Here is a 116,100-nt window from a genome sequence, read left to right on the forward strand (position 1 = left end):
AATCGTATGACTCACCTTCGGTTGCCCTCCCCTCTCCAACCTTTCTTACTACCGCCGCTCTCCGTTACCACTCCGTAAATATGCTCGTCATTCGTCGGTAGTACTGGAGGTAACCGGATGGGGCATTTCAATCGTATCTCCGATTCAATCAACGGAGAACCGCCTTCGCTTGCCAGCACTACTTCCGGCTCACATGTTCCCTCGTTCATTCAGATCGCTGTGATCTGTTGTAGACTACCTGACCAGACTGTGACTGACTTGGTCTCATGTTCCCTTATCTGAACTGCTTGCGACACGATCTAACTCAGAAGCTAGAGGTTTGGCAACTCCAAGCAAGACGAGCTGGCCAGAAGATTTATCTCCATGGCAACCGCAGTCGCCCCACCCTCGTTTCCATGGCAACCATACACCCCACTTCCTTTATGCCGCCCCGGCAGGTAGTAAACGCATCTCCCTCTAAGAACTGTCGGAAATTAACTTTAGATATTAGAGGTATAATACACACCTCAATAAGGGTGTTGTGTTGTAGGGTGTGTAGCTCAATGGTAGAGAGTCCTGTACGCACACGGGAAGTCCTTAGTTGAAAGCCCAGCTCCTTTAGAATTTTTACTGAAACTCATACGATAAATAAATAACTTTATTCAAACCGGTGGTTTTTATGACGTCGTTAATAAATGATCGCTGTAACCATGTTGCTGCTGAAATACTTTACAGGGCACAGTATTGTATTTATTGTTGAACAAACAGGCTTCCTCCCAGCACATTTTCTTATTCACTTCGGGTTATAAATTGAAATTAAATAAATAAATAAAGAAATAAGCACAATAAATTAAATTCTGTATCCCTAAGGGTTTGGACAACTCCTTCTCGGAGGTCCATTAGCCATGGCATTTCGGCAAACAGCATGTGAGCTGACAATGTCAATTAACAAATTAAAATGGCATGCTAGATAAAATAGTTAACGTAAAGTTATGGCAATGATAATAAGAAGCAAGATGTCGCAATCCTGTAAACCTACTTCTACTTCCTACCTACAGGGCACAGTAGTAACTTGCCTACGGTTAAAAAATACGTGGATGATGGTACTTCGATTTCAGCAGCGGAATATACTGTAATGTAGATATCTACAATAGCGTGGTGAATTCTCCAAATACTAAAGTTTTTCTTTATTTCTTTGTTACTTTCTTTCTTAATCCGTTTACCCTCCAGGGTTGGTTTACCGCTCGGACTCAGCGAGGGATCCCACCTCTACCGCCTCAAGGGCAGTGTCCTGGAGCATGAGACCTTGAATCGAGAATACAAATGGGGAGAAGTACAACTACCCAGCCCAGTTTGTTACGCTGAACAGAGGCCTGGTGGGGGGATGGGAATATCGGAAGGGATAGCCAAAGAAGAGGGAAGGAGGCGGCCATGTCGGCTCTACAGAGTTGACCTCCCGAGGCTGTGTAGACCCCTTTCCAGTCCTCCCACCACATTTCAAATTTCGTGGCAGAGCCGGGAATCTAACCCGAACCTCCGAGGGGTGGCAGTTAATTTTTTTCCTTTTTTAAATATGATTTTTAGACTTTTTACTGATATATTTTTCTTATTTTTCTAATTCTCTCTTTGTTTTTTCTTGAATTTTCTGTTTAAGGACGACACACACACCCAGTCCCCGGGCCAGTGGAAAGAACCCGGAGCCCCTTGAACAAAAGGCCAGCACGCTAACCATTTAGTCAAGCCGGACAATTAATCACACCAACCACTACACCACAGAGGCGGACACAACATAGACATGTGGATAAAGTGAAGATCTACTGTAGACACTCTTCGCTCTCACTGTTGTAGTCGAAATTGAAAACTGTGTCTAAGCTAAATCAATGTGTCTCAGTTTTTGCCATCCATCAATACTACACATCACAGCCTGCACGATTGCTAGATAACATCGCGCCTCAAATGTTTCCTGACGCCGGCTCGAGACAATGCGAGCGAATGGATGATATCCACTTATTCTTTGAATCGCCCCGACCCATCTGACGTGCACGATGCGACCAACTGAGCGCTTACCTTAAAATACGACAATCATCATATTCATCACAGATCGTGCCGGATGATTCACACAACGCAAGTGGCGCCGTGGCTTAGTTGGTTAAAGCGCCTGTCTAGTAAACAGGAGATCGAGGGTTCGAATCCCTCCGGTGCCTGTGGCATTCTATTTTGATCTTAATCTCCGATCTCTCTCTAGCTCGAACAGCAATACATGAAAAACAATAATGCATTCCTACCTTTGGATGTCTCAGTAGAAAATAAAAGACCGCGAAGCATGTCACTGTTGTATAAATCCTGCCCACATACCTGAAGTAGTTTAGAATCGAACGGAAACAAGTACATTGCACTTCGTACAATTCGAACAGTCCGCCTCTGTGGTGTAGTGGTTAGCGTGATTAGCTGCCACCCCCGGAGGCCCGGGTTCGATTCCCGGCTCTGCCACGAAATTTGAAAAGTGGTATGAGGGCTGGAACGGGGTCCACTCAGCCTCGGGAGGTCAACTGAGTAGAGGTGGGTTCGATTCCCACCTCAGCCATCCTGGAAGTGGTTTTCCGTGGTTTCCCACTTCTCCTCCAGGCGAATGCCGGGATGGTACCTAACATACGGCCACGGCCGCTTCCTTCCCTCTTCCTTGCCTATCCCTTCCAATCTTCCCATCCCTCCACAAGGCCCCTGTTCAGCATAGCAGGTGAGGCCGCCTGGGCGAGGTACTGGTCATTCTCCCCAGTTGTATCCCCGACCAAGAGTCTGAAGCTCCAGGACACTGCCCTTGAGGTGGTAGATGTGGGATCCCTCGCTATGTCCGAGGGAAAAGCCGACCCTGGAGGGTAAACAGATGATGATGATGATGACAATTCGAACAAAGAACAAATGCCTCCACGACCATCTCGTGCAAGATACGATGGAAAAAGTGAAAAACTACTGTAAACGCTTCATCCAGTCGGACGTCCACTCTCACATAATAAGTGAAAACATCGTCTTGGTATTTCAGCATTGAAATCCGCTGTTCGTGGACAGTCCTTGTTCTAACTTGTTCTGTAGTATAGATCAAATGTTGAGTATATACTTGTGCAAGTCTCAACATATGTCTGGCACTGGACGGGGTGTAGCTCAGTGGTAGCGCGTCCGCTTCGCATGCGGTAGGTCGTGAGTTCAAATTCCCCGTCCTGCAAACGTTTTTAGAGTATGTCATACGATAAAAGAATAGGTAGATCAAAAAGGCGGTTTCTATGACGTTGTTAATAAATGGTTGTTGTTACCATGTTGCTGTAGAAATGCTGTACAGGGCCCATCTACACTTAAATAAACGTGGGTGGTAGTACTTTGATTTCAATTGCGCAATACTTCTTTCTTTTTAAATCTGCTTACCCTGCAAGGTTGGTTTTTTCCTCGGACTCAGCGAGGAATCCCACATCTACCACCTCAAGGGCAGTGTCCTGGAAAGTGAGACTCTGGGTCGGGGATACAACTGGGGAGAGGAACCAGTACATCGCCTAGGCGGCTTCACCTCCTATGCTGAACAGGGGCCTTGTGGGGGAATGGGAAGATTGGAAAGGATAGCTCAGGAAGAGGGAAGGAAGCGACCGTGGCCTTAAGTTAGGTACCATCGGGGCATTTGCCTTGAGGAGAAGTGGTAAACCACGGAAAACGAATTCGAGGATGGCTGAGGTGGGAAACGAACCCCCTCCACCCAGTTGACCTCCCGATGCTAAGTGGACCCCGTTTAGGCCCTCGTGCCACTTTTCAAATTTCGTGGTAGAGCCGGGAATCGAACGCGGTCATCTGTGGGTGGCAGCTAATCACACTAACCACTACACCACAGAGGTGGACAAGTTATGATTTCGGACCTTTATGGTCACTCTCACTGGAGGACGGATGATACATATATTTAATATATCTTACCACTACTACATAATTTAACAGTCCGGTAATAATTCCAGTTATAGCTTCACTGCATTTTCTGAGCGTAAACCACACATCTTCATTTGCCTACTACTACTACTACTACTACTACTAATTTTTGTTTTTAAGTTTTTGAAAATCCTCATCGATCTCCACTGATGATGTCTTCTTTCTTTTCCCATCGATATTCAAACTCTCCTTCCAAAGTGGTGACCGTAGTACTCTGTGTCATCTCGAAGCGTCTTGATCATTTAATATATTCGGGTACGCTCTCGAAATTAAACAATTTATTTCTTGGGTCCATCCTTCATAAACGTTATTGGTCCGGTGGCGCCTTCTACCTATTCCTTGGCAAATGCTCGTTATCCAGCCATTGATTAACAACATAATCATAAAACACTTGGAAACATAGTCAACCGTCATCAGTCATTTCTAGGGGATATGAACTAATGCTGAACACATTCGAATTTGTTCGTTTTCTCCGTACGCAGTTACAACGCCGCAGTATTTTATTTTTCTCCATAGACACTGATTAAAATGGAAGTTACAACCAAAAATATCAGAGGGAGGAAACATCATTTTAGGCGAATGGACGATGGAGAATTCGAAGTCCAAAATAAATGCCGAAGGGTTACATTCAGGTACGATTTTTGACAGCTTTGGTGAAAAGTTCATATGTTTCCAGTTTGTTTTTTGGTGACAGTGCGTACTGTAGACAGCTGGAATCGTGTTGGTTACTTGCCAAGAACTTCAAGATCTTTTTTTTTTTTTTTTTTTGCTAGGGGCTTTACGTCGCACCGACACAGATAGGTCTTATGGCGACGATGGGATAGGAAAGGCCTAGGAGTTGGAAGGAAGCGGCCGTGGCCTTAATTAAGGTACAGCCCCAGCATTTGCCTGGTGTGAAAATGGGAAACCACGGAAAACCATTTTCAGGGCTGCCGATAGTGGGATTCGAACCTACTATCTCCCGGATGCAAGCTCACAGCCGCGCGCCTCTACACGCACGGCCAACTCGCCCGGTAACTTCAAGATCGCCGTGGATGGTAAATGACTGTCCAAACACCCTACTGAACTTTTGAAGGTTCCTTTAAGGAAGAGTGAAGAACAGCTTGATAACGCAGATTTTCCTTTATCGCTGTCAAACATTAATATTCCATCTGTAGGCATCCTGCTGTCGTCTTCAAGAAGGAATTTTCAACGTCGTTCATGGCTATGTGGTTTTTCCTATAGTATTTCTCCTTCAGGTCCGCCTCTGTGGTGTAGTGGTTAGTGTGATTAGCTGCCACCCCAGGAGGCCCGAGTTCGATTCCCGGCTCTGCCACGAAATTTGAAAAGTAGTACAAGGGCTGGAACGGGGTCCCTCAGTCTCGGGAGGTCAACTGAGTAGAGGTGGGTTCGATTCCCACCTCAGCCATCCTCGAGGTGGTTTTCCGTGGTTCCCCACTTCTCCTCCAGGCAAATGCCGGGATGGTACCTCACTCAAGGCCACGGCTGCTTCCTTCCCACTTCCTTGCCTATCCTTTCCCATCTTCCCATCCCCCCGCAAGGTGTCTCTGTTCAGCATAGCAGGTGAGGCCGCCTGGGCGAGGTACTGGTCATTCTCATCAGTGGTATCCCACCACCCAATGTCTCACGCTCCAGGACACTGCCCTTGAGGCGGTAGAGGTGGGATCCCTCATTTAGTTCGAGGGAAAAACCTACCCTGGAGGGTAAACGGAGTAAGTAAGTAAGTAAGTACGTTGTTGAAAACGTGCTTTTTTTTTTCATTTACTACACTTTGTCTCACTTCATTCGCCTCTGCACTCAGATTGCAAACATGACCTGCCCCGCTTAAACATGTAACCTCATTTTATTCTTTCTTTCTTTCTTAATCTGTTTACCCTTCCAGGGTCGGCTTTTCCCTCGGACTCAGCGATGAATCCCACCTCTACCGCCTCAAGGGCAGTGTCCAAGAGTGCAAGACATTGGGTCGGGGCGGGGGGACACAACAGGGGAAAGAGGACCAGTACCTCGCCCAGGCGGCCTCACCTGCTATGCTGAACAGGGGCCTTGTGGAGGAATGGGAAGATCGGAAGGGTTAAACAAGGAAGAGGGAAGGAAGCGGCCGTGGCCTTAAATTAGGGACCATACCGGCATTTGCCTGGAGGAGTGGTGATCAATCAATCAATACTAATCTGCATTTAGGGCAGTCGCCAAGATGGCAGATTCCCTATCTGTTGTTTTCCTAGCCTTTTCTTTAATGATTTCAAAGAAATTGATGAACCATGGAAACCACTTAGAAGATAGCTGAGGTGGGAATCAAACCCCCCTCTACTCAGTTGACCTCCCGAGGCTGAGTGGACCCCGTTCAAGCCCTCGTGCCACTCTTCAAATTCGTGGTAGAGCCGGTAATCGAACCCGAGTCTTCGGGAGTGGCAGCTAATCACACTAACCACTACACTACAGAGGTGGGAGTAATAATAATATGCATTGGGGCATGATTTACGAAGTTGAATACGGCAGTATGGGAAAAGGTAACATTTATTCTGCCGCAGAGAAAGATTGGCCGTGTCGTAACAACTGGCGACAGGTGCCGGTGCAAGGTGAGGGTCCTCCTCTTTCTGGCCAAGTCTTCTTCTCAACGGTCAACTTGAGCACAATCATCTTTGGGTGTGGCTTGGATTCTGAACCCCAACCGCGCACTCCGTCATTGGGTGGAACTATGCTACTTGGTCCTTAGTGACCATCACCATGGCTACCCCTCTCAAGGTACCAGGAGAAAAGTGTCTGAGGGTACTTGAGGAGTCCGGGAGACCCCATCCTGACATCTGCAGTGACGATCGCTCTTGCCGTCAACCTTGGGTATAATTGACGGGACTTCTTCGACTTCATCAACTACATCAAGGTTTCTCTACTGCAAAAACAATTGGAATAGACTTTCATCACGATACTTCTAAATGTTCAAAATTTTCAAAAATTCTTATCCGCCAGATTTCAATCTGTTCATACTGTGGTAAAACCTTAGGGGGTGGAGGTCTGTACCGGAGGTACACCTTCTCTATACAGTTGAGCTGCGCACCTTCTAGAAGGCCATCTGTGGTGTGAATCATAAATTATGCATCTCATTAAATTTCGACCTTTGATCTTTAAATGTCTCTACTATCGACCTGTGTGCACCCTCTGGTGGGAGGACGGACAATTAATTTTAAGATAATTTTGTATTTTCTATAGTGGTAAAGCTTAAGTGTTTGTAATTTGTTTTTTATGTGCTGAGGTTGTCAGCACTACTACAGCTTCCTTATGTTATGGACCAATCAGAAACCTTTGTGTATATTTTTATAGCCAATAAAAGTTGGGGGTGTGTACAGGCAGGGCAAGGGAGTTCTGGAACCTTCGCCTCTGCTATAAAAGCTGGGCGCTTTAGGGTCGTATGACCATCTTCGTCGCTCCGGTCTACGAAAGTGTGTGTACGGTGTAAGTGGAGGCAGGGGTAGCCTTGCCCTCGTCATAAGGTCCAACAGTTCAAGGTAATGGCAGACATCTTTTAACATGTGATAGTTCCAGGAAGTTAACTTGAGGGGAAGGTTTCAAACTTCTTTCTTAATGTAATTTTCTAAAGTTTAAGATCACCTTTTAAATGCAATACAAATCTAGGGAATAACGAGTGTTCACCCTCTATTAATCCCCATTCAACTTGGTATGGATGTGACTATGACTTTCTAAAACACTACATTTTACAACCATTTTGGAACTTAATATTTCGCATGTAGTCACCCCTCTGTAGTATAGGCTTAGCCTCTCTAACTTCAGGCCGTGAGCCCGAATAGGATTTTAAGTGTATTACTAAAGGAGTGCAAGTGTTTTGACTCCTAGCATTTTTATTATGGCCGATCGTCCTGAACGCTTTCTTTTGTATTTCTAGGTGATTTAGAATGGAGACGCATTGCCCCTGTTAAATTCTCATTATTTATAGACGGGTGTGTAATGACTGTTGAGCTGAAATGACAGTAAACAAAGTTTTTGAAGTTTACCTGGTGTAAATGTGGATAAGAAATTGGTGCCTCAAAGAAGCTGGAAGCTCATAGTTCTATACGATGTAAGTGAATGCTGCTAATATGCTCATTCATTTTTAAACTGTTTTGTTGGTTGTTTCGGCTTGAGAGAATTCTGTTTCTCACATGTATAATGTGTCGTATCTTCCCGAGTGTCCGCCTCTGTAGTGTAGTGGTTAGGGTGATTAGCTGCCACTCCCGGAGGCCCGGGTTCGATTCCCGGCTCTGCTACGAAATTTTAAAAGTGGTACGAGGGCTGGAACAGGGTCCACTCAACCTCGGGAGGTCAACTGAGTAGAGGTGGGTTCGATTCCCACCTCAGCCATCTTGGAAGTGGTTTTCCGTGGTTTTCCACTTCTCCTCCAGGCAAATGCTGGGTTGGTACCTAACTTAAGGCCACGGCCGCTTCCTTCCCTCTCCCTTGCCCTGTTCAGCATAGCAGGTGAGGCCGCCTGGTCATCCTCCCCAGTTCTATCCCCCAACCCTGAGTCTGAAGCTCCAGGACACTGCCCTTGAGGCGGTAGAGATGGGATCCCTCGCTAAGTCCGAGGTAAAATCCAACCCTGGAGGGTAAACAGATTAAGAAGAAGAAGAAGATGTTCTAGAGTTAGCTCTGCTAGTAGCCTGGTCATCTTAGCGCCAAAAGACAGTACCACAAACATGGTTATAAAGAGGTTCTGGGGTAAATGAAACTAACTTTTCTGTGAGTTTTTATGGTTTAGGGATTTTCAGATAATGTCTTAGTGCAGTACCGAGGAACGATTACATTATCAAATTACGAAATCCACGCGAGCGATACCGCGCGTACCAACTAGTCTTCGTATAAATAAAAGTCCGCTAAGTCTGTCACTAATGCACAAATGCTCAGGCCCCGATTTACAAATGGGCGGACTGGGCATTTGCCCACGACGCCAGTTTTTGAGAGTCGGCGGCCGGCGGATCGAGTAATTATCGCTTGCGTGAATTACGTCCTAAATTCATTACAGTCAAATTTCTTTTACATTCCACAAATTATTCCAATTATTTTATAGCCTATATAAAACACTTATACTATTCTAACTTTAAAACTTGAATTTAACCTATATATTTAAAATTTTATCAAGAAAATGTGTCTTATTTCTAAAATTATTTACTTACATACAAACTATCAAACTGAAACAACGGCTTTTTAAATAAAAATAAAAACAGCCTCATTATTATTTGGTTGTTATTTTTATTTGGCTTGATAAGTTTAATTATGAGAATGAACTGCGTTTGCATAATGTGCTGTTTTAAAACTTGTAATTTCGAAAACTGTAATATTTAATTTGTAAACATTTATTTTCTAGAGGAACAGGAAAACAAGCAGAGGGGCGGGAGGCTAAATAATGATTGCACAGGGCGCTAACTACTTGAAATCGGGGCCTGCAAATCCTGCCCGGATACCTGTAGTATCGCTGAACCGAACACGAACAATGAACGGATAACTCCTATGACCATCTTGTGCAGATAGGATGGATAAAGGATGAAGTGAAAACTACTGTACAAACTTCATCCAGTCGGACGTCCACTCTCACTGAATAAATGAAAACATCGTCTTGGTATTTCCCTCTTGACATATGTTCGTCTTAAACCCTATCCACAAAGTGATCTATCATCTGAGTACTCCAGTTTGTATTTCGGTCGCGGATCAGCCCTCGTTCTAACATGTTTTGACGTCGAGATCAAAGATTGAGTGTGCACTAATACACGCCCCAACGAGTGTGTAGTCGTGTTGGGGGTGTAGCTCAGTGGTAGAGCGTCCGCTTCGCATGCGGAAAGTCCTGGGTTCAAATCCCAGCTCCTCCACTAATTTTAATGAAAAAAGGTACAATAAATGATCGGCTCATTTAAAACAGAGCCTTTATGACGTTAAGTGTTCGTTGTAGTCCCGGTTCGATTCCCGGCTCTGCCACGAAATTTTAAAAGTGGTACGAGGTCTGGAAAGGGGTCCACTCAGCCTCGGGAGGTCAACTGAGAAGTGGTGGGTTCGATTCCCATCTCAGCCATCCTGGAAGTGGTTTTCCGTGGTTTCCCACTTCTACTCCAGGCAAATGCCGGGGTGGTGCCGGACATGGGGCCACGGCCGCTTCCTTCCCTCTTCCTTGTTTATTCCTTCCAATCTTCCCATCCCCCCGCAAGGCCGCTGTTCAGCATAGCAAGTGAGGCCGCCTGGGCGAGGTACTGGTCATCCTCCCCAGTTGTATCCTACGATCCAATGTCTGAAGCTCCAGGACACTGTCCTTGAGGCGGTAGAGGTGTGATCCTTCGCTGAGTCCGAGGGAAAAACCGACCCTGAAGGATAAGCTGATTAAGAAAGAAAGAAAGAAAGAAAGAAAGAAAGAAAGAAAGAAAGAAAGAAAGAAAGAAAGTGTTCGTTTTAAACATGTTGCTGTTCATAAACTTTACAAGTCTCAGTAGCCAGTTATTCACGCTTAAGCATAGTGATTCTTTCTTTCTTTTTTTCTTTCTTTCTTTCTTTCTTTCTTTCTTTATTTCTTTCTTTCTTTCTTTCTTTCTTTCTTTCTTTAATCATTTTACCGCCACGCTTGGATTTTCACTCGGGAACCCACCTCTACTACTTCAAGCGTAATGTCCTGGAGCGGAGGGATTCAACCGGGAAGGACCTGTACCTCGCCCTGCGGTCTCACCCATTATATTAAATAGGGACCTTGTGGGGGGGGGGAGCAGAAGGGGTGGAATGGAAGAAGGAAGAAAGCAGCCGTGGCTTTAAGTTAGGTACCATCCCGGCATTGCCTGGAGTAGAAGTGGGAAACCACCGAAAACCACTTCGAGGATAGCTGAGGTGGGAATTGAACCCACCTCTACTCAGTTGACCTTCCGAGGCTGAGTGGACCCCGTTCCAGCCCTCATACCACGTTTCAAATTTCGTGGCAGAGCCGGGAATCGAACACGGGCCTCCGGGGTTGGCAGGTAATCACGCTAACCACTACACCACAGAGACCGACGTCAGTATGCTAATCTTAAAAAAAGAAAGGAATGGCTGGGCCCAGACAAAAAAAAGAACTCCCCGTTCAAGGGGCAATATGCATCCGCAAAAGATAATACCATGCATCTGGAAGCTGCAGTAATTCACTACTTTCACTTTTTCAGCAGTAGAAATTTTTGTGCGTCTTTTTTTAAGGAGCGTACTATGACTCTTAAGTGCTGTGAACTGCTCGACTCACCTTCGGAAGAAGATTTCGTCGTTTATTATATTTCTATCTATCTATTAATGCTTTCATTCCCCACCCTGAAGGGGTGCGGTGGGCCACCTAGAGGGTTACGCCCTCTCTCTGGCCAGGAGAGGTGACGGGGAAGTGGAGAAGTGCGGGATGAAGGAGATGGGTAAATGGACATAAAGAAAAAGGAGATGTGAAGGAATGGCTTCTGGGCTAAGAAGTACAGTAAAGATGAATCTTTATTGAAAGATACAATGTCGTGTACATTCAAAAATAGAGATGAGTGAAGAGTTAGACGAAGGTGCTAGGGAGAAGATGGGAAGCTAGGATGTGGTAGAAAGAGGAGAAATTAACTAGGGAAGTGAGGAGAAGGTGGAGGAGGGCAAGGTAAGGCGGTGGTTGGGGGAAGTAATTTGGCGGGAGTGGGATTGTAGAAGATCGTAGCCGTGGTGAGTGAGTAGGAGGGACAGGCCCGGGACGACTGCGGGGTAGGGGAGGACTGTGTAAGGGTTGTGGAGGTGAATAAGTGGGTTCGACCCGATGATGGCGACCGTAGAAGTAGAGTCCTTGAACGATGAGGAGCTGGATGTCGTCGGGAGTCTGAAGTTGGAGGCGCACCAGGAACGTTGGACCGTCGGCATTGTAGATGCGAGAAGCTCGTCGTACAGGGAGGCCTGCCTGGAGAAAATCTTGAACAATGGCTGCAGGCGCTATGCTTGGATCCACACCGCGAGTAACAGAGCTGTAGGTGGAAGAATGTTCAGGTGGCTGTGAACGTACCACGTTCGTAGGAGGAACGGTGGAAGGTCCCTCGGCAGACGGCTGAATAGATGTAGGCTGGTGATTTAGGGGATCAGGGGTGGGGAGAGAGGTTATCAATAGGGGAAAAGGATGGAACGTAGTGGTATTAGTAATAGGAAGGATGGGAGAGGAGTGAGCAGAAGTAGTGATGGTGGTGGTAGTAGTGGTAGTGGGGACAGGCATGGTAAGAGGAATATTGAGGGATGGGTAAGCAGATACAGTGGAGGTGATAATAGTAGTTGTGAGGCAGGATGATGGAGGGGGTGGAGGTGAGAAATACGGAGGAGGCGTACTTGCAGCAGGCGTAGCAGGGTCTTCAACATTCAAGATCTGGGCGATGACGTGTGAAGGTGTAGATGTCACTCGGCGGAGACGACGATGAAGAAACACTCCATTAGTCTGGACGTGGTTGCAGGCATCCAAAGTGTAGAAAGAGAGAAGCACCTCTGGTGCGAAATCGGGATCGTCGTAAAGTCTGGTGACACCAGAGACACCGTGTGTGGGAAGGGCACTGTAAATGTCCTCGTCCGAGATCGCTGGTCAACGTCATGGATTATACAAGTAAACATTGCTGGAGAAGGCCGTCTTCCAACTTAGTGCCAGCCGATATGTTTATTAGCTCGGCGAGGTGCGAAATTACAGGTGAGGCGTCACCCCGGCCGATCAAAAATTTATGTGACAAAAATTGATGTGCGTGTTGTGTGTCTTGTGTGTTAATCTATTTTTAAGCGTTGTCATTCCCCGCCCAAAGGATGGGGTGGACCCCTAGATCGTAACGCGATCTCTCGGGCCAAGAGAGGTGAAGATAACTGAGAGATGCGATAAATTAAAAAGGTGGGTAAGCGATTTGACAGACTGAATGAGAAATGGCTACGGTGCTGTAAATGAAAGAGGATGTGCATTAGGCGTGAAGTTTGTAAGGGAGATGGGAAAAGTGAAGATTTACACAAGAGTGGCGGTTTGGAAGTTGCTGGGAAGGGTGAGGTGGTGAAGTGTTGAGACGATGTGGTAGAGGACGGTTGTGAAGTATCGTAGATGTTCAAGTGTCGGCGGTGGGGGGAAAGAGATATTGAGATGGGGAGAAGATGGGCGGACGTAGTGTGTAGGTTGACAGGGAGGATGATCTGGCCGGGTGTGACGACGTGGTGTAGGGAGGGGATGTCTAGAGCGGGGAATAGAACGAGAAGGTTCGACTTTATGAAGACGGCCGTAGAGGCACCGTTGGCGGTGAGATGGTCGACGGCTGCTGCAGTAGATAGTTGAAGACGCATTAAGTACGTGGGGCCATAGGTGTTGAAAATGCGGAAAGCCTTCCGGACTGGAATGGCGTGAAGGAGGTGACGTTGAACTTCTGTTGCTGGAAGGCGAGGGTCGACTCCGAGAACGACACAGCTGTAGACAGTAGTAGTAGATGAGGTTGATGGCGGTGATGACAGTTGGCTGGTGGCTGCTGCTGGTGCGGTTGTAGATGGTGGTAACGGAGTCGACGGTGGCGCTGGTGTAGCATCAGTTGGTGGTCGGCGTAGATTGCTGGGGGGAGAAGATGGAACACTGATTGAACGAAGAGGTATTTATTTCGTGTGGCTATATCTAGCCGAGAGCAGCCCTTGTAAGGCAGACCCTCCGATGGGGGTGGGCGGCTTCTGCCATGTGTAGGTAACTGCGTGTTATTGTGGTGGAGGATAGTGTTATGTGTGGTGTGTGAGTTGCAGGAATGTTGGGGACAGCACAAACACCCAGCCCCCGGGCCGTTGGAAATAACCAATTAAGGTTAAAATCCCCGACCCGGCCGGGAATCGAACCTGGGACCCTCTGAACCGAAGGCCAGTACGGTGACCATTCAGCCAACGAGTCGGGCAACGAAGAGGTAATGGCATAGAAAAAGAGGCGGGCATAAGCTATGACGGATGGGAAGGTGTAAGAGTCGTCATAGAATAGTAGGAAAAGGTGAGGGCAGAGGTCGTGGTGGTAGTAGTTCGTTCGTTCGTAATCTGTTTACCCTCCAGGGTCGGTTTTTCCCTCGGACTCAGCGAGAGATCCCACCTCTACCACCTCAATGGCAGTGTCCTGGAGCTTCAGACTCTGGGTCGGGGGATACAACTGGAGAGGATGACCAGTACGTCGCCCAGGCGGCCTCACCTGCTATGCTGAACAGGGGCCTTGTGGTGGGATGGGAAGTTTGGAAGAGGGAAGGAAGCGGCCGTGGCCTTAAGTTAGGTACCATCCCGGCATTTGGCTGGAGGAGAAGTGGGAAACCACGGAAAACCACTACCAGGATGGTTGAGGTGGGAATCGAACCCACCTCTACTCAGTTGACCTCCCGAGGCTGAATGGACCCCCTTCCAGCCCACTTTTCAAATTTCGTGGCAGAGCCGGGAATCGAACCCGGACCTCCTGGAGTGGCAGCTAATCACACTAACCACTACACCACAGAGGCGGACTTTCGGAGGCTTCTGAAACGTACCGGTAATGTTTTAACAAATCGTACATTTCATCAGCAATTTCCCTTTCTGTCCCTCAAACACTAGCCTACAAGTTTCGTAGTCTTCCTCCTTCAGCCTGGTGAGAACCGTTTCTGCAATATTTACTATATTCACAGTGTTCAACACTGTGGTAGACGGCGCACATTTTAACAACGCGCTAGCACCACACAGAACACTAAACAACGTTCAGTCGCCGCTTGCCGAGTGTCTGCATAAAGAATGCAGTACGCGCTTCCCGCTATACTAGCTCGCAACGCAAGAGACATATTTCTTCTTTCACGACGTATTTTAAATTTTTTCAGGAATGCTCCTATTTTAAAAATATGCCTAGAGGCATAAATCATTAAGATGAATAGGCTTTTATGGGAGTAATTAACATACGTTTCTGCCTCAAGGGAAGGTTTATCTGTTAGCTTAAAATGACGATCATCACATTACTTACTCATCATCACGGACGGTTGCTAAAAACAGGTGGCGCCGTGGCTTAGTTGGTTAAAGCGCCTGTCTAGTAAACAGGAGATCGAGGGTTCGAATCCCTCCGGTGCCTTAACATCTACATTTTTATCTTAATCTACAATTTCATTCCAGTTCGAACAGCAATAGATTATTTATTTAATCCGCGTACCCTCCAGCGTTTGATGTGATTAGATTGACTCAGCGAGGGGTCATGCTTCCACCGCCTCAAGGGCAGTGTTCTGGAGCTTGAGATATTCGGTCCGCGGTACAACTGGCAAGAAGGATCAGTACCTCTCCCAAACGATCTCACCTGCTATGCTGAACAAGGTCCATAAGAGGTATCTGTGTGTGTGCGACGTAAAGCAAATAGCAAAAATAAAAATTTCGTACCTTAGTCTTTCTACAAATGTTCTTATTTCTTTATACAGGATTCAATTGATCAAACGCACCATTTGCTTTCCTGATACGACTTTTAATGTCTTCTTCTGCTCCTCCAGTTGTAGTAACCATACTCCCAAGATATATGAAGGAGTCTACTTGTTCTATCTCTTTATTATCTGTACCGGGCGGTACACCTCCACGCCGCTAATTTAAAATGTGCGCCAATTGAAACTCCTCTGCTGGAGGAAGTCTGAACTTTATTGACGGTATTAATTTTCAAGTTTCTCAGAAGATGTCACTACGTGGAAAATTTGGAGTTTTTGAACTGTGTCATTTTCGACGTATTTTTGTTTTGCTTGTAGAAAGAAGTGTGAACTTTCTCTTCTAGAGGACACTACTGAAGATCAACAATAGTGCACCCTAGTGCGGAGTGAAAGAACTGTTTTCTTTTGGAGAAATTTTTATTTCAAAAGTTTGTTTCTTGTTAATTTTCTTTCTGTTATTGTTTAAGTTGGCTGTATACCCCTCTCTTTCCCCTTGTTTTGTATTTAGCCAATCCCGAATTTCTTTTATTAATTTCTGACCAATCGGATGTATCTTCCCCCAACTTGAATATGTTGCTGTATCCTACCCAATAAAGTTTTTGTGGGAGGGTGTTCTCATTCCCCTAACGCCTAGAACTTTCCGCGAGAGGATATAAACTGCTGATTTTAGGGTCTCCGGGCCACTTCTGTTCCATCTTTCAGTGTGTAAAGTACATAGCAGGGGGCGGGAAGCGCTTCTTTCTTCGGCCACAGTCAACAACCAGGTAATGGCCGACTAATTACTTCTTTTCTTGCTTGCTCAGCAGTTTAACTCTCGGGGCGGGTCCGAAGTTTTTCCATTATGTAACCTTCCTTAAAATGTAAAGAAACTTGTATCTATTCTATCTTTTAAACTACATATTGGGATAGAGAGTGCTTAACCCTCTCGAGCTCCCACTCATATTGTTTTGAGGTGAACTTATATTTTTCTCAACCTATTCTTCTTCGACTTAATGTAAATTGTTTCCTTCTTAAGTCACCTCTTTAGTATGGGATTAGCCCTTGTATTAACGGCCTAGTGCCAAGTAGGTTTTAAACAAAGCGTATTAGGAGCGCAAGTTCGCCTCCTCTCAAATTGTTATTTTAGAGGTCAAGTAATTAATCTTTTCTCACTTAATAGACCTCAGTAGGTTGGGTATTTTACCCCTGTGTTTATGTCCAGAGAGGACAACTTGAAGGTGGAGTTTGGTGTGGCCTTTGAGAGACTTAAAGTTGAGAGCGAGGGGCTCTTTCTGGAAAATTAAGTGTTGTATGCCTCGAGGAGGCTTTTCTGTGTAATTTGGAGCAAGTGCTCTGGAACATGAACGGGGTTTTCGGCCCCTCTGGTAAAATTTATTTTGGAGTAAAGTCGGGCTAACTGCTCAAGAATTGTGAATTTGGGGCTCGAAGCCCAAATTCTGTAAATCCTGTAATTGGAACTGTTGTTGCCTTGCTACTCTGTACCTGCCGTAATTGTTATTTCTTAATTTTGAAAAGAAAATATAACCTTGTTAAATTTTAAATTAATTTTACTTTCGTAGCTTGAGACCTGTTCACCACCCCGCACCTTCTTTCACCTCTACCTACCACCAAAACACGGTAACAAGTGGTAGCAGAGCGTGGTTGAATGGGTCTCATTTTAGCCCCTTTTTGACGGCTAAACATTGTTTTGATCCGAACTCTAACCATTTTCTCAGTTGCTGGAATTTTTTGAGTTTTTCAAAATTGTTCTGTCATTATGCCCGGCCCTCGCGATGTTCTCCATCTTAACTATTTGCGCAAGGAGGAGTTGATCTATGAATTGACTATTAGAAATGTGCAATCTGGAGGCACGGTTGCGGTAGACACAAACAAGCTTAGAGAGTCCCTTGATTTGCCCATTTCCATCCCCACCTTGGGAGAGAAAGAAATTGACGACTCTCTTTCCACGATCGTCGAGAATATTACTGGGCTAGCATCGGTAGTTAGTTTTTTTGATGAAAATGATCCTTCTCCTAATCAAATTAAGCGTGTGCAAGCCAGGCTTTTTCATTTCTCAAATAGAGTTAACGATCTGTTGTCTCTAGTTGAATGACGTTCAGAAGAAGGAAGCTAGTACGCTACTTGAAAATATTTCTGAGTTATCTAGCAAGGTCACTCAAATGTTAACTGGGGAAATTCCTCCCAAAATTGATCAACCCACCACGATGAATGCAGGTTCCGAGGAAGAGCCTCCTAAGGGAGAAGTTAATAGGATAACCGTTGCTGCTCAAACTATCTCTGCCCCATTGGACAACGAGTCTGGACGCCGTGCATCGTTGAATAATATACGTTCGGAATTAACTTCCTTGCCACTGAAACCTTTACCTACTATGTCACCCGGGTTCAGCAGTTTGCCTCATCCATTAGCAATGTTGCTCAGAGGTATCTCTAAGTTTTCCGTTAATACCACTAGTGAAGTAATTTCCTTTTTAAGATTTTTAGTTGAATTTCAGGATCATGCCCTTGTGTTTTCTCTTTCTCCATGTCAAATTTTGCAAATTATCTATCCCTATGCAATTGGTATTCTCTCTGATAGAATAGTAAGAGCCATTGCCGAGCAATCATCTATTGAGGATTTCCACGCCCATTTGCTAGCTAACTTCATCCCGGCTAGGGCCAGGTCCTCCCTTATTCAGAAGTACTATTATCGTGTACAGCGTTTGGATGAAAACTTGGCAGACTTTATCCAAGATATTAAATTCTATACTAGGGTGTTTGCTCTTCATTTTCCTGAAGACCAAATTGTACAGGCTATTGTAGAAGGAATTTCACCACCCTATAGGTCATATTTGTGTTTCGCGGCGTGCCCGCAAACTTTCTCCGAACTTGAAGCGTTGGCCGTCTCAGCGGAAGGAGTGAGATACGCCGATTCCTTGCGTGTCGCGAAAGAACCCCCGCCTTCTTTTAGTAATACTCGGCCTCCACCTCGCCGATCAGTCACACCTCGTAAATGTTATGCTTGCGGGTCGCCTGACCATCTTCGCAATAAGTGTCCACTGATCAAGTCTAGCAGGGCAAATAATGGAGCTGGTTCATCACAAGGCTGTTTTAAATGTGGGGCTGTCTCACATATCGCCAAGAATTGCCCAAACTCAAATAGCACCCCCTCCTGCTCAACTTCTGGTGCAAATTCCACCAATGCCAATAATAAAATGTGACTAGCGGCTTCGGCTGAGTCGACTAATTCTGCTTCTCAAGGCTCAGCCCCTGGCAAAAAGGTCGTGAATTCAGGGAACGTTCAATTTGCAAATCCATCTTTCGAATGCCCCAAAGAATGTCTTAGGATTGCGGCGGATACCCCCGCACCGGTTCCTTTTCTTAAGATTGAGTTAAATAACGAGCCTATAACAGCTCTATTAGATTCAGGCAGTGTTTGTTCAATTATTTCGGACCAATGGTATTCAAAATTGAAGTCTGTTTGTAAATTACCTGACTATGGCTCATCTACTGTTCAATATGTTTCGGCTAATTCATCTCCATTAGAAATTTTAGGTTCTGTACAGGTCAAAATTCGTATTTTTAAATCACATGGAAAACCAAACTGTTTGTGGCTAAGCACTTGTCTTGCCCCATCATACTGGGAGCGGACTTCATTTCTCGCACTGGTCTTGTGCTCGATCTTCAGAGTAAGTCGTGCACGTTCAAATTTGCGTCCAATTGTAAAATTCCCTTGCTAAAGTGTAATTCTGTATCATGTTCATCTATTTCGCCTACCAAGGATGAGATGTTATTAGACCTTAGACATCTACCTGAGGAGCAGGCTGATAGTATTCGTAAATTATGTCAGTCATTTCCAGAGGTGTTCTCCGATACTCTTGGTGTTACTGACCTTATTGAATACAAAATTGAGGTCACGGATTCGATTCCCGTCCGTTTTCCACCTTATAGGCTATCGCCACCTAAAATGAAGGCTCTGAAAGAAATCATTGATCAGATGTTGAAGGATGGTATTATTAGGCCCTCTAAGTCGGCGTATTCGTCACCTATTTTTCTAGTCCCGAAACCCCAAGGAGGCTTCAGGCCTGTCATTGATTATAGGGCTCTCAATCGGAAGGTGGTGTTACAATCTGTGCCCCTTCCCGACCTTCATTCTTGTTTTTCATGGTTCCGTAAGGCCAAGTTCTTTACTATCTTGGACTTGAATCAGGCCTATAATCAAATTCCCCTTGCCGAAGAGTCTAAACATCTTACAGCGTTTGCCACGGACTGGAATTTATACGAATACAACCGCGTGCCTTTCGGGCTCCCCACGGGAGCAGCTGTACTCACTAGGCTACTAGATAGGGTCTTCTCCGACATCAAATTTGAGTACTTATATCACTACTTGGATGATGTCGTCGTATTTTCAGAGACTTTTGAAGAACATCTAGATCATCTGCGAGAAGTTCTCGATCGCCTTCGTAAGGCTGGGTTAACTGTCAAGTTGTCCAAGGTTGCCTTTGCTAAGCCCTCTATGTCATTCCTAGGGCATATTGTGTCACCTGATGGTGTAGCAGTCGATCATTCTAGAACACAGGCCATCCGTGATTTTAAACCTCCCAAGGACATTAAAGGTATCGCCAGGTTCATTGGTATGGTGAATTTCTTCAGGAAGTTTATTCCTAACTTCGCTAATAGAGCGGCGCCCTTAAACCTTCTTCGTAGGAAAGGCATCAAATTCGAGTGGGGACCTTCTCAACAAGCCGCTTTTGAAGATCTTAAATTAGCTCTCTGTAATGCCCCTGTACTTGCTATGCCTGATTTCTCAAAGAAATTCATCGTCCAAACCGACGCGTCGTCGTCAGCAGTACCTGCAGTCCTTCTTCAAGAGACTGAACTAGGGAGGCGACCCATCGCCTATGCATCTAGGACTCTATCGGCTCAAGAAGCCAAGTATTCTATCTATGAGCTCGAAGGGTTGGCAGTCTTATTTGCCTTAGAGAAGTTCCGTCTCTATCTGGAACATGTCAAATTCGACCTGGAGACAGATAATCAAGCCTTAAGCTGGGTCTTAGGTAGGCCGCGTCGTACTGGTCGTATAGCCCGTTGGGCCATCCGTATTTCTGCCTTCCAATTCGATGTCCGGCATATCAGAGGTACCGAAAATGTTGTCGCTGATGGACTCAGCCGTATGTTTTCCAACGACGTCGAGACCCACGAACCGGTCGACAGTTCATCACCTCCCGAGTCCATATTATCTGGTGTTAATGCCATCTTAACTGATGCTCCCATGCTCTTTAGGGATATCGAGAAATACCAACGTGAAGATCCGACGCTGGCTCCGATAATGGAAACCCTTTCTTCTGGGGAACATGTTGTCCCTTATGTTCTGAGGAATGGTGTTTTATGTTGCCCATCGAGGCATGATAAGATGATGAAAGTTGTCGTTCCAGCTGTTCTTGTACCTATGATCTTCAAGTATTATCATGAGACCCCATTAGGAGGGCATCTCGGTATCTTTAAAACTCGTGAGAAGATTCGTGCAATGTTCATCTGGAAGGGTATGGACGGTGAAATCCGTGAACTAGTAAAAGCTTGTAAATCTTGTTTGCTCAGTAAACCCACCATGTCCACCAAGGTAGGCCTTTTGTCTTCGCATCAAGCGTCGCGTCCCATGGAACGCCTGTATATCGATTATGTAGGACCCTTCCCCCAGTCAAAGGGAAATGCCAACAAGTTCATCTTTGTATGCGTAGATGGCTTTACTAGATTTTCCTGGTTATTTCCGACTAAGCTGGCTACCGCTCAGTCCACCATTACTTGCCTAAATTCTATTTTTGCTTCTTTTGGTCCGTGCCAATATATTGTATCTGATAATGCTAAGGCTTTTACATCTAATTTATTTCGTAAATTCTGCTTTGACTTGCCCATCTCTCATGTAACTACTTCTGCTTATTACCCTCAACCATCTCTGGCTGAACGGGTTAACCGTAATCTCAGGTCCGCGCTTATTGCCTATCACCATGAAGATCATTCCAGGTGGGACACGTCCCTGCATTGGTTAGCTTTTGCTTTGAATTCGGCGGTTCATGAATCACATAAATTTACTCCAGCTTCTTTGATGTTCAAGTTTGTTCCCAACACCCCGCTCTCTAACCTCTGGTCTCTGAGTGACATTCTACCTGAGACAATAGATCCGGACAACATTAAAGATCTTTGGAAGAAGGCTAAAGCCAATCTTAAAGTGTCTCATGAAAAGGTTAGGGAAAGGTATGATCGTGGACGGAGACCCACCCAGTTGAAGGTAGGTGACCAAGTGATGGTCAAGAATTTTGTTCCCGCGGGCAAGCTTGCCCCCAGATTTCATGGGCCGTGTGTCATTCTCGATTTCCTGACGCCGGTTACGTTATTATTACGTAATCCAGCTACCGAGAGGATATTTAGGGTTCACCTGTCACAGGTGAAACCGGTGTAATTTCTGGGTTAACTTGCTTCATATAATCGTGAAAGGAATATGAAGGTTATATTTTTTTTTTTTGAGTTTTCACCTTTAAGGCATTCTGCCCCTTCTATAATATTTTGTTTCATATGTAAGTTTTTTGTAAACCCCTCCCGCACGGTTAAACTGCCATCCTGTCCTTGCCACGGCCATTACCACGCTCCCGCCTCCTGCTCCACTCTACACAGTGGCTTAAGTAAGGCCATGGATTTCTGCACGCCGCTGGCCCCTCAACCTCTCCACAAAGCCTGTGCCCTCAAAAAATGATGATGGTCCAACAATTCTGCCGCCTAGCTTTAATGTTTCAGTGCCCCCGCAGCCGCGCGGCGCCGTGCTGCGATTGGGTTAGAGGAAGGGCCCCCTCTTCCCCAGCGAGGACCACATGTGCACGGCGAGCCGGAGCTCTCCTCCCGGCCAAGGCTGATGTGCGGCGCACGACCTGCTACTTGCCCGCAGCCTGTATATGTTCACCGCGGGCGCGGCGTGCTGCAACACCACTGCTCCCCTCATAGTGCGGGCGAGCGGTATCTCAGGGTACTTAAGGGGTCCGAGCGGCCTCCTCTGGACGCAAGCTGCAACGGCCGGTCTGGCCATCCAACTTAATCAACATCAACTATATGGACATTCCAGATCAACTTTACTACCTTTTCTTGGGTATTCTACTGCAATATTTGGTGGACTTAGAAAATTTTCCTCAACTTTAAAAACTAAAGTTTTCCTTCTGAATTCAACTATTACAAACATAAAAATTTTACTTCTCCAGTTACAACAAAAATTTTGAAACTGAATCAAACCACATTAAGAAAATCTTATAAATTCTTCGGCAATTAATCTCCATATCTACATCAAAACTTGGACCTTGTTTTCAAACAAATTTCATGTGTCACCCCTGGAGGAACTTTTGGGGGGGGAGGTCTGTACCGGGCGGTACACCTCCACGCCGCTAATTTAAAATGTGCGCCAATTGAAACTCCTCTGCTGGAGGAAGTCTGAACTTTATTGACGGTATTAATTTTCAAGTTTCTCAGAAGATGTCACTACGTGGAAAATTTGGAGTTTTTGAACTGTGTCATTTTCGACGTATTTTTGTTTTGCTTGTAGAAAGAAGTGTGAACTTTCTCCTCTAGAGGACACTACTGAAGAACAACAATAGTGCACCCTAGTGCGGAGTGAAAGAACTGTTTTCTTTTGGAGAAATTTTTATTTCAAAAGTTTGTTTCTTGTTAAATTTCTTTCTGTTATTGTTTAAGTTGGCTGTATACCCCTCTCTTTCCCCTTGTTTTGTATTTAGCCAATCCCGAATTTCTTTTATTAATTTCTGACCAATCGGATGTATCTTCCCCCAACTTGAATATGTTGCTGTATCCTACCCAATAAAGTTTTTGTGGGAGGGTGTTCTCATTCCCCTAACGCCTAGAACTTTCCGCGAGAGGATATAAACTGCTGATTTTAGGGTCTCCGGGCCACTTCTGTTCCACCTTTCAGTGTGTAAAGTACATAGCAGGGGGCGGGAAGCGCCTCTTTCTTCGGCCACAGTCAACAACCAGGTAATGGCCGACTAATTACTTCTTTTCTTGCTTGCTCAGCAGTTTAACTCTCGGGGCGGGTCCGAAGTTTTTCCATTATGTAACCTTCCTTAAAATGTAAAGAAACTTGTATCTATTCTATCTTTTAAACTACATATTGGGATAGAGAGTGCTTAACCCTCTCGAGCTCCCACTCATATTGTTTTGAGGTGAACTTATATTTTTCTCAACCTATTCTTCTTCGACTTAATGTAAATTGTTTCCTTCTTAAGTCACCTCTTTAGTATGGGATTAGCCCTTGTATTAACGGCCTAGTGCCAAGTAGGTTTTAAACAAAGCGTATTAGGAGCGCAAGTTCGCCTCCTCTCAAATTGTTATTTTAGAGGTCAAGTAATTAATCTTTTCTCACTTAATAGACCTCAGTAGGTTGGGTATTTTACCCCTGTGTTTATGTCCAGAGAGGACAACTTGAAGGTGGAGTTTGGTGTGGCCTTTGAGAGGCTTAAAGTTGAGAGCGAGGGGCTCTTTCTGGAAAATTAAGTGTTGTATGCCTCGAGGAGGCTTTTCTGTGTAATTTGGAGCAAGTGCTCTGGAACATGAACGGGGTTTTCGGCCCCTCTGGTAAAATTTATTTTGGAGTAAAGTCGGGCTAATTGCTCAAGAATTGTGAATTTGGAGCTCGAAGCCCAAATCCTGTAAATCCTGTAATTGGAACTGTTGTTGCCTTGCTACTCTGTACCTGCCGTAATTGTTATTTCTTAATTTTGAAAAGAAAATATAACCTTGTTAAATTTTAAATTAATTTTACTTTCGTAGCTTGAGACCTGTTCACCACCCCGCACCTTCTTTCACCTCTACCTACCACCAAAACACGGTAACATTATCTATAGACAATTTATCATCAATCTTGGAATTGACCCTCATCTCCTTGGTCTTATTAATATTATTCTAAGTCCAGCACCCTCTGTCTCCTCCTTCAACCGCTTAATCTTCTCTTCCATATCTCTGAACCGTTGAGCCAGTAGGCAGATGTCATCTGCATAAACAAGGTCTTCTAACCTTTCTTGTAAGCCCCCCTGGATCCCCCATTTCCGACCTCGACACACTCTTCTCAGCACGCTATCTAACACAAGTAGGCAAAGGGTCGGACAAAGAATACAGGCCTGCCGAACTCTCGAGGTCACATCCATTGGCTCAGTAAGATCTCCATATGCAGAACCTGACATTTATAACCCTGAATGCATGGTTAGCACGTAATAGTGTTTACAGTTCCTTGCGTGCTTTCATATTCGTGTCGGTTAGTGGATTTGTTGCAGTATTGTATGTGAAGGAGTGATAATATATTGCCAAATGTTTTCAGTGAATAAAAACTTTTCCAGCGGTTAAATTAATAATAATAATGTTATTTGCTTTACGTCCCACTGACTACTTTTTAAGGTCTTCAGAGACGCCGAGGTGCCGGAATTTAGTCCCGCAGGAGTTCTTTTACGTGCCAGTAAATCTACCGACAGGGGGCTGTCGTATTTGAGCACCTTCAAATACCACCGGACTGAGCCAGGATCGAACCTGCCAAGTTGGGGTTAGAAGGCCAGCGCCTTAACCGTCTGAGCCACTCAGCCCGGCAGCGGTTAAATTGATGGGAAATATTGCAGGAGAGTTAAGTTAGGCCTTACTTGCGGTGTGGAAAATTATTCAAGTATGGTGAACCCTTGTGCAGATCGCTGTCAGAAGGGATCTGGTATGTCTTCACATAAGTGAGTGGAAATTGAATTGTTATGAAATTACCATAATCTTGAATTAAGCAGGTTATAAGACGGTGGATTCAGAGAATATGTAGACTTGGAATTTTGAATGTGTAAGCTTCTTATTCTTGGCCTTTTTTCAATTTATTGAGGGATAATTCTTAAGACATAAACAGCTATTCTGAAAGAAAAAAAAACATGCAAATGTTTCTTACAGACCGTGTACCGGTGTTAATAATTAGAAAAACATGGGCCTAGAATCCGGAAAATATGGTTGATTAAGCTTGATAAAACCTATATTCAGCGGATGAGGAATTTGGATCCCAACGGTGAAGAAGGTGGAACAACTATCTGTGAAATATAAATCCACACATGTCTGATCCCGCATTGGGCGGTGTTGTGGTCAGCGTCTGTATCCAGGTCAAGGTCGGCTGTTTAAGCATGCTCCAGGTCTTACCAATCTGGTTCTAAATTTTGTGGGACCTACGGGTTCCACTATCATGTGAAATGATTCACACAATCTACCATGATGGTAAAACGCACATCAGAAACTACCCCAGCCGGTAAAATCCGGGGCCAGTTAGAGTCTGGTCTAAACAGCGCATTGGATTCTAGGGTCCCTGCATCATCATGTTGGGATCAGTCGGAGGATCCCTCACCCCGCAAGATCAGGACCAAGAAAAAACACGTCTTTGGTACAATGAATGTCAATACCCTCGTAAGAGTCGGTAAACAGACGGAACTTATCAAAGAACTGGGGAGATATCAGATCAAACTACTCGCTATACAGGAAACAAGATTCCCATCAAATGAAGTATCTATGATGGGCAAGTACAAGATAATAAAGGGATAACCAGCGATCAGGGAATATAAAGTGAGTAATTAAAAGAAAATCACCTTCAAATCTAGGAACAGCATATGTTGTCCACAGTTCAATTATACGAAGATTGGAACTTAAATAGTGGCAACTATTTATTTACAAGAGATACAAAAGACTTACATGTTATCAATATTTACCGTCCTTCAACGAAGTCACCAGCGTTGTGTATAACACATTGCCAGCGATGTGGAAGTCGTAGTACACCTTTGGCAGAGCCTGTTCTGTTGATGGTGCGAATGGAGCGGTCTACTGCTTGTCGAATCTCTGCAACAGTTCTGAAGCGAATGCTCACGAATCGTCTGGTTTCCATCACTATCCAGTAACGTGGCAAGAGCATGCACTTCTTCTTCACTCGTAGGACGACCTGCCCGATGAATGTCCGCCACACTTTGCCGACCATCGTTGAAGGCTTTTACCAAACGCGCCACTGTTCTGTAAGGCAATGCAGATTCCCCGCCAGCCTCTTGAAGACCTTGATGACACTGTCGTGTTGTTCGACCTCTGGCACATTCATTCTTGATCCAACTCCGTTGTTCCTGTCTGGAAAACATAGTGACAACGTTACGTTAGACCGCTAGCTCACATGTGACTGTGTTTCTCTCGCTTGTGCGCGCGCAGGTGATGTGGGTAGGGCGAGTCCATTTGCTCTGAGGTAAGGTCGGTATGTAACCAACGTGTGCTATCAGCGACATTATTAGATTCCGTTGCATAGCGTCTCCACAGCAGTGTTACCACTGTTTAAGTTCCAACCCTCATAGATGCAATCATTGATTTTCGATCACCTTAACCCTGAAGAGCGGAAACAAATCATATGCAATCTTCCATGGGCATCCACCTATTAATGACAACAAGAAAAATCGAGATGAAGTCGAAGAATTCTGGTCTCTCCTGCAAAAAGAGTTTTTGGAAACTCCGAAACATATGATTAAAATATTAATCGGTGATCTTAATGCTCAAGTTGGCAAGGAAAGAAAATACAGGAAAATAGTTGGCAGTTATCCTGGGCATATAAGAACTAATAGAAATGGGGAGTCCGCCTCTGTGGTGTAGTGGTTAGTGCGATTAGCTGCCACCCCCGGAGGCCTGGGTTCGATTCCCGCTCTGCCACGAAATTTGAAAAGTGGTACGAGGGCTAGAACGGGGTCCACTCAGCCTCTGGAGGTCAACTGAGTAGAGGTGGGTTCGATTCCCACCTCAACCATCCTGGAAGTGGTTTTACGTGGTTTCCCACTTCTCCTCCAGGCAAATACCGGGATGGTACCTAACTTAAGGCCACGGCCGCTTCCTTCCCTCTTCCTTGTCTATCCCTTCCAATCTTCCCATCCCCCCGCCAGCCCCCTGTTCAGCATAGCAGGTGAGGCTGCCTGGGCGAGGTACTGGTCATCTTCCCCAGTTGTATCTCCCGATCCGGAGTCTGAAACTCCAGGACACTGCCCTTGAGATGGTGGAGGTGGGATCCCTCGCTGAGTCCGAGGGAAAAACCGACCCTGGAGGGTAAACAGATTAAGAATAAGAAGAAATGGGGAAAGGCTTATTGAAGTGCGTGAAGCATTCAACCTCAAGTTAATATCCACCCAATTCAAGAAAGAAAGGAAGAAATTAATGACATGGCGTTCACTGTTAGGGGACTTCCAAATAGACCAAGTGCCCACATCGAACCCGGCAGAGATTTTGAACGTTAAAGTACAAAAAGTTGCAAACATAGATTCTGACCAATATCTCGTTAGAGTCAAGATAAGGTTTATTCCAAAATCCTTCAAGAGACCTTCACCCAAAATCAAGAAATATCGAACCGATGAACTCAAGATCACAAATATGAAGAAAGAAGAAATATGAAGAAGAAATATGAAAAAAGAATATGAAGATAAAGTTGGAATTCAAGAGCACAATTTGGGGCCTATATTCATTTATAGGAAGGGGAGTTAGGGATTGGAATAACTTACCAAGGGAGATGTTCAATAAAATTCCAATTTCTTTGAAATCGTTTAAGAAAAGGCTAGGAAAACAACAGATAGGGAATCTGAATCTGCCACCTGGGCGACTGCCCTAAATGCAAATCAGTATTGATTGATTGATTGATTGATTGATTGATTGATTGATTGATTGATTGATTGATTGATTGATTGATTGATTGATTGATTGATTGATTGATTGATTGATTGATTGATTGATTGATTGATTGATTGATTGATTGATTGATTGATTATAAACCAAGCGATTCAATAATAATATAGGAGAATTTATTGGACTCCAACCTATTCAATACATTACAGGATGTTAACATTTTTAGTTAAACATCGTTAAAATGGAGACATGTTTCGCCCCACATCCTGTAATGTATTGAATAGGTTGGAGTCCAATAAATTCTCTTATATTATTATTGAGATTCTTTCAATACGAAAAATAAAATGATCTTCATTACTTGTAACCAAGAGATTGTCGAGAACTATCAACGATTGCTTGAGGTCTTGGAATCTTCGAACTGGGATGAAATGGCAAGGAGGATTCAAGAAGCAGCTGAAAAGACAATAATGATCGCCAAAAAGAAGAATCATCCATGGTGGAATGACGATTGTCAAGTAGCCTTACGGGAAAGGTCTAAAGCGTGGAATAACTTGTGTACTAATCACAGGAATTTCGAAGACTTCAAGGAACAACGGAAACACACAGCAAAAATTCTTTGGAGTACGAAAAGAAAGTACGAGAAAGAACAGCTGCACAACATAGAAGAAGATTTCAAGAGAAACAACACAAGAAATTTCTATAGAATGTTTAAAAAACAAAATTAAAAAATTATCTTCTTGTAATCTGTGTTTCAAAAGTTAACAAGGGAAACTCATTATTGATGACAAGAAGAATTGCGAGTATCTGGCCAGCTATTTCCAGAATCATCTGAACTGTGAACCTCCTGAAGATGGATTGCTGTTTGGAGAGCCTCAATTCAAGATGAAGGATTCATTACCACCAAATAAGGAAGAAATTACGGACATCATTAAACAACTAAAAAACAACAAAGCTCCTGATAAAGATTCAGTTACTATTTATTTTTATTTTCGTGTGGCTATTTCTAGCCGAGTGCAGCCCTTGTAAGGCAGACCCTCCGATGAGCGTGGGCGGCATCTGCCAGTTGTAGATAACTGCATGTTATTGTGGTGGAGGATAGTGTTATGTGTGGTCTGTGAGTTGCAGGGATGTTGGGGACAGCACAAACACCCAGCCCCCGGGCCATTGGAATTAACCAATGAAGGTTAAAATCCCCGACCCGGCCGGGAATCGAACCCGGGACCCTCTGAACCGAAGGCCAGTACGGTGACCATCCAGCCAACGAGTCGGACATTCAGTTACTGGAGAGTTATTCAAAGTTGCAGGTGAAAATATAGTGAAAAAACTAGAGAAATTATTCGCTTTTATTTGGGAAAAATAATAAATACCGAGTGATTGGAAGAATGCACTAACGTCAACAACTACAGAGGTATCTCCCGTCTTTCTACAGCATACAAAACCCTATCCAAAGCATTGCAGCGGAGGCTTGAAACACATCTAGATAAACAAATTGGTGAATACCAGGCCGGGTTCAGGAAAGGGCGTTCATGTGCTGAGCAGATTTATATTCTAAAATCACATAAAAATACGATCAATGAGAAATAAGAATAGGACAATCATAACCTTCGTTGATTTCAAAAAGACAAATGATTCCATAGATCGTGGAGTGCTCAAGGACGTTCTAAAAGAGTTTGGAGTGGATGAGAAATCCCTGGCCATAATTCGACAATCCCTTACAAACACCCTTTCTCAAGTCAAATTTATGGGCGAACTCTCAAATCCGTTTGATATAAAAATGGTTTTGAGGCAAGGAGACAGCCTTTCTGCACTACCCTTTAATTGCATTTTAGGAAAACTTATTAGGGAATGGAGGTTGAGAATGACTGAAAATGGAATGAAAAATGGGGTAAAGATAGGTTGTGGAAAAATTGCGATGATGTTGGACTGCCTTGCCTTCGCAGGCGACGTCGTTCTTATTACAGACAACCGTCAAACAGCCAGGAAACAAGTTGAAAAACTACAAAATGTTGCAGTCAAAACAGGGTTAAGAATCTCCTTCGAAAGTACAGTATTCATGGATTCTGTAAAAAAAAAAAAAAAACAAAAAAAAAACAAAAAAAAAAAAAAAAACAGGCGACACGGACAGACTTGTTACACTGTATGGGGATGTCGTCCAGCGTGTGAAAAAACTTAAATACTTGGAAGAAATACTCACCCCCAATGGAGATGAAAAGGAGGGATTAAAGGAGAGGATGAGAAGGATGGAGTTGCATTCAGACTATATCATGACACCTATAAGTCCAAGTACCTCTCAATTCAGGCCAAGTTAAAACATTACTGCACAGTGGTTAGAGCGGAGTGCCTTTATGGAGCAGAAACCTTGACGAGGATGGCTGACCCAGTCCTTGTAAAAAGAGAAAGAAGATTCTTACGAAAAATCTTAGGCCCAAGAAAGTCGACGAGTGACCCAAACACATTCCGGTTAAGATCGAATTTCGAGCTCTAAAAGAAAGTAGAAAGAATCACTACTGTGATGAGGAAAAGGAGACTGACGTTTTATGGGCATATCAAAAGAATGAACCCTGAGAGATTGGCCAGCAGGATACTTCTTCTGCAGGAAAAGTGGAAAAAACAACCGGGATGGCTAACACAGGTGCACACTGACTTGGCAGAAATAGGTAACAAGGAGGAGGATATAAAAGAAAGGATATCATTTAGGAAGAAGGTTGCGGGAATGAAAGATGCGTCTGAAGAGCGAAGCCACGGAACATCTCGCTGGAAGAGCGAGCAAGAAGAAGTCAAAGACTCAAGAATTCTTGGCGAGAGTGTAAAGAGAAGGTTATCAGTCTGCGTGACAGAATGAAGATCGTGTAAACGTGGCCCACAGACGAACTTATCGATAAATAATGATAATAAAACCTGTCTAGTTTAGGGCAATGTATTGCTTGAAAAATTATTACAAATCTAAAAATTCTTTATAAGTACGGTAGGTTTTTATTTCTCATTAATCACATCTGTCTCATAGTAAAAGGGTGTATTCTGCCCGAAGGCAGGTTTGAACCTCCGCAGAGGTGTTCCTGAGCCGGAGTTTACGTGCGGTAGGGTGGCCAGTTCCTTTCCGCTCCTCCGTCCCCTTACCCCCCACCAACAGCGCGTGGCAACCCACCCAACTCCTGACCACGCCCAATGTTGCTTAACTTCGGAATCCTCACGGGATCCGGTGTTTCAACACGGCTACGGCCCTTGGCTCATAGCAAAAGAATGGTTAAAAAAACTATTCCGAAAATGTTTACTAGACCCAAGTCTATTAAATGATCATTAGAGGCATCTGAACTACGCTGTCTTTTTAAGGTTAACAATTTCATATACCGATTTATGATATTTTTTTATTTTCGGGGACCATTATCTTAATTTAAAACATGTTACGGGAGATTAATCAATAAAATCTCAGTTTTTATGTGACAACCGTAGTTGGTGTAGGCTGTGTCTTTCACTATCAATTAGGCCTACTTGGGAACAGCTAAGTTTCCCTGAGGCCTTAATGAGATATTGTCGTGCATTTACCGAGAAACAGTGTGAAAGAACAGGGATTTCACACTTCACATTCCACCTTCACCAGACCTCGGATTTCTTCCATGTATATAAATTCCTCCTCCTCTGCGAACCATGTGACCTTCCCGCGGTGGGGAGGCTTGCGTGTCCCAATGATGCAGATAGCCGAGCCGCAGGTGCAACCATATCGGATGGGTATCTGTTGAGAGAACAGACTAACGAATGGTTCATCGAAAGGGGGGTAGCAACCTTTCGGTAGTTGCAAGGGCGGCAGTCTAGATGATTGACTGATACGGCCTTGTAATAATACTCAACGTGGCTTAGCTGTGTTGATACTGCTACACGGCTGAAAGCAACGGGAAACTACAGCCGTAACTACCTCCCGAGGACATGCAGCTCTCTCTGTATGAATGATGTACTGATGATGGATTCCTCCCGGGTAAAATATTCCGGAGGTAAACTAGTCCCCCATTCGGATCTCCGGGTGGGGACTACACGAGAGGGGGCGATCATCAGGAAGATGGATATTGACATTCTGCGAGTCGGAGCATGGAATGTTAGAAGTTTGAATCGTTGTGGTAGGTTAGAGAATCTGAAAAGGGAGATGGATAGGCTAAAGTTAAATGTAGCTGATATAAGTGAAGTACGTTGGTAGGAAGAACAAGATTTTTGGTCAGGCGACTACCGAATTATCAACACAAAATCAAACAGGGGAAATGCAGGAGTTGGTTTAATAATGAATAATAAAATAGGGCAGCGGGTAAGCTACTACGACCAGCATAGTGAAAGAATTATTGTCGTCAAGATAGACACCAAACCAATGCCCACCACAATAGTGCAGGTCTATATGCCTACTAGTTTAGCGGATGATGAAGAAATCGAAAGAATATATGAGGGAAGGAAGCGGCCGTGGCCTTACGTTGGGTACCATCCCGGGATTTCCCTGGAGGAGAAGACGGAAACCACGGAAAACCACTTCCAGGATGGCTGAGGTAAGAATCGAACCCACCTCTAATCATTTGACCTCCCGACGCTGAGTGGACCCCGTTCCAGCCCTCGTACCACTGGGAATTGAACCCGGGCCTCTGGGTATGGTAGCTAATCACACTAACCACTACACCACTGAGGCGGACCAGAGTGAGTACTCCAGTGTGTATTTCAGTCCCGTGTCAGCCCTTGCTCTACCTTCGATTGTCGTAGAGATCAAAGATTGAGTGTATGTTAGAGTACCACCCAACACGTGCGATCAACTCTCGGGGATGTAGCTCAGTGGCAGAGCGCCCGCTTAGCATGCGGAAAGATCTGGGTTCAAATCACAGCTTCTCCACCATTTTTTTGAAGAACACTGAACTGGGAAACCGCAGAGGATGGTTGAAGTGTGAATCGGACCCGCTCTACTCAGTTGACCTCCCAAGCCTGAGTGGACACCGTTCCAGTCCTTGTACACATTTCTAATTTTCTGACAGTGCCGGGGAACCGAACCAGGGCTTCCGGATGGCAGCTGATCACACTAACCACTACACCACAGTGGCGGATACGTCCGTTATTATTAAGTTTTAATTGACCATTCTATCGTATTTCATTGAAATCCGTCTGATGAGATTAGCACGGGCCGATGCTTGGCTTGAATGCCGCGAGCTGATGACGACCTCCATTTATTAAGATCGTTCGCACCGGGCGAGTTGGCCGTGCGTGTAGAGGCGCGCGGCTGTGAGCTTGCATCCGGGAGATAGTAGGTTCGAATCCCACTATCGGCAGCCCTGAAAATGGTTTTCCGTGGTTTCCCATTTTCACACCAGGCAAATGCTGGGGCTGTACCTTAATTAAGGCCACGGCCGCTTCCTTCCAACTCCTAGGCCTTTCCTATCCCATCGTCGCCATAAGACCTATCTGTGTCGGTGCGACGTAAAGCCCATAGCAAAAAAAAAGATCGTTCGCTCCGTTCCGTCCGTTGTGTGCGATGTGATTTAATAAACACTTAACTTACAGCGACGATCACCACATTCGGTCGGACATCCCGTGACACACCAGACAGTTACAACTAACCGGCGCCGTGGCTTAGATGGCTAAAGCGCCTGTCTAGTAAACAGGAGATCGAGGGTTCGAATCCCTCCGGTACCTCTGCGGATACGTTTTAATGTTAATATCCAGCTTCACTTTAGTTAAACTACACTGTATGAATGGTAGTAGTCCACTCCGACCTACTGTAAATAGATAGCGGGAAATGGGGCTTCCTGGCCGAGGCGGTAAATGCGTGCTCGGTTAGCCCGTAAGTACGAGGGTTCGATTCCCCGTCAGGAAGTCGAAAAATTTAAGAAACGAGATTTCTACTTCCAGAGGTGCATAAGGTCCTGAGGTTCACTCAGCCTATACATAAATGAGTACCAGAATAATTCCTGGGGGCAAAGGCGTCCGGGTGTTGAGATAACCACTATACACCATCAAGTGCCGAGGTTACGGTCCACCCCTTCATGGGCCTTCATGGCCTGTACTGAGATAACTTTCTTTTGTTTTCCTCTGCCAGGAAAATTGATAAGTGGTACGAGGGCTGGAACACTGATTCTTTCTTCTTAATCGGTTTACCCTCCAGGGTTGGTTTTTCCCTCGGACTTACCGAGGGATCCCACCTCTACCGCCTCAGAGGCAGTGCCCCGGTGCGTTACATATAGGGTCGGGGAATCAACTGGAGGGAAGGACCAATAGTTGCCCAGGCGGCCTCATATACTATGCTGAAAAGGGGCCTTACGGGAGAGGGGTGAGGAGGATGATGGGAAGTGATAGACAAGAAAAAGGAAAGTAAGTATCCGTGGCCTTAAATTAGGTACCACACCGGCCTTTGTTTGGAGGAGAAGCAGGAAAACCACTTCGAGGTTGGCTGAGTTGGGAATCGAACACCCCGCTACGATCACCATATTGAGTCGGAAATCGCGTGACACACCAGACAGTTACAATTAACCGGCGCCGTGGCTTAGATGGTTAAAGCGCCTGTTCTAGTAAACAGGAGATCGGGGGTGCGAATCTTTCCGGTGCTTCTGCGGATACGTTTTAATGTTAATTTCCAGTTTCACTATAGTTAAACTACACTGTACGAATGGTAGTAGTCCACTCCGACCAACTGTAAATAGACAGCGACAATGGGGCTGCCTGCCGAGGCGGTAAATGCGTGCTCGGTTCGCGCGGAAGTACGTGGGTTCGATTCCCCGTCAGGAAGTCGAAAAATTTAAGAAACGAGAATTCAACTACCAGACGCGCATATGGTCCTGAGGTTCACTCAGCCTACAACATAAATGAGTACCAGCATAATTCCTGGGGGCAAAGGCGTCCGGGCGTTGGGATTGTACCGGGAGGTACACCTCAACGCCGCGCATTCAAAATTAGCGCCTAAATGAACTCCTCTATTGGTAAAACAGTGAAACTGGAACTAAACCAATTTGGAACTTTAATCAGAAGGTGTCACCACTAAAATATTGAGTAATTTTGTTATTGTGAAGTTTGCTAAATTGACTGAATTTCTCCTAGTTTTGTTTGCCATTCATCAAGAGGTTTGTTCATTTTCCCACAGATGACACTACCAAAAAACTATGATAATGCACCCTGGTGCAAAATGAAAGAAGTTATAATTTAAAGTTTTTTTTTTATTTCTAGGGTTTTGTTACTGATTGATGTTCATTTATTTTTGGGTTGGCAATATTTCCTTGTCCTTTCCGTAAGTTTTGAATCTAGCCAACCTCTAATTTCTGTAATTAATTTTCTACCTATCACAGGTTTTCTTGTTCGATTTTGAGTATTACTTTTGAATTTAACCAATAAAATTAAGAGGGTTTGGCTAGTATAGTCTTGAATGAAATCGAACCTTCCCTGAGGGTTTATAAACTGCGGGTTTTCACGTTTCTTAGTCAATTGATCACCATCTTTCTGAGTGTGTGTGTTAAGCAGGAGGCGGGCGGCCTGTTTTTCGTCGGCAGCTAGAACATCTACAAGGTAATGGTCATATAAATGTATTCTTTCTTGCTACCTCCGCAGTTTAATCCGAGGGAGAGGTTCGAATCATTAACTATGTAACCAACTTTTCTAAAATGTAAATCACATTTCGGCTAATGTAAAAAAATCGTAAACTCTTTATGTGTAAATCAGGGATAGAGAGGGAATTAGACTCTCGAGCTCCCCTTCATCTTGGATTGAGGTGACTACGTTTTGTAACTTTTTCTTCCGTAAGGTGTTAAAAAGTAATTTGTATACGAGTCACCTCAGTAGTTTTGAAATAGCCCCTGTTTCATCGGCCTAGAGCCGTATAGGTTTCTAAGTTTTCATTATCTTGGAGCGCAGTTCGCCTCCATTCATTTTGTGTCTGGGTCAGTTATTTAACCTCTTCCTTTCATGAATGCCCCGTAGGTTGGGTATTAAATACCCCTGTATAAATCATTTTCAAATTGTAAATTGTGCCTTGAGAGGATAGTAATTGTAAGTTTATGTTGCCTTGAGTAGGCTTGGAGACCTGAGAGCCTGTTTGCTCATTTTCAAGGTTTGTAATTGTAAAGTGTGCCTCTGGGAGGCTTGATATTATGATTTAGGGAGCAACTGCTCTGGAATTAGGGGATTTCTGCCCTTAACTAAAGAATTGTTTCTCCATTTGTAAACTTGTAAAACTAGGAGCTTATAAAGCCTAAAGTGTTAAGGTCCTAATATTGGATTTCTCCTAATCGGGTTTCAAGACTGGCATTGTACCTGATTGTTATTTTTCCCTTGTGGAAATTTGTTTAGTTTGTTTTTTTATAATGAAAGATATATAACCTTTGTTAAAGTATTAATTCAATTCTTGACATTGTAGTTAGACCCATTCAAGCTCGCCCCTTTGTTCACCTCTGCGTTCCACAGATACCCCGCAACAAGTGGTAGCAGAGCGTGGTTGAATGGATCTCAATTAAGCCCTTTTTGACGGCTGAACATAGGATTCGATCCGAACTCTAAGAATTTTCTCAGTCGCTGGAATTTTTTTCCTTCTCCTAAATTTGTAAATTTCCTGTCACCATGTCTTGTCCTCGTTAAGTGCTCCATCCCGGGTACTTGCGTAAGGAGGAACTAATTTATGAATTACTTATTAGGAGTGTTCAATCTGGAGGCACGGTTGCGGCAGATACCACCAAACTGAAAGAGTCATTAGTATTATCAATTTGTATCCCAGCTTTAGGGGAGAAGGAAATTGCTGAGGTTTTCTCCACTATCACTGACAATACCACAAAACTAGCATCGGTAGTAAGTTTTTTGAAGTAAGTGATCCATCTCCTAATCAACTTAAAAGAGTGCAGGCAAGATTGTACCATTTTTATAACAGGGTTAGCGATCAATTGTCTCTAAAGTTAAAGGAAGATAATGCTAAGGAGGGTAGTAATTTAGTTGACAATCTACCCAAAATGTCAAATAGATTCAATCAATTGTTGACTGGGGCAGCTGCTCCCAAAACCGACCAAGTACCTGTGATAAACATTGTGAGTGAGGAGAATTCTTCCAAGGGTGTAGAAAGTAGAAAATCGGTGGCAACTCAACAAACTTCTGCCCATTAGAAAACGAGTCTGAACGTCATACACCAATTTCACATTTCTTCTTAAATAATGCTGTGTCGGAAGCTTCTCAACCTTCTAGGCCGTCACCAATTACGTCACCCTGTTTTAGTAGTCTGTCCCATCCACTGAATATGTTACTTAGAGGAATTCCAAAGTTTTCTGTAAATTCTACCAACGAGGTCATTTCCTTTCTAAGGTTTTTAGATGAATTTCAAGATCACGCTTTAGTGTTTTCCCTCTCTCACTCTCAAATTCTTCAAAATCATGTATCCATATTCAGTAGGCGTCCTCTCGGACAAAATAGTTAAGGCCACAGCTGATAGATCATCCATAGAAGACTTTCATACTCACATTCTGGCAAATTTCATTCCGTCTAGGGCAATGTCCTCTCTAATACAGAAGTACTATTTTAGAGTACAACGTCTGGACGAAAATCTGGCAGATTACATCCAAGATATCAAGTTTTATACCCGAGTGTTCACCCTGCATTTTTCCGAAGACCAGAATGTGTAAACAATTGTTGAATGTATCTCTCCACCTTATAGATCCTATTTATGTTTTGAGTCTCGTCCCCAAACCTTGGCAGAATTAGAGGTTATGGCTCTATCAGCCGAAGGAGTGCGGTATGCCGACACTTTAAGAGTTGCGAAGGAACCCCCTCCGTCTTCTATTAAATTTCGGCCTCAACCTTGCCGAACTTTTATCACCCGCAAATGTTATGCTTGTGGGTCTGCGGATTATTTGCGTAATAAGTGCTCAGCGATAAAATCGAATGGGGCAAAGAATGGAGCAGGGTCATCACAAGGATGTATTAAATGCGGATCTTTCACTCATCTAGCCAAGAACCCTAATGCCAATAGCATCCCCTCCTGCTTAATTTCTGGTGCAACCTCCGCGAACTCTAATAATCGAAATGACTAGTGTCATCGGCTGAGTAGGCAGGGCCATTTTCCCAAGGCTCAGCCCCTGTTAAACCCAGCGAAAGCTCGGGTAAGGATAAGAATTCTTCTAATTTATCATTTGAAGGTCCTAAAGAATGCCTTAGGATTGCGGCGGAGATCCCTGTACTTGTATCTTTTCTCAAAACCGAATTGAGTAGTGAACCGATCACTGCTCTGTTAGACTCTGGGAGAGTTTGTTCTATTAGTTTGGCCGATTGGTATTCTAAATTAAAGACTGTAAATTTTCTGATTATTGTTTGTATTCGGTTCAATGCGTTTCGGCTAATTCATCTCCATTAGAAATTTTAGGTATCATCTGGGCCAAAATTCGTATTTCTCAATTCACTTGCAATGTAAAATTGTTTGTGGCTAAACACTTGTTTTGCCCCGTTAAATTAGGAGCGGATTTTATGTCTTCCACTGTTCTGGTGCTCGACATTCAGAGCAAGTGGTGCACCTTCAAATTTGCTAATAATTGGAAAATTCCTTTGCTCAAATGTAACTCTGTGTCATGTTCATCTGTTTCGCCTACCCAGGATGAGGTGTTGTTAGATGTTAGACATCTTCCTGAGGAGCAGGCTGAAAGTATCCCTAAGTTGTGTCAGTCGTTTCCGAATGTATTTTCCGACATTCTTGGTGTTACTGACCTTATTGAATACAAGATTGATTCGATCCCTGTTAGATTTCCGCCTTATAGGCCTTCTCCACCTAAAAAGATGTCTCTTAAAGAGATAATCGACCAAATGTTAAAGGACAGTATTATTCGACCCTCCAAGTCGGCCTATTCCTCGCCCATTTTTCTGGTGCCGAAACCCCAAGATGGCTTCAGACCTGTCATCGATTATAGGGCTTTAAATCGGAAGGTGGTGTTACAATCTGTGCCTCTTCCCGACCTTCACTCTTGTTTTTTTTGGTTTCGGAAAGCTAAGTTCTTCACCATCCTGGATCTCAATCAGGCGTACAATCAGATCCCCCTAGCTGAAGAAGCGAAACATCTAACAGCTTTTGAGACGGATTGGAACTTGTATGAGTACAACCGCATGCATTTCGGGCTCCCCACGGGGGCAGTTGTTCTCACTAGAATGCTAGATAGGGTCTTTTCCGACATCAAGTTTGAATACTTGTATCACTATCTTGATGATGTCGTATTTTCTGGGACCTTTGAAGAACACCCAGATCATCTGAAGGAAGTACTCAATCGCCTTCGTAAAGCTGGGTTGACTGTCAAGTTATCCAAGGTAGCGTTTGCTAAACCATGTCCTAGGGTATATTGTGTCGCCCGATGGTGTTTCTATCGATCATTCAAGAACACAGGCCATCCGTGATTTCAAACCTCCTAAGGACATCAAAGGTATTGCCACGTTCATAGGCATGGTGAATTTCATCAGGAAATTTATTGCTAACTTCGCTAAGAGAGCGGCGCACTTGAACTTACTTCGTAGGAAAGGCGTCAAATTTGAGTGGGGACCGTCTCAACAATCCGCCTTTGAAGATCTGAAATTAGCTCTTTGTAACGCCCCGGTTCTTGCAATGCCTGATTTTTTCAAGAAATTCATCGTCCAAACCGACGCCTCATCATCGGCGGTGGCTGCTGTTCTTCTTCAGGAAACTGAACTCGGAAGACGATCCATCGCCCATGCGTCTAGGACACTATCGGCTCAAAAAGCCGAATATTCCATCTATGAACTTAAGGATTTGGCAGTCTTATTTGCTCTAGAGAATTTCCGACTCTATCTGGAACATGTAAAGTTCGACCTAGAAACCGATAACTAAACCTTAAGTTGGGTATTAGCGAGGCCGCGTCGTACAGGTCGTATAGCCCGTTGGGCCATCGGGATTTCTTCCTTCCAGTTTGATGTTAGGCATATCAGAGGATCTGAAAATGTCGTTGCGGATGGACTAAGCCGCATGTTTTCTCATGATGTGGAGACCACCGAACAGGAAAATAGTTCTTCTCTTCCCGCACCCATACCTTCGGGTGTAAATTCCATTCTAACTGATGCCCCCATGTTGTTTAGGGATATTGAAAAATATCAACGTGAAGATCCTGTGCTGGCCCCTATTATTGAAACCCTTTCTTCTGAAGAACATGTCGTCCATTGAGGTTCGGGGTTTTGTGTTGCCCGTCGAGGCATGACCAAAAGATGAAAATAGTGGTTCCAGCAGTCCTTGTACCTATGATCTTCAAGTACTATCATGACATCCTATTAGGGGGGCATTTGGGCATCTTCAAAACTCGGGAAAAGATCTGAGAGATGTTCATTTAGAAAGGTATGAACGGCGAAATTTGAGAATTGGTAAAATCCTGTAAATCTTCCTTGCTTAGTAAGCCCACCTTGCCCACTAAGCTAGGTCTATTATCTTCTTATCAAGCGTCGCGCCCCATGGAACGTCTCTATATAGACTACGTCGGACCCTTCCTCCAATCAAAAGGGAACGCTAATAAATTCATTCTGGTATGTGTAGATGGTTTCAGTATATTTTCCTGGTTATTTCCGACTAACCTGGCTACCGCTCAGTCCACCATTTCTTGTTTAAATATCATATTTGCTCCTTTTGGTCCCTGTCAATATATCGTTTCTGATAATGCTAAACCATTTGCATCCATCCTCTTAAGTAAATTTTGTTTTGATCTGTCTATATTGCATGTAACTACTTCAGCGTATTATCATCAGCCATCTCTGGCTGAGCGGGTCAATCGTAATCTTAGATCGGCTCTCATCGCATTTCATCATGAAGATCATTCCAGGTGGGATACGTCCCTGGATTGGTTGGCCTTTACTTTAATTACGGCGGTTCATGAGTTCCATAAGCTCACACCAGCTTCTCTTATGTTTAAATTTGTTCCTAACACGCCGCTCTCTAACCTTTGGTCACTTAATGGTATTTTACCAGAGACAATAGATCCCGATAATATTAGAGATCTATGGAAGAAGGCTAAGGCCAATCGTATAGTGTTCCATGAAAAGGTTAGGGAAAGATATGATCGTGGACGGAGGCCCAACAATTTAAATGTTGGAGATCAAGTCATGGTTAGAAACTTTGTTCCCGCGGGCAAGCTTGCCCGCAGATTTCATGGGCCGTGCACTATACTAGATTTTGTGACGCCAGTTACATTATTGGTAAGCAATCCAGCCACAGAGAGGATTTTTAGAGTGCACCTCTCCCAGGTGAAACCTGTATAATTGCAGTTCCTTCTTTGCCACTAAAATTTAGCAGGAGTTTTTAAGGTTATATTTTTTTTTAAATTAAGGCCTTTTGCCCTAGGGTTTTATTTATTTATGTGTATCAACTGTGTGTACGATCTTCCTCACTGGTTTTCCTGCTTTCAGTTCCTTAGTGGCCATTATCAAGCCCCCGTCTCCTGCACCTCCGCACTATTGGCACTCAAGACCCTTCCACGCCGCCCGCCCCTCCGCATCACCAATAAAAATCGTACTCTCAAGTTTCCAACAACTCTTCTCTGTCGCCCAGATGTTATTGTTTCAGTGCCCCCTCAGCTGACTGCCGCCGTACTATAACATATTGTGAGGGACACAAGAGAAAAGAAAGGGCACTCTTCGCTCTAGTAAGGCCTCCTTCTGAACGGCGCGCCGGAATGCATCTTCCCGGCAAAGGCTGAAGTGCGGTGACGCTACCACCAACTCATCTGGGGACTGTACATACACTTCTAATCTGCGGCGACTGTCACCACGACTAGCCCTCTCATAGTAGCAGGAGAGGCAAGAGAGGTGTATCTCAGATTAGTCGGGGGGTTCGGGCGACCTTCACCTGGGTATCACCGAGCTCGATAGCTGCAGTCGCGTAAGTGCGGGCAGTATCCAGTATTCGGGAAATAGTAGGTTCGAACCCCACTGTCGGCAGCCCTGAAAATGGTTTTCTGTGGTTTCCCATTTTCACACCAGGTAAATGCTGGGGCTGTACCTTAATTAAGGCCACAGCCGCTTCCTTCCCTGTCCCATCGTCGCCATAAGACCTATCTGTGTCGGTGCGACGTAAAGCAAGTAGCAAAAAAAAAAAAAAAAAAAAAAAAGCACATGGGTATCGGCAAGCAGCGGCAGGTCTTGCCGTCAAATCTATCAACATGTATTTAATATTCTACAACAACAAGGACACTCTAAAGCTGAAGTTAAACAAGTTTCTATCTATCAACTTCAAAAAAAAAAAAAAAAAAAGACAGACAGTTTTCTTCAACTGAAAATATTTTCTTAAAATTCTTCTGTGTCACCCCAAGGAAGGACATTTGCCGGGGGAGGCCTGTACCGGGATGTATACCTCAACACCGCGTATTCAAAATTCTCGCCTAAATGAACTCCTCTATTCGTAAAACAATGAAACAGAAACTACACCAACCTCGAACTTTAAACAGAAGATGTCACCACTAAAATATTGAGTCGTCGCCATACGACATATCTGTGTTGGTGCGACATAAAGCCAATAGAGAAAAAAATGAGTAATTTTCTTATTGTGCAGTTTCCTAAACTGGCTGAATTTCCCTAGTTTTGTTTGCCGTTCATCAAGACGTTTGGACATTTTCCCACAGATGACACTACCAAAAAACTATGATAATGCACCCTGGTGCAAAATGAAAGAAGTTATAATTTGAAGTGGTTTTTTTTTTCTAGGGTTTTGTAACTGATTGATGTTCATTTATTTTTGGGTTGGCAATATTTCCTTGTCCTTTCCGCAAGTTTTGAATCTAGCCAATCACTAATTTCTGTAATTAATTTTCTACCTATCACAGGTTTTCTTGTTCGATTTTGAGTTTTACTTTTGAATTTAACCAATAAAATTAAGAGGGTTTGGCTAGTATAGTCTTGAATGAAATCGAACCTTCCCTGAGGGTTTATAAACTGCGGGTTTTCACGTTTCTTAGTCAATTGATCACCATCTTTCTGAGCGTGTGTGTTAAGCAGGAGGCGGGCGGCCTCTTTCGTCGGCAGCTAGAACATCTACAAGGTAATGGCCACATAACTTTATTCTTTCTTGCTACCTCCGCAGTTTAACCCGAGGGAAAGGTCCGAATCATTAAATATGTAACCAACTTTTCTAAAATGTAAATCATATTTCGACTAATGTAAAAACTTCGTAAACTCTTTAACTGTAAATCGGGGATAGAGATTGAATTATCCTCTCGAGCTCACCTACATCTTGGATTGAGGTGACTACGTTTTGAAACTTTTTCTTCTGTAAGGTGTTAAAGTAATTTCTATACGAGTCACCTCAGTAGTTTCGGAATGGCCCCTGTTTCATCAGCCTAGAACCCTGTAGGTTTCTAAGTTTTCATTATCTTGGAGCGCAGTTCGCCTGCATTCATTTTGTGTTTGGGCCAGTTATTTAACCTCTTCCTTTTTCATGAAGGCCCCGTAGGTTGGGTAATAAATACACCTGTATAAATCATTTTCAAATTGTAAACTGTGCCTTGAAAGGCCAGTAATTGTAGGTAGATGTTGCCTTGAACAGGCTTGGAGACCTGAGAGCCGGTTAGCTCATTTTCAAGTTTTCTAATTGTAAAGTGGGCCTCTGGGAGGCTTGATATTATGATTTAGGAAGCAACTGCTCTGGAATTAGGGGATTTCTGCCCTTAACTAAATAATTCTTCTTCCATTTGTAAACTTGTAAAACTAGGGGCTTAAGGCCCAAGTGTTAAGGTACTGAATCTTGGATTTTTCCTAATCGGGTTTCAAGATTGGCATTGTACCTGATTGTTATTTTTCCCTTGTGGAAATTTGTTAAGTTTTTTACATAAATAAAGAAATATAACCTTTTTGACGTTTTAATTCAATTCTTGACATTGTAGTTAGACCCATTCAAACCCGCACCTTCTTTCACCTCTGCGTTCCACAGATACGCCGAAAAAGAGATAACTACTCTACACCATGAAGTGCCGAGGTTACGGATAGTGGAAGCCTTTACCTTCCACCCCATCAAGGGCCTTCATGGCCTGTATGGAGATAACTTTCTTTTGCTTTGCTCTGCCGGGAAAGTTGAAAAGATGTACGAGGACTGGAACGGGGTCAACTCATCCTGGGCATGTTACTGAGTAGAAATGGGTTCGAATCACACCTCAGCCATTCACGAACTGGTATTGCGTGGTTTTCCGTGGCTTCCCACTTCTCCGCCCGGCAAACGTCGGGATGGTACCTGACTTAAGGCCACGACCGCTTCCTTCCCTCTTCCTTGTCTATCCCTTCCAATCTTCACATCCCCCCGCAAGGCCCCTGTTCAGCGTAGCAGGTGAGGCCACCTGGGCGACGTACTGGTCGTCCTCCCCAGTTGTATCCCGACCCAAAGTCTGAAGCTCCAGGACACTGCCCTTGAAATGCTAGAGGTGGAATCCCTCGCTGAGTCCGAGGGAAAAACCTACCCTGGAGGGTAAACAGGTAAAGAATAATAAGAAGAAGAGATTTGCCGATGATATGGTAATTTACCTGAGTCTGCAGAAGATATGGAGCAATTGTTGAATGGTATCGACACAGTCTTGGAGAAGGAGTGCAAGATGCAAAATTCAAATCCAAAACAAAACTAATGGAGTGCAGTCGAACGAAGACGGGTGATGCAGGAAATATTAGATTACGAAATATATATCCTCCTCTGTGGTGTAGTGGTAAGTGTGATTAGCTGCACACCGCAGAGGCCTGGGTTCGATTCCGGCACTGCAACGAAATTTGAAAAGTGGTACGAGGTCTGGAATGGGGTCTACTCGTTCTTGGGAGGTCAACTGAGCAGAGGGGTTCGGTTCCTACCTCAGACATCCTCTTAGTGGTTTTCCATGGTTTCCCACTTCACCTCCAGGCAAATGCCGGCATAGTGCATAATTTAAGGCCTTGTCTATCCCTTCGAATCTTCCCATCCCATCACAAGGCCCTTGTTCAACACAGCAAGTGAGACCGCCTGGGCGAGGTACTGGTCCCCTTTCGCCGTTGTATCCCCCGACCTAAAATCTCACAACCCACGACACCGCCCTTGAGGCGCTGGAGGTAGGATCTCTCGCTGAGTCCGAGGGAAAACCCAACGCTGGTGGGTAAACAGATTAAGAAAGGAAGAAGTACTTACTTTGTGGATACGTTTTAAGACGAATGGATATTAATGCTGAAATACCAAGAATATGTTTTCATTTACTCGGTGAGAATGGTTGTAGCGAAGTTTTCATTGTATCCATCGTATGTTGAAAGATGGTAGTGTAGGTATCCGTTCATTGTTCGTATTCGGTTCTACGATACTACGGGTATCCGGAGAGGATTTGTGCACTAATGACAGACTTGGTGTACATTTATTTGTACAAAGATAGCTCTATCCGAAGTTTGTTCTAAAAACACCGTCTATTTAGGTTGGAGGAAATTATTGTTTTTCAAATATTTTTGTCCGAACTGGAGTGAAATTGGAGATTAAGACCAAAACGGAATAGGCTAATCTCGGAGGGATTCGAACCCTCTATCTTCGGTTTACTAGGCGGGTACTTTCAGCTACTAGGCTAAGGTCCTTTTGCTAGTGGGAACCGTCCGGGAATATCTGAGTTAAAGGTGATGATCACCATCTTTTAAGCTAAGCGCTGACTAGACTAGAGACACACTTGCTATGCTGAACAGGGGCCTTAGTGGGGGATGGGAAGATTGGAAGGGATAGACAAGGAGGGGGAAGGAAGCGGCCGTGGCCTTTCGTTGTGTATCATCCCGGCATTTCCCGGGAGGAGAAGTGGAAAACCCCGGAAAACCACTTCCAGCATAGCTGAGGTGGGAATCGAACTCACATCTACGCATTTGATCTTCGGAGGTTGAGTGGACCCCGTTCCAACCACAGTACCACTTTTCAAATTTCGTGACAGAGCTGGGAATTGAACGCGGGCCTCCGGGGATGGCAGCTAATAATACTAACCATTACACCACTGAGGCGGTCCAAAGTGAGTACTCCAGTGTGTATTTCAGCCCTTCTTCTACCTTCCATTTTCGTAGAGATCAAAGATTGTGAGTGTATGCTTGAGTACCACCCAACAAGTGCGTTCAACTGTCGGGGGTGTAGCTCAGTGGCAGAGCGTCCGCTTAGCATGCGGAAAGTCCCGGTTCAAATCCCAGCTCCTCCACCAATTTTTTTTATAAAACACTGAACTGGCAAACCGTGGAGGATGGTTGAAGTGTGAATCGGACCCGCTCTACTCAGTTGACCTCTCGAGGCTGAGTGGACACCGTTCCAGTCCTTGTACACATTTCTAATTTCCTGACAGAGCCGGGGAACCGAACCAGGGCTTCCGGATGGCAGCTAATCACACTAAACACTACACCACAGCGGCGGATACGTCCGTTATTATTTAGTTTTAATTGACCATTCTATCGTATTTCATTGAAATCCGTCGGATGAGACTACCACGGGACGATGGTTGGCTTGAATGCTGCGAGCTGATGACGACCTCCATTTATTAACATCGTACGCTCCGTTCCGTCCGTTGTGTGCGATGTGATTTAATAAAGACCCAACTTACAGCGACGATCACCACATTCAGTCGGACATCCCGTGACACACCAGACTGACAAAACTAACTGGCGCCGTGGCTTAGATGGTTAAAGCGCCTGTCTAGTAAACAGGAGATCGAGGGTTCGAATCCCTCCGGTGCCTCTGCGGGTTCGTTTTAACGTTAATATCCAGTTTCACTTTAGTTAAAGTACACTGCACGAATGGTAGTAGTTCACTCCGACCAACTGTAAATAGACAGCCGAACGTTAATTCGCCAATTCTGCCACTAGTCTGTAGGTCCTGAAAAGACACTTGTTGTCAGATTGTGTCGAACACAAACAAATAAAATAGAAACAGTGTCTCTAGAAGCATCGTGTTCACGATAAAGTCGTAGATAACGTTGAGAAATTGAATGCTTGAAAGCGTCGTTTTGATACTTCATCATCGCTATCCGACAGACTGATTAATCACCCGAGTTCTATAGTTTGCATTTCAACAGGATTTCAGCTCTTGCGCTAACCTGATATTCAAGTACGTGTAAATTTAAGATACATTTCCTATTAATATATAATTGAAGTGTCCGCCTCTGTGGTGTAGTGGTTAGTGTGATTAGCTGCCACCCCCGGAGGCCCGGGTTCGATTCCCGGCTCTGCCACGAAATTTGAAAAGTGGTACGAGGGCTGGAACGGGGTCCACTCAGCCTCGGGAGGTCAACTGAGTAGAGGTGGGTTGGATTCCCACCTCAGCCATCCTGGAAGTGGTTTTCCGTGGTTTCCCACTTCTCCTCCAGGCGAATGCCGGGATGGTACCTAACTTAAGGCCACGGCCGCTTCCTTCCCTCTTCCTTGCCTATCCCTTCCAATCTTCCCATCCCTCCACAAGGCCCCTGTTCAGCACAGCAGGTGAGGCCGCCTGGGCGAGGTACTGGCCATACATACTCCCCAGTTGTATCCCCGACCAAGAGTCTGAAGCTCCAGGACACTGCCCTTGAGGCGGTAGAGGTGGGATCCCTCGCTAAGTCCGAGGGAAAAACCGAACCTGGAGGGTAAACAGATGATGATGATGATGATATAATTGAAGTACGTTAATGGAAGAGGGAATGTAGCCCAGTGGAAGACCGCCCAGTCGCATACCGAGAGTCCTGGCCTCAAATCGTAACTCCTAGAGTTGTCTTTCTTTCTTTCTTTCTTAATCTGTTTATTGTCCAGGGTTGACTTTCCCCACGGATTTAGCGAGGGATCCCACCTCTACCGCCTCAAGGGCAGTGTCCTGGAGCTTCAGACATCGGGTCGGGGGACAAATGGGGAGAAGGACCAGTACCTCGCCCAGGTGGCCTCACCTGCTATGCTAAACAGGGGCCTTGGTGGGGGATGGGAAGATTTGCAGGGATAGACAAGGAAGAGGGAAGGAAGCGGCCGTGGTCTTAAGTTAGGTACCATCCCGGCATTTGCTTGGAGGAGAAGTGAGAAACCACGGGAAACCACTTCCAGGATGGCTGAGGATGACATCGCGTGACACACCAGACCAACGCATCTAACTGGCGCCGTGGCTTAGATGGTTAAAGCGCCTGTCTAGTAAACAGGAGATCGAGGGTTCGAATCCCTCCGGTGCCTATGTGGATACGTTTTAATGTTAATATCCAGTTTCATTTTAGTTGAACTACATTGTACAAATGGTAGTAGTCCACTCCGACCTACTGTAAATAGACAGCGAGGAATTGGGCTGCCTGGCCGAGGCGGTAAATGCGTGCTCGGTGCGCCCGTAAGTACGAGGGTTCGATTTCGAAAAATTTAAGAAACGAGATTTCAACTTTCAGAGGTGCATATGATCCTGAGGTTCACTCAGCCTAAAACAGAAATGAGTACCAGAATAATTCCTGGGGGCAAAGGCGTCCGGGCGATGTGATAACCACTCTACACCATCAAGTGCCGAGGTTACGGATAATGGAAGCCTTTACCTTCCACCCCTTCAAGGGCCTTCATGGCCTGTACCGAGATAACTTTATTTTGCTTTGCTCTGCCCGGAAAATTGTAAAGTGGTACGAGGGCTGGAATGGGGTCGGCTTATCGTGGGGATGTTACTGAGAAAAAAATGGGTTCGATTCCCACCTCAGCCATCCACAAAGTGGTATTGCGTGGTTTTCCGTGGTTTCTCACTTCTCCCGAATTATGTTGTGTATAAGCAAAGAAAGAGTAAGAAACGTGATTTTCATCATCATCATCATCATCATCATCTGTTTACCCTCCAGGTTTGGTTTTTCCCTCGGACTTAGCGAGGGATCCCACCTCTACCGCCTCAAGGGCAGTGTCCTGGAGCTTCAGACTCTTGGTCGGGGGATACAACTGGGGAGTATGACCAGTACCTCGCCCGGGCGGCCTCACCTGCTATGCTGAACAGGGGCCTTGTGAAGGGATGGGAAGATTGGAAGGGATAGACAAGGAGGAGGGAAGGAAGCGGCCGTGGCCTTAAGTTAGGTACCATCCCGGCATTCGCCTGGAGGAGAAGTGGGAAACCACGGAAAACCACTTCCAGGATGGCTGAGTTGGGAATCGAACCCACCTCTACTCAGTTGACCTCCCGAGGCTGAGTGGACCCCGTTCCAGCCCTCGTACCACTTTTCAAATTTTCGTGGCAGAGACGGAAATCGAAACCGGGCCACCGGGGGTGGCAGCTAATCACACTAACCACTTTACCACAGAAGCGGACAACGTAATAATAATAATAATAATAATAATAATAATAATAATAATAATAATAATAATAATAATAATAATAATAATAATAATAATAATAATAATAATAATAGAAAGTCGACGAGTGACCCAAACACATTCCGGTTAAGATCGAATTTGGAGCTCTACAAGACAGTAGAAAGAATCACGACTGTGATGAGAAAAAGGAGACTGACGTTTTATGGACATATCAAAAGAATGAACCCTGAGAGATTGACCAACAGGATACTTCTTCTGCAGGAAAGGTGGAAAAAACAACCGGGATGGCTTACACACGTGAACAATGACTTGGCAGAAATAGGTATCAAGGAGGAGGATATAAAAGAAAGGACATCATTTAGGAAGAAGGTTGCGGGATTGAGGGATGCGTCTGAAGAGCAACATGCGAAGCCACGGAACATCTCGGTGGAAGAACGAGCAAGTAGAAGTCAAAGACTCAAGAATCTTTGGCGAGAGTGTAAAGAGAAGGGTATCAGTCTGCGTGACAGAAGGAAGATTGTGTAAACGTGGCCCACAGGTGGCCGTATCGATTAATAATAATAATAATAATAATAATAATAATAATAATAATAATAATAATAATAATAATAATAATAATGTGGTGAATAGCCTATGGAGAGGCTTGGTGGTGAACCAATGAAGATGAATTGAATCGCGAAGACGTCATAAACACCCAGTTCCGAAGCGAGAGGAATGAAGTGTATGAGGATGTTGATTCCGAGACCTGAAACGGGATATTTGACCAAAGGCAGACATTCTATCCATTTAGCCATAAAGCCGGAGTTAATTTGTTAAACCCGAAGCTACCATTTCCGCTGATGAGGTGTTGAGTATTGGCAGTAACTTTTGAAACAGCATCGACAACACAGCGAGCTACTCCGGTGGCTCAAAACACTTAAACCAACTATCGAAAAGGAGTAACCTAAGTTTAGTGGTAGCCCACGTCTTGATCGCAGCATACGCCACTGACGAGCATCTTGTGCACAATGAATTTGTAGATAACGTTCAGAACCTCTATAGACACTTCGCCCAATCGGACGTCCGCTTTCATTGAACGAATGAAAGTATAGTTTTGGTACTTCATCATCAGTCAACACTATCTGCTCATTAAATCTCCCCAGTGATGAATCACTTGTGGAATTCACCATTCAGTCCGTCTCCTAACCCACTCATTTAAGTAGAAATTTAAAATTCATTTCATTGGTATACATTTCAACTAAGAGGTGAGCGGCCAAGGGGGTGTAGCTCAGTGGTAGAGCGTCCGCTTCGCATGCGGAAAGTCCTGGGTTCAAATCCCAGCTCCTCCATTTCTTTTATGAAAACTATACGTGAAACCAGTAGTGTATGACTGTGTTAACAAATAGTATTTATAACTAACTGTCCGCCCTTGTGGTGTAGTGTCCGCAGCCGAATCCTCGCGGCAGTTATTCTTACCTTTCTAGTCAGGTACCTCCTCAAGTGTAATCACTAGAGCCCGGATTTCCATGCACTATCAAATCTCAAAAAATGCATGCATTCATGCACTATCATATGGCAAAACATGCACAATAAACTGGAAAATATGCACCATCAAAATTCAGTTCCTTTTGAAACATTGTACAGAAACTACCCTAATTTCTCCAAATTGTCTTGATTTAAGCCCATCCGTTTATCTGTCAGCACAATCTTAAGAACAGAAAGTGTTTTTACATCACAGGAAGTGATAGATGCATACTTCAATGAAGACATTTGGACAAAATGAGGTCAAATTGTACATCTTTTGCATTTTCACCACAATATGTCTTCTATAAGCTTGACGAATTCAGAATCAGGATTTGAACTAATTAATTTGTTCAACTTATCTCTAGCTGCGGCAGCTACTCCTCCATGCGATGATTGCAGACACATTTGAGTGTCCTCAATAACTGGTAACGATTGTCTGCTGCGATAGCAAAGACGTGTGACGGACGAGTGAGAGTTCCGGGTAGGACATTCCAGGATAACAACGGTAGAGGGTTCAATGAAAAACCAGAGTTTGTAAGCTACTATCCCAGTAACCACACAAGTGCGATACAAGTTTTCTTTTGTTCGTCTAACAGACGAAAAATGAGCCGTCAATGATTAATGCACAATTTACGGTTCAATTTATAGCAATGTACAACTGTAAAACTGGGACACCTTATTCCTAAGAATTAGATCATCGACGTGGGGACTTCCGAAATACGTCATTATTTACTCAAGCAACAGATAATAAAGTGTTTGGTTAATTGGATTATAGGACTTCTGCCGTATGTAGGCTACTACTGTAACTTTGATTGTCACATAGGATGCCAGGAATACATTCTCTCCGTCTATCAGTAATAGACATACTATAGCCTATAACGTGAAAAAATTGTCCCAAAGTCTGCACACTAACATTCAGAAATGGCACTATCATGCATGTTAACAATTTATATGCGTCAAAGTCAGAATAAAATTCATATTATGTAATATTAAACGTCCAAATATTCGTTATTAAATCCAAAATCTTCCAAATATGCATTATGCATGAATTTTCGCCTAAAATGGCCAAAACATGCCAACATGCACGGAAAAAGGACGGTTATTTGGAATTGTTAAGTCGTAAAACGAATATTTGCAAAGTTTGAGAAGTGTAGCTAGCTTACTGAAAAACATGCATTTGCATGGAAATCCGGGCTCTAGTAATCACGAAGGCTCGAATTAGCTCACAGATTGAGGTTAAAAAATCCTTGTTCTGATCAGGATCCGAAATAGGGGCACCCTAGTGAAAGATGATATGCTACATCTACACCACGAGGCCAGCGTGAACGAGTTGGACTCCAGATTAAAACTAGGATCGGTACCATCTGGTCAATTCCGTGACGAGTCAGGCTATACTCATCTTAGACCAAAACGTGTCTTCAATTAAACCAAACATTATTATTATTATTATTATTATTATTATTATTATTATTATTATTATTATTATTATTATTATTATTATTATTATTATATTCAACCCGTTCACCCCTCCCCTCCTACTCCAGGAGTGTTTCTCCCATAGGATCCAACCTCTACCGCCGACATTTGGTTAGGGATACAACTGGCCAGGAGTACAAGTACATCGGCATTGGCCCTGTTCTGAACAGGGGCCTTGTTGGGGAGGGGGAGATTGAATAGGATAGTCAATGCAGAGGGAAGGAAGCGGCCGCGGCTTTAAGTTATGGTAATAAATTAGGTACCAACCCGCCATTTGACTGATGAACTGGGAAACCTCGTAGGAGGACTGAAGTGCCAATCGGACCCAATCTACTCACTGAATCCCCCCGAGGCTGAGGGTATCCAGTTCCACTCCTCGTACCACTTCTCAAAATTTCCTGGCCGAGCCGGGGAATCGAAACACGGCCTTCAGGAGTTGCAGCTGATCACTCTATCCACTATGACACAGCGGCAATTAAGTCCATTATTAAGTTTTAGTCCGCCTCTGTGGTGTAGTGGTTAGTGTGATTAGCTGCCACCACCGGCGGCACGGGTTCAATTCTCGGCTCTGCCACAAAAATTGAAAAGTGGTACGAGAGATGGAACGGGGTCCACTCAGCCTCGGGAGGTCAACTGAGTAGAGGTGGGTTCGATTCCCATCTCAGCCATCCTGGAAGTGGTTTTCCGTGGTTTCCCACTTCTCCTCTAGGCAAATGCCGGGATGGTACCTAACTTAAGGCCACGGCCGCTTCCTTCCCTCTTCCTTGCCTGCCCCTTCCAATACTCCTATCACATCGCGAGGCCCCTGTTCAGCATAGCAGGTGAGGCCGCCTGGGCGAGGTACTGGTTATCCTCTCCAGTTGTATCCTCCGACACTTAGTCTGAAGATCCAGGACACTGCCACTGCCCTTGAGGCGGTACAGGTGGAATCCCTCGCTGAATCCGAGGGAAAAACCGACCCTGGAGGGTAAACAGATAAAGAAGAAGAAGATTAAGTTTTAGCCTAATTGATCATTATATGAAATTTCATTGAAATCCGTCTGATGAGACTAGCACGGGCCGATGCTTGGCTTGAATGATGCGAGCTGATGACGATCTCCACCTATTTACTTCGATCACTCACTTCCGTCCGTTGTGTAAGAAGTGATTTAGAGAACACTTAACTTAAAGCCACTGTCACCACATTCAGTCGGACATCACGTGACACAAGAAAAATGACAATCGGCCGGCGCCATGGTTTAGTAGGTTAAAGCGCCTGTCTAGTAAACAGGAGATCGAGGGTTCGAATCCCTCCGGTGCATCTTCGGGTATATTTTTAACTTTAATCTCAAATTTCACTTCGATGGTGATGATGATGCTTCTTGTTTAAAGGGGCCTAACATCTAGGTCATCGGCCCCAGTTTCACTTTAGTTTGAACTACAGTATGCGAATGGTAGGAGTCCACTCCGGCAAGAACAGACTGAATGTTGTAGAGGAAACTATGAATGTTTCCGCTGAAATTACGAGTAGGCTAACCGTAGTCCGCCTCTGTGGTATAGTGGTCAGTGTAATTAGCTGCCACCCCCCCCCCCCCGGGGGCCGGGTTCGATTCGCTGCTCTGCCACGAAATTTGAAAAGTGGTACGAGCGCTGTAATGGGTCCACTCAGTCTCGGGTGGTCAATTGTCTAGAGGTGGGTTCGATTCCCACCTCAGCCATCCTGGAAGTGGTTTTCCGTGGTTTCCCACTTCTCATCCATGCAAATTCCGGGATGGTACCTAACTCAAGGCCACGGCCGCTTGTTCCCATCCCCCTACAAGGCCCCTGTTCAGCATAGCAGTTGGGGCAGCCTGGGTGATGTACTGGTCCTCCTCCCCAGTTTTATCCCCGACCAAATATCTTACGCTCCAGGACACTGCCCTATGAGGCGGTAGAAGTGGGATCCCTCGCTGAGTTTGAGGGAAATACCGACCCTGGAGGGTAAATAGATTAAGAAGAAGAAAGCTAAGCGTACCGGTATTACGGCAAGTCTGCCACTAGTCTGTAGATCCTCCCCAAATACTTGTAGTCGCTTTGTGCCGGAATAAAAAAACCTATGTCTCTACAAGCATCTTGTGCACGATAAATTTCTAGATAACGCTGAGAACTTTTGTAGACATTTCGCCCAATGGGACGTTCGTTTTCATGTAATGAATAAAAGCACCGTTTTGACACTTCATCATCGTTATCTCCTCGTCTTTAAAGCTATCCACAGAGTGATCAATCAAGTGATCACTATAAAGCACGTGCGCCAATTCATTGGCATATGTCAATTCTTCGCAGATCATTGTCCGGGATACGCAAAAGTCATGACACCATTATACGACTTGCTTAAAAAGAATAACAAAATGGAAATGGGACGACGAATGCGAAGCAGTTTTCATGGACGTCAAGGAGCTGCTGAATAACTCGATCAAACTGGGATACCCGAACTTCAAACTTGACTTCATAATCCAGGCAGATGCTTCGTTGACGGGCATAGGAGCAATCCTATATCAAGAGAAGGACGCTGAGAATAATAAAAGAGACTACTTGTCATTCTACAGCAGAAAACTGCGACCACACGAAGTGAACTACACCATCACTGAATTACAAATGCTGTCGATAGTACAAGCACTACAGCAGTGGCGTAAAACCATCTACGGATACCCAATCGTAATCCGAACCGATCCTAAAGACAAGGATATTATGGATAAACTCAAAGAATTGAGCATAGCACAAAGAAGAGATCCTTACCTTGGGGAGATTGTCAATCGACTGGAGCGAAGCTCTGGAGATGAATGTCAACGGAATCCAATGCCGAGCAAAGAACTAGATCGGTACACGATGGAAAAGGGATACCTATGTCGATACATCGATCAAGAACACACCAAAGCAAGAATAGTATTGCCAAAGGAATATCATAAAGATATGGTGTGGTTAACACATCGGCATACCGGACATGCAGGAGTTGAAAAGGTGCATGCGACCATGCGCGAAACCTTTACATGGGATAAAATGAAGAATGACATATGGAAGATTTTAAGAACCTGCGATACATGCCAAAAAGCAAAGCATAATTCATTTATGATGGAACAGACATCTATCCCAATACTACCAAAAGGACCGTTAGAATTAATGGCGGTTGATCTGTACGGACCTTTGCCAAAATCCACCAAAGGAAACAAATATATCATCGTAGCCATGGACGTATTCTCCAAATTCATTGACATGTGTCCCGTTAGGAAAGCAAATACCAAATCCATCATCCGAGGCCTGGAGAGGCACATCATCGTTAACATAGGAAAACCAACATTCCTGCTAACTGATCACGGACCGCAGTTCACGGCAGCAAAATTCCAGAAAGCATTGGATGACATGGGGATACGACACGTATTCAATTCAATCAGACATCCACAAGCGAATCCAGCTGAACGACTAATGCGAGAGATTGCAAAGTTTTGTCGCATCTATTGTCCAAGACATCATTGGCAGTGGGCGAAAGTGATCCCCATAATTCTCAGCAGCGTAAATAATACAGTGCACGAATCCACAGGCGGTATTCCCAGTGTGATACATTGCAACAGACACCCAAGTCGACCATGGGACGAGATACTGTGTTACCCGCACGATGACCGGTTAACGACCACGGAGCGCATTCGTCAAGTCGGCGAAAACTTAAAAAAGCAAGCAGAGAGACGAGCAAAGAGAGTACGGCATCGTCAATTCCACTTACCACTGCAAGAAGGAGAACTGGTGTTAGTGAGAAAACCCAAAAGCTCAAACACAGCCATCGGATTCTACGCAAAATTTGCACTACTCTTTGATGGTCCGTACGTTATTACCAGAACATACAACAACAACGCTTACAGAATAAGAAGTTTGGATGGTGCCAACGAAGCTACGTATAATGCAAGTAACCTCAAACGATATTACTCTTGGAAAGAAGAGGAGAGCCGAACTGGGGAACCATGCGAGGAAACACCGAAAATAGAATTTGATGCAGATTTGTCGGACAGCAGTGAGACCAAGGAGGAAGATGAAGTCTAACTAGGAGATCGCACTACGATTGATATGATAAGCCAAAAGAAGATGGACTGAAGAACACGAAAACGACACATCAGGAAGATACCCAACAAAAATAAAAATTACTTACATAATTTTTATTCGGTGGCCGCGGGGGTCAATGTGCCGTTTTCATGTGTGACATATGCTACAGCGCGAACAAAACCAACTAGCACGAGGTCCAGAAACATGGCGCCGAAGCAGTTTAGGCGAGGACTGGTTTATAAATGTCGAATACGCAATGAAGTGATTGTGAAGAAAGGACTTTACTTTCATCTCTAAGCGGAGAAAACGTGTATATATGTGTAAATACTGTTAGAATTAAGTCAAATGTAAAATGTAGAATGTATGAAAACAAGACGAAACCAAAGATTGAACACATAGGGTAATAAGATGTACAATATTATAGGTTAGGATCCACCTTTCAATACTCCGTAATAAGATGGTAAAAAGTAGTTACAACCTGTTTAATGGGACCGGTTTCAACACATTTTAAGTGTCATCATCAGCCAATTTGCGAAGATCTTAAAACAATTAGCACATTGAATACAGGCAAAAAATTAACATTGTATCATAACGTAGCAATTCAGTAAATGTTCAAAACACAATAATCATAGTCAAGAGAGTAAACAGAACATCACTATCTTGCGCCGAAAACAAATATAGCTGAAGTTCATAAGCAGGTCAAATATTCGCTTATGTAAAGTCGTTGCTAGGCAGGTCTTGTAGGCATTTGTTTCTCCGGCCGAAGAGCAAAAGGTACATCTTATTTCTCTATTCAATACGGAACAATAATGAAGTTTTTAACTTTAAAAAAAAACATAGGGTAATGTTACGGAGTATAAAATATCGATATTTGTTAATAAGAACGGTAGCGACATCTAGATGTCAGTAGATGTAAGTAAACACCTAAGATAGAGTTCCATATCTAGTAGCTAATTTTGTTATTCTATGACTTGTGTAAAGCGTTAAAAGTATTCTTGTTAATTGTTATTGTCAATGTGATGGTAGTATGGAAATGATACGTAAAAATTAGAAATTGTATGCAAAGGAAATTAATAGGGAATATATATATGCAGTTAAGCAAATGCACCCGGCCTAAAATAACGGTGATACGCTTATGATTGTATAAAGGCCAAGCCATTACAGAAGGAGCAATACGATATATAATAGAGATTGTGTAATCTGCATGAGTCTAAAAGGAAGTACTAAATCAAAGGAGAATATGGAGTGCTAAATTATGTACAAGTAGGTCCAGCTGAAACGGTGGAGTGGTTACCGGGATGGATAACTTAAGCCAGTGATTCATATAACCCTGGCTATTCAAGTCAGTAACTGCTTTCCATTATAATGATGTCTTTCTATTGTGTGCATTTTATTTGATGCAACATTCATCTGTATTTTATTTTAGTTACTAATTCATTTAATGTAGGTAGTAGTGTATATGTAGTACATGTCCTGAAGTAGTTCGCCAAAACGTAATAGTAATTACATCTCGAGCGGCATGATATTATGTTATTTGGAATATAGGAATTCTTATACGCGTTAGGCGACTCGGCATTCGAAATGATACGATACCATGCGAGAGAATGAACGGTTATGTTAGTGGATGACTTCGATATCGCTTATATTATATTATAGTGCCGTAATTACTGGAAAACGTGAGCCTATGTATACATATGTAACAACATCAACATAGAATCAGCATATTTATCGCGAAGCTAACCTTGGTATTGCAGGTAAGTGATACAAATGTAGTAATGTTGTGAGTAATGACACTGGTATGAATCAACGTGAGATAATAATAATAATAATAATAATAATAATAATAATAATAATAATAATAATAATAATAATAATAATAATAATAATGGTGTGAGTGTCAGATATATTAAGTACCGGCGGTGATGGTGGTCATTGTGTTGATGAATAATTCAAGTGTATTAAGTGCATGTGGTGGTAATAGTTACTATGATGATGAATAATAAAACGTGGGGATGATATCGTGATGTGCCATCGATGTGTGGGTTAGCTCATATATAATTTAGTGGTTGAAATAATGAAAAGTGTTGTGTTGTGTGGATTATTTAATAAGATGGGAGGTGACAATGAAGGTTTATCTTGATATCGCCACATGGAACGTATTATTTAATTGCTTTATGCCAGTGTGAAGTTAGATAAAGCAAAAGGAGGTGTATCACTTGTATATAAGCGAATGCTGAAATTGTAATGCCCTAGTATAAGATGATGTTAAGGTTATAATGCTCTTACATGAGTGAATGCTGGGATCGTAATGTTGTTATGTAAGTGTAGGCTATGATGGTAAGACGGATAATTATTAATTGCAATCAGATGTCGGCCACACTTGTCCTATCGATTATCGTTACGTTTCGGATGTCATATTCAAAATCTACGTCAATCATTAGGGTTTTTAGTCGGTATGACGGCGACGTGATCGAGGCGTGCATGAAGCTTACCACGCGTACTGCTTCGAGGATATATGATGTGATATTAATAAGTTAGATGTTTACTTCATGGACATGGTAGTTTAGTAGATGTAGTAGAGATGTCGTATGTGGTTTTATTAACATTTAAGTGTATATATTCTTGTCTTTATGTATATTATCTTTGATTATTTATTTTATGCATTAGCATTAAGGCAACATGATCCTCGAAGGTATGCGCGAGGGTGGACGTGTAATTATTGTCGCGTTGAGGCGAACCTCATCAGGACGTACGAGTTAGTTAAGGTGGTGATGATTATTTATTTTAATTAGGTTAGGCATCACATATAAAAAGACTTATTATCAGCTGAATTTGACATGAACGAAATTCTCCTATTGAAAGTCTGACATCAAATCAAAAATGAAGGAATAAGAATACCTAAACTTGTGGAGTAAAAGAAAGAACACAGTCATTATCGTAATTTTTCAGGTTTAGGCACGTTATTGAATAAATATAGATTTAGGTTCGGAATTTCAAATAGCCATTATAAATGAGGAATGATCAATTTGAAATCACTGCATTGTGTCGAATCGGGTATAAATTAATTCAATTACGACAGCTATTTTATGTCATTACCAATTTGTTCTTCGGTAATATTTTTAATTTGGGTTATACTTTGGTTTCGTCTTAACTAGTAGGATTATTTAAATTAATAAATATAATCCGATCCAGAATATCTCCATCTTTTCATTATAAAATGGATATTTATGGTCTTACTTATGAAATTAATTCAAAATCCAAGATCATATTTGGTATAACCAATTTTAATTCAAGACAGGGTCTCGATTATTATAAGCATGTCATAAATTATGAAAATAGGTGATGAAAACACAATAGCGATTGGCTTAAAAACATTAATATAGTAATTTGAAAATAAGCCGCCCGATAGGATCCCGAATCCAATATTCCACCCTTGATGCGATTTTTATTTACCAGAACATATTAGCTAGCTGAGGCACATACAAAGTCCTGTGATCCTGAAATAGCCCCACAACAATAAAAGAACCCGTCAAGACGCTGGGTGTAGAGTGCTCCCAGTGCTAATCTATGGGGCAGCGCCGCGTCGAGGGTGCATATTTGTCACCCAACAGTGGGGCTCTATGCGGAATAAGGCCAGGAGGGCGCAGTACGAGGTCTGGAATGGGGTCTACTCGGTCTTGGGAGGTCAACTGAGCAGAGGGGTTCGGTTCCTACTTCAGGCATCTTCGTGGTGGTTTTCCATGGTTTCCCACTTCACCTCCAGGCAAATGCCGGCATAGTGCATAATTTAAGGCCTTGTCTATCCCTTCGAATCTTCCCATCCCATCACAAGGCCCTTGTTCAACACAGCAAGTGAGACCGCCTGGGCGAGGTACTGGTCCCCTTTCGCCGTTGTATCCCCCGACCTAAAATCTCACAATCCACGACACCGCCCTTGAGGCGCTGGAGGTAGGATCTCTCGCTGAGTCCGAGGGAAAACCCAACGCTGGTGGGTAAACAGATTAAGAAAGGAAGAAGTACTTACTTTGTGGATACGTTTTAAGACGAATGGATATTAATGCTGAAATACCAAGAATATGTTTTCATTTACTCGGTGAGAATGGTTGTAGCGAAGTTTTCATTGTATCCATCGTATGTTGAAAGATGGTAGTGTAGGTATCCTTTCGTTGTTCGTATTCGGTTCTACGATACTATAGGTATCCAGAGAGGATTTGTGCACTAATGACAGACTTGGTGTACATTTATTTGTACAAAGATAGCTCTATCCGAAGTTTGTTCTAAAAACACCGTCTATTTAGGTTGGACGATATTATTGTTTTTCAAATATTTTTGTCCGAACTGGAGTGAAATTGGAGATTAAGACCAAAACGGAATAGGCTTATCTCGGAGGGATTCGAACCCTCTATCTTCGGTTTACTAGGCGGGTACTTTCAGCTACAAGCCTAAGGTCCTTTTGCTAGTGGGAACCGTCCGGGAATATCTGAGTTAAAGGTGATGATCACCATCTTTTAAGCTAAGCGCTGACTAGACTAGAGACACACTTGCTATGCTGAACAGGGGCCTTAGTGGGGGATGGGAAGATTGGAAGGGATAGACAAGGAAGGGGGAAGGAAGCGGCCGTGGCCTTTCGTTGTGTATCATCCCGGCATTTCCCGGGAGGAGAAGTGGAAAACCCCCGGAAAACCACTTCCAGCATAGCTGAGGTGGGAATCGAACTCACATCTACGCATTTGATCTCCGGAGGTTGAGTGGACCCCGTTCCAGCCACAGTACCACTTTTCAAATTTCGTGACAGAGCTGGGAATTGAACGCGGGCCTCCGGGGATGGCAGCTAATAATACTAACCATTACACCACTGAGGCGGTCCAAAGTGAGTACTCCAGTGTGTATTTCAGCCCTTCTTCTACCTTCCATTTTCGTAGAGATCAAAGATTGTGAGTGTATGCTTGAGTACCACCCAACAAGTGCTTTCGACTGTCGGGGGTGTAGCTCAGTGGCAGAGCGTCCGCTTAGCATGCGGAAAGTCCCGGTTCAAATCCCAGCTCCTCCACCAATTTTTTTATAAAACACTGAACTGGCAAACCGTGGAGGATGGTTGAAGTGTGAATCGGACCCGCTCTACTCAGTTGACCTCCCGAGGCTGAGTGGACACCGTTCCAGTCCTTGTACACATTTCTAATTTCCTGACAGAGCCGGGGAACCGAACCAGGGCTTCCGGATGGCAGCTAATCACACTAAACACTACACCACAGCGGCGGATACGTCCGTTATTATTTAGTTTTAATTGACCATTCTATCGTATTTCATTGAAATCCGTCGGATGAGACTACCACGGGACGATGGTTGGCTTGAATGCTGCGAGCTGATGACGACCTCCATTTATTAACATCGTACGCTCCGTTCCGTCCGTTGTGTGCGATGTGATTTAATAAAGACCCAACTTACAGCGACGATCACCACATTCAGTCGGACATCCCGTGACACACCAGACTGACAAAACTAACTGGCGCCGTGGCTTAGATGGTTAAAGCGCCTGTCTAGTAAACAGGAGATCGAGGGTTCGAATCCCTCCGGTGCCTCTGCGGGTTCGTTTTAACGTTAATATCCAGTTTCACTTTAGTTAAAGTACACTGCACGAATGGTAGTAGTTCACTCCGACCAACTGTAAATAGACAGCCGAACGTTAATTCGCCAATTCTGCCACTAGTCTGTAGGTCCTGAAAAGACACTTGTTGTCAGATTGTGTCGAACACAAACAAATAAAATAGAAACAGTGTCTCTAGAAGCATCGTGTTCACGATAAAGTCGTAGATAACGTTGAGAAATTGAATGCTTGAAAGCGTCGTTTTGATACTTCATCATCGCTATCCGACAGAGTGATTAATCACCCGAGTACTATAGTTTGCATTTCAACAGGATTTCAGCCCTTGCGCTAACCTGATATTCAAGTACGTGTAAATTTAAGATACATTTCCTATTAATATATAATTGAAGTACGTTAATGTAAGAGGGAATGTAGCCCAGTGGAAGACCGCCCAGTCGCATACCGAGAGTCCTGGCCTCAAATCGTAACTCCTAGAGTTGTCTTTCTTTCTTTCTTTCTTTCTTAATCTGTTTATCGTCCAGGATTGGCTTTCCCCACGGATTTAGCGAGGGATCCCACTTCTACCGCCTCAAGGGCAGTATCCTGGAGCTTCAGACATCGGGTCGGGTGATACAACTGGGGAGAAGGACCAGTACCTCGCCCAGGTGGCCTCACCTGCTATGCTAAACAGGGGCCTTGGTGGGGGATGGGAAGATTTGCAGGGATAGACAAGGAAGAGGGAATGAAGCGGCCGTGGTCTTAAGTTAGGTACCATCCCGGCATTTGCTTGGAGGAGAAGTGAGAAACCACGGGAAACCACTTCCAGGATGGCTGAGGATGACATTGCGTGACACACCAGACTAACGCATCTAACTGGCGCCGTGGCTTAGATGGTTAAAGCGCCTGTCTAGTAAACAGGAGGGCCTTCATGGCCTGTACCGAGATAACTTTATTTTGCTTTGCTCTGCCAGGAAAATTGTAAAGTGGTACGAGGGCTGGAATGGGGTCGGCTCATCGTGGGGATGTTACTGAGAAAAAAATGGGTTCGATTCCCACCTCAGCCATCCACAAAGTGGTATTGCGTGGTTTTCCGTGGTTTCTCACTTCTCCTCCCGAATTATGTTGTGTATAAGCAAAGAAAGAGTAAGAAACGTGATTTTAATTTAATAATTTATCTTAAATGATGAGCATCTCTGAATCATTTTCTATAGTCAAGAGAAATAATGTATATAGCAAGGACTTATATTTTTCTTTGATATCAAAGGCCTTTAAATATTCAGCCGTGGTCTTCAGTTAGGTACCATCAAGGCATTTGCCTGGAGAAGAAATGGGAAACCACGGAATACCACTTTCAGAATGGATGGCTGAGGAGTGAATCGAACCCACCTCTACTCAGTTGTTCTCCCGAGGCTGAGTGGTCTCGGTTCCAGCCCTCGAACCACTTTTCAAATTTTCGTGGCAGAGACGGAAATCGAAACCGGGCCATCGGGGGTGGCAGCTAATCACACTAACCACTTTACCACAGAAGCGGACAACATAATAATAATAATAATAATAATAATAATAATAATAATAATAATAATAATAATAATAATAATAATAATGTGGCGCATAGCCTATGGAGAGGCTTGGTGGTGAACCAATGAAGATGAATTGAATCGTGAAGACGTCATAAACACCCAGTTCCGAAGCGAGAGGACTGAAGTGTATGAGGATGTTGATTCCGAGACCTGTAACGGGATATTGGACCAAAGGCAGACATTCTATCCATTTAGCCATAAAGCCGGAGTTAATTTGTTAAACCCGAAGCTACCATTTCCGCTGATGAGGTGTTGAGTATTAGCAGTAACTTTTGAAACAGCATCGACAACACAGCGAGCTACTCCGGTGGCTCAAAACACTTAAACCAACTATCGAAAAGGAGTAACCTAAGTCTAGTGGTAGCCCAGGTCTTGATCGCAGCATACGCCACTGACAAGCATCTTGTGCACAATGAATTTGTAGATAACGTTCAGAACCTCTATAGACACTTCGCCCAATCGGAGGTCCGCTTTCATTGAACGAATGAAAGTATAGTTTTGGTACTTCATCATCAGTCAACACTATCTGCTCATTAAATCTCCCCAGAGTGATGAATCTTCTTCTTCTTCTTAATCTGTTTACCCTCCAGGGTTGGCTTTTCCCTCGGACTCGGCGAGGGATCCCACTTCTACCGCCTCAAGGACAGTGTCCTGGAGTTTCAGACTTTGGGTCGGGGATACAACTGGGGAGAATGACCAGTACCTCGCCCAGGCGGCCTCACCTGCTATGCTGAACAGGGGCCTTGTGGAGGGATGGGACGAGTGATGAATCACTTGTGGAATTCACCATTTTTTTAACAACTTTTTATTGATACAAATACATGCTTACAAGTTTTACAGTTGGTAGGTTTACATGTCTCCTGGTCTACAGTAAGTCCGTTCCACTTCCACTACCACTTGGCAGTTCTGGAACATTCTTACATTGCTATGACATTAAGTGATGACCATGAACGACCTGGTCTTGGGTAAAAAAAAGAATAGTTCTTGTGCCTAATCCTTCGGCGCAGTTGGTACACATACAGAATACAACACCAATAATGACATAGATGACAGTACAAATTTAACAAACAATGTCTTAGTAGAAATATAGAGAGTAAAAAAAAGTAAAAGGTCTCTTTTTACTTTGGTAACTTGGCACTATTGAAGTTTGGTAGAAAGCATTATTATGTAAGCGTTAGGATGAAAAGAAAGACAAATAATAAAATATAATAGCAACACACTCTTTTTGGCTTTACCGAGCTGAAACAGTAGCACAAGTTGCGTAGAATTACAAAAGACATTAAAAATAAATAAGTTACTTAATTATTCATGTTGTTTTCAGTAGAGAAGTCTTCCATGATTGAGTACAATAACGGACTATATTCCCCCACATATTTAGCTTTTGGTGACGATAACACTTGACCAATACCATCTTGAATATCTGGACACAAACTATTGTGTCGAGAGTTCCGAGTTCCAGGAGTTTTTAATACTGTATGCACGTACACTGCAAGCACTAACACGAGCACAGATGTAAAATGAGCTGAAGTTGTCCCAAAGGTGGGGCGGACAAGCCATTCCGGTGGTACTTCAAAATGTTGGGATCGAGCAGTCCGTTTGATGATGTACGTCACATATCGCCAAGCTTGCGTAACACGGGCACAATCATGCAGACGGTGGAGAAGAGTGTCTTCTCCTCTGCGACACACGGTACATAGTGAACTTTCCGCCATACGAATATTATATAGTTTACTATTTGTCGGCACAATATCATGAACAACTATATACCACTTTGCTTGAAGTTCAAGAGGAAGAACCCGATGCGTAATATTTCTCCAGATGCGATTCCAGTTGCAGACCAAAATAGACTGCTGAATCCTGGGAGCTACATATTGGCTACGCTGCAGAAACATATAGATGCTTCTCGAGGTCACGTTATTGTTCATAAAAGTGTGTGGTAGATAGCTCATTTCATATTTCAAATATCGCGCATGAGGGGCGAATTTATCTACATCATGGAAAGGGGGAGGGTTAGGCAACTGCTGTAAACTGCACCACTGTTGGAGAAAATTTTGAGAATACGGATGACCTTCACCAATAAGGAATTTTATGTGTCGATTGAGGAATAAGGCTGTCACATGGTTCTGAATATTCTTGAGTCCTAATCCACCAGTAGATCTTGACAGAGTTAAAGTATCACGATTCACCCTTAGGATTGAACCTTGCCATATGTACCATCCTACAGCAGACATTATCTTAATACCGGATACCCGAGGCAGAGGTAGGATTTGACCCATGTAACCCAGTTTACTGATTATGTATGTATTGATGTACTGAATTCTTTGCAGTAATGATAAATTCCTGTGTTTTTCTCGCTGTAACAGTCCGCGTATCACATTCACTGTTTTTCCCCAGTTACGCTGGATCATTTGGTGAAGACTGTTAAAACAACTAAGGCCTAAGATTTTTACCTCGTTCTGAACTGTTGCCCAGTTTAACAAAGGTTTATCACGTATATGGCTTGCTCCTAGTTTTAACAAACACGATTTATGAACGTTCAGCTGTGCACCAGATATATTGCAGTAGTCACTGATAGTTTTTTGGAGATCTTGTGCGTTTGTTCTGCGGTCCGCAATGATAGTGACATCATCAGCAAAGGCAAGGATTTCCATCTTATCTCGGTCGCGTAAACATGCTAAATTACTCAATAGTGGTTCAAGAGATAGCACAAATAATAACATAGAAAACGGACATCCTTGTTGTACTCCTGTTTTTATGTTAATTGCCTTAGTAAAAAACCCATTAAATTGGACCTTCGTAGAACCTCCCTGAAGAACATGTTGTAGGATACCAATAAAGCGGTTGTCTAGTCCCATTGCACGTAGAACAGCAATTAAATAGGTATGATTCACTCTGTCAAACGCGTGATCGAAATCTAAAGATATTAGTTGTTTACACTGCCTTCTTACCCTACAATCACTGATAATGTCTCTTATTGCACATACTGAGTGTATAATGCTCCTATCGGGAGCTCCGCACGATTGGTGTGCCCCTAAAGCATCGGACATAAGGGAGGTCAGTCGCTGTTTAAGACATCGGGTGAGTAACTTGTAATCGAAATTCAGCAGAGTAATTGGTCTGTAATCATCTATACTCTTAGGATTAGGCTTTTTTGGTACCAGTACAATCAATCCCTCTTTTAGGCGACTTATATTTGGTCTTGAATATAACACATCATTTAAAGCTAGCGTAAGGTCTTCCTTGATAACCGGCCAAAATGTCAGGTAGAATTCTCGTCCAAGGCCATCTAATCCAGGGGATTTGTTAGGCAGACTGCGCTGTATGGCTTCATAAATGTCTTCCTCCCGCAATTCTTCAATAAGATAGTCTTGTTGCACATGTGTCAGTCTTCCTCGAACAGAATCAAAAAAGGCGCTGTTGCTGTCAAGAAGAACATCATTCGTCTGTTCATACAATTGTGTAAAGAAATGTTCAATTGTGTTCTTAATGATATTGACATCCCCAGAAGACTCACCACTTGACGATGCCAGTTTCGAAATATATTTTTGTTTGCCTCGTTTACTCTCACGAATGAGATGGTACAATGATGACATTTCATCGGTAGTATTCCGATGATCTCGTGCTCGTATTTTAAGTCCTTCAATCATTTCTCTGTGTAGTTTGAGGAGAAGTGCTCTTGTTTTCTTGATACGAAGATATGTTAATGGGTTCCTGGGATCTTCCCTATAAAGCTGACGTAAACACTTGTAAAAGAATTCGGATTTTTGATTGAGCTGTCGAGTATACTGAGCACTAAACCGTTTCAGGAATTTGATTACATTGGGCTTTGCATAGGATAACCACCACTCAAGTCTCGTTGTATAACGTGAATGATGTTTTCTCCATAGTTGCCACTGCACAGAAAACTGTTCCTGCAGTTCTTCACTGTTGAGAATATTTGCATTTAGTTTCCATACACCCCTTCCCCGAGCTACTCCCAGCTCTGATTGCTTTAATTTACATATATATGCTGCATGGTCCGAAAATTCGACGGGGCACACATCCGCATTCCCAACATGCTCTTGCAGACTTTGACTGACATATATTCGGTCTAATCTCGATGCTCCTTTCGCGCAAAAATATGTATAGCCGGGGTCGGATGATGCTTGTAATTCTCAGGTGTCTATCAGTTTGAGCCCTTTCACTAGAGTTGACAAGGCTATACAATTCTGAAAACTCCCGCTCTGATCTTTAGCATTGAGAACTGCATTAAAATCCCCGCCAATAACCATGCGATCTCTATGATTTTTAATTAGATGTATGATATCACTTGTATAGAATTAATTTCGTTCGGCTCTCGCCTGAGAACCAGAAGGTGCATAAATATTTACAATTAGAAGTCCTTTTATGTTGAAACTGATACCACGAGAACTGGGAAGAAAAACGGGAGCTGTATGGGGAATTGTATCTTTTATATATATAGCTGTACCTCTTTTGGTCTCGTTGATATTTACTATTCTTTCATACCCAAATATATGAAGTAAATCATCTGTAGCAACCTCCTGTAACAATGCTATATCAACATCTTGGTCACGAATTAATTTCTTAAGAAGCTGCTGCTTGCTGTCTATCTGGATACAGTTAATGTTTAAGGTCATTATAGTGTACGTCAATAGCATGAGGAATGTAACATTCATCTGGATAAAAAACTGAACTGTCGAGCCCTTGGATCTGACAGACATTGCCAAACTACCGTCTCTCACCTACCCTCCCTCCTTGTCTTCGAGGATCCTTTGGGCTGATATAAGGTTGTACTGACTTATGGACGCCATCTTTGGTGGTCGGGGTAGTTTTTAGCTTTTTAACGTTTTTCTCTGGCGGAACAATCTGACTTGAGGGAACTTCGCTAATGTCGTTAAGCAGTGAATGAGGCGAGGGTTCAAGGTCATCTGACCACAGCTGTTTAGGAGTCTCACTATGACCTGTCAAATTTTCGGTGGTGTTACTATCATCAGTATCTAGTTCCATATCTTCCTTCGGAGGACTGCTAGTGTTGGGGTAACTAGAACTATTTAACTTGTCTGCCAACAAACTGGTTACGTCAAAGTCTGTATTTACGAGGTCAGAATTAATAAGTTCGTTTCCTGTCGTAAGTTCAGGGACATTTGTGTTATGGTGGGGTGAGTGTTCTTCAACTTGAATGTGATCCGTAGATTGTTCCAGTCCTACAGTGCCGACATGAGCTGGTTGTGTGCCTGTTTCTGGTCCGTGCACATCGACTGAGTTGCCTTGTCCATGTGTTAGAAGGTTATTTGGAAGGGAATGTATCTCTGCTTCCGTTGTGGTAACTTGAACTTCGTGTAGTGTATCTTGTTTATGTCCCCGGCTGGTCTGGTCTTGTTGTGACTCAAGACCGATAACCTGTCGTGAGTCCAGCTTGTCGCTCCTGCCTGTGTTTACAACTGTGTCGCTCGCGGGAGATGGGGCAGTGGAGTGCCCTGCAACTACTTGACTCATAAGCCTACTACCTGTTTCACTTGTCGAAGTTGCTCCTCGCCTTACCGGGCAATCTTGTCGGAGATGGTCACTACCACGACAATAATAGCATGTTTTTGGTTGTCCTTCATAAAGTACCTGAGCTCGATATCCGTCGATTGTCACTATTGTCGGGATAGCACTTTGTAATTCGATACGCATAGCTCTAATGCCGCTAAATACATTAAATGTGTATGTAGGAGACCATTTTTCATTACGTATGTCCCTAACTTTCCCATATTTACTGAAATAAGTTGCCACGCGTTCATTGGCCATTTCAATAGGAAGATTCATTATACGTACTAGTTTCGTGTCCACATCAGCACATGTGATAATTACCTCCGAAAGTGAACCATTGAATTTCTTTACCTGAGATTTTCCTGCTGTTGAAGTGAGAATGCGCTCCATCAGAAGTTTGCTGGTTAATTTTATGTACACTGCTGTTTCCAAATTGTCCAATTGTATTGCTTCCACTTGGTCAACATTTAATTTTAAAACTGTTTCAATCCACTCATGAATTTCTGCCGGTCAGGGTTTGTTTAGTTTATCAGGAAATGCACATTTTAATGTATTCTTCCTAATATTTAAGCTTGCCATTGTCTTGCACTTTGTACTAATACCACTCGAAACACTCTACCTCACAGTACACAACAGAACAGCGCGTTCGATGTTTACGCTTGCACGTCTCACAGCGAACTGATTAAGTTAGGTACCATCCCGGCATTTGCTTGGAGGAGAAGTGAGAAACCACGGGAAACCACTTCCAGGATGGCTGAGGATGACATTGCGTGACACACCAGACTAACGCATCTAACTGGCGCCGTGGCTTAGATGGTTAAAGCGCCTGTCTAGTAAACAGGAGGGCCTTCATGGCCTGTACCGAGATAACTTTATTTTGCTTTGCTCTGCCAGGAAAATTGTAAAGTGGTACGAGGGCTGGAATGGGGTCGGCTCATCGTGAGGATGTTACTGAGAAAAAAATGGGTTCGATTCCCACCTCAGCCATCCACAAAGTGGTATTGCGTGGTTTTCCGTGGTTTCTCACTTCTCCTCCCGAATTATGTTGTGTATAAGCAAAGAAAGAGTAAGAAACGTGATTTTAATTTAATAATTTATCTTAAATGATGAGCATCTCTGAATCATTTTCTATAGTCAAGAGAAATAATGTATATAGCAAGGACTTATATTTTTCTTTGATATCAAAGGCCTTTATTATTCAGCCGTGGCCTTCAGTTAGGTACCATCAAGGCATTTGCCTGGAGAAGAAATGGGAAACCACGGAATACCACTTTCAGGATGGATGGCTGAGGAGTGAATCGAACCCACCTCTACTCAGTTGTTCTCCCGAGGCTGAGTGGTCTCGGTTCCAGCCCTCGTACCACTTTTCAAATTTTCGTGGCAGAGACGGAAATCGAAACCGGGCCATCGGGGGTGGCAGCTAATCACACTAACCACTTTACCACAGAAGCGGACAACATAATAATAATAATAATAATAATAATAATAATAATAATAATAATAATGTGGCGCATAGCCTATGGAGAGGCTTGGTGGTGAACCAATGAAGATGAATTGAATCGTGAAGACGTCATAAACACCCAGTTCCGAAGCGAGAGGACTGAAGTGTATGAGGATGTTGATTCCGAGACCTGTAACGGGATATTGGACCAAAGGCAGACATTCTATCCATTTAGCCATAAAGCCGGAGTTAATTTGTTAAACCCGAAGCTACCATTTCCGCTGATGAGGTGTTGAGTATTAGCAGTAACTTTTGAAACAGCATCGACAACACAGCGAGCTACTCCGGTGGCTCAAAACACTTAAACCAACTATCGAAAAGGAGTAACCTAAGTCTAGTGGTAGCCCAGGTCTTGATCGCAGCATACGCCACTGACAAGCATCTTGTGCACAATGAATTTGTAGATAACGTTCAGAACCTCTATAGACACTTCGCCCAATCGGAGGTCCGCTTTCATTGAACGAATGAAAGTATAGTTTTGGTACTTCATCATCAGTCAACACTATCTGCTCATTAAATCTCCCCAGAGTGATGAATCTTCTTCTTCTTCTTAATCTGTTTACCCTCCAGGGTTGGCTTTTCCCTCGGACTCGGCGAGGGATCCCACTTCTACCGCCTCAAGGACAGTGTCCTGGAGTTTCAGACTTTGGGTCGGGGATACAACTGGGGAGAATGACCAGTACCTCGCCCAGGCGGCCTCACCTGCTATGCTGAACAGGGGCCTTGTGGAGGGATGGGACGAGTGATGAATCACTTGTGGAATTCACCATTCAGTCCGTCTCCTAACCCACTCATTTAAGTAGAAATTTAAAATTCATTTCATTGGTATACGTTTCAACTAAGAGATGACGGGCCAAGGGGGTGTAGCTCAGTGGTAGAGCGTCCGCTTCGCATGCGGAAAGTCCTGGGTTCAAATCCCAGCTCCTCCATTTCTTTTTATGAAAACTATACGTGAAACCAGTAGTGTATGACTGTGTTAACAAATAGTATTTATAACTAACTGTCCGCCCTTGTGGTGTAGTGTCCGCAGCCGAATCCTCACGGCAGTTATTCTTACCTTTCTAGTCAGGTAGCTCCTCAAGTGTAATCACTAGAGTCCGGATTTCCATGCACTATCAAATCTCAAAAAATGCATGAATTCATGCACTATCATATGGCAAAACATGCACAATAAACTGGAAAATATGCACCATCAAAATTCAGTTCCTTTTGAAACATTGTACAGAAACTACCCTAATTTCTCCAAATTGTCTTGATTTAAGCCGCCCATCCGTTTATCTGTCAGCACAATCTTAAGAACAGAAAATGTTTTTTCATCACAGGAAGTGACAGATGCATACTTCAATGAAGACATTTGGACAAAATGAGGTCAAATTGTACATCTTTTGCATTTTCACCACAATACGTCTTCTATAAGGTTGACGAATTCAAAATCAGGATTTGAACTGATTAACTTATTCAACTTATCTCTAGCTGCGGCAGCTACTCCTCCATGCGATGATTGCAGACACATTTGAATGTCCTTAATAACTGGTAAAGATTGTCTGCTGCGATAGCAAAGACGTGTGACGGACGAGTGAGAGTTCCGGGTAGGACATTCCAGGATAACAACGGTAGAGGGTTCAATGAAAAACCAGAGTTTGTTAGCTGCTATCCCAGTAACCACACAAGTGCGATACAAGTTTTCTTTTGTTCGTCTAACAGACGAAAAATGAGCCGTCAATGATTAATGCACAATTTACGGTTCAATTTACAGCAATGTACAACTGCAAAACTGGGACACCTTATTCCTAAGAATTAGATCATCGACGTGGGGACTTCCGAAATACGTCATTATTTACTCAAGCAACAGATAATAAAGTGTTTGGTTAATTGGATTATAGGACTTCTGCCGTATGTAGGCTACTACTGTAACTTTGATTGTCACATAGGATGCCAGGAATACATTCTCTCCGTCTATCAGTAATAGACATACTATAGCCTATAACGTGGAAAAATTGTCCCAAATTCTGCACACTAACATTCAGAAATGGCACTATCATGCATGGTAACAATTTATATGCGTCAAAGTCAGAATAAAAGTCATATTATATAATATTAAACGTCCAAATATTCGTTATTAAATCCAAAATCTTCCAAATATGCATTATGCATGAATTTTCGCCTAAAATGGCCAAAACATGCCAACATGCACGGAAAAAGGACGGTTATTTGGAATTGTTAAGTCGTAAAACGAATATTTGCAAAGTTTGAGAAGTGTAGCTAGCTTATTGAAAAACATGCATTTGCATGGAAATCCGGGCTCTAGTAATCACGAAGGCTCGAATTAGCTCATAGATTGAGGTTAAAAAATCCTTGTTCTAATCAGGATCCGAAGTAGGGGCAACCTAGTGAAAGATGATATGCTACATCTACACCACGAGGCCAGCGTGGACGAGTTGGACTCCAGATTAAAACTAGGATCGGTACCATCTGGTCAATTCCGTGACGAGTCAGGCTATACTCATCTTAACAGACCAAAACGTGTCTTCAATTAAACCAAACATTATTATTATTATTATTATTATTATTATTATTATTATTATTATTATTATATTCAACCCGTTCACCCCTCCCCTCCTACTCCAGGAGTGTTTCTCCCATAGGATCCAACCTCTGCCGCCGACATTTGGTTAGGGATACAACTGGCCAGGAGTACAAGTACATCGGCATTGGCCCTGTTCTGAACAGGGGCCTTGTTGGGGAGGGGGAGATTGAATAGGATAGTCAATGCAGAGGGAAGGAAGCGGCCGCGGCTTTAAGTTATGGTAATAAATTAGGTACCAACCCGCCATTTGACTGATGAACTGGGAAACCTCGTAGGAGGACTGAAGTGCCAATCGGACCCAATCTACTCACTGAATCCCCCCGAGGCTGAGGGTATCCAGTTCCACTCCTCGTACCACTTCTCAAAATTTCCTGGCCGAGCCGGGGAATCGAACCACGGCCTTCAGGAGTTGCAGCTGATCACTCTATCCACTATGACACAGCGGCAATTAAGTCCATTATTAAGTTTTAGTCCGCCTCTGTGGTGTAGTGGTTAGTGTGATTAGCTGCCACCACCGGCGGCCCGGGTTCAATTCTCGGCTCTGCCACAAAAATTGAAAAGTGGTACGAGAGATGGGACGGGGTCCACTCAACCTCGGGAGGTCAACTGAGTAGAGGTGGGTTCGATTCCCACCTCAGCCATCCTGGAAGTGGTTTTCCGTGGTTTCGCCCTTCTCCTCTAGGCAAATGCCGGGATGGTACCTAACTTAAGGCCACGGCCGCTTCCTTCCCTCTTCCTTGCCTGCCCCTTCCAATACTCCTATCACATCGCGAGGCCCCTGTTCAGCATAGCAGGTGAGGCCGCCTGGGCGAGGTACTGGTTATCCTCTCCAGTTGTATCCCCCGACACATAGTCTGAAGATCCAGGCGGTACAGGTGGAATCCCTCGCTGAATCCGAGGGAAAAACCGACCCTGGAGGGTAAACAGATAAAGAAGAAGAAGATTAAGTTTTAGCCTAATTGATCATTATATGAAATTTCATTGAAATCCGTCTGATGAGACTAGCACGGGCCGATGCTTGGCTTGAATGATGCGAGCTGATGACGATCTCCACCTATTTACTTCGATCACTCACTTCCGTCCGTTGTGTAAGAAGTGATTTAGAGAACACTTAACTTAAAGCCACTGTCACCACATTCAGTCGGACATCACGTGACACAAGAAAAATGACAATCGGCCGGCGCCATGGTTTAGTAGGTTAAAGCGCCTGTCTAGTAAACAGAAGATCGAGGGTTCGAATCCCTCCGGTGCATCTTCGGGTATATTTTTAACTTTAATCTCAAATTTCACTTCGATGGTGATGATGATGCTTCTTGTTTAAAGGGGCCTAACATCTAGGTCATCGGCCCCAGTTTCACTTTAGTTTGAACTACAGTATGCGAATGGTAGGAGTCCACTCCGGCAAGAACAGACTGAATGTTGTAGAGGAAACTATGAATGTCTCCGCTGAAATTACGAGTAGGCTAACCGTAGTCCGCCTCTGTGGTGTAGTGGTTAGTGTGATTACCTGCCACCCCCGGCTCTGCCACGAAATTTGAAAAGTGGTACGATTGCTAGAACGGGGTTCATTCAGCTTCGGGAGGTCAGATGAGTAGAGGTGGATTCGATTCCCACCTCAGCCATCCTGGAAGTGGTTTTCCGTGCTTTCCCACTTCTCCTCCAGACGTTTGCCCTGATAGTACCTAACTGAAGGCCACGACCGCTTTCTTACCTCTTCCTTGTCTATCCCTTCGAATCTTCCCATCCCCCGCAAGGACACGGTTCAGCATAGCAGGTACTGGGCGAGGTACTGGTCATCCTCCCCAGTTGTATCCCTCGACCCAGAGTCTGAAGCTCCACGACACTGCCCTTGAGGCGGTAGAGGTGGGATCCCTCGCTGAGTCCGAGGGAAAAGCCAACCCTGGAGGGTAAGCAGATTAAGAAAGAAAGAAAGAAAGAAAGAACCAAGAAATAAATAATAGATAGATATAATTACCACTTGTTAACACAGTCATACATTCACTGGTTAACCGAAACCATTCGTTTCACGTACATTTTTCGTTAAAATAGGTGGAGGAGCTGGGGCTTGAACCCAGGACTTTCCGCATGCGAAGCGGACGCTCTACCACTGAGCTACACACCCTTCGTAAGTAGTCGCCAAGTTGAACTGTATAGTCATACAAAATGAATCTTAACTTTCTAGTTCAATAGCAGGTTAGGACAAGGCTGAATTCCTGTTGAAAGAGAAACTATAGTACTCAAGTGATAGTCCGTCTCTGTGGTGTAGTGGTTAGTGTGATTTTCTGCCACCCCCGGCTCTGCCACGAAATTCGTAAAGTGGTACGAGGGCTAGAATGGGGTCCACTCAGCTTCGGGAGGTCAAATGAGTAGAGGTGGGTTCGATTCCCACCTCAGCCATCCTGGAAGTGATTTTCCGTGGTTTCCCACTTCTCCTCCAGGCGTTTGCCGTGATAGTACCTAACTGAAGGCCACGGCCGCTACCTTCCCTCTTCCTTGTCTATCCCTTCCAATCTTCTCCTCCCCCGCAAGGCCACGGTTCAGCATAGCAGGTACTGGGCGAGGTACTGGTCATCCTCCCCAGTTGTATCCCTCGACCCAGAGTCTGAAGCTCCACGACACTGCCCTTGAGGCGGTAGAGGTGGGATCCCTCGCTGAGTCCGAGGGAAAAGCCAACCCTGGAGGGTAAGCAGATTAAAAAAGAAAGAAAGAAAGAACCAAGAAATAAATAATAGATAGATATTTCTTCTTCTTCTTCTTCTTCTTAATAAGTTTATCCTCCAGGGTCGGTTTTTCCCTCGGACTAAGCGAGGGATCCCACCTCTACCGCCTCAAGGGCAGTGTCCTGGAGTTTCAGCCTTTGGGTCGGAGGATACAACTGGGGAGAATGACCAGTACCTGCTATGCTGAACAGGGGCCTTGTGGAGGGATGGGGCGATTGGATGGGACAGGCAAGGAAGAGGGAAGGATACGGCCGTGGCCTTAAGTTAGGTACTGTGACCGTACCGGCACAATTAGTATTTATTTCAAGTGATATGCTTGGTAAGGAAGCTGGCAGCAAGCTTTCTTTGTGTGGATGCTGGGGGTATCGTCAGGTTGTGCAATACGAAGCCCGCCAGAGAGGCGCCTTCACCCGCCCACTGGGTGGCTTAAGGAATCCCCGAGCTAGGCACACGTCATAGAAGAAGCAGGAGAAGAACACTATTTAGCGACTCCATATTGGAAAACATCTGCCAGCGTACAGCGATGCCAGAGCGATCGGGCTAAATTTAATGCATTTTTGGCGTAAATAAGGCTTGATTAACAAAACTGCACCTGTTAGAGGAGTGTGCTGAATTTTGGTGGAATTATAAAGTCAAGAGTTCTGATAGAAAATACTCTCCAAGCGAAAGGCGTTGGTAAACAAGTTATATAAGACCCGTAGCGTACGGACGCCATGGCTGAAACCAGATGCTTTTGGGGATTCCCTATTTCCCCTCCAAGCTGATTAATTAATTACTGCAGATCCGCCGAACATATTCAACTCCGCATATCATACCGTCCTTGTGCATATCCAAGTCACACAGTCTAGCGTATTGCTAATTTCGACAGGCTGGTTTATCCAGGAAAGGCCAGAATCAGAGTGGGGGTAGGACACGCTAGCCGCCCCTATTCCCGGTTTGGCTATAAGTTGTTGCAGTTTCTCGGGGGAGTGGGTAGTCAGAAACGAGCTTCAGAAGGTGGAACTACGTGCGGTCCGCGAGCGAGGTCCACCTCTTTTTTTTGTTTGAATTACTGACACAAAGAAACGGGAGTGAAGTTTTAAAAGTGTTTTCCAGTGTGCAGCGATAGTAGGAAATGTAACTATATGACAGAGGTATTTGTGCGACATCCGATCGCGAAGTAAACTCTGAATATTTGTCATTATGTCTTAGGTAGTGACTGTAAAAGGCTAATGTCTGTAGCAGTAAGGGAGCTCAGCTTCGAGGAGTCTAACTTTGGGATTTGGTAATCTTTGTTTCAAAGAAAATCAGATCGTGTGAAGGAATACTATCAGTTAAATCCATGTAACATTGAGAGCAGGATTTCCGGAACAGATTATAACACCAAGTAAAGGGGAATGATAAGTTCAGGATCTGATTTAATCGAGACAAGAAAGTAAGAAAAGGACGGTTGATATAAGTCACGGACGTAGGAGGCGATAGACTTGGGAAGGAGGAAACCACGAATCACAGCTTGCCTGATTTAACGAAATAGACTAGCTGAGATATCCATAACAATTAGCATCACGTAACTAGTATCGCTCTAGAACGATAGAGGGGAAGTTGGATGGTGTCGAGTGATCAACAAGTGTGCAAGATTGTGTGAATATAATTGCAGTGATTTGTTCACCAGGAAGATGGATTACTCCAGCAAGGTCATCACACGCTTAGAACCAAGGACTGCACGAGCCAGCGAAATGGAGTGAGCACCGATGGCAGGCCCCTGAAAACTTCGGACGGGGGCCAGAAAAACATCATAAACTGTTGAGTATTGAGCTAATTTCTTCCAATGTTAGTATTTCCCCTTGTAAATAAAGTTACTGTAAAGATAGGGTTAATGATGAGGTAATTGATAGGTTAATTACCTGGAGTGGTCGGATGACCCTTGTTTAATTTGTTTCTTGTAAGTAGATATGGGAAGGAAGTGAACCAGGAAGGATGTATAGAGTTTGGGACCCCTTTTAGAAGCCGCATGCTATCCTATATTTTTTTTTGTTATGAGTGCTGAGAAGGATTTAAGGGGGAAAAATGAATAGAAATTTGGCCAGGTTAATGCCATATTTTCATCTGCGTGACTGCATAATACGAGCATGGATTAGTCGGTGTCAGTATCATTAACATGTACCTATACAGAAGTTAATGTGGGATAGTGACAGCACTCAAGTCATAAAAGTAGAGACAGTAGTTAGTTTTTGCATGCTAGTGTATAAGTTTGGCTGTAACTGAAGACGTTCGAGAAAAGACGTGCGGAGGTTCAAACCTGGCCCACCCTACGCATTAGCTAGGCTAATAAAGTAGAGATTTTCTAGTTGAGTTTGATCATGTCTGAATATTACTATTATTATTATTATTATTATTATTATTATTATTATTATTACTATTATCATTATTATTATTTTCTTAATGTAACTTGATCAGTGTTTTATACTGATACATTTCAAGCAACAGGTTAGTGGATTATTATTATTATTATTATTATTATTATTATTATTATTATTATTATTATTATTATTATTATTATTATTATTATTATTATTATTATATGTATTTTCTTAAAGTAATGTGATCGGTGATTTTTATCGAGTAGTAGGGTAGTATATGACAGGTACACAATCTCGCCTCAAGGTGGAGAGATTAGGGGACATTGTTCTTTGGGTTAAAGGCTGACGTAACTGTGGTAAAAACGTACGACGGAAGAAACGTATGGTTGAACCCCAGACTCCTGGAGAGTTGACGGGATTTTTGGTATAAGATAGCGACTTAATTTGAGAAATGATTCAAGGACATAATGATAGTATGAGCTGGTTCGAGCAGGTGTACCCTGCATTAGCTCGATTATATGATTTTGATGACTCGGTGATTGCCGATATTGAGTGCGGTAAATGCTCTCTCGCCGCTGTGCGAAGGGAACGTTCACAATGAGTGATTTATGGCCCCAGAAAGGGAAGGTCCTTGTGAGAGGGCAGATGAGGGTAGTCGCTTGGCCGAGAAGTGTTTTTCTTTAAGACGGTGCAGTCTTCTGTGAGAATAAAGACAGAATATTTACGTAATTACCACACACGATCCACCAGCCATAATCTAAAGGCAATGTAGGAATTTATGACTGTCCTCTACATGATTAGACTAATTAGGGCTTGATTACAGGACCCTTGATGGAGACGACCAGAGTCTCAGGTTCGAACCTCAATAGAGCACAGAAGGGACCGACAGCTCGCTCAAGTAGCGGGCGCTACGAGATGATATACAGCCATTTATACTTTGTGTTGGTGTATAATATGTGTTTCTTTTTCAGAGTGTGATCTTGTTTGATGTTGTGTACTGTTCTGGGCGAATTTAGACTTCGTGAATTTTTCACTGGTAGTTGTTGGAAGTGACGGGTTCGTCGTCGAGCCTGTGTTCGTGTGATTTTTATTTCATTTGTCTTCCAACTGGTGGAGACACGCAATGTTATTTCCTTTTCCATGGTTTACGTAAACATATGATTATTTCTCCAGTATATTTTTTTTTATTCATGTATAGATATTTGGTGGCGGTAGATATAAGATAAAATGACCACTCCGGGGTAGTTGAATTAGTGTAAGTAAATGTTTAACTTCATGACATGGGATTCGGTCCCAGGGAATACTGATATTTGGAGGAAAATGGTTCGAATTGTAACTGTAAATAGGTAATCTGTGTTATATTTTATTTGTGTATCACTCAACAGTTTTTGATATCCAACGGGAGATAGACAGACAAAACAAATGGTATGGACGTAGTATGTCAACGAGATTGGACATCCCTCGGGGATGTATATTTTTCTGTGTATGTCAAATCAGGTATCCATCAGCTTGTTAGTTTGGATGGAAGTATTCTTGCATTTGAAATATCCTTAGGAACTGTGGTCATCCACATAAATATTCTTATGGAATGTGGATGAAGTTTAGCTGATGAATGGTAGCACGGATTTACCGTCGCTAAATATTTGTATTCAACTTGTCAATTTATATTAATTTTCCAAGGATGTCGTAGTGTATGTGTATATTTCAACGAGCGCCTTAGTAAATTTGGAAAACTTATTTGTGCTTATTCTTTGCCGAAAAACAAGCATCCAAAATCCTCTTCCGTTCATTGTAGGCCTTTAAGGTAGTTTATGTTTTATAGCCTTTATTTGCCGCGAACGTTCTTCGGCCCTGAGGAGTCCGTGTTCAGACCTCAGGAACGGGAGAGTAGCTCTGATCTAGCTAGGTCGAATGGTCGATAACCTTTCATGTGAGTGGATTAAGTATACAATCCCAATGAGGAGAAATCGGCACAGACCGAAAAGATCCCTTGACTATCGACTTCCGTGGAGCATGGTCCCATGTGTTCGTGACCCGAAAGGGTTGGTTTGTTGTCACATGGTCCCATGAGTCATGGGGGACGGTGGGAAAGGTTCCATATGGCGCCCTCCGTGTTGGCATTTTCGGCATTTTCGGCATTTGCGTGTAGGCATTTTCGGCATTTTTCGGTAGGTATTTTCGGATTTTAATGTTTTCTTTTATTGGGCGCATGGCACATATGCTTAAGTTAAAATGGATAGGAATGGCCAATTATGACAAGGAACTGATTTAGTTCATACTTGGATGCACGTAATTGGACAAGTAGTTAAATCTGAATGACTAAGTAATTAATAAATGTTAATTTGAGGAATTTTTTCGGTATGTCGTGGTTATTATTATTATTATCATCATGGCAATAACCATGACGGTCATTCAAAGCAATGGACGTACCCGGAAGGTAAATAAGGATTCAATCGAGTCCAGGAAACAATGAAATGATTTTCCAGAATCTGGGGAAAAATGAATATCGATACCCTTCAGGTAATCGTATTCGCGGGTATGAGTCGGAAGGTACTGTTTGATGTAGGCCTCATTGCTAGTAGTGAAGGTTATTTACATATTAAGGTAGATTTCTCGTGATTTAGCAAGGGTAACCTCAGGCCCTTGAGCTGATTATGAAATGGCAATAAATTAGGTTTCAGACGGAAAGTCTTGGGACGGTATGACCTATTGTATCGGGTGTATCTGCCTCAATGCTTGACGGATGACCTGCTTTATTGGCATATACCACCTGTGTTGGTAATTTAATGCGCGCGTCATTAATTTATTCAAAATTGATTATTGATGAAAAAGGCTATGTTTTTAAAACCTGGTTATGCACTCGGTGAAATAGGGGTGTACAGGTTAGGCAACTTCGAGTTCGCCGTATTTGAGGCGATGTTTTGGAAGTAATGTTTTGATTTAAAAAAAAAACTCGAAGTTGAACGGGGGGAACGCATTCTTGAACGAACATTGTTTTGTGTGTCTATCAACCCGAGGTCCAAGGTCCGAAGGTGAAGGGGGTCTCATTTTTAATGAAAACAGTTGTATTACGATGGATATGGAAGTAGTCAGGGAACTCTTACGGGAGTTGCGCGAGGACATGCAGGGTATGAAGGAACTGATGCGGGAAAATAATGAGGAGATGCAGGAAAAACTGAATCAAAATAATGAGGAAATGCAGGCAAAACTGAATAAGAATAGTGAGGATATTCGGGATAATCTAACGGAAAAACTGAATCAAACGAGTGAAAATATTCAGGACAATTTAACGGAATCAATCAATCAATCTAGTGAGGATATTCAGGAAAAGATGACGGGAAATCTGAGTCAGGCTATTGGAAACATTCAGGAAAACCTCAAAGAAATGATAGACCAGGTACAGACAGAGTGTAAGGTAGGAAGGGAAGAAATTAATAAGCGGTTAGAGCGAATCGATGAGCGGCAGGACGAATTGGTCGAACAATTGAGAGTCGATCGGGAACGCTGCATTAAGATAACCGAACGCTTAGAAGAACGAGTAGGGAGCGTAGAGGCAAAGCAGGAGGAGATCAGTAAGACCATGGATACGGCAATTGAACGCATTGACTGTGTTGAGGCTCGAAGCACAAGTGTCGCGGAGCAGTTAGACGAACACATGAAGGCGACAGTCGAATACCAAGAGAATCAGCGTAGGGAAACTGAGGCAATAACTCGGGAAATATCCCAAACCCAGATGAAGCTGAATGACGTACGCCATAAAGCCGAAGCGTTACGACAGGAGTTTACCGACGCGATTGAACTGCGTGTAGCAGAAGAAAGAGAGATAACGTCCGTAAACATTACCGCGATCCGGGAAGAAATCGACAAGAGGGACGATAAACTCTCAGACAGGATCGAGGATTGGTCACATAGAACTCAGAAGGTCAAGCTCAAAGTGGACATCCACGACGCCATGATTCAGGAATTAAAGGAAGAGTTTGGGAAAATTAAAGTTGGGAAGGAATTTAGCCCAATGAAACAAGGTCAATTTAATCCGTTCGATACAAAACCCGAATCCGAAAGATCAGGACTCTTCCAGAACATGAATATGAGTCAAGACCAGATAGCGGGGACATCAGGGCATAACTCAACACTCCTTCCTGTCGAACCGATCCCCATCTATAACATGGTGAAGATGGCGGACGACAAACCAAAACGTTTCAAACCTGGCGGGAATATGACGCCAAAGAAATTTTTAATTGAAATGGACGGTTACATGAGCGATAACCGGATCTCGTCTGAACGAAAGTTACGGGTTGTCGAGAAATTTTTAGAGGACCAGGCCCTTGTATGGTTCCAAGCATTTCGATACTGCTTCGACGGGTACGAAAGCTTTAAGAGGGCATTTCTCGACAAATATTGGGGGATGCAAACGCAGCAGGGTTTGCGCCTCGAACTGTACTCACGTCGGTATTCGATGACGGGACCGACGCGCTTCTGCGAGTATTTCACAGGACAGCTAGTGAAGATGAGGGAGTTGGACAACCCTCCGGCAGAAGGCGAATTATTGGCAGCGCTCACAAAACAATTTCCCGCTGACGTGCAGCGTATCTTGATAGCGGCAGATGTAAAAACAGCTGTTGAGATGGAGCAAGTGTTACGGCATCTGGACCAGACGTCAGGTGGCCAACACATGCGGACCAGGCAGACTGAAATGGTAAACATCGTGAACTGCCAAGGAAATCCTAATTCGGTCGGTCAAAAGGACCAAGGGACAAGTACGCGGGAGTTGTACGCTACAAATAACCATTCAAGGGATAGTAGTTGGAATCCTCGTCCGTGGAAGGAGGATAGGCGGAGTTACGGTCGGCAATCCTATACGAGAGATAATTACCGTAAGGACCGGCGACCCTACCCGAAATGGCAACCTAGAAACGATAGGAATCCGCAACCACGGGGAGATTATCGTCAGGGAGACCAGAACGACCGCAAGAAAGAATCTCAACGGTATGTTAAGGAACTGCGCGAGGCGCGAAGTAATGGAGACATATGGGAGCAGCCCATAAGGCAACTCTCCCAAACTAATGAGTGTCAAGGGGCAGAGAGTCTTGCGTTACAGCAGCATAACGCGAATCAAGGGAGGTTGAACCCCTGTGCGCCAGAGTATGAGGCCACAGAGGGGAATCGCCTTAAAAAAAAGCCCAACTACTAAGCGGGGAGATAGCCGGATTTTCGGAAGCTATCGATCCTCAGGAGACGTCATGGACGGTCATTACGATAGACACCTGGGTGCTGCAAGCTGATGATTTACTGGAGGAACAGTTGAAAACAGACGTTAAGGTCATAAGAGAACTACCCGTTATTTACATCAGGGTTAACGGGGTTCGAGTTCGTAGTCTTGTGGACACGGGAGCCAGCGTGAGCGTTGTCTCTAGAATTCTATTACAAGAACTTCAATCCAAAAATGATATCCCGGTTATCCCAATATCAAATGTCAAGGTTCGTGGAGTAATTCCGGACAGGACCACAATCTGCAATAGCCAAGCGTATCTGGACCTGGAGGTTGGGAAGGACATTGTTTCCCATCCATTTATCGTTTTATCCAAAATTGAATATAATATTATCATCGGTTCAGATTTCTTGAGGGAATATAAAGCCCATATTAATATGGAGACGAACGAAATTTGTTTAAAATTTGATTCGGCCCAAACCGAGATGAAGTTAAATGATTTTGAGGACTTAGAAACCGAGGAGAGAATTTGGACGACACAGATCTGTTCAGGAAGCACGGAGGGAGAAGAAAGCGGGATAGGATTGGACGGAATCTGCCACAAAGTCTTTGAGGAATCTGGAATGACAATAGCAGCATTGGAGACAGAAGAGGAACCATCGTTGGATTCAACCATTCAAGGGAAAATTCATGAAGCCAAAATTGGGGAAAATGAAAAGGACCAATTACTCAAAATTTTAGAACAATGTAAAGAAGTTTTCGGTTCACGACCGGGGAAGATCCCAAACTTTCAATATACCTTGTAGTCAACAGTTGAGAACCTTTTAGGCAGCGCCCGTATCCGGTACCAGAAAAGTATCATGACAAAGTCAGCAAAATCATTGGCGAGATGGAGGCTAGTGGTTTAATTATGAAGTCCCCAACGCCTTTCCTGAACCCACTCGTAATTGTTGAAAAAGCGAATGGGTCTCTTCGCGTTTGCCTTGACGCGAGGGCTATTAATAAACGCTTAGTCCCTGAGTATGATCAAGCCCCTTGTATCAAGGACATCCTGAAGAAATTTCGACATATGAAGTTGTTTTCTGGGGTCGACTTAACTTCCTCTTTTCATCACGTAGAGTTAGACCCGAAGACCAAAATTTTGACTGGGTTTATGTTTGACCAGACGACATACGTCTTCAACCGGCTTCCGTTCGGCATTATGAACGCGGGATCTGCTCTTATCCGAGCTCTCGATAGAAACCTTAGCGACGAGGTAAAGGCATTTACGGTAAGGTACATCGATGACATTTTGGTGGCGTCTGAGACAGTCGAGGACCATCTCGAAAAGATCAAGAAGCTCTTGCTCGATCTGGATCGAAACAACTTTAAAGTCAACCTTCCAAAGTCACAGTTCTGTCAAAGGAGTATTTTATTTTTGGGACACGTGATTGACTCCGATGGCGTGATCCCAAACCCCGTCAAAATTCAAGCAATTCAGAACTTTCCAAGACCAACTAGGGTCAAGCACGTTCGGCAATTTTTAGGGATCTGTAATTTCTTCTCTGATCACTGTCCTGGGTATACCGAAGTCGTAGCACCCCTCCAAAATTTGCTAAAGAACAATAACCGTTGGAAGTGGGACGAGGAATGTGAAGCCGCTTTCAATAAGACGAAGGAACTCCTCGCCAACAGCATCAAATTAGGCTACCCAGATTACTCTAAGAAATTCATTGTGCAAACAGACGCATCGAAAATTGGGGTCGGTGCTGTATTGTACCAAGAAGACCCGGAGGCACAACCAAAAATCACGTATCTGGCATTTATGAGCCGCAAATTGAGAACTCACGAGCTCAAATACACAGTGACTGAACTCGAGATGTTGGCTATCGTCACAGCCCTAGGTCACTGGCGGAAGTATATCTATGGCTTCCCCATTGTCCTTCGGACAGACCATAAGGCCTTAACTTTCATGCTCAAGTCGACAATGACGAGCGAAAGGGTCAATCGTTGGTGTCTTTTCGTCCAACAATTTGCCTTAACGGTTGAGCATTGTGCTGGAAAACACAACATTATTGCAGATGCACTAAGTCGAAACCCGAATCCCAGCGAAACTTCTGTTTTTCACATCCAACTGGAAGACGAAGACCATGCCACTCTAGAGAAGTTGAAAACTATAGGGGAGGAGCAGGAAAGATATCCGGAAACAGGGAAATTGATCGAGTTCTTCAAGCGGAAATTACAACCGGGTACCGCCGAGCACTCAGAAATAGAGAAGAAGGCAGAACGGTACAATTACTTCAACGGGATTCTCCATAAGTTTGTCGATGATAATCACACTCGATACAGGATTGTTGTGCCGCCCGTTTTACAAGAGGACTTAATCTGGTTGGCACACCGAGCCATTGGTCACGCCGGGATCGACAAGGTTGTATCAACGTTAAAGGAAACCTTCATTTGGCCAAATATGAGGAAAATTGTCCGCCGTGTACTGATGACATGCGATATATGCCAGCGGGTGAAGCACAATACCTTTTTGCTTAAACAACTGCCGCGACCTTTGTTGCCGAAGCAGCCCAAAGAGCTCTTCGCGCTAGATTTTTACGGTCCCTTACCCAAGGCACGACGCGGGATGCAGCATATTTTGGTTTGCGTCGATGTCTTTTCGAAGTTTATCCAACTTTGCCCCGTACAAAAAGCGAATACCAGAGCTGTCATCAATCAGATAAAGAATAAAATCATTCCGAGGATGGGTAAACCGGAGTGCATTTTAACAGATCACGGTTCTCAATTCACGTCCGGAGCTTTTAAAAGGGATATCGAACGACTGGGAGTGAAGCATCACCTGAGTTCGATTCGCCACCCCGAATCAAATCCAGCCGAGCGAATCATGCGGGAGATAGGCAAATTTTGCCGGATCTACTGTTCCCGTCAACATTGGCGATGGGTGGACGTCCTTCCTATTATTGAGGAATGTGTGAATGGGACGGTCCACGAGTCAACTGGGATGATCCCAAGCGTCGTTCACTTCGACGAAGTTCCCAAGAGACCCTGGGTGAATGCAATCCAATGCCCTCAAGACCCCCGCTTATCCGTGGAACTCTGCATACAAACGACGGCGGAGTATTTGAAAGAACAGGCAGAGAAGCGATTACGGCGATTGCGTGGAAAAAGGTACCATCGTCCATTGCGAGTTGGAGAACTCGTTCTTGTCAAACGACCAGCGATCTCCGATCCCGCAAATAAAATTTATCATAAGTTTGCGGAGCTATACGTTGGGCCGTATCGGATCATCGAAAATTTAGACAATAATTCCTACAAGGTCCAGAGCATGGACGGCACGACTGAGACCGTATACAATGCCGCCAATTTGAAATTGTACCATCCTCCAGGAAGCAGCAGAATAGACGCCAATCAGGTAGACGAGAACGCCGAAGAAGAGGAAGAGGATTTAGAGAGAGACGAAGATGAGGATCCAGGGGACGAAGAAGGAGATGGTGAAGAAGATCCAGCAGTCCATGTAATGACGGTGGAGGAACGAGATGATTTGAGTGACCAGAGTTGTGAGGAGTGCGTAGAGCTGTACCAGAGACGCGACATTATGGCACGAGTATGTTTCTTGCTCCAGAGAGAAAATGCCCAGTTGAGGTTGGAATCGCAGAAACTTAGAGCAGCTAAAGAAGATTGATCTTAGGACGGATTGAGTAGTAATTATTCAAGAAATTCGCAACTCCGTTTCAAATTTCTTGAAACCAACGGAGGGGCAGATGTGACCGTACCGGCACAATTAGTATTTATTTCAAGTGATATGCTTGGTAAGGAAGCTGGCAGCAAGCTTTCTTTGTGTGGATGCTGGGGGTATCGTCAGGTTGTGCAATACGAAGCCCGCCAGAGAGGCGCCTTCACCCGCCCACTGGGTGGCTTAAGGAATCCCCGAGCTAGGCACACGTCATAGAAGAAGCAGGAGAAGAACACTATTTAGCGACTCCATATTGGAAAACATCTGCCAGCGTACAGCGATGCCAGAGCGATCGGGCTAAATTTAATGCATTTTTGGCGTAAATAAGGCTTGATTAACAAAACTGCACCTGTTAGAGGAGTGTGCTGAATTTTGGTGGAATTATAAAGTCAAGAGTTCTGATAGAAAATACTCTCCAAGCGAAAGGCGTTGGTAAACAAGTTATATAAGACCCGTAGCGTACGGACGCCATGGCTGAAACCAGATGCTTTTGGGGATTCCCTATTTCCCCTCCAAGCTGATTAATTAATTACTGCAGATCCGCCGAACATATTCAACTCCGCATATCATACCGTCCTTGTGCATGTCCAAGTCACACAGTCTAGCGTATTGCTAATTTCGACAGGCTGGTTTATCCAGGAAAGGCCAGAATCAGAGTGGGGGTAGGACACGCTAGCCGCCCCTATTCCCGGTTTGGCTATAAGTTGTTGCAGTTTCTCGGGGGAGTGGGTAGTCAGAAACGAGCTTCAGAAGGTGGAACTACGTGCGGTCCGCGAGCGAGGTCCACCTCTTTTTTTTGTTTGAATTACTGACACAAAGAAACGGGAGTGAAGTTTTAAAAGTGTTTTCCAGTGTGCAGCGATAGTAGGAAATGTAACTATATGACAGAGGTATTTGTGCGACATCCGATCGCGAAGTAAACTCTGAATATTTGTCATTATGTCTTAGGTAGTGACTGTAAAAGGCTAATGTCTGTAGCAGTAAGGGAGCTCAGCTTCGAGGAGTCTAACTTTGGGATTTGGTAATCTTTGTTTCAAAGAAAATCAGATCGTGTGAAGGAATACTATCAGTTAAATCCATGTAACATTGAGAGCAGGATTTCCGGAACAGATTATAACACCAAGTAAAGGGGAATGATAAGTTCAGGATCTGATTTAATCGAGACAAGAAAGTAAGAAAAGGACGGTTGATATAAGTCACGGACGTAGGAGGCGATAGACTTGGGAAGGAGGAAACCACGAATCACAGCTTGCCTGATTTAACGAAATAGACTAGCTGAGATATCCATAACAATTAGCATCACGTAACTAGTATCGCTCTAGAACGATAGAGGGGAAGTTGGATGGTGTCGAGTGATCAACAAGTGTGCAAGATTGTGTGAATATAATTGCAGTGATTTGTTCACCAGGAAGATGGATTACTCCAGCAAGGTCATCACACGCTTAGAACCAAGGACTGCACGAGCCAGCGAAATGGAGTGAGCACCGATGGCAGGCCCCTGAAAACTTCGGACGGGGGCCAGAAAAACATCATAAACTGTTGAGTATTGAGCTAATTTCTTCCAATGTTAGTATTTCCCCTTGTAAATAAAGTTACTGTAAAGATAGGGTTAATGATGAGGTAATTGATAGGTTAATTACCTGGAGTGGTCGGATGACCCTTGTTTAATTTGTTTCTTGTAAGTAGATATGGGAAGGAAGTGAACCAGGAAGGATGTATAGAGTTTGGGACCCCTTTTAGAAGCCGCATGCTATCCTATATTTTTTTTTGTTATGAGTGCTGAGAAGGATTTAAGGGGGAAAAATGAATAGAAATTTGGCCAGGTTAATGCCATATTTTCATCTGCGTGACTGCATAATACGAGCATGGATTAGTCGGTGTCAGTATCATTAACATGTACCTATACAGAAGTTAATGTGGGATAGTGACAGCACTCAAGTCATAAAAGTAGAGACAGTAGTTAGTTTTTGCATGCTAGTGTATAAGTTTGGCTGTAACTGAAGACGTTCGAGAAAAGACGTGCGGAGGTTCAAACCTGGCCCACCCTACGCATTAGCTAGGCTAATAAAGTAGAGATTTTCTAGTTGAGTTTGATCATGTCTGAATATTACTATTATTATTATTATTATTATTATTATTATTATTATTATTATTATTACTATTATCATTATTATTATTTTCTTAATGTAACTTGATCAGTGTTTTATACTGATACATTTCAAGCAACAGGTTAGTGGATTATTATTATTATTATTATTATTATTATTATTATTATTATTATTATTATTATTATTATTATTATTATTATTATTATTATATGTATTTTCTTAAAGTAATGTGATCGGTGATTTTTATCGAGTAGTAGGGTAGTATATGACAGGTACACAATCTCGCCTCAAGGTGGAGAGATTAGGGGACATTGTTCTTTGGGTTATAGGCTGACGTAACTGTGGTAAAAACGTACGACGGAAGAAACGTATGGTTGAACCCCAGACTCCTGGAGAGTTGACGGGATTTTTGGTATAAGATAGCGACTTAATTTGAGAAATGATTCAAGGACATAATGATAGTATGAGCTGGTTCGAGCAGGTGTACCCTGCATTAGCTCGATTATATGATTTTGATGACTCGGTGATTGCCGATATTGAGTGCGGTAAATGCTCTCTCGCCGCTGTGCGAAGGGAACGTTCACAATGAGTGATTTATGGCCCCAGAAAGGGAAGGTCCTTGTGAGAGGGCAGATGAGGGTAGTCGCTTGGCCGAGAAGTGTTTTTCTTTAAGACGGTGCAGTCTTCTGTGAGAATAAAGACAGAATATTTACGTAATTACCACACACGATCCACCAGCCATAATCTAAAGGCAATGTAGGAATTTATGACTGTCCTCTACATGATTAGACTAATTAGGGCTTGATTACAGGACCCTTGATGGAGACGACCAGAGTCTCAGGTTCGAACCTCAATAGAGCACAGAAGGGACCGACAGCTCGCTCAAGTAGCGGGCGCTACGAGATGATATACAGCCATTTATACTTTGTGTTGGTGTATAATATGTGTTTCTTTTTCAGAGTGTGATCTTGTTTGATGTTGTGTACTGTTCTGGGCGAATTTAGACTTCGTGAATTTTTCACTGGTAGTTGTTGGAAGTGACGGGTTCGTCGTCGAGCCTGTGTTCGTGTGATTTTTATTTCATTTGTCTTCCAACTGGTGGAGACACGCAATGTTATTTCCTTTTCCATGGTTTACGTAAACATATGATTATTTCTCCAGTATATTTTTTTTTATTCATGTATAGATATTTGGTGGCGGTAGATATAAGATAAAATGACCACTCCGGGGTAGTTGAATTAGTGTAAGTAAATGTTTAACTTCATGACATGGGATTCGGTCCCAGGGAATACTGATATTTGGAGGAAAATGGTTCGAATTGTAACTGTAAATAGGTAATCTGTGTTATATTTTATTTGTGTATCACTCAACAGTTTTTGATATCCAACGGGAGATAGACAGACAAAACAAATGGTATGGACGTAGTATGTCAACGAGATTGGACATCCCTCGGGGATGTATATTTTTCTGTGTATGTCAAATCAGGTATCCATCAGCTTGTTAGTTTGGATGGAAGTATTCTTGCATTTGAAATATCCTTAGGAACTGTGGTCATCCACATAAATATTCTTATGGAATGTGGATGAAGTTTAGCTGATGAATGGTAGCACGGATTTACCGTCGCTAAATATTTGTATTCAACTTGTCAATTTATATTAATTTTCCAAGGATGTCGTAGTGTATGTGTATATTTCAACGAGCGCCTTAGTAAATTTGGAAAACTTATTTGTGCTTATTCTTTGCCGAAAAACAAGCATCCAAAATCCTCTTCCGTTCATTGTAGGCCTTTAAGGTAGTTTATGTTTTATAGCCTTTATTTGCCGCGAACGTTCTTCGGCCCTGAGGAGTCCGTGTTCAGACCTCAGGAACGGGAGAGTAGCTCTGATCTAGCTAGGTCGAATGGTCGATAACCTTTCATGTGAGTGGATTAAGTATACAATCCCAATGAGGAGAAATCGGCACAGACCGAAAAGATCCCTTGACTATCGACTTCCGTGGAGCATGGTCCCATGTGTTCGTGACCCGAAAGGGTTGGTTTGTTGTCACATGGTCCCATGAGTCATGGGGGACGGTGGGAAAGGTTCCATATGGCGCCCTCCGTGTTGGCATTTTCGGCATTTTCGGCATTTGCGTGTAGGCATTTTCGGCATTTTTCGGTAGGTATTTTCGGATTTTAATGTTTTCTTTTATTGGGCGCATGGCACATATGCTTAAGTTAAAATGGATAGGAATGGCCAATTATGACAAGGAACTGATTTAGTTCATACTTGGATGCACGTAATTGGACAAGTAGTTAAATCTGAATGACTAAGTAATTAATAAATGTTAATTTGAGGAATTTTTTCGGTATGTCGTGGTTATTATTATTATTATCATCATGGCAATAACCATGACGGTCATTCAAAGCAATGGACGTACCCGGAAGGTAAATAAGGATTCAATCGAGTCCAGGAAACAATGAAATGATTTTCCAGAATCTGGGGAAAAATGAATATCGATACCCTTCAGGTAATCGTATTCGCGGGTATGAGTCGGAAGGTACTGTTTGATGTAGGCCTCATTGCTAGTAGTGAAGGTTATTTACATATTAAGGTAGATTTCTCGTGATTTAGCAAGGGTAACCTCAGGCCCTTGAGCTGATTATGAAATGGCAATAAATTAGGTTTCAGACGGAAAGTCTTGGGACGGTATGACCTATTGTATCGGGTGTATCTGCCTCAATGCTTGACGGATGACCTGCTTTATTGGCATATACCACCTGTGTTGGTAATTTAATGCGCGCGTCATTAATTTATTCAAAATTGATTATTGATGAAAAAGGCTATGTTTTTAAAACCTGGTTATGCACTCGGTGAAATAGGGGTGTACAGGTTAGGCAACTTCGAGTTCGCCGTATTTGAGGCGATGTTTTGGAAGTAATGTTTTGATTAAAAAAAAAAAACTCGAAGTTGAACGGGGGGAACGCATTCTTGAACGAACATTGTTTTGTGTGTCTATCAACCCGAGGTCCAAGGTCCGAAGGTGAAGGGGGTCTCATTTTTAATGAAAACAGTTGTATTACGATGGATATGGAAGTAGTCAGGGAACTCTTACGGGAGTTGCGCGAGGACATGCAGGGTATGAAGGAACTGATGCGGGAAAATAATGAGGAGATGCAGGAAAAACTGAATCAAAATAATGAGGAAATGCAGGCAAAACTGAATAAGAATAGTGAGGATATTCGGGATAATCTAACGGAAAAACTGAATCAAACGAGTGAAAATATTCAGGACAATTTAACGGAAAAACTGAATCAATCTAGTGAGGATATTCAGGAAAAGATGACGGGAAATCTGAGTCAGGCTATTGGAAACATTCAGGAAAACCTCAAAGAAATGATAGACCAGGTGCAGACAGAGTGTAAGGTAGGAAGGGAAGAAATTAATAAGCGGTTAGAGCGAATCGATGAGCGGCAGGACGAATTGGTCGAACAATTGAGAGTCGATCGGGAACGCTGCATTAAGATAACCGAACGCTTAGAAGAACGAGTAGGGAGCGTAGAGGCAAAGCAGGAGGAGATCAGTAAGACCATGGATACGGCAATTGAACGCATTGACTGTGTTGAGGCTCGAAGCACAAGTGTCGCGGAGCAGTTAGACGAACACATGAAGGCGACAGTCGAATACCAAGAGAATCAGCGTAGGGAAACTGAGGCAATAACTCGGGAAATATCCCAAACCCAGATGAAGCTGAATGACGTACGCCATAAAGCCGAAGCGTTACGACAGGAGTTTACCGACGCGATTGAACTGCGTGTAGCAGAAGAAAGAGAGATAACGTCCGTAAACATTACCGCGATCCGGGAAGAAATCGACAAGAGGGACGATAAACTCTCAGACAGGATCGAGGATTGGTCACATAGAACTCAGAAGGTCAAGCTCAAAGTGGACATCCACGACGCCATGATTCAGGAATTAAAGGAAGAGTTTGGGAAAATTAAAGTTGGGAAGGAATTTAGCCCAATGAAACAAGGTCAATTTAATCCGTTCGATACAAAACCCGAATCCGAAAGATCAGGACTCTTCCAGAACATGAATATGAGTCAAGACCAGATAGCGGGGACATCAGGGCATAACTCAACACTCCTTCCTGTCGAACCGATCCCCATCTATAACATGGTGAAGATGGCGGACGACAAACCAAAACGTTTCAAACCTGGCGGGAATATGACGCCAAAGAAATTTTTAATTGAAATGGACGGTTACATGAGCGATAACCGGATCTCGTCTGAACGAAAGTTACGGGTTGTCGAGAAATTTTTAGAGGACCAGGCCCTTGTATGGTTCCAAGCATTTCGATACTGCTTCGACGGGTACGAAAGCTTTAAGAGGGCATTTCTCGACAAATATTGGGGGATGCAAACCACACACGATCCACCAGCCATAATCTAAAGGCAATGTAGGAATTTATGACTGTCCTCTACATGATTAGACTAATTAGGGCTTGATTACAGGACCCTTGATGGAGACGACCAGAGTCTCAGGTTCGAACCTCAATAGAGCACAGAAGGGACCGACAGCTCGCTCAAGTAGCGGGCGCTACGAGATGATATACAGCCATTTATACTTTGTGTTGGTGTATAATATGTGTTTCTTTTTCAGAGTGTGATCTTGTTTGATGTTGTGTACTGTTCTGGGCGAATTTAGACTTCGTGAATTTTTCACTGGTAGTTGTTGGAAGTGACGGGTTCGTCGTCGAGCCTGTGTTCGTGTGATTTTTATTTCATTTGTCTTCCAACTGGTGGAGACACGCAATGTTATTTCCTTTTCCATGGTTTACGTAAACATATGATTATTTCTCCAGTATATTTTTTTTTATTCATGTATAGATATTTGGTGGCGGTAGATATAAGATAAAATGACCACTCCGGGGTAGTTGAATTAGTGTAAGTAAATGTTTAACTTCATGACATGGGATTCGGTCCCAGGGAATACTGATATTTGGAGGAAAATGGTTCGAATTGTAACTGTAAATAGGTAATCTGTGTTATATTTTATTTGTGTATCACTCAACAGTTTTTGATATCCAACGGGAGATAGACAGACAAAACAAATGGTATGGACGTAGTATGTCAACGAGATTGGACATCCCTCGGGGATGTATATTTTTCTGTGTATGTCAAATCAGGTATCCATCAGCTTGTTAGTTTGGATGGAAGTATTCTTGCATTTGAAATATCCTTAGGAACTGTGGTCATCCACATAAATATTCTTATGGAATGTGGATGAAGTTTAGCTGATGAATGGTAGCACGGATTTACCGTCGCTAAATATTTGTATTCAACTTGTCAATTTATATTAATTTTCCAAGGATGTCGTAGTGTATGTGTATATTTCAACGAGCGCCTTAGTAAATTTGGAAAACTTATTTGTGCTTATTCTTTGCCGAAAAACAAGCATCCAAAATCCTCTTCCGTTCATTGTAGGCCTTTAAGGTAGTTTATGTTTTATAGCCTTTATTTGCCGCGAACGTTCTTCGGCCCTGAGGAGTCCGTGTTCAGACCTCAGGAACGGGAGAGTAGCTCTGATCTAGCTAGGTCGAATGGTCGATAACCTTTCATGTGAGTGGATTAAGTATACAATCCCAATGAGGAGAAATCGGCACAGACCGAAAAGATCCCTTGACTATCGACTTCCGTGGAGCATGGTCCCATGTGTTCGTGACCCGAAAGGGTTGGTTTGTTGTCACATGGTCCCATGAGTCATGGGGGACGGTGGGAAAGGTTCCAGTACCATCCCGGCATTTGCCTGGAGGTGAAGGGGGAAACCACGGAAAACCACTTCCAGGATGGCTGAGGTGGGAATCGAACCCACCTCTACTCAATTGACCTCCCGAGGCTGAGTGGACCCCGTTCCAGCCCTCGTACCACTTTTCAAATTTCGTGGCAGAGCCGGGAATCGAACCCGGACCTCCGGGGTTGGCAGCTAATCACGCTAACCACTACACCACAGAGGCGGACCGATAGATATAATTACCACTTGTTAACACAGTCATACAGTCACTGGTTAACCGAAACCATTCGTTTCACGTACATTTTTCGTTAAAATAGTTGGAGGAGCTGGGGCTTGAACCCAGGACTTTCCGCATGCGAAGCGGACGCTCTACAACTGAGCTACACCCCCTTCGTAACTAGTGGCCAAGTTGAGCTGTATAGTCATACAAAATGAATCTTAACTTTCTAGCTCAATAGCAGGTTAGGACAAGGCTGAATTCCTGTTGAAAGAGAAACTATAGTACTCAAGTGATAGTCCGCCTCTGTGGTGTAGTGGTTAGTGTGATTTTCTGCCACCCCCGGCTCTGCCACGAAATTCGTAAAGTGGTACGAGGGCTAGAATGGGGTCCACTCAGCTTCGGGAGGTCAAATGAGTAGAGGTGGGTTCGATTCCCACCTCAGCCATCCTGGAAGTGATTTTCCGTGGTTTCCCACTTCTCCTCCAGGCGTTTGCCGTGATAGTACCTAACTGAAGGCCACGGCCGCTACCTTCCCTCTTCCTTGTCTATCCCTTCCAATCTTCTCCTCCCCCGCAAGGCCACGGTTCAGCGTAGCAGGTGAGGCCGCCTGGGCGAGGTACTGGTCATCCTCCCCACTTGTATCCACCGACCCAGAGTCTGAAGCTACAGGACACTGCCTTTGAGGTGGTAGAGGTGGGATCCCTCGCTGAGTCCGAAGGAGAAACCGACCCTGGAGGGTAAACAGATAAAGAAGTAGAAGAAACTCTGCATTCTTATCAAGAAACTGACTGGTAGATTTCCGTTGAGTCCTACGCCTGGCAGCACTAATACAAAAGGAGACAGTCGAATACGTAAATATGCTGCTAGTCTGTGGTATATTTGTTCTCTCAGTACACTTACAACCAACGATGAACATAAGTGGCAGCATTGGGGACTGTACACTGCGCGGAAGATGGAGCTGATCTTGTTAAGCTGGGATACCTGCGGGTGGGTTTAGATAAGGTTTCCGAGAGGTGAGAGGCTGAAGTGAGAATTTAATCCAGAATATATAGCTGAGAAGTGAAGGTTGAAAGTTTGATTTGCCGCGGCTTGTAAGTGATGAAGAACTAAAGATCTGTTGTAGGGATGAATGGGATGGATGTGATTTTCGATTGTAGGTGGCAAGAAAAAGCTAACGGGTCGGTGAAGTGGGTTGTCGATGGTTCTTTTTTTTTTTGCTAGGGGCTTTACGTCGCACCGACACAGATAGGTCTTATGGCGACGATGGGATAGGAAAGGCCTAGGAGTTGGAAGGAAGCGGCCGTGGCCTTAATTAAGGTACAGCCCCAGCATTTGCCTGGTGTGAAAATGGGAAACCACGGAAAACCATCTTCAGGGCTGCCGATAGTGGGATTCGAACCTACTATCTCCCGGATGCAAGCTCACAGCCGCGCGCCTCTACGCGCACGGCCAACTCGCCCGGTGTCGATGGTTCTAATGGGGGCTATGACCTCAGATTCTTTTGGGGAAGGTGCAGGACGACGTCCGGCAGCGGTGCAAGTATACTGGGTGAGTACCCCCACAGGTGTGACACGAGGGGGGGATGTTGATGTGTGTTGGGACATCGGGGTGTAGAATGTTGCTGGCTGCAGTGGCCACAGATGGTATTTTTTCCTGTGCAGTGAGTGGCGGGGTGATTGTTAATAGACGAGGCATCGCTCACACCGGATGGATTGTGGCGGCGGGTCCACTTTGTGGTGATGTCGGTGGATGGATACTGCGCTGGTCAGTACTCGGTCGACGTCTTCGTGTGTTGATAGAAGAATCCGCATCATGTACGTAGGGCCTGTTGCGTTCTTGATCCGGAATGCCTTCTTAGCAGTGATGCCGTCTGCGTTGAGCTCTGCAATGACAGTGTCTTCTGTAATGGAGGGCTCTACACCTAGTATAACACGGCTGAGAAGTCTGTAGCGCGGAGGTGGAGGCGAAGATTTAATAGGCGAGGGTGGAAGGTGTTGGAAGGGGACGCTTGATCCTAGGTGATGAGATCCTATGACAGTGGTGCGGAGATTGGCAGCAGCATTTCCATTGACCTGGATGATGGCTCCTGTGGCAGTTCTTCGGATATCTGCGATGTCCTCCCGGCGCATATTGAATCTGAGCAGAGTGGAGAATATATCGTGGGGGAACTGGAAGTTGGGAGAGGGGTGGGAGAGTAAAAAAGTGTGCTTGAAGTAGTAGGTTGGTGGAAACGAAAGTGATAGATAGGGCGTCTAGTGCCGGATATAGCGGAAAATGCAGACTGGGAAGGAGTCGTGGTGCTGGTAGTTGTAACAGTTGGAGGTTAATTCTGCATGGTGACGTCCAAGAAAAGCGGTGGGTTACTTATCGGTGCTGTCGGAGGTGCTTTGTCCGGGTGAGCTACCTGGCGCTGTGGAACATGTCGCTCTTCTGGAGTAAATCGTTTGGCCAAACTCGTGAATTGAAACTTAAGTCTCGAGTTATCCACTTGTGGAGCTGGTGTCGTTGGAAGGAGTCTGGCTTGGTAATTAGGCGGTGCATAGATGGACATTACAGCTGAGTGGTATGCAGTTGGTGCTGATTGGCTGAATTCGGCGATGGTGGTGGAAGTAGTGGTGCTAGACGTGGCTGTTGTGATGTCCATATAATAAGGCGGAGAAGGAAACATGGTGGGTGCTGATGTCCCAGTGGAATGGATAGAGATCACAGCAGATTAATCCACCGGAGCTTGGGTAGTCGTTGGCAGGTTCTGAGGGGACATCCCGAATTTTCTTTCATCCACCTGTTCAGGTCACCTTTTTGTATAGGGAATGCCCTACGTGACTGACTTAAGGGGTTGAAAGTTATTCGACGGCGAAAGATGTGTGGCCCTACAAGCATCTTTTGCACGATATATTTGTATATAACGTTGAGAACTTTTGTAGACTTTTGTGGACTCTTCGCCCAATCGGACGTCCGCCTTCATTGAGTGAATAATTCAACTACTTTTACGATTAGAGAAGACGCCTAGGTGCCGCAATTTACAGTAGTCTCACGGGTGTTCTTTTACGTGAGAGTAAATTTACAGACACGAGGCTGACGTATTTGAGCACTTTCATATACCACTGAACTGAGCCAGAGTCGAACCTGCCAAGTTGGGGTCAGAAGGCCCGCGCCTCAAACATCTGAGCCACTCAGCCAGGCTCTTTGAATGAATTAAAGCATCGTTTCCATACCGTACTTCATCATCGCTATCCGCTCATACTTTAACCTATCCTCAGAGTAATTAATCACTTCGGTACTACAGTTTGTATTTCAACACGAATTCAGCCTTGTCCTAACCTCTTATTGAAGTAGAAATTTAAGATTTATTTCGTAACATCATACAGTTCAACTAGCTGCCAAGCAGTGAAGGGGGTGTAGCTCAGTGGTAGAGCGTCCGCTTCGCATGCGGAAAGTCCTGGGTTCAAATCCCAGCTCCTCCATGCCTTTTAGCGAAAAATTACGTGAAATTGTTTTGGTCATTGAAAACATTTTTATTCTTATTTCTTGTTTTGTTAACGTATAATAATAATAACGTATAATATAATAATTTATTGTCCGCCTCTGTGGTGTAGTGGTTAGCGTGATTAGCTGCCACCCCCGGAGGCCCGGGTTCGATTCCCGGCTCTGCCACGAAATTTGAAAAGTGGTACGAGGGCTGGAACGGGGTCCACTCAGCCTCGGGAGGTCAACTGAGTAGAGGTGGGTTCGATTCCCACCTTAGCCATCCTGGAAGTGGTTTTCCGTGGTTTCCCACTTCTCCTCCAGGCGTATGCCGGGATGGTACCTAACTTAAGGCCACGGCCGCTTCCTTCCCTCCTCCTTGCCTATCCCTTCCAATCTTCCCATCCCTTCACAAGGCCCCTGTTCAGCATAGCAGGTGAGGCCGCCTGGGCGAGGTACTGGTCATACTCCCCAGTTGTATCCCCCGACCAAGTGTCTGAAGCTCCAGGACACTGCCCTTGAGGTGGTAGAGGTGGGATCCCTCGCTAAGTCCGAGGGTAAAACCGAACCTGGAGGGTAAACAGATGATGATGATGATGATGATAATAATTTATTTCTTCTTCTCCTTCTTAATCTGTTTACCCTCCAGGGTCGGTTTTCCCCTCGGACTCAGCGAGGGATCCCACCTCTACCGCCTCAAGGGCAGTGTCCTGGAGCTTCAGACACTGGATTGGGTCATAGAACTGAGGAGGATGACCAGTACCTCGCCCAGACGACCTCACCTGCTATGCTGAACAGGGACCTTGTCGGGGTTGGGAAGATTGGAAGGGATGGACGTGGAAGAGGGAAGAAAGCGGCCGTGGTCTTCAGTTAGGTACCATCCCGGCATTTGCTTAGAGAAGAAGTGGGAAACAACGGAAAACCACTTCGAGGATGGCTAAGGAGGGAATCGAACCCACCTCTACTCAGTTGACCTCCCGAGGCTGAGTGGACCCCGTTCCATCTCTCGTACCACTTTTCAATTTTTGTGTCAGAGCCGAGAATTGAACCCGGGCCGCCGGTGGTGGCAGCTAATCACACTAACCACTACACCACAGAGGCGGCATGGAAGGGGAGTTAGGGATTGGAGTAACTTACCAAGAAGGAGGTTCAATAAATTTTGAATTTCTTTGCAATCATTTAAGAAAAGGCTAGGGAAACAACCGATAGGGAATCTGCCACCTGGGCATCTGCCCTAAATGCAGATCAGTAGTGATTGAAGTGATTGTTGATACAACTGAGGAGGAAGACCAGTACCTCCCCAGGCGGCCTCACCTGCTATGCTGAACAGGGGAATAGGGGCCTTGTGGGAGGATGGGAGGAGAAGTGGGAAACCACGGAAAATCACTTCCAGGATGGCTGAGCTGGGAATCGAACCCACATCTACCCAGTTGACCTCCCAAGGCTGAATGGACCCCGTTCTAGCACTCGTACCACTTTTCAAAATTCGTGGCAGAGCCGGGGTGGCAGCTAATCACACTAACCACTACACCACAGTGGGGGACTATCACTTGAGTACTATAGTTTCTATTTCAACAGAAATTCAGCCTTGTCCTAACCTGCTATTGAACTAGAAAGTTAAGATTCATTTTGTATTACTATATAGCTCAACTTGGTCAACAGTTACGAAGGGGGTGTAGTTCAGTGGTAGAGCGTCCGCTTCGCATGCGGGAAGTCCTGGGTTCAAGCCCCAGCTCCTCCAACTATTTTAACGAAAAATGTACGTGAAACGAATGGTTTCGGTTAACCAGTGACTGTAGGAGGATGACCAGTACCCCGCCCAGGCGGCCTCACCTGCTATGCTGAACAGGGGCCTTGTAGGGGGATGGGAAGATTGGAAGGGATAGACAAGGAAGAGGGAAGGAAGCGGCCGTGGCTTTAAGTTAGGTACCATCCCGGCATTTGCCTGGAGGAGAAATGGGAAACCACAGAAAACCAGTTGGAGGATGTCTGAGATGGGAATCGAACCCACCTCTACTCAGTTGACCTCCCGAGGCTGAGTGGACGTCGTTCCAGCCCTCGTACCACTTTTCAAATTTCGTGGCACAGCCGGGATACGAAGCTGCTATTCACAACAACCACTACACCACATAGGCAGACTAGGTGGCTTCAGGGTAGTGAAATTGTGGTTTCTGAACTTCTCAGGACTTTTCTCTGTCGTTTTGAATTGTGAAAATGAATTATTAGTGCTGTTCCCATGGTACACTGTTACGAAATTTTGTATTCGGAAATGTCATGCTTAAAACTGTTTCTGAGTTTGTTTTGAAAACGTACTCGCAATGCCTGTTCGGTTTTCATCAGTATTGCATCGGTATTATTGAAGCAGGAGATGTTTAAGTTCGATGACAACAATGTGCAGTAAGAAACACTAGGTATTCTATCGTAGCCTTGTGACCTTCTGTGTTTATTCATAATGCTTCCTCAGTCGATCGATTACAAATGTCAGCCAGCAGCTGTCTTATCATACAGAAGTTATATGATAGAGTTAATCCTCAATGGAAACCATGTACTGATATGATAAAATTTTCTCCTTTCAAGATCCATAAATTCCAAGCAATGTAGCATGTTCTATCCTTGGTGTTGTTACAGATGGTGTCCTGTAAATACAAAAATTGTGTAGGTCACATCTGGCAGGAATACATCCTGCAAAGGGAAGTGTAGTCCGCCTCTGTGGTGTAGTAGTTAGTGTGATTAGCTGCCACCACCGGAGGCCCAGGTTCGATTCCCGGCTCTACCACGAAATTTGAAGAAGTGGTACGGAGTCCACTCAGCCTCGGGAGGTCAACTGAGTACAGGGGGTTCGATTCCCCACCACAGCCATCCTCGAAGTGGTTTCTCACTTCTTCTCCTGGCAAATGTCTGGCTCAATGGCTAAATGGTTAGCATGCTGGCCTTTGGTCACAGGGTTCCCGAGTTCGATTTCCAGCGAGATCGGGAATTTTAACCAAAATTCGCTAATTCCGCTGGCACGGGGGCGGGGTGTATTGTGTCGTGTTCATCTTCATTTCATCCTCATCATGATGCGGAAGTCGCCTACGGGTATCAAATCAAAAGACCTGCATCTGGCGAGCCGGACTTGTCCTCGAACACTCCCGGCGCTAAAAGCCGTTCGCCATTTCATTTTTTCCAGGCAAATGCCGGCATGATACCTAACTAAAGGCCAAGGCCGCTTTTTTTCCATTGTCTACCCCTGCCGATCTTCCCATCCCCCCATAAGACCCGTGTTCACTACAGCAAGTGGGGTCGCCTGGGAGAGGTACTGTTCCTCCAGCCCAGTTGTATCACCCCTGACCCAAAATCTCACACTCCACGACACTACCCTTGAGGCGGTAGAGGTGGGATCCCTCGCTGACTCCGAGGGGAAAACCAACCCTGGAGGGTAAACAGATTAAGAAAGAAAGGAAGAAGGAAGGAAGGAAGGAAGGAAGGAAAGAAGGAAAAGGGTAAATGTAAAAAAAAAAATCCTTTTCTTCTTTGTTTTATCATCATCATCATCATCTGTTTACCCTCCAGGGTCGGCTTTTCCCTCGGACACAGCGAGGGATCCCACCTCTACCGCCTCAAGGGCAGTGTCCTGGAGCTTCAGACTCTTGGTCGGGGATACAACTGGGGAGAATGACCAGTACCTCGCCCAGGCGGCCTCACCTGCTATGCTGAACAGGGGCCTTGTGGAGGGATGGGAAGATTGGAAGGGATAGACAAGGAAGAGGGAAGGAAGCGGCCGTGGCCTTATGTTAGGTACCATCCCGGCATTCGCCTGGAGGTGAAGTGGGAAACCACGGAAAACCACTTCCAGGATGGCTGAGGTGGGAATCGAACCCACCTCTACTCAGTTGACCTCCCGAGGTTGAGTGGACCCCGTTCCAGCCCTCATACCACTTTTCAAATTTCGTGGCAGAGCCGGGAATCGAACCCGGGCCTCCGGGGGTGGCAGCTAATCACGCTAACCACTACACCACAGAGGCGGACTTCTTTGTTTTATGCTGATTTAAAATCACACGTCATACCCACACATCAAAGGTTAAGGATGGGAAAGTGCTAGGATTGGCAAGGTAGCGTCCGTGGCCTTAATTAAGGTACAGCCCTGGTGTGAAATTGAGATAACCACATTAAACCATCTTAAGGGCTACGACAGTGGGGTTCGAGCACACTATCTCTCGAGTGGAAGCTCACAATGGCGCAACAGCATTTGATTGCTCCGTGTTATATTCACATAGCTGATAAGGTGTGTCTCTTCCATCACTGTCGTCATACTTCTTCTTTTTCTTATTCTTCTTCATTCATAGGATTGATTTTTTTTTTTTTTTTTTTTTTTTTTTGCTAGTTGTTTTACGTCGCACCGACCCAGATAGGTCTTACGGCGACGATGGGACAGGAAAGGGCTAGGAGTGGGAAGGAAGCGGCCGTGGTCTTAATTAAGGTACAGCCCCATTATTTGCCTTGTGTGAAAATGGGAAACCACGGAAAACCATTTTCAGGGCTGTCGACAGTAGGGTTCGAACCTACTATCTCCCGAATACTGGATACTGGGTGCACTTAAGCGACTGCATCTATCGAGCTCGGTTAGGAGTGATTTACAGTCCACATTTACACATACGTCACTACACTATAAACAGAGGGAATGTTGACGCCGTAGGTCGCGTCTTTGCAAAATCACCTAACACTGAGCAGTCCCGCGGCTAGATGCCAAATAACATGCGGGTGCTGTCACGGTGGGTGGTGTCCAATTCATAATGTTCTAAACTGTCAAGTGCAACTCCGATACCCATGAAATGACGAACGACACGGCATCGCTGAAGAAGAGGGTTCAAATGAGTTCTAACCGTTAATCTAGGTGCGACAATATGGCGACGGGAAGACTACCAACGGGACCGATCCCGAGTTAAACGAACATTTCCCTTGATAAAGTATTCCAGCCCCTAATTCCTCTTCCTGATAACGTTATTGCTTCTACGTTCCACTAACTACTTTTGACGGTTTTCGGAGACGCCGTGGTGTCGGAATTTAGTCCCGCAGTAGTTCTTTTACGTGCCAGTAAATCTACCGACGTGAGGCTGACGTATTTTAGCACCTTCCAATACCACCAGACTGAGCCAGGACCGAACCTGCCAAGTTGGGTTCAGAAGGCCAGCGCCTCAACTGTCTGAGCCACTCAACCCGGCAATCCCTCTTCCTACAAATGAACTTTTGCTCCAAATTTTCCCCTTGAAATTCAACTTTAAATTCATACTATGATCTTTCCTAGACACCCTTTCTTTTTTTCTTTCTTTCTCAATCGGTATTTCCCTTGGACTCATCGAGGGATCCCACCTCTACCGCCTCAAGTGCAGCGTCCTGGAGCGCGGGACATTGGGTCTGGGGGATAAAACTGGGGAGGAGGACCACTACCTCACCCAGGCGGCCTCACCTGCTGTTGTGAACAGGGGCCTTTGGGGGGGGGGGGGGAGTTTGGAAGGGACAAGCAAGGAAGAGGGAAGGAAGCGGCCGTGTCCTTAAGTTAGGTACCATCCCGGCATTCGCCTGGAGGTGAAGTGGGAAACCACGGAAAACCACTCCGAGGATGGCTGAGGTGGGAATCGAACCCACCTCTACTCAGTTGACCTCCCGAGGCTGAGTGGACCCCATTCCAGCCCTCGTACCACTTTTCAAATTTCGTGGCAGAGCCGGGAATCGAACCCGGACCTCCGGGGGGTGGCAGCTAATCACGCTAACCACTACACCACAGAGGCGGCATGGAAGGGGAGTTAGGGATTGGAATAACTTACCAAGAAGGAGGTTCAATAAATTTTGAATTTATTTGCAATAATTTAAGAAAAGGCTAGGGAAACAACCGATAGGGAATTTGCCACCTGGGCATCTGCCCTAAATGCAGATCAGTAGTGATTGAAGTGATTGTTGATACAACTGAGGAGGAAGAACAGTACCTCCCCAGGCGGCCTCACCTGCTATGCTGAACAGGGGAATAGGGGCCTTGTGGGAGGATGGGAGGAGAAGTGGGAAACCACGGAAAACCACTTCCAGGATGGCTGAGCTGGGAATCGAACCCACCTCTACCCAGTTTTCCCCCCAAGGTTGAGTGGACCCCGTTCCAGTCGTCGTACCAAATTTCAAATTTCGTGACAGAGCCGGGGATCGAACCCGGGCCTCCGTGCTTGGCACTACAAAGGGGGAGAATCTGAGACAAATTAACGGAATACGAAGTTTGGTTCGTACCTTTCTTTTTTCTTAGCATTGTATCAGGTGATGTGGATTTGCTGCTTTGTTCGGCAAACCCGATTACGTCATTCCTTTAGCACCTTGCTGGGTGAACACAGAAATAGGGCTTCCTTTAATTTCTGACTTTCGGCTTTTTCGTAGTTATGCATTTGAAACTTTCGACAAATCTTCCTGAAATGTTGCCAGTGTGAGAAAGGGAAAACACGGACAGCAATCTTCAGGGCTACTGCAATGGGGTTGGAAACCACCATCTCCCGTATTCAAGCTGACAGATACATGGCTCGAACTATGCAGACAGCTCGCTCGGTTTATAATTAAGTTTCGTAAAAGGTTAGTGTGATTAGCTGCCACCCACGGAGGCCCGGGTTCGATTTCCGGCTCTGCCACGAAATTTGAAAAGTGGTACGAGGGCTGGAACGGGGTCCACTCAGCCTCGGGAGGTCAACTGAGTAGAGGTGGGTTCGATTCCCACCTCACCCATCCAGGAAGTGGTTTTCCGTGGTTTCCCACTTCTCCAGCCAAATGCCGGGATACCTAACTTAAGGCCACGGCCGCTTCCTTCACTCTTCCTTATCTATCCCTTCCAATCTTCCCATCCCCCACCAAGGCCCCTGTTCAACATAGCAGGTGAAGCCGCCTGGTTGAGGTACTGGTCATTCTCTCCAGTTCCATCCCCCGACCCAATGTCTCACGCTCCGGGACACTGCCCTCGAGGCGGTAGAGGTGGGATCCCTCGTTGAGTCCGAGAGAAAAACCAACCGTGAAGGTTAAGCAGATTAAGGAAGAAAGAAAGAAAAGGAACAAGTGAACTTGCCGGTGAGAAATTAACTCCTGATTCACAAAGTGTTAGTATTTTTAGATAGTGATACACGCCATCGTTTTAAGAAAACCGACTCCATTATCCATTTTGTCCAGAATTTGAAGACGCATACGTAATAATTGAAAGATATCAGTCTCCATGTGGTGAAGAAGTATAAGAGTACATGTTTCTAATCTCCGTTGCACAGCCTGGGGGTGTAGCTCAGTGGTAGAGCGTCCGCTTCGCATGCGGAAAGTCCTGGGTTCAAACCCCAGCTCCTCCAGAAATTTTTACTGCTGAGTTATCACTTAGAAGTAACAGTCGCATTCATAATCGGAACACATCACGTTCAAAACCGGGTTTTAGAGTGATTTAAATGACAATAGTAATCTTATGTTTCAAAACGTTCTGTTTTACGTTCTGTTTTGTCTTTTAAACTGACATATAGTTTATCAGCTGCATAAAAGGAAACTCATTCTGTCAAAACCAGCAATTTATATACACAAAATATTGCCTACTTTAATACCAGATCAGTTTTGAAGTAGGCTACTTAACGTTACTTAGGTTCGCTAGAGACGAACCATATGGAATACTGCTACTTACTTTTCTTTCTTCAGCTTATCCCAGGTATTTCTGGGGTCGTTGGAGCCACCCAGCTCATTTTGGTTTTGGCCGCAAAGTTACGGCCGTCTGATGCCACCAGATTTTTAAGATGAAAATCTCAACCCAGATTCGACCGGGATTCGGATCTTAGTCTCCCGCGAGGGAAGCTAGCAGCTAAGTCACTGAACTAATCAGGCACCCTCGATTTTGTAATAATAATAATAATAATAATAATAATAATAATAATAATAATAATAATAATAATAATAATAATAATAATAGTCCGCCTACGTGGTGTAGGGCTTAGCGTGAATAGCTGCCACCCCGGAAGGCCGAGGTTCAATTCTCGACTCTGCCACGAAATTTGGAAAGTGGTACGAGGGCTGAAACGGGCTCCACTCAGCCTCGGGAGGACAGCTGAGTAGTGGGGGTTTCGATTCCCTCCTGAGCAATCCTCTAACTGTAAGCAGTTTTCCGTGCTTTCCTTTTTCTCCTCCAGGCAATCGCCGGTATGGTACATAACTTAAGGCCACGGCCGCTTCCTTCGTTACTTCTTCCTTGTCTATTCTTTCCATTCTTCCTATCCCCGACGAGGACCCCGTTCAGCATAGGAGGTGAGGCCGCCTGGGAGAGGTACGGGTCCTCCTTCCAAATTGTACCCCCAACCCAAGTTTCACGTTCCGGGACACTACCCTTGAGGCGGTAGAGGTGGGATTCCTCGCTGAATCCGAGGGAAAACCAACCCTGGAAGGTAAATGGATTAAGAATGAATGAATGAAAGAAAGAAAGAAAGAATAATAATGTCAGCCTCTGTGCTGTAGTGGTTAGTATGATTAGCCGGGTTCGATTCCCGGCTCTGCCACGTAACTTGAAAAGTGGTACGACGGCTGGAACGGGGTCCACTCAGCCTCGGCAGGTCAGTTGAGTGGAGGGGGTTTCGATTCCCACCTCAGCCATCCTAGAAGTGGTTTTCCGTGGTTCCCCACTTCTCCTCCAGGCAAATGCCGGGATGATACAGAACTTAAGGCCAAGGCCGCTTCCTTCCTTCTACCTTGTCTATCCCTTCCAATCGTCCCATCCTCCCCCCACCCAAGCACCCTGTCCAGCATAGCAGGTGAAGCCGCCTGGGAGAACTACTGGTCCTTCCAGGACACTGCGGTAGAGGTGGGATCCCTGGCTGAGTCCGAGGGAAAAACCAACCCAGGAGGGTAACTAGGATAAGAAACAAATAATAATAATAATAATAATAATAATAATAATAATAATAATAATAATAATAATAATAATAATAATAATGTATGCCCTTAGTCCCGTTCCTTGATATGGGGTTGGGGATGAAGTGAGGTGAATTTGTTCAGCATGATTTTACGGCGGGTATCCTTCAGTTGAGGAGCTAACGAAGATGAAATGAACGATGGCGAATTAAATTATTAGGTACAGAGGCGAGTAAGGAATCGGCTATGGCATATGAATAGGAACTGCCCGGCTTTTGCTTGAAAGTGAATTGAGAAATCACAGAAAACCATTCTCGGGTCAGCCGATTGTGGAGAACCCACGTGCCTACCAAATGCAGAGCTTGGCTCTATAGCCGTTCCACGTTAACACGCGCGGTCAGTCCGCTCGGTCTAATAATAATAATTGTACCTGGAGGTACACCTCAACATCGCGCATTCAAAATTAGCGCCTAAAGAAACTCCTATATCGAACTAAAGTAGAAACTACTACAACAGGAACTCAGAACTTTAATCAGAAGATCTCACCACCGAAATATTATATAATTTTTTTATTGTGCAGTTTCCTAACCTGAGTGAATTTCTCCTTGTTTTGTTTGCCATGCATCAAGAAGTTTGAACATTTTTCTACAGATTACACCATTTAAAAAAATTATGGTCATGCCCTCTGGTGCAAAGTGAAAGAACTTATAATTTAAAGAAGTTTTGTATTTCTAGGTTTTTGTGCGGATTGATGTTCATTTATTTTTGGGTTGGCAATATTTCCTTTTTCTTTCCTCCAGTTTTGAATCTAGCCAAACACTAATTTCTGTAATTAATTTTCAACCTACCACGGGTTTCTTGTTCGATTCTGAGCGTAACTTTGAAATTAACCAATTAAATTGAGAGGGTGTGGCTGGTTCAGTCTTGAATGATCTCGAACCTTCCCTGAGGGTTCATAAACTGCGGATTTTCACGTTTCTTGGCCAATTGATCGTCGTCTATCTGAGTGTATATGTTAAGCAGGAGGCGGGCGGCCTCTTTCGTCGGAAGCCATAACATCTATAAGGTAATGGCCACATAACTTCATTCTTTCTTGCTACCTCCGCAGTTTAATCCGAGGGAAATTTCCGAATCTTTAGTTATGTAACAAACTTTTCTAAAATGTAAATCTTCTTCCAGCTAATGTAAAAACTTCGTAAACCCATTAATTGTAAATCGGGGATAGAGAGTGATGTACCCTCTCGAGCTACCCTTCATCTTGGTTTGAGGTGACTACGTTTTGTAACTTTTTTTTCTGTAAGGTGTTAAAGTAATTTCTATACGAGTCACCTCAGTAGTTTGGGAATAGCCCCTGTTTCAGCGGCCTAGAGCCCTTTAGGTTTTTAAGTGTTCATTGTCGTGGAGCGCAGTGTGCCTCCATTCATCTTGTGGTTGGGCCAGTTATCTAAAGTGTTCTTTTTCCATGAAGGCCCAGTAGTTTGGGTATTAGATACCCCTGTAAAAATAAGTTCCATTTGTAAATGGTGGTTTGAGAGACCAGAGATTGATGTAATGTTGCCTTAAGTAGGCAGTAAGAAACTGAGAGCCTGGTTGCTCTTTTTCAATGTTTTGTAGGATTAACGAGTGCTTCTGGAAGGCCAGAAATTGTGTTTTAGGAGTCAGTGCTCTTTGAATTAGGGGATTTCTGCCCTTGACGAAATTTGTTCTGATTTTTTAATTGTAAATATCAGCTGGGAGCTCTGGAAATTGTAAAATTACGGGCTTGAAGCCCAGGATCTGTAAAAAATCGCTAATCTCGGACTTTCCTAGTCTTGTTTCAAGAGTACTTTGTACCTGATATATTTTATGTTAACCAAGTGAAAATTGTTAAGTCGTTGTTTTCTGAAAAAATATAACCTTCAGTTCAAGTTAAATTGATTTTGATATTGGAGATAGACCCATTCACCCCGGCACCTTCTTTAACCTCTTTTTGCTCCACGGGTAACCCCGGAACACGTTGTAGCGGAGCGTGGTTGAATGGGTCTCAATTAAGTCCTTTTGGCGCCTAACATAGAATCCGCATCGAACTCTAAGAATTTTCTCAGTCGCTGGAATTGTTTGTTCTAAAATTGTAAATTTTCTATCATGTCGGGCTCTCGTGAAGTCCTCCATCTCGGGTACTTGCGCAAGGAGGAATTAATTTTTGAATTACTTATTAGAAATGTTCAATCTGGAGGCACAGTTGCGGCAGATACCACCAAACCTAAAGAGCCATTAGAATTACCCATTTGTATCCCAAATTTGGGGGGAAAAGAAATTGATGAGCCTCTGTCCACTATCACCGACAATACCACTGAGCTAGCATCCGTAGTTAGTTTTATTGAAGTGAGTGACCCATATCCTAATCAACTTAAAAGAGTGCAGGCTAGACTGTTCCATTTTTATCACAGGGTTAGGGACCTATTGTCCCTCAAACTAAAAGAAGATCATGCTAAGGAGGCTAGTAACCTTGTTGAACACCTTTCTGAAGTGTCAAATAAAGTTGTCAATTTTTGACAGGGGCAGCCGCCCCCAAAACCTATCAAGCCCCTTCAATCAACTTGGCTGCTGGGGAGGATTCGTCCAAAGTTGTAGAAAGTAGAAAATCTGTGGCAACTCAACAAACTTCTGCCCCATTCGAAAATGAGTCTGATCGTCATACACAATTTCCACCTTTCTTTCTAAATAATGTGATGTTAGAGTGCTCAACCTTCTAGGCCGTTACCTGTTATGTCACTTGGGTTTAGTAGTTTGCCTCATCCTCTGGCTATGTTACTTAGGGGAATTTCAAAATTTTCCGTAAACTCCACTAATGATGTCATTTCGTTTCTAAGATACTTAGTTGAATTTCAGGATCACGCACTAGTGTTTTCCCTCTCTCAATCTCAAATTCTTTAAATTATTTACCCTTACCCCATAGGTGTCCTCTCGGACAAAACAGTCAAAGCAATAGCTGAACAATCTTCCATAGAAGACGTCCACGCCCATCTGCTGGCTAACTTTATTCCGGCTCGAGCCATGTCTTTCTTAATACAAAAGTACTGGATGAAAATCTGGACGACTTCATCCAAGATATTAAGTTTTACACCAGGGTATTCGCTCTTCATTTCCCTGAAGATCAAATCGTGCAGACGATTGTTGAAGGCATTTCCCCGCCCTACAGATCGTATTTGTGTTTCGCGTCGCGCCCTCAAAGCTTTTCAGAATTAGAGGCTATGGCGATCTCAGCCGAGGGGAGTTAGGTATGCCGACAACTTTCGTGTCGCTAAGGAACCCCCTCCGTCTTCTAATAATTTTCGGCCTTCACCTCGCCGAACTTTCACCACCCGTAAGTGCTACGCTTGTGGGTCTACGGAACATCTACGTAATAAATGCCCAGTGATCAAATCCAGTGGGACAAAGAATGGGGCAGGGTCATCTCAAGGATGTTTCAAATATGGTTCGTTTACACACCTCGCTAAAAATTCCCCTAATGCCAATAGCACCCCCTCCTGCTCAACTTCTGGTGCAACCTCCGCCAACTCCAATGATGGAAAATGACTAGTGTCATCGGCTGAGTCAGCTCAGCCCCTGTTAAACCCAGCGAAAGCTCTGGTAAGGATAAAGGTTCCTCTAATCTATCATTTGAAGGTCCTAAAGAATGCCTCAGGATTGCAGCGGAGATCCCCGCACTTGTACCTTTTCTTAAAATTGAGTTGAATAATGAGCCGGTCACGACTCTATTAGACTCTGGGAGTGTTTGTTCACTAATTTCGGCTGAGTGGTATTCCAAATTAAAGACTGTTTGTACATTTTCTGATTATTGTTCGCCTTCGGTCCAATGCGTTTCGGCTAATTCCTCTCCAATAGAAATTTTAGGTTTCATCCTCGCCAAAATTCGTATTTATAAATTCACCTGGAAAGCAAAACTGTTTGTGGCCAAACACTTGTCTTTCCCCATAATATTAGAAGCGGATTTCATGTCTTCCACTGGTCTGGTGCTCGACATTCAGAGCAAGTCGTGCAATTTCAAATTTGCTAATGATTGTAAAATTCCTTTGCTAAAATGTAATTCTGTGTCATGTTTATCTGTTTCGCCTACCCAGGATGAGATATTGTTAGACCATCGACATCTACCTGAGGAGCAGGCTGATAGTATTCGTCAATTGTATCAGTCGTTTCCAGATGTATTTTCCGGTACTCTTGGTGTTACTGACCTCATTGAATACAAGATTGAGGTTACGGATTCAATCCCAGTTAGATTTCCACCTTACAGGCTATCTCCACCCAAAATGAAGTCTCTTAAAGAGATCATCGATCAGATGTTAAAGGAGGGAATTTTTCGACCCTCTAAGTCGGCGTATTCATCGCCCATTTTTTCCTGGTGCCGAAACCCCAAGGTGGCTTCAGGCCTGTGATTGACTATAGAGATTTAAATCGGAAGATGGTGTTACAACCTGTGCCTCTTCCCGACCTTCACTCTTGTTTTTCATGATTTCGGAAAGCTAAGTTCTTTACCATCCTTGATCTCAATCAGGCATACAATCAGATCCCTCTAGCTGAAGAATCGAAACATCTAACAGCTTTTGCCACGGATTGGAACTTGTATGAGTACCATCACGTGCCTTTCGTGATCCCCACGGGGGCAGCTGTTCTTACTAGATTGCTAGATAGGGTCTTCTCCGACATCAAATTTGAATACTTGTATCACTATCTTGATGATGTCGTATTTTCTGAGACCTTTGAAGAACACCTAGATCATATATAGGAGGTACTCAATCGCCTTCGTAAAGCTGGGTTGACTGTCAAATTATTCAAGGTAGCCTTTGCTAAGCCGTCTATGCCATTCCTAGGAGATATTGTGTCGCCCGATGGTGTTTCTATAGATCATTCCAGAACACAGACCATCCGTGATTTCAAACCTCCTAAGGACATCAAAGGTATTGCCAGGTTCATCGGCATGGTGAATTTCTTCAGGAAATTTATTCCTAACTTCGCTAACAGAGCGGCGCCCTTGAACTTACTTCGTAGGAAAAGCGTCAAATTTGAGTAGGCACCGTCTCACAAGCCGCTTTTGAAGATCTGAAATTAGCTCTTTGCAACGCCCTTGTCCTTGCTATATCTGATTTTTCGAAGAAATTCATCATTCATATCGACGCCTCGTCATCGGCGGTCTTCTTCAGGAAACTGATGTCGGAAGGCGACCCATCGCCTATGCGTGTAGGACATTATCGGCCCAAGAGGCCAAATATTCTATCTATGAACTTGAGGGTTTGGCTGTTTTATTTTCACTAGAGAAATTGCGACTGTATCTGGAACACACCAAGTTCCACCTAGAAACTGATAACCAGGCCTTAAGGTAAGCAATAATAAAATAATAAAAATAATAATAATAATTAATACCGGGTGAGTTGGCCATTCGGTTAGAGGCGCGCAGCTGTGAGCTTGCATCCGGGAGAGAGTGTTTGGAATCCCACCGTCGGCAGCCCTGGAGATGGTTTTCCGTGGTTACCCATTTTCACACCAGGCAATTGTTGGGGCAGTACCTTAATTAAGGCCATGGCCGCTTCCTTCCAACTCCTAGGCCTTTCCTATCCCATCGTCGCCGAAAGACCTATATGTGTCGGTGCGACGTAAAACCACTAGCAAATAATAATAATAATAATAATAATAATAATAATAATAATAATAATAATAATAATAATAATAATAATAATAATTAATAATAATAAAATTAGAGAAGTTGAAAGGAAAATTTTGAGGAAACCACTGGGACCTATAAGAAACAACCAATGCTGAATTTAGACTACGATCAAACAGAGAACTGTATTTAAAAGTTGAAAAACTGAGAACTGCAATATGGAAAAGAAAACTCCAGTTGTTTGGACCCATTTTTAGAATGAATAGCAATAGACTAACTAAACAAATCTTCAACTTGTTGAACTGTTACAAATCCAATCCACCGTGGTTCATTGAAATTGAAAAGGATATGAAAAACGCTGGAATTAAAATAGATGCGATACCGGTACAAAACAGAACACGTTACAGAGAAGTAACAGGAAAGGCAGGATTTCAGGAGAGAAAGAAATTAACAACTGGAAGAAAATAGACTTGGTCCGCCTCTGTGGTGTAGTGGTTAGTGTGATTAGCTGCCACCCCCGAAGGTCCGGGTTCGACTCCCGGCTCTGCCACGAAATTTGAAAAGAGGTACGAGGGCTGGAACGGGGTCCACTCAGCCTCGGGAAGTCAAATGAGTAGAGGTGGGTTCGATTCCCACCTCAGCCATCCTGGAAGTGGTTTTTCGTGGTTTCTCACTTCTCCTCCAGGCAAATGCCGGGATGGTACCTAACTTAAGGCCACGGCCGCTTCCTTCCCTTTTCCTTATCTATCCCTTCCAATCTTCCCATCCCCCCGCAAGGCCCCTGTTCAGCATAGCAGGTGAGGCCGCCTGGGCGAGGTACTAGTCATCCTCCCCAGTTGTATCCCCCGAACCGGAGTCTGAAGCTCCAGGACGCTGCCCTTGAGGCGGTAGATGTGGGATCCCTCGCTGAGTCCGAGGGAAAAGCCAACCCTGGATGGTAAGCAGATTAAGAAAGAAAGAAAGAAAGAAAATAGACTCAAGAGGAAAAGGAAAATTAACAACATTCTCAGAAAATGAAGGAAGTTTGGAAACGAAGAAAGTAAGTGCAAAGAAAAGTAACCAAAGTTGATTTATCGTACCCTCGAAAGGGTTATTCGAATAATAATAATAATAATAATAATAATAATAATAATAATAATAATAATAATAATAATAATAATAATAATAATAATAATAATAATAATAATAATACCTCATCTACTGATTGGACATCATTTAAGGTCTACCGGATGGTAGAGATAGTGGAAGTCTGTTGATGTCTCTCCTCTGTGGGAATAATATTAAATGGATTTTGTAAGAGTACAGACAAAATTTCACGACTAATGTCCTCGCTAAGAACATTTAAGCGTAACGAATGCAACCAAGTACAACCGCAAGAGACAGTTTCCAAACACAGGGGCAATGAAATGTATTACACGCTTCACTACTGGTGGGGCAGGGCCACTCCACAGGACAGTGCTGGTCACAGGGATGTTCTCACACCTTAACTCCCTTGCGGGTACAGAAGTAGAGCGCCAGACCGTATGAACAGAGCTGTAATCGTTACTTACAACCACTGTGAGCTAGCATTCGGGAGATGGTGGGTTCGAACCCTATTGTTGGCAGTCCTCAAGATGGTTTTCCATGGTTTCCTATTTTCACACCAAGCAAATTCTAGGGCTGTACCTTAATTAAGGCCACGGCCGCTTCCTTCCAACTTCAACCCCTTTCCTATCCCATTGTCGCGATAAGAACTGTCTGTACTGGTGCGATGTAAAGGAGATTGTAAGCATGTTTATAAAATTACCGTTTTTATGTGATTATCCCAATGATGAACTTTACTTACTTTAATCCCTGGGTACTTACAGTGATCCCCGTGTGGTATTTCTCCCATCAACACAGCAATTAAAACTGAGAGGATTTTGCTCTTGGTGAAGCCTACAACCTGACGTTTCGCCCCACTTATTGCCCGCTGTCCATCTCACAACATTGTCTAGGTCATTTTGCCGTCGATCACAATCGCCTATTTTCTTTCTTTATTGTTAGACTAGCTGATGTACCCGTGCTTCTCAGAAAAACTGACTTTGTGGTTTTCCTAACTGAAATCAACATAGGTCATTACAAAAACGTAAGTATGAATGTAGCGATTAAAAGTAATGCTATCATATAAAATACTCGATCAAATGGAAAGCCGCACGTTCGAACAGTGCTGCGGTTAGATTGCGGTGCCAATCTAATAGTCCAAAGTTCCAGAGCTGGGATGACCAGGCCGCAGACAGCCATGAACACTCATCTGTCATTATTCCGCTAAATATGCACACTGTTCATTCCAATCAGTGCCTCAGATTAGGGATTGAATAGCCCGAATGCTATGATGATCCAGTGTGTTACGTACCAGTAGTATCAGAAAATTTATAAACCAGGGGAATGGCATGCTAAAGAAGAAACTCACCAGCTACTTCCCATCAATATTCAGGCAGGCTGTTACACTCTGTACGACTGGGCGAGTTGACCGTGTGGTTAGCGGTGCGCGGCTCTGAGCTTGCATCCGAGAGATAGTGGATTCGAACCCCATTGTCGGCAGCGCTGAAGATGGTATTCCGTGGTTTCCCACTTTCACACCAGTCAAATGTTGGGCCTGTACCTTAATTAAGGCCTAAGTCACTCCTAGCCCTTTCCTATCCCACCGTCGCCATAAAACCTATCTATGTCTGTGCGACGGAAATCAAATAAAAAATACTCTGTACGCAGCAGTATTCCTATCTACCGGAGATGAGGGGCAACAGAAGACACAAAGCACATCACGACAAACAATGGTCAACGTAATGTTATTGTTGATCAGTGTTATGAGCTTTCTATATTGTAGGCCTACACATTTAGTTTTCTTTCGACTCTGTAAAATATTTTATACCGTAAACTGTAGTTTCTTATTCTCCGACTTTACATACCGATTTTCATTAAATACTGTTTACCCATTTTCTCGTTACTCGGCGCTGATATGGATTTAGTAACAAAAATTCAAATTCATGAATATCTTGGTGATCATAGCCAGTACGGTAACA

The 116,100-nt window shown here is 44.0% G+C and overlaps 16 non-coding genes across 16 annotated transcripts; 14 read left to right on the plus strand and 2 right to left on the minus strand.

Annotated features, from left to right (window-relative positions):
• The first annotated feature begins 2,109 nt into the window (after positions 1-2,109).
• TRNAT-AGU (transfer RNA threonine (anticodon AGU)) lies at positions 2,110-2,183 on the plus strand. The gene has a single exon. It is a non-coding gene; the product is annotated as a tRNA-Thr (tRNA).
• A 7,536-nt stretch (positions 2,184-9,719) lies between these two features.
• TRNAA-CGC (transfer RNA alanine (anticodon CGC)) lies at positions 9,720-9,791 on the plus strand. Its single transcript has one exon. It is a non-coding gene; the product is annotated as a tRNA-Ala (tRNA).
• Positions 9,792-14,921: 5,130 nt separating this feature from the next.
• TRNAT-AGU (transfer RNA threonine (anticodon AGU)) lies at positions 14,922-14,995 on the plus strand. The gene has a single exon. It is a non-coding gene; the product is annotated as a tRNA-Thr (tRNA).
• Positions 14,996-32,784: 17,789 nt separating this feature from the next.
• Positions 32,785-32,856, plus strand: TRNAA-AGC (transfer RNA alanine (anticodon AGC)). The gene has a single exon. It is a non-coding gene; the product is annotated as a tRNA-Ala (tRNA).
• Positions 32,857-33,576: 720 nt separating this feature from the next.
• Positions 33,577-33,650, plus strand: TRNAT-AGU (transfer RNA threonine (anticodon AGU)). Its single transcript has one exon. It is a non-coding gene; the product is annotated as a tRNA-Thr (tRNA).
• Positions 33,651-46,567: 12,917 nt separating this feature from the next.
• Positions 46,568-46,641, plus strand: TRNAT-AGU (transfer RNA threonine (anticodon AGU)). The gene has a single exon. It is a non-coding gene; the product is annotated as a tRNA-Thr (tRNA).
• Positions 46,642-48,018: 1,377 nt separating this feature from the next.
• TRNAT-AGU (transfer RNA threonine (anticodon AGU)) lies at positions 48,019-48,092 on the plus strand. The gene has a single exon. It is a non-coding gene; the product is annotated as a tRNA-Thr (tRNA).
• Positions 48,093-50,446: 2,354 nt separating this feature from the next.
• On the plus strand, positions 50,447-50,518 carry TRNAA-CGC (transfer RNA alanine (anticodon CGC)). The gene has a single exon. It is a non-coding gene; the product is annotated as a tRNA-Ala (tRNA).
• A 2,878-nt stretch (positions 50,519-53,396) lies between these two features.
• Positions 53,397-53,472, plus strand: TRNAT-AGU (transfer RNA threonine (anticodon AGU)). Its single transcript has one exon. It is a non-coding gene; the product is annotated as a tRNA-Thr (tRNA).
• An 8,249-nt stretch (positions 53,473-61,721) lies between these two features.
• On the plus strand, positions 61,722-61,795 carry TRNAT-AGU (transfer RNA threonine (anticodon AGU)). Its single transcript has one exon. It is a non-coding gene; the product is annotated as a tRNA-Thr (tRNA).
• Positions 61,796-71,270: 9,475 nt separating this feature from the next.
• On the plus strand, positions 71,271-71,342 carry TRNAA-CGC (transfer RNA alanine (anticodon CGC)). The gene has a single exon. It is a non-coding gene; the product is annotated as a tRNA-Ala (tRNA).
• A 3,708-nt stretch (positions 71,343-75,050) lies between these two features.
• On the minus strand, positions 75,051-75,122 carry TRNAA-CGC (transfer RNA alanine (anticodon CGC)). Its single transcript has one exon. It is a non-coding gene; the product is annotated as a tRNA-Ala (tRNA).
• A 20,061-nt stretch (positions 75,123-95,183) lies between these two features.
• On the minus strand, positions 95,184-95,255 carry TRNAA-CGC (transfer RNA alanine (anticodon CGC)). The gene has a single exon. It is a non-coding gene; the product is annotated as a tRNA-Ala (tRNA).
• Positions 95,256-98,477: 3,222 nt separating this feature from the next.
• Positions 98,478-98,549, plus strand: TRNAA-CGC (transfer RNA alanine (anticodon CGC)). Its single transcript has one exon. It is a non-coding gene; the product is annotated as a tRNA-Ala (tRNA).
• Positions 98,550-100,219: 1,670 nt separating this feature from the next.
• Positions 100,220-100,291, plus strand: TRNAA-CGC (transfer RNA alanine (anticodon CGC)). The gene has a single exon. It is a non-coding gene; the product is annotated as a tRNA-Ala (tRNA).
• A 5,524-nt stretch (positions 100,292-105,815) lies between these two features.
• Positions 105,816-105,887, plus strand: TRNAA-CGC (transfer RNA alanine (anticodon CGC)). The gene has a single exon. It is a non-coding gene; the product is annotated as a tRNA-Ala (tRNA).
• The last annotated feature ends 10,213 nt before the right edge of the window (positions 105,888-116,100 follow it).

The sequence above is a fragment of the Anabrus simplex genome, chromosome 3 (genome assembly GCF_040414725.1).
Source record: "Anabrus simplex isolate iqAnaSimp1 chromosome 3, ASM4041472v1, whole genome shotgun sequence".
In the NCBI taxonomy this organism is placed as follows: Eukaryota; Metazoa; Arthropoda; class Insecta; order Orthoptera; family Tettigoniidae; genus Anabrus; species Anabrus simplex.